Source organism: Ammodytes marinus (assembly GCF_949987685.1).
Source record: "Ammodytes marinus genome assembly, chromosome: 19".
Taxonomy (NCBI): Eukaryota; Metazoa; Chordata; class Actinopteri; order Uranoscopiformes; family Ammodytidae; genus Ammodytes; species Ammodytes marinus.
Window position 1 is genome coordinate 8,919,941 of NC_137223.1, and position 124,815 is coordinate 9,044,755.

The 124,815-nt window shown below is 41.1% G+C and overlaps 8 protein-coding genes across 12 annotated transcripts; 4 read left to right on the forward strand and 4 right to left on the reverse strand.

Annotated features, from left to right (window-relative positions):
- Nucleotides 1-25,710: 25,710 nt before the first annotated feature.
- kcns3b (potassium voltage-gated channel, delayed-rectifier, subfamily S, member 3b) lies at nucleotides 25,711-27,891 on the forward strand (the record flags this gene model as incomplete). Its single annotated transcript, XM_080047641.1, has 2 exons — nucleotides 25,711-25,816; nucleotides 26,388-27,891. Exon 2 carries the CDS (start codon nucleotides 26,392-26,394, stop codon nucleotides 27,889-27,891), a length of 1,500 nt encoding a protein of 499 aa, XP_079903767.1. The 5' UTR covers nucleotides 25,711-25,816; nucleotides 26,388-26,391.
- Nucleotides 27,892-47,300: 19,409 nt separating this feature from the next.
- On the reverse strand, nucleotides 47,301-59,395 carry mideasa (mitotic deacetylase associated SANT domain protein a). Its single transcript, XM_080047832.1, has 13 exons — nucleotides 58,760-59,395; nucleotides 56,509-58,278; nucleotides 54,590-54,814; nucleotides 52,420-52,762; nucleotides 52,251-52,317; nucleotides 52,002-52,144; nucleotides 51,771-51,874; nucleotides 51,419-51,494; nucleotides 51,229-51,317; nucleotides 50,425-50,568; nucleotides 50,106-50,234; nucleotides 49,289-49,458; nucleotides 47,301-48,312 (listed from the first exon to the last, which is right to left on the reverse strand). The coding sequence occupies exons 2-13, from the start codon at nucleotides 58,015-58,017 to the stop codon at nucleotides 48,051-48,053; spliced, it is 3,261 nt and encodes a 1,086-aa protein (XP_079903958.1). The 5' UTR covers nucleotides 58,018-58,278; nucleotides 58,760-59,395; the 3' UTR covers nucleotides 47,301-48,050.
- A 1,964-nt stretch (nucleotides 59,396-61,359) lies between these two features.
- On the forward strand, nucleotides 61,360-71,549 carry ttbk2b (tau tubulin kinase 2b). Of its 2 annotated transcripts, none has more exons than XM_080047807.1 (15): nucleotides 61,360-61,663; nucleotides 62,146-62,271; nucleotides 62,372-62,519; nucleotides 63,246-63,319; nucleotides 63,428-63,568; nucleotides 63,706-63,810; nucleotides 64,653-64,718; nucleotides 64,831-64,923; nucleotides 65,029-65,154; nucleotides 65,268-65,425; nucleotides 65,697-65,892; nucleotides 66,610-66,824; nucleotides 67,741-68,236; nucleotides 68,604-69,316; nucleotides 70,183-71,549. In XM_080047807.1, exons 2-15 carry the CDS (start codon nucleotides 62,203-62,205, stop codon nucleotides 70,544-70,546), a joined length of 2,964 nt encoding a protein of 987 aa, XP_079903933.1. In that variant the 5' UTR covers nucleotides 61,360-61,663; nucleotides 62,146-62,202; the 3' UTR covers nucleotides 70,547-71,549. The 2 variants fall into 2 exon arrangements, with proteins under 2 accessions (XP_079903933.1, XP_079903934.1); XM_080047808.1 differs by having other exon boundaries at nucleotides 67,741-68,200.
- Nucleotides 71,550-73,176: 1,627 nt separating this feature from the next.
- churc1 (churchill domain containing 1) lies at nucleotides 73,177-75,149 on the reverse strand (the record flags this gene model as incomplete). The annotated part of the gene is made up of 4 exons (XM_080048038.1): nucleotides 73,177-73,502; nucleotides 73,637-73,707; nucleotides 74,704-74,839; nucleotides 75,111-75,149. The coding sequence occupies 4 exons, from the start codon at nucleotides 75,147-75,149 to the stop codon at nucleotides 73,410-73,412; spliced, it is 339 nt and encodes a 112-aa protein (XP_079904164.1). The 3' UTR covers nucleotides 73,177-73,409.
- Nucleotides 75,150-75,436: 287 nt separating this feature from the next.
- znf106b (zinc finger protein 106b) lies at nucleotides 75,437-85,152 on the forward strand. Its single transcript, XM_080047831.1, has 20 exons — nucleotides 75,437-75,485; nucleotides 75,812-75,969; nucleotides 76,101-76,162; nucleotides 76,302-76,505; nucleotides 76,624-78,106; nucleotides 78,207-78,267; nucleotides 78,852-79,006; nucleotides 79,093-79,153; nucleotides 79,236-79,926; nucleotides 80,037-80,086; nucleotides 80,545-80,687; nucleotides 80,960-81,094; nucleotides 81,872-81,988; nucleotides 82,146-82,337; nucleotides 82,638-82,700; nucleotides 83,262-83,381; nucleotides 83,595-83,666; nucleotides 83,769-83,840; nucleotides 84,001-84,147; nucleotides 84,322-85,152. The coding sequence occupies exons 2-20, from the start codon at nucleotides 75,814-75,816 to the stop codon at nucleotides 84,376-84,378; spliced, it is 4,041 nt and encodes a 1,346-aa protein (XP_079903957.1). The 5' UTR covers nucleotides 75,437-75,485; nucleotides 75,812-75,813; the 3' UTR covers nucleotides 84,379-85,152.
- A 486-nt stretch (nucleotides 85,153-85,638) lies between these two features.
- capn3b (calpain 3b) lies at nucleotides 85,639-99,451 on the reverse strand (the record flags this gene model as incomplete). 2 transcript variants are annotated; one of them, XM_080047399.1, is made up of 23 exons in its annotated part: nucleotides 85,639-85,743; nucleotides 86,432-86,490; nucleotides 86,644-86,760; nucleotides 86,857-86,935; nucleotides 87,039-87,107; nucleotides 87,675-87,739; nucleotides 87,838-87,895; nucleotides 88,007-88,084; nucleotides 89,000-89,086; nucleotides 89,334-89,357; nucleotides 90,054-90,090; nucleotides 90,547-90,755; nucleotides 90,941-90,952; nucleotides 91,074-91,243; nucleotides 91,633-91,793; nucleotides 92,486-92,563; nucleotides 92,762-92,853; nucleotides 92,966-93,049; nucleotides 94,010-94,178; nucleotides 94,961-95,094; nucleotides 96,215-96,333; nucleotides 96,986-97,055; nucleotides 99,134-99,451. In XM_080047399.1, 23 exons carry the CDS (start codon nucleotides 99,449-99,451, stop codon nucleotides 85,717-85,719), a joined length of 2,316 nt encoding a protein of 771 aa, XP_079903525.1. In that variant the 3' UTR covers nucleotides 85,639-85,716. The 2 variants fall into 2 exon arrangements, with proteins under 2 accessions (XP_079903525.1, XP_079903524.1); XM_080047398.1 differs by lacking the exon at nucleotides 90,941-90,952.
- A 1,899-nt stretch (nucleotides 99,452-101,350) lies between these two features.
- Nucleotides 101,351-109,215, forward strand: nrbp1 (nuclear receptor binding protein 1). 3 transcript variants are annotated; one of them, XM_080047460.1, is made up of 18 exons: nucleotides 101,351-101,882; nucleotides 102,406-102,658; nucleotides 102,756-102,878; nucleotides 103,815-103,916; nucleotides 104,042-104,131; nucleotides 104,257-104,297; nucleotides 104,540-104,634; nucleotides 104,763-104,846; nucleotides 104,938-104,996; nucleotides 105,277-105,375; nucleotides 105,465-105,597; nucleotides 105,910-106,000; nucleotides 106,405-106,455; nucleotides 106,770-106,905; nucleotides 107,341-107,394; nucleotides 107,511-107,580; nucleotides 108,443-108,498; nucleotides 108,628-109,215. In XM_080047460.1, the coding sequence occupies exons 2-18, from the start codon at nucleotides 102,434-102,436 to the stop codon at nucleotides 108,721-108,723; spliced, it is 1,605 nt and encodes a 534-aa protein (XP_079903586.1). In that variant the 5' UTR covers nucleotides 101,351-101,882; nucleotides 102,406-102,433; the 3' UTR covers nucleotides 108,724-109,215. The 3 variants fall into 3 exon arrangements, with proteins under 3 accessions (XP_079903586.1, XP_079903588.1, XP_079903587.1); XM_080047462.1 differs by having other exon boundaries at nucleotides 107,511-107,574; XM_080047461.1 differs by having other exon boundaries at nucleotides 102,409-102,658.
- A 3,864-nt stretch (nucleotides 109,216-113,079) lies between these two features.
- Nucleotides 113,080-121,342, reverse strand: LOC307266394 (macoilin-1; the record flags this gene model as incomplete). The annotated part of the gene is made up of 11 exons (XM_080048408.1): nucleotides 121,251-121,342; nucleotides 119,592-119,733; nucleotides 119,361-119,487; nucleotides 119,132-119,255; nucleotides 118,701-118,882; nucleotides 117,474-117,942; nucleotides 116,976-117,134; nucleotides 115,633-115,803; nucleotides 114,784-114,910; nucleotides 113,918-114,092; nucleotides 113,080-113,270 (listed from the first exon to the last, which is right to left on the reverse strand). Exons 1-11 carry the CDS (start codon nucleotides 121,325-121,327, stop codon nucleotides 113,080-113,082), a joined length of 1,944 nt encoding a protein of 647 aa, XP_079904534.1. The 5' UTR covers nucleotides 121,328-121,342.
- Between the last annotated feature and the right edge of the window lie 3,473 nt (nucleotides 121,343-124,815).

Sequence of the window (124,815 nt, forward strand, 5' to 3'; positions counted from 1 at the left end):
AGAAGTTTTTCTCCAAGTGGACCCACATCGACACGCAAGACGTTGCCCAGGCATTTTGTACGGATATCTGGGATTAAACAATTCTATTAGTGGGCAGTCTGCAATTAAAATCACACTCATCAAGCTATACATATTAAGGGGGAAAATGACTTACTCCTAGTGAGATTGATTACATGAGCCTCTGTATTTAGAAGTGTAATCAGGAGAATAAACCTGAAAGAGATGGGGAGGGGGAATTGAAAATAGCACATACAATTTGAAGATTTGAAACTTTAAGAAGAAAGCAAAACTACAAACCCCAGTCCTACTAAGCAACTCATTACTGCACAAGAGGTGGGCCACTGGTAACCTCAGAGCCCTTGTTCTTGCGGTTTTAAAGGAGTTTGTGGTGGGAGTGAACTCTGTAGGCCTTCCCTTTGGGCTCAACAGAAACACGAACAAACAGGTGAATCCTATCACAGCCTGATGAGGCTAATTGTACAGCCCAGTGTCTTGTAATTTGGCCTCCACTGAGGCTCAACATGCACTGCTGAGAGGTTGATTGGATCATGCTAGTTGACTTAAATTTAAAGTTAAATTGCATTAAAATGCTGCATCATGATCTTCTACAGTTTCTTCTGTACACAGTTGAGCAAAGATATATCAGTATACCAATCTGCAAAATAGATCTTAAGGAAATGTTACATATATTTTTTTATAGATCACAAATGATGAAAATTAAATGAAGATTAAAATGTGTATAAATGTGTATCCTTGTCATATAAAAGACACATTCACCACTGAAGTGAAGAAATCTGTATCATGGCTGGATTCACCTTCAAAACATGCTGTTATTTATTTTACTATACACCAAATAAAGTAGGAAAGCAGCAAATAAAGACAATGTTTGGGGTTCCTTCTTGATAAAGAACCTAAATGAAAGAACTTTAAAGGTGATGTCAACGTTTCTGGAAAATGCTTGTTGTCAAAATCAATTTCTGTCAAAATCAGTAGGCCAAATATCTCGTTCCGATCCGCTACCTGTCCTCACTGTGTGTGCGCTGAATAAACAAATCCAGTAATAATACTTAGCCTAGGCTCTGGAAACTGGTATGTAAACAAATTTAGGGTAAACAAAGCCGTGAACACTGTATTTAGCTGCATGCCCTATAACCATAGATTTTTTTCCAGCTCACACACAGCACGGATAGTGGATCGTGAGGAGATATTCACTGATTTTGACAAAAAGTGATTTTGACAAGCATTCTCTGGAATTGCTGACTAATGGTACATTATAGCCTATGTTGATGTTAATTGATTAATATGTAGGGGAGAACGGAGTAATGTGAGACACTTTTTACATTTGCTTCCCTCTAACGGAGCTAAAATGATCAGTCAAATTGATTAATTTCCCATTATTTCAGGATGTTTCCTAGAAAAGGGCATTAGCAGAATGTAATCATGACAAAGGGCAGTGAAAATATGATTGATTTAAAAAAAAAATATACACATTAAAATGTCCTTTTTCAGCTCAACTTCTGAAATTCCTGGTATGTTTACAATGGAGTCAAATTGAAGGCTCAAGCTAAATATGTAAATGTTTGCTCCCAAAGTTACTTTGAAATAGCACACATTAAGTAAAGGAGGCTAGAAGAAAAAAAACACTTGTATAGCCATTTTACCCTGTCTGCTGCCCTGTGCACATCTTCATTCAATTGAGTTCAGAGTACTATAGGTCAAAATCCAGTTTGTTGCAAAGCCAGGGTGGAAGTCCAGACCCACTATCAGACGGACCTGTTCATTCGCTGTCCAAGAAAATGTCAAATAAAATTCAGACAATTAATTAATACTAAAGAATATACCATTACCATGCATTGCTTCTAATTGTATTATTGGGTGGGCAGGACAGCCTGCCTCCAAGTTACCCACCCACTTAAAGTGGTCACTGGTCAGCAGAGCCGGCCCGAGGCATAAGCGAAATGAGCGGTTGCTTAGGGTCCCGACTGCCAGGGGGGCCCCCCCAATTCATTTTTTTATTTCGTTGTTTTTTTAGTTTGTGTGTTTGATATCAACATCATATTATGTAAATGTGTAAATTATCATACAATAAAAGGAATACAATGTTTTGGTAGATAGTTAATAGCTTAATAATTGAATCAGTTCATCTGGGAGGTAATCCGAGGTTAACTGATCACGTCACGTTAAAGTCCATGGCATGCACAGTTAGTATTGAGTTTATTTAAAAATATTTGAAAATGGGGCTGCCCTCAGTTGCCCATGCACTGTGTATAGTCTATAGCCTATTTCAGCCTCGTCTGTGGAAAAAAAGATAACTGGACAACAGAGTTCTTCTGCTTCGTTCCTCTCACTGCATTTAAATTAATTCATTATATTACAGAAAAATATGTCCCGTAAAAGAAAAAGAGCACCAAGCCCATCCCAGTGGACCCTGCATAATATTTTTATATTATTTCAAATTTATATTTCTATGGAAAATCCATGTGTCTTTCTAATTCATCCGACCCAGTGTCTCCAAATTATTTGTTCACACAAAATTCCTCAGATTTAGCCTCTTAATTTTCCTCTCAAAGTGCACCAGATTCATGCATTTCACTTTAAAAAGGTAAAGAAAAATCTCCCGGGGGGGCATACCCCCGGACCTGTTAGAAATAAAAATATACGTGTTCTTAGCCTTATTTATGAAGGAATAAATAACCATGGAGAAAGGTGTAAAATTCGGGATCTCGGCCTCAGTATTTATTTAAGTAAATTGACAAGGCAGGTTGACAGGACAAAAAGCAAGAAGAAGTACAGAAAGTGAAGTAGTTGTAGTGAAGATCCTCTCCACAGCAAGATCTTATATATAAAATTTAACAAGGCTTATGATTGGCTAAATGTTGTCATGTGTTTCATTTGGCTCCTCTTCTGGCTGACGTCATCTTCTGCATTTCTGGGAAAGAAAAAAGCATGGCTATGTCTAGACTATTTCTATGTCCTCGAATGTAGCAAAATTACAAAAGGCTTTTGTTTAAAACGATCTCTCGCGTCTAGTTCTTATCGCTATCTTTATGGGAAAGTTATGAAGGGGCTTTTTATTGCAAAATCATCTCTGCCTCCCTTTCTTTCTCACGGGTCTGGAGTGAGAGAAACTAAGAGAGAAGTTTAAATCAAGAAACTGAGAGAGTTTAAATCAAGTTAAGAATATATCGATTGTTCTATTGATTATCTATGAAAAATGCAAATTAATGATGGGGGTTATAACATCATTTAATTAGACATAGGGGGGGCATAATATCAAACTATATTTCCTTACAGACCCCCCTAGTAGAGTTGTGACCTCGGCTGGCTACTATTTTCACCCAGCTGGACATTGGAGCCAATAGTGGAAATACTATATATCTATGTGTATAGTATATAGCTCTGGACTACCACCATCCAGGTTGCCCAGTCCCAAAGCTTTCTCTTCAATCAGCTCAGGCTGCCTACAGTTAATACTGCGATTAAAAAAAAAGATACATTATGTTGTATATAATACAGTATACAGGTGAAACTCGAAAAATTAGAATATCGTGCAAAAGTTCATTTATTTCAGTAATTCAACCTAAATGGTGAAACTAATATATTATATAGACTCATTACATTCAAAGTGAGATATTTCAAGCCTTTATTTGTTATAATTGTGATTATTATGGCTTACAGCTAATGAAAACCCCAAATTCAAAATCTCAGAAAATTAGAATATTACATAAAATCAATAAAAAAGGATTTTAAATACAGAAAGGTCAGCCCTCTAGAAAGTATAATCATGCATATGTACTAAGTACTTGGTTTGGGCCCCTTTTGCACAAATTATTGCCTAAATGCGGTGTGGCATGGATGCTATCAGTCTGTGGCACTGCTGAGGTGTTATGGAAGCCCAGGTTGCTTTGATAGTGGCCTTCAGCTCGTCTGTATTGTTGGGTCTGGTGTGTATCATCTTCCTCTTGACAATAGTCCATAGTTTCTCTATTGGGTTCAGGTCAGGAGAGTTGTCTGGCCAATCAACACAGTAATACCATGGTCAGTCAACCAGTTACTTGTGGTTTTGGCACTGTGGGCAGGTGTCAAGTCTTGCTGGAAAAAGTAATTCAGCATCTCAATAAAGCTTGTCAACAGACAGGAAATATGAAGTGCTCTAAAATATCCTGGTAGACAGCTGTGGTGACTTTGGACTTGATAACACAGTGGACCAACACCATCAGATGACATGGTGCCTCAAATCATCACTGACTGTTGAAACTTGACAGTGGTCTTCAAGCCCCTTGGATTTTGTGCCCCTCCACTCTTCCTCTAGACTGTTGAACCTTGATTTCCAAATGAAACGCAACATTTAATTTGGATCAGTGATGATTTGAGGTATCATGTCATCTGCTGCTGTTGGTCCACTGTGTTATCAAGTCCAAAGTCACCACAGCCATCTACCAGAAGATTTTAGAGCACTTCATGCTTCTGTCTGTTGACAAGCTTTATGGAGATGACAATTTCCATTTCCAGTTAGACTTGGCACCTGCCCACGGTACCATAAACCACTGGTAACTGGTTGACTGACCATGGTATTACTCTGCATGAATGGCCAGACAACTCTCCTGACCTGAACTCCATAGAGAAACTATGGACTATTGTCAAGAGGAAGATGATACACACCAGACCCAACAATACAGACGAGCTGAAGGCCACATCAAAGCAACCTGGGCTTCCATAACACCTCAGCAGTGCCACAGGCTGATAGCATCCATGCCACGCCGCATTTAAGCAATAATTCATGCAAAAGGGGCCCAAACCAAGTACTTAGTACATATGCATGATTATACTTTCTAGAGGGCCGACATTTCTGTATTTAAAATCCTTTTTTTATTGATTTTATGTAATATTCTAATTTTCTGAGATTTTGAATTTGGGGTTTTTATAAACTGTAAGCCATAATAATCACAATCATAAAAAATAAAGGCTTCACATATCTCACTTTGCATGTAATGAGTCTGTATAAGATATTATTTTCACCTATAAAGTTGAATTACTGAAATAAATGAAATTTTGCACAATATTCTAATTTTTCGAGTTTCACCTGCATTATATGTTATTCATAAACATTTTGGAGAAAAAAAACATGCAAGAATCAAATCTCCCAGACAGCAACACTCAAAGTTTATTTGCAAATTGTGTTCTACACAATTCACAGTAAATGTGCCAAAAATCAGACGCAGAAATATTACAAGGGCAAACAATTCAGTTGAAATTATCTCTCCATTAATATTACATTGTGGACAAGGACAGCACGGTATTTTCCGGAAGAAAAGAATAGAAACCGTAAAGCCCCTATCTCACTGGGCTGTGACTGTTTGCAGTTGGAGACTGCATTCGCAAACGAGTCTCTAAATTGTCTCCAAACATTCGCGGAGGTCTCGATTTCCTCGCATGAGTCGCAGAGCCGCGCAGTCTTGTCGCATGAATTTTGAACATGTTCAAAAAAAGTGCGACAAATCAGTCTCAAAATAGTCTCAGAGTCGTCGCAGGTGTGTCGCACGCGTAGCAAATCCTTCTCAATTCAGTCTCCGCGAGTCAGAAAGTGCGAGAAGTGTGAGACAACTTTGCGAGGGGTTGGCGAGTTTTTGGCGACATATGAAACTAAATTGCGACTGCTTTGAGACAAAAATTAGACTGACATTCCGTTCGTGCGACACTCGCCAGACATTCGTGAGACATAAATGCGACCTCCCGGCAAGGACATTCGCAAACGTGTCATAAGTAGCAACTCAGTGAGACTGCAAGTGAAAATTGTTGCAAATTGGCATATTTTGTCGCAATTTTGTGTCTCCAACTGGTCACAAAAAGTCGCAGCCCAGTGAGATAGGGGCTTAAGTTTTGCCTCGTTAATTAAGCTAGAGCATTCGGACAGCACGGGGGCTCCGCATGTGTGTGTGTGTGTGTGTACTCGTCTCAACGTCCATCTGGGGACGTCAGTCATCCGAATAAGGAAAGGAACGTCTTTTGATGTAAAGCATAGTCAGAAGTGTTTGGACATTATCAGCCTACTACTAAAGAGTAAAAATAAATAAATACACACTCTTACAATGGATGAGCAGGAACTTACAAAACGACCTGTAACCAAAATTCTTGCTTGAAATCACTCATGACTGAGGATGAGTTTCTGGATGATCAAAGGACTTGGTTTGATCCTAAAAATGAAGCCATTAACACTTTCTTCTGGAAAGGTGAGGAATGGATGAAGTATGTAATGAAATGCTCTGAGCAGGCTGAAGAGTGTGACCAGGAAGAGATGCATGCAGATAGTAGGTCTATATCATCGAAAACGTTCGACTACATCGACCACTGGACGCAAACAAAGTGTAGCTGGATCCCAATGTGGAAGCAGCGCCTCCTCATCTTCCACAATCAGGATAAAGGCAGATATGGAACGTGCATCATTGTTGGCAAAGGGAGCAGCTTTAAGAGAGAAGTTGGCCCTAGAAAAGGAAGAAGCTTTACTTCCTGATCTCACCATTTCAACATTCAAGGGCGACCCGCTTCAGTGTAACACCTTTATCAGATCTATTGAACATGGAATTGAAAGCCGCACTGATGACAACCGTGATCGGCTACAATTTTTGCTGCAGTACACAAGTGGACAACCACATGAGTTGGTTAAGAGCTGCATGCACATGGAACCTTCAGCAGGTTATGCTAGAGCCAAGAAAATGCTAAAAGAGTTTTTTGGTGACGACTACAAGATAGCCGAGGCCTACATAAAGCAGGCTTTGGATTGGCAGACGATCAAGCCAGAGGACGGCGATGCACTACAGTCATTCGCATTGTTCCTCACAGGCTGCTCCAACACAATGGCAGATATAAGCTACATGGAGGACTTGGACAACACAGCTAACATAAAAGCACTGGCCAACAAGCTTCCATACAGGCTCAAGGAAGCATGGAGAAAGTCCGCCTGTGACCTACAAGAAAAAACAAAGAAACGAGTCAAGTTTAAGGATTTTGTCGACTTTGTCAACAAGCAGGTTAAATATATATTACACCCGCTTTACGGAAACATTAAAGACCCCGCTGCAGTCACGAGAGACCCTGCGCGACAGAAACTGAACCCACAACATACAGAGACATTCAAACCAAGGAAGGTGTTTACAACAGCGGTTGTTTCCCCTGAAACCCAAATCAAGATGGAGAACGACAAACCAGCGACACCAAATGCACAAGCTGTCTCAGTGAACTCCTATGGTAAGCCTTGTCTTTATTGCTAAGAAGAGCATCACAGTCTCACAGTCTGCAAAAAAAGGGTGGGCCACACAAGGAAAATACTTTTTAAGAAGCAAAGGTTTGTGTTTTGCATGTTTGAAACACGGCCACATGAGCAACGGGTGCAAGGAGAAGGCACAATGCCGAGAATGCTCACGGCCGCATCCTACCCTGCTGCACATGAACACTAAAGCCTCCAGAGATGAAACAACAAAGGAAAGTTGCGATCAACAATCCATGTCAAGCGCCCTTGTACAGATGACAGAAACTTTTGGTGTCACAGGGGCCGGTAAGGAAGACTGCATTCTTTCAATCATTCCAGTCTGTGTCAAGGCACAAAAGGGAACCAAAGCAGTGGCAACCTACGCGTTTATGGATCCAGGTAGCTCAGCGACTTTCGCTACAGAGTCACTGATTAACCAACTGAACATGAGTGGACGTAATGCAAGCATCTCATTGAGAACAATGGGTAACGAATCTATCGTCAACACCCGCATTGTAACCGGACTGGACAAGCTAGAGGAGCTTTGGCAGCTGCAGTTCAAACAGGACTTTCCTGATGCAGGACAAGACGAAGACATCGAATTGTCTAAGGACGATCACCAGTTTATCAACATGGTGTCCGAATCTTCAAAACTCGTGGATGTCATTACAGCGTCTGTTTTCCAGTGAGGAGCAAGTCCCTGTGCATGAGCAACGTGCTTTGAACCTAAAGAAAAGATTCTCTCGAGATGTCAAGTTTTATAAGGAATATGTTGGATTCATGGATGACATTCTCAAGAAGGACTATGCGGTGAAACTCGACGGTGCTGAACGTAAGCCAACCGATGGAAGAACCTGGTATCTGCCTCATCATGGAGTCAGACATCCAGTCAAGCAAAAGCTACGCGTCGTCTTTGACTGCGGTGCAAGCTTTCAAGGAACATCGCTGAACCAGCAACTCCTGCAGGGACCGGACCTAACGAGCTCGCTAGTGGGGGTCCTCATGAGGTTCCGGCAAGAGAGTGTAGCGGTTATGGCTGACGTGGAGGCCATGTTCCACCAGATCAGAATCAGCAACAAGGACACGGATCTCTTCAGGTTTCTCTGGTGGCCCGATGGGAGCTATGAGCATGAGCTGGTTGAACACAAGATGTTGGTCCACATCTTCGGTGCCACATCGTCGCCAAGTGTTGCCAACTTCACACTGCAGAAATGTGCAACAGACTTTGAGGATGACTTTGGTCACGAAGCTGCCAAAACAGTCAGGAGGAATTTCTACGTGGACGACTGTCTTAAGTCAACTACTGATGAAGATACAGCTATCAAACTTTGTACTGAGCATGCTGGCGAGAGGTGGATTTCGACTGACGAAGTGGTCAAGCAACAGCCGTAAGTTTCTCAGTTCAATTCCAGAGGAGGAAAAGGCAAAGGGTTTTCAAGATCTGGACTTTGACGAAGATAACTTACCGTTGGAGAGAGCATTGGGAATCCAGTGGTGTGCCGAATCAGATCAGTTCAAGTTCAAGATAAATCTCAAAGATCGACCACACACTAGGAGAAGCCTGCTTTCCCTCGTCAGTTCCATCTTTGATCCGCTGGGCTTTGTCGCTCCAGTGGTACTGCCCGCCAAGAAGATCCTTCAAGATTTATGCAGGCAGAAGTATGGCTGGGATGAAGATCTTCCAGATGAAGTCATCAAGAGCTGTAAAAAGTGGATCTCAAGTTTGCAACAGCTCGACAATTTTGGAGTTGACAGATGCATTAAAACGAAGCAGTTTGGTCCACCAGTCTTTGCACAGCTGCATCACTTCACGGACGCGAGTGAAGATGCTTATGGAACAACAAGCTATCTGCTGCTGCGTAGCGCATCCGGAGAAGCTCAATCCACCCTGATGATGGCAAAGGCCAGGGTCGCACCTTTAAAGTCTCCGACCATACCAAGGATGGAGCTAACTGCAGCTACAGTGGCAGTCAAGATGGACAAGGTTCTGAAAAAAGAGCTTGAACTGGAACTTCATGAATCAATATTTTGGACGGATAGCACGGCTGTGCTAAAATATTTGAGCAGCGAGCGAACAAGATTCAAGACCTTTGTGGCTAATAGAATCTCAGCAATCCTGGAGCACTCTCAGACTTCACAGTGGAGATAGGTCAATACCACTCCGAATCCCGCTGACCATGTCTCAAGAGGACAGACCGTAGAAGCATTTTTAAAGTTGGGATGCTGGCTTTCAGGACCAGATATCTTGCTCCATACAGAAGATCAGTGGCCCAATAATCCAGATCCCGGAATGGCGGATATCGACGACTCAGATGTCAAAAGAGCAGCTCAAGCGCACGTCATTCAGGTGCAAGACCCAACAGATCCAGTGGACCAGTTGATGTGCCACTTCTCATCCTGGACAAAGCTCAAATGTGCTGTTGCCTGGCTTCTGAAGGTGAAAGTTTTGCTTAAAGAGCTGAAAGCAAAGAGAAAAGAACCTTAAACGTTAGGTGGAGAAAGCAGAGTGAATCAGTTTAAGAAGACTTTCAAAGGAACAAACCTTTCCTGTGATGATTTGACAGAAGCAGAAACAGAAATCGTTAAGTACTGTCAGAAACAAAGATTTGAAGACGACTTGACAATGCTTAATGAACATCAGAGAGTGAAGAAAAGTAGCTCACTGTACAAGTTGAATCCAGTTCTTCAAGAAGGAGTCATGAGGGTCGGAGGAAGGTTGAGCCGAGCGGCGATGCCAAATCATTCCAAGCAGCCAGCCATCCTGCCAAAGGATTCGTTCATCACAAGGCTGGTGTTGAGACACATTCATGACATTACAGCTCACTCCGGAAGGAACCACAAGTTGGCTCAACTGCGTCAGCGGTTCTGGATACCCGGAGCTAATGGAGCCATCAGAACTTTCCTGTCCAAGTGCGTCGTCTGTAAGAAGTTACATGGAACAGCTGGCAAGCAACTCATGGCAGATCTACCGACATGCAGAGTTCTGCCTGATGACCCTCCATTCATGCGAGTTGGCGTCGACTATCTTGGCCCATTCCTGGTGAAAAGAGGTAGGGTGCAAGTAAAGAGGTACGGTGTCATCTTTACCTGTCTCGCCATACGAGCTGTGCATCTTGAAGTTGCATCTTCTCTTGACACTGATGCATGCCTCAACGCAATAAGGAGGTTCCTTGCCAGAAGAGGACAAGTCAGAGAGATGTACTCAGATAACGGAACCAACTTTCGGTCGGCTGACAGTGAGTTGAAGAAATCCATCAAAGAATGGAATACCAGCAAGATCGCAAACGAAATGCAACACAAAGGTGTTCAGTGGCACTTCAATCCTCCAGCAGGTTCGCACCATGGAGGAAGCTGGGAGCGGTTGATCCGTTAAGTGAGAAAGATCCTGAACGTCACCGTGAAGGAACAACTTTTGGATGAAGAAGGCCTCCATACGTTGCTGTGTGAGGCTGAGGCTGTCATAAACAGCAGGCCCATCACAAAGCCATCTTCAGACCTCAACGATTTAGAGGCCTTAACACCCAATCACCTGTTGTTACTCAAGATCAAGCCCGAGTTACCTCCAGGAGTATTCAACAAGGACGATCAGTATGCTAACTGCAGATGGAGACAGGTCCAGTACCTCGCGGACGTTTTCTGGAAACGCTGGTGCAAGGAGTACCTGACACAGCTTCAAGAACGTCAACGATGGTCCACACCTGGAAGAAACTTCTGCGTCGGTGATGTGGTGCTGATTGTGGACGATACATCTCCCAGAAATTTGTGGCCTCTTGGGAGGATCCTGGAGACTTTTCCGGACAAGAAAGGCTTTGTTCCGTCAGGTGAAAGTCAAGACCAACGAACTTTGTCGCCCGATAACAAAGCTATGTCTGCTCCAAGAGTCAGATGACAATAATGGACTGTTCTAAAGACTGTTCCGAAGTCAAGTCCTCATGTGATGGGGTGAAGAACAAGAAGATTTCTTTTGATGTGTGTGTTTAACATAACGTGTATCTTACCATGTAGGCTCCTTTACTTTAAGTTGTGAGTAATTGTTTCAAAGAGATTGATAATTAGGGGCCGCTAATGTAGGAGCCTAAATGCCTGTTTTATCTAAGTTAATATTTAATGATAATGTTTGGATTTTTATAAGTGGATTTATATAATACATAATTGTGGTCATTTCAAATATATAGTATTTAATTTTGAAATTCATTTGCATTATTTTTGGTGTAACTGACATTTGATAACTTTATTTTGAAATATTAGAGGAAACTTTATTGTGTTAACTACTTGTAACAGACAGTCAGGATTACAAGCGTGGAGCCACACAGTTTGACCTCTCTCTCGCTTCTCTCTCTTATCCAGTGGTGTAGTCTACGTGATACGCAGGTATACGCAGTATACCCACTAAGAAAGCTCCAGCATTTCCGTATGCCCACTAAGAAATGTCAAATAATACGTAACAATTTCGATAGTGACAGAACTCAACTGTCATACTTTAATTCATAAATTCAACCTGTGCGCTGTGTGTCCCTGTGGAAGTCGCAAGGGACTTATAATAGATGCGGTACCCAGAGGTGGGTCGTAACGCGCTACATTTACTCCGTTACAAATACTTGAGTAACTTTTTGAATAAATTGTAATTTTAGGAGTAGTTTTATTGCAACATACATTTACTTTTACTTGAGTAAATATTTGAAGAAAGAACGGTACTTTTACGCCGTTCCATTTGGCTACGTGACGGTCGTTACCTTATTTTTTTATATATTTTATTTATTACATGCGAGAGCTATTTCTCTCATGATTTCTCTCCCCGGGGACGTCTTCAGCCAACATCTCTATCACGTGACTATTTCAACCAATAAAAACCACATTACAAAAGCTTGCCAATCAAATGCAGCCACTTCAGTCACATGACAAGTGTTGTCATGTTGTCATAGGGCTCAACAATGTCCGCGGACTTTTTTAAAGGCTGCGGTTCTGCACCGATGTTGTGTCCGTGGCCGTGCGATGTAGGTTAAACGCATATTTTACCGACTATCTGGGTGAGTCGAGAAAATGGAAGAAACCGCTGATCTCCCTGTAGCACTCACTTCGCATGCCCCAGTCTGGCTGTGTGAGAGTCTGTGAGTGGTCTCTTTGTTCAGCCACTCTGTAGTTTCATAGGCTACGTTAAGTGAGTGTGCCAGCAGGTTTTGATGTGTAACAAAGTTTAATTTTGTGTTTTATATTTTTGGGGCTAAACACAACCTAGATAATTTTCTCAGGGCCAGTGACATATTGTAGGAATTTGTTTTAAAATGTGTATGTGCAAAACAATTGCAACAGTGTTATAAGTGTATTGGTTTTAATTAATATAATTTTGGACAAGCCTAATTTATTATCATTTTATTTGAAGGGTGATGTATTTAATTTGGCAGATAATGAATGTATTATTGTTTGAGTTCAAGGGTTATTAATTTGATTTTTAAAAACCTTATTTATTGTTTTATTTAAAATTATGTTATTTAACATATCTTTATTTGAACATTGTTGTTTTATATTATGTTCGTGTCTAATCTGTACCGTTTGTGTTACTCTGTATATTTCAAAAATAAATCCGGAGTAATTCAGTAGGCCTACTTGTACTCTTGAGTACTTGAGTAGTCTTTTCACTGCATACTTTTTTACTCTTACTCGAGTAATAATTTTTATAAGTACTTTTACTTCTACTTGAGTAGTTATAATCTTAAAGTAACTTACTTTTACTTGAGTACATTTTTTGGCTACTCTGCCCACCTCTGGCGGTACCAGGCATTACCCACGGCTCTTTTCATTGCGGACTGTTGGGTAAAAGAAAGGGCGATGTCCAACCCGAAAATACTGGCAGCGCGACGCAACATTCAGCTCAGTAGTCCCCTCGGAAGACGCACACGGTGCTGTCGGAGCACACCAAAAGCGCGCAGGGACATATTTTCTCCCAATGCGGAAAAAGTAATATTATAAGTTTGCATAACCGGTCTGAAATTCATATTAATTTTTGCGAGCACTTCAATATCGGATCATCAGTGCAGTTTTCATTGGCTTAGGTGGCGATTGATTCACCCCGTCAACTCATGCACTGAACATGAAAGAAAACCAGAGCTGGCCCGAGGCATAAGCGAACCAAGTGGTTTCTTAGGGCCCCGACCGCCAGGCACCCCCCCCCCCCCAATTGAATACAATGTGTTGGTCTATAATTAATAGCCTAATAATTTAATCAGATCATCTGGGAGGTAATCCGAGGTTAATTGATCACGTCACATTCACGTCCAAGCACAGTGTGTATTGAGTTTATTTAAATGGAAATGGGGCTGACTTCAGTTGCCCATGCACTGTGTATAGTCTACACTACAGCCTATTTCAGCCTCGTCTGTGGAAAAAAAGATAGCTGGACAACAGAGTTCTATTACTTCGTTCCTCTCACTGCATTTAAATGCATTCATTATATTACAGAGAAATATTTCCATAAAAGAAAAGGAGCACCAAGCCCATCCCAGAGGACCCTGCATAATATTTTATTTTAAATTAATATTTTTATGGAAAATCCAAGTGTCTTTCTTCAATAGCTTCTAATTCACCCGACCCAGCGTCTCCAAGTTCTTTGTTCACACAATTCTTCAGATTAAGCCTCTTAGTTTTCTTCTCAAAGTGCACCAGATTCATGCATTTCACTTAAAAAAGGTTAAAAATAATCTCCCGGGGGGGCTAACCCCCGGACCCCCCTAGAAGGGCCGGGATCTAGAACAGACTTGTGTTTATCTATTGTAGAGTCACCAGAAGGTGGGAAACAATGTATTTTAATATAAAAAAAAATCTGGGGGAGACCAATTTCATTTGGGAATAGAAATCCTAAACTTTGTGTTTCTAAATAGGTAGGCTAAGATGTAAAATGTTTTTGCCTTTGCTGCACCTAATGCAGAAACAACAAAATTGTAAACTAACCACGGAGAAGCCATATGTTTAATGTACAAATGCTATGCTGCATATTCAAGAAGAGGCTAGGAGGGAATCATCACAGTATACCCACTGCAAAAAGCTAGACTACACCACTGCTTTTATCATATATAGGTCCTTCTCATATAATTAGCATATTGTTCAATATTTTCTGTAATGTACTGATAAACATTAGACTTTCATATATTTTAGATTCATTACACACAGCTGAAGTAGTTCAAGCCTTTTATTGTTTTAATATTGATGATTTTGGCAAAAAAGTAAAGAAAAACCAAAAATCCCTATCTCAAAAAATTAGCATATTTCATCTGACCAATAAAAGAAAAGTGTTTTTAATACAAAACAGTCAACCTTCAAATAATTATGTTCAGTTATGCACTCAATACTTGGTCGGGAATCCTTTCGCAGAAATGACTGCTTCAATGCGGCGTGGCATGGAGGCAATCAGCATGTGGCACTGCTGAGGTGTTAAGGAGGTCCAGGATGCTTCGATAGCGGCCTTAAGCTCATCCACAGTGTTGGGTCTGGTGTCTCTCAACTTCCTCTTCACAATATCCCACAGATTCTCTATGGGGTTCAGGTCAGGAGAGTTGGCAGGCCAATTGAGCACAGTAATACCATGGTCAGTAAACCATTTACCAGTGGTTTTGGCACTGTGAGCAGGTGCCAGGTCTTGTTGAAAAATGAAATCTTCATCTCCATAAAGCTTTTCAGCAGATGGAAGCATGAAGTGCTCCAAAATCTCCTGATAGCTAGCTGCATTGACCCTGCCTTTGATAAAACACAGTGGACCAACACCAGCAGCTGACATGGCACCCCAGACCATCACTGACTGTGGGTACTTGACACTGGACTTCAGGCATTTTGGCATTTCCTTCTCCCCAGTCTTCCTCCAGACTCTGGCACCTTGATTTCCGAATGCCATGCAAAATTTGCTTTCATCCGAAAAAAGTACTTTGGACCACTGAGCAACAGTCCAGTGCTGCTTCTCTGTAGCCCAGGTCAGGCGCTTCTGCCGCTGTTTCTGGTTCAAAAGTGGCTTGACCTGGGGAATGCGGCACCTGTAGCCCATTTCCTGCACACGCCTGTGCACGGTGGCTCTGGATGTTTCTACTCCAGACTCAGTCCACTGCTTCCGCAGGTCCCCCAAGGTCTGGAATCGGCCCTTCTCCACAATCCTCCTCAGGGTCCGGTCACCTCTTCTGGTTGTGCAGCGTTTTCTGCCACACTTTTTCCTTCCCACAGACTTCCCACTGAGGTGCCTTGATACAGCACTCTGGGAACAGCCTATTCGCTCAGAAATTTATTTCTGTGTCTTACCCTCTTGCTTGAGGGTGTCAATGATGGCCTTCTGGACAGCAGTCAGGTCGGCAGTCTTACCCATGATTGCGGTTTTGAGTAATGAACCAGGCTGGGAGTTTTTAAAAGCCTCAGGAATCTTTTGCAGGTGTTTAGAGTTAATTAGTTGATTCAGATGATTAGGTTAAGAGCTCGTTTAGAGTACCTATTCATGATATGCTAATTTTTGGAGATTTGAGGGTTTTCATGAGCTGTATGCCAAAATCATCAGTATTAAAACAACAAAAGACCTGAAATATTTCAGTTGGTGTGCAATGAATCTAAAATTTATGAAAGTTCAATTATTATCATTACATTATGGAAAATAATCAACTTTATCACAATATGCTAATTATATGAGAAGGACCTGTATATCTCTCCATTAATATTACATTGTGGAAAAGGATTTTTTGTTTGTATCTTTTGACAATTAAACCTTTAAACGTCACGTCGTGGTCCCGTGGATTTCTTTTGGATATTGGATGAGATATGTGTCGAGGGAAAAACGGAGCATCATGCTGGAGCTTCACTAATTTAGACCAATTGATCCATCATTTGACCTGAATCCAATAGTTTACTGGCTGCAAGTGTACACACGTAGTGAATTAAAGAATGGGCTGCAAGTAATTATTCAACTGGAGCCTGCCTCAGGGTAAAGATAAAAAAGGTCAGTCTTTTAAGAAACGTTTATTGAAAAGCGTTCCACCTACATTCTGGATGTAAGTTTCATGTGACCGTCTTGGACTTCTGAGTAGCAGCCTTGTAGAACTGTTTGCTATCCCATACCAGAAAGGCTTTGTTCCGTCAAGTGAAAGTCAAGACCAACGAACTTTGTCGCCCGATAACAAAGCTATGTCTGCTCCAAGAGTCAAATGACAATAATGGACTGTTCTAAAGACTGTTCCGAAGTCAAGTCCTCATGTGATGGGGTGAAGAACAAGAAGATTTCTTTTGATGTGTGTGCTTAACATAACATGTATCTTACCATGTAGGCTCCTTTAATTTAAGTTGTGAGCATCATGCTGGAGCTTCACTAATTTAGACCAATTGATCCTGGGGGAACAAATCACCTTTGAGAGAGTCAACAATGTCTACAAATAAAATATTTCCAAAAAATACAATACAAGGATGATCGTTTAAAACGTTTTTATTTAGAGCATGAATATTGTTCCAGATGAAACTGGTTTGAAACTGTAGATGTCTGAAACGGCACGTTTTTGACCTGTGGAAGGAAAATAAATCTTAGCTATACATTTCCCTATAGTCAGAAAACATATTCAATACTTGGATTAATCTCGCTAGAGTGCGTTAATGTACGAGATACCCTTTATGCCGTTTTCTTGGTTTGAACACTGGCCAAGACAGGCGCCACCGATTGGATTTCTGGCGTCGCAGATCACCACGTCACAGTGGACAGAGAGCTGCAGGATATGAACAGGGATGTATTATATTGATATGTACAGCTTCATGGAGGAAACACATTTAAGATCATATATAATCTTGCAGATTAAATGTACCTGGCGACTCAGGTTATCTTGGTCTTCGGCAAAAGCAAACATCTTGATCTCAAAGCGCTTCAAGTGGGAAGGATTCTGAACTCTGGCATCAGCCCAGACAGGATGGAGGAACAACTGGTAAGGGTCAGCTGGGTTCTCACAACTGAGGGGGGAGAAGATCCATTTTTTCAATCAAAACAACATCTCCACTCTACGATAAAAGACCTATTCCTTTTTTCCCCCAGTGCAAATTGGACCATTAAGTCTTAGAGATGAAGTTACCCATTAATGATGAGGTTCCAGCGTGGGCGGGACGTTCTGTCTTCGTCCAGTGTTGCCCAGCAGTTCTCCAGCTCCAGGGACACTTGGGGGTTTGTAGAGCTCATCAGCTCCACCTCAAAATACAGCGGCTGTTGTAGGTACTTTGCTACGGGGTAATCATCAGCTCGGTGAAACACACTGTACGAGTCGTCTGAAGTAAAGAGAGACAGTGCATGTTGACTTGTTTTAGCGATGATTCAGACGGAGGAGCATGAATGGTCTGTGTGTCTAGACGATATAAATAAGTGCTAGAATGTCATCTGAAAGTACATTGCCCTCGTCACCCCACTTGCCAACTTGGTCATTAAGATGATTGCGTTTAAAGACTCATCGATAAACGTAACGTCACAATTCCAATTACTTGACCAACACCATTAGTTTTAGATCAATTTATGAGATTGCCTCCTGGCAGCGTATTCATTTCAGACCATTGATGCTTTTTGAAGCTCATGCAAATCGCCAAGACAAGGAAGCCTCCATTATGCACACAGCTTTCCATTTTTCCCAGAGAAGCAATCCCATTTTTGGAAGACTATTGTGTACTTTATGGCTTCAATAAGCCATACGTTTACAGAGACAGAAATAAAAAATCCCAGCTTGAGAAACATCTGCACCACTATGACGCATGTAGAACCTCCCCTTACCCACAGCAAGTCTCATTTCAACTTGCATCTCGCCTCTTGCATTTTCAGCATATGGTTCACTCCTGCGAGATCTGGCGTGGAAGGCAACAGTGTGGGTTCTGTTGATGTCATAGTAACAAAAAACCTTCAACCTGGAGAAAAGGGGATAAGGACTTAAATTAGTGTGGTCAAAACACATAGGTCTGGCCGTAAAATAAGCCTTTTGAAAGTCACCACTTACATTTTACTGTCCTGTTTTTTTTAACACTTTAGTGCAATTAGCTTGAAATTGTGTGGTGGACTTGTTTGTTGGATCCCCATTAGTTGTCACCATTGTGACAACTATTCTTCCTGGGGTCCCTAAAAAGCAAAACAATTCCTATACAGTTTTCCCAAAATAGGAATCACATACACAAAAAAAAATCTGAAACAAGCAATTACATTTTTCTCATAAAAAAGAAGAAACTCAAATCATAGCCTACATCATACCGTGTGCATACACACACCCGCTTACCCACACTTGCTTTGAGTGCATCAAGTAATTATCTTTTACCTTTGGTTTAAAGTGTCAAATGGGGTAAAGTCAAATTCCAAATGTGACATTACATGTTTTTAGTCGACCAAAAAGTTTCCCTTTCAAAGAAATTTCGCAAACACCCACATGTTTGGGATGAGGAACTGGGCAATTTTGCTTGAAAAGATGATTAAGAGATAAAACGGTTACGGATTAATTTTCTGACGATTGTCTAATCGCCTTTGGGCATTTGAGACTCACTCATACTCCGGCTCGTCATTCTTCGATTCCCTTTTCATTTCAAGGTCATCTGGCAGAGAGATTTCATTCTCGTACATCATCATATTGTGAAGAAACTGGAGAACAAAAATAAATAAAAATACAATTATTGCCAGGTTAAGATCAGTGTTGACACTTGGCAACAGGAAAGTATTCAGACCTTTCTGGTTGTCCCACAGGTGTTCCCAGTGAATACAAAGTAGGCAAAGCGGTCGTCGCTGTGGTAGGGACCACATTTGGGGTCTCTGAGGGCCAGATGACCAGGGTTCAGACTGGGAACAGACTCCAGTTTCACAGCCAGAGCAGTCATGGTTCCATTTGGAAAACATTCTAGAAGAGGGGCAGAAAGGGTTGGCGTTTTGTCAAACCAAAACATTTTAAATACCATTACTTTTCAACAAACCGATTAGTGTAGAGCGGAAATCGCAGGCCAGTGTGAAGTCTTTGATTCTTCTATGAGTTTGCGGATTTATAAGAACCACGTCAAGTCTGCTCCTGATGGTTGACGCCTGAACAGCCTGAGAAGCAGAAGAACTACAAAGTTAAGACGCATGGAATCCTAGCACATTTCCCGCTATGTTTAAAAGAATAAGACCGATGTACCTCAAACGCAACATCAGTGGCTGAAAACGGCACCACAATACTGAAATGGGTTCCGTTCTCTACAAAGCCGTATTGCTGAGCCAGGGCCTGGGTCAATATCCTTTTCCCCACTATGGTTTGAAAGTGTAAGCCTTCGGTCCCGTACTTCACGAGGACAAGGAAGTTTTTATGATCACAGCCACCAGAGACGGAGGGAGGAACTGCAACGGTGAGGGACACATGTTGAGAAATTGTACAGAGATGTAGCTTAGCATCTTCACAGTCAATGTGACAATTAAGGCCACTTCAATTGTGGCCATTTGGGCGCCGATTACATTGGAAGCCCGAGTTGGATAGTTCTGCTTGTGCCCATTTTGTTACGAATCAATCCATCGTATTGCTAAGTACATACCTATGTGTTTAGAAACCTGGGGATACGCAGGGTGAGGAACTGGAGCATACTCTGCGTGATCCTCAGACAGTGTCATCTCTGGAAGTGTGTATGTGGGGCAAAATAAAGAGAAATTAAAGCAGCTGGAACCATATAATATATATATACACACACACATCTCAGAACCATGATAAAGACTCACTGTGCGGCGGTTGAGCGATTGGTGGTGTCGTGATGGAAAAGAGGACTTTGTATCGCGTGTCCTTGTGACCGTCTTCAGTCCAGAGCAACTCGAGCATCAGCTCAATAGAATAAGAAGTCAGGTAATGACCGTCCTGAACATGGCTCTGTAAAGTCAAATGTTCCATATTAAGTCTTGAAGGACATTAGCGGCTCAACTTTTGATCGGGGGCCAAAGAGAACACAGCACAGAACTTATTCCTCTTGATGTGAAAGTTAGATAAAAAACCTGTGCAATTTAGGGTAAAGTGTATCTTTTGTACATACAACTTACTGTCCATTCAATAGTTCAACAAAACTGTCTGGTCCATTTTTGGATACCTAATGCACAACAAGCTCAAGGAGGCTGGGAATTGTCGTTTGATGCATGTCAAAAACACAGAATTAATAAATTGTTCTAAAAAAGTCAACTCAACTGACCTCATAGTAGCCACCGTCAGCCCCAATAGGAATTACAATGACAATGTGCACGTCATTGACAGACAGGGAGTAACGTCTGGCAGCCATCTCAGCAGTGCTGACCTTCTGGCCATCGACACCCATGTGAACCTCCAGCAGTTGATACTGACTAGAGTCAATCAGAGGGTCAATGTGCTTCGGCAGGAACCAGGTGATGGTGTTTGGAGAGAAGGAGAGGGTACCTGTACAAAAATGGCAAACAGACACAGTACTTAGAAAGGGAGGGAGTAAGCAAAGATTTAAGATGTGCTGAACTCATGAGTCGACCTATGGAAACGCAAAGACTTTTGTGAAACTGAAAGTTTAACTAAAGTGGTTTTACAAGCTTTCCACTAGAGGCTAGCTACAGACACAAGTGGTATTCTCCCAGTCTAAATCAGCAAGAAATCAACAATATTTACAGAATGTCCGACTATCTTTTAATTGTGATAAAAATGGTTAAAACATAATAGATGTAGTACGTTTTAAAAAAGGGCAAGATACAAGAAATTGGCCTACAAGAATGTAAACTAATATGATAGCACCCAGGAGAGAGTTTATAAACCTAAGTTAAAAGGGTCCCCAAATTCCCAGAGACTATCCACTCAAGACTTTCTCATTGACCACTACAGCCCTGCCTACTGTTCTCAAAACATGCTCATTACCCTCCGGGCAAGCAGCTGTTGCATCGATTTGAGTCGCCTGCCGGTTATTTTCCAATATTAGCGAGGTTCTGAGCACCCTCATCGGCACAACCGGATCCTGTGCTACCTGTGGGATGAGATTACAAAACATTATGCAGACATGTTTGTGTAATCAGAATATCAATCAATACTGTTGGTACAGAAGATCCATTTCCAGGGACGTGATTAATGCAACATAATGGGAACGTAAATAACAAAAGATGCCTACCTATGCATTTAACTGCTGAAAAAATGATCAATTTTACAAAAAGGCTGTCCGATTGCATCATTTGACCTGAATCCAATAGTTTACTGGCTGCAAGTGTACGCATGTAGTGAATTAAAGAATGTGCTGCAAGTAATTATTCAACTGGAGCCTGCCTCAGGGTAAAGATAAAAAAGGTCAGTCTTTAAGAAATGTTTATTGAAAAGCAGTCCACTTACATTCTGGATGTAAGTTTCATGTGACCGTCTTGGACTTCTGAGTAGCAGCCTTGTAGGGCTGTTTGCTATCCCATACCCATTTCCACTGGCCTCAGCCACCGTCATGCTCCTCTTCTCAGAAGGAGTGTAGAACACGACGTTCGTGATACTGGATCCAGCATCAACTTCAGCTGGCCTTCTCACAGAAACCTAGAAATGAAGCCAACCCACATAAGTGCCAATCAATCCCTCACTCTGCAGTGACATCAAATGGAGCAGCCTTGACGCTCACAAGCCACTTATCATATAGACTGCCACATGACCCCTGCAGCATTCACTTGCCTCCATATAGTTGAGGGCACAGACAATGTCTCGGGAGGCCCAGGCAGCGTACCGGCAGGTTTCAGACACCTGGTACAGCTCTTCAACAATGTGGCTCCCATACAGACGAATATTCAATGTGGTAGTGAATGTCTGATCGTTCTACAAACAGAGATAAGACTGATAAAACAAAAAACATTTGATGCCCCTCTAATATAAAACATATATATATATATATATATATATATATCTGGACTTTACCACATTATTAGCAAAACAGTTTTGAATGGAGACATAGATCTTGACATTCCCCTCTTCTATCGTCACACTGAAGCCACACTGAGAAGCTAAAGCCGGTGTGAGAACTGTGGCAGAGTTATCTGGGGAGGACAAGAGGCTGGTTAGAAGAAGAAATTATGCAGTATAAGAAAGAGAAGACAAAATGTCAGCTTACCTTTGACACCAGCAACTTCAAGAAATTTTTCTCCAAGTGGACCCACATCGACACGCAAGACATTGCCCAGGCATTTTGTACGGATATCTGGGGTTAAACAATTCTATTAGTGGGCAGTCTGCAATTAAAATCACACTCATCAAGCTATACATATTAAGGGGGAAAACGACTTACTCCTAGAGGGATTGATTACATGAGCCTCTGTATTTAGAAGTGTAATCAGGAGAATAAACCTGAAAGAGATGGGGAGGGGGGATTGAAAATAGCACATACAATTTGAACATTTGAAACTTTAAGAAAAAAGCAAAACTACAAACCCCAGTCCTACTAAGCAACTCATTACTGCACAAGAGGTGGGCCACTGGTAACCTCAGAGCCCTTGTTCTTGCGGTTTTAAAAGGAGTTTGTGGTGGGAGTAAACTCTGTAGGCCTTCCCTTTGGGCTCAACAGAAACACGAACAAACAGGTGAATCCTATCACAGCCTGATGAGGCTAATTGTGCAGCCCAGTGTCTTGTAATTTGGCCTCCACTGAGGCTCAACATGCACTGCTGAGAGGTTGATTGGATCATGCTAGTTGACTTAAATTTAAAGTTAAATTGCATTAAAATGCTGCATCATGATCTTCTACAGTTTCTTCTGTACACAGTTGAGCAAAGATATATCAGTATACCAATCTGCAAAATAGATCTTAAGGAAATGTTACATATATTTTTTATAGATCACAAATGATGAAAATTAAATTAAGATTAAAATGTGTATAAATGTGTATCCTTATCATATAAAAGACACATTCACCACTGAAGTGAAGAAATCTGTATCATGGCTGGATTCACCTGCAAAACATGCTGTTATTTATTTTACTATACACCAAATAAAGTAGGAAAGCAGCAAATAAAGACAATGGTTGCGTTCCGAATCGCATACTTTCTACTATATAGTATGTAGAAAAAAGATTTAGGATGTCCCGATTCTTGTGGCCAGATTTAGGATGGTTAGAAGTACCCGGATGTCCTACTTCATGCGGCCAAGATTGTTAGTGTTGAAAAGTGCATCCTATTTGGCCGATTCTCTCCCACAATCCAGTGCGCACGTGAAGTGACGTAACATCGACGAAGCCTCCATAATTATGAAAACAAACAGGGATGCGACGGATATAAAAGCACGAGGCAAGATCAAGGCGCAATGTTATGATGAAATAAGAGAGAAAAGTATGTCCCAATAGTATGCCTACTGCATCCTAACTAGATTATTTTTATCGTCAGATGTAGTATGTAGAATAGAAAAAAGAAAGAGTATGCGATTCGGAACGCAACCAATGTGTGGGGTTCCTTCTTGATAAAGAACCTAAATGAAAGAACTGTAAAGGTGAAGTCAACGTTTCTGGAAAATGCTTGTTGTCAAAATCAATTTCTGTCGAAATCAGTAGGCAAGTATATCTTGTTCCGATCCGCTACCTGTCCTCACTGTGTGTGCGCTGAATAAACAAATCCAGTAATAATACTTGAAACTGGTATGTAAACAAATTTAGGGTAAACAAAGCCGTGAACACTGTATTTAGCTGCATGCCCTATAACCCTAGATTTTTTCCAGCTCACACACAGCACGGATAGTGGATCGTGAGGAGATATTCACTGATTTTGACAAAAAGCATTCTCTGGAGTTGCTGACTAATGGTACATTATAGCCTATGTTGATGTTAATTGATTAATATGTAGGGGAGAACGGGGTAATGTGAGACACTTTTTACATTTGCTTCCCTCTAACGGAGCTAAAATGATCAGTCAAATTTATTCATTTCCCATTATTTCAGGATGTTTCCTAGAAAAGGGCATTAGCAGAATTTAATCATGACAAAGGGCAGTGAAAATATGATTGTTTTAAAAAAAGTTGTCTTGTGTCTCAGTTTTCACCCCAGCTGTGGGGTAAACTGAGACATACCAGAGAAATCAAGGGGGTAAACTGATCCACTTTTCCACTCTGAAACTACCATAACAACAAATGTTGCAACAGTTACAATCCTGACAGCTAGCTTGAAAACCAAATATTCCAAAACTAATGTCTGACGAGTAACAGAATCATGGGGTTTGGTCAATTAAGAAAAACATTTTCTAAACACTTGAAAGTAACTCTGATTAAATACATCATAATTCATATTCAATAATTAACATTCAAATGACAGATAGAACCAGTTAGATTAAAACACAGGTTGCATTTCAAATCGCATACTTTCTAGCCTACTATATAGTATGTAGAAAAAAGATTTAGGATGTCCCGATTCTTGTGGCCAGATTTAAGACGGTTAGAATACCTAGATGTTCTACTTCATCTGGCCAAGATTGTTAGTGTTGAAAACTGCATCCTATTTGGGCGATTCTGACCCACAATCCAATGTGCACCCTTCCCCCGTTCCCCCCTATATAGTTTCTTTACAGGGTCACTCTAAAATTCTTCCCAAGAGCAGGACCTGCATCACACTGTGTACACTTGCATTTCAGTGGTGCAAAATTTTAAGTGTTTTCTTACAAATGTGAATGTCACCAAATTACCAGAAAATAAAGAAATTGACAAGCAGTGAAATGTAATTCTGGGTCATGGGCAATAAATTCAACACTGGCTGCAGAACAGAAGAGCATCACACAACATTGTATTAAAACAAATGCTGAAAGAGTGCACGTGTGCTGACCCTAATGAGAGGAATGTTAAAGGGCCACATTCATTTTAGGGGGCAGAACCAGAACGCAGTTTGCTCTGGTGCTTTTAGAAGATATAGTTGAATGCTGTTAACAGCACATGCACATCTGAGTTATTTATTTTATTAAGGTTATAATATAATGGATGGAAAAACGTCAGAACAAATAAAGTACAACAGCATTTATATCATTTTATTTTGTAAGTTTTTTTTACTGTGCTTCCTCTGTAAAGGTATGTTGTATTTCCCATTTGCTGCCAAACGCAATGTTACTGCCTGCCTTAGCAGTTAAACCTGCCAGCGGTGCTTTCTCGCTGAGGATTAAAATGTCTATGTGTGATTTCACTTACTTTACTCCCTCCAGCGTGCGTTCAAGCTATAAACTGTTACCTTTACTTGCAGTAGTTTAGTTTCACCTAAAACTATATATTTATTAAAACGTTAAATTAGTGCAGGTGCACTCCTTACAAAATGATTGAATATCACAAAAGAAATGCAGCTTCATTGAGGGACATTGCAGGCATATGATTGAGGATGTGCCATAATAAAAATCGACTATACAGTAATTTCTCGCAGGGTGTTCCTACATCTGTCCGCTCTCTCGCTCTCCTCTCGCTCTCCTCTCGCCCCTCCCTGCTCGCTGTACAAGGGAACAAACTGCCAGAGCGCCACTGTCCCGCCTCCAGCTGTTCTTGTCCCGCGAGTGAAGCAGCAGCACCGCTCTTCCTGCAGCCAGCGACCTGATGTGCGCCCCGTTGTGAAAACTAAAAACAGCTTGGATAAAAGTTATTTTAATGGAAAGAAAGGCTACAAGCACAGGTACGTGTCAAATTCAAATAAGAAGTAATTCGCAAGTGGTAAAATGTTGGTTGTAAAATATTGGATATTTTTTTCTTGCAAGAATCAGCAGAGTGTGTGAATGCATAGCAGCACTTTGCTCTTATTCCTAGATGATTAGACATTACAGGACAATCAAAAACCTACGCATGCTGGAAAACAGTCTTTAATAATTGCCTTAAAATTATGTGTGAGTTCAGTTTCTGTGTTAGGAAAAGGGCAGGGGTCTCCTCTGCTCTGTATTTTGTTTTCTTCTGTTGATAATCCTGCACTCAAAGCCCTCAAAGAAGTGACAGTGCCTTACGCCTCTTCGCTCACTCCAGCCCAAGCCATTTCCTGTGTGTGTGCTGTATTGATTTTGCCCTTCAGAGGACTAATGTGCTCTGCAAACAGTGCAGTCAAATATGTCTCGATCTCTCAACATAAATGTACCACTTATAAACCCAGACTGCGATGTTTGTGGGAGGGAGGGGCATTTTCTTGTCAAGAACAAAAAAAATCTATAAAACTGACAGAGCTCTTTTGTCGTAATATCTCTGTTTGTATCCCCCAGGACCATGGGGTACGGGCAAATCCTCCACCAGTGGGGGAATGAGGAGGACCGGGTCCACATCAACGTGGGAGGGTTACGGCACCAAGTGGACCGGGACACGCTGCTCCGCTTCCCTCACACGCGCCTGGCTCGTCTGCTGCGCTGCCAGAGTGAACAGGCCATCCTGGAGCTGTGTGACGACTATAGCCCCGCCGAGAAGGAGTTCTACTTCGACCGGAATCCGCGGGTTTTCATCTGCGTGCTCAACTTCTACCGCACCGGACGCATCCACATGATGGAGGAGCTGTGCGTCTTCTCCTTCAGCCAGGAGATCGAGTACTGGGGCATCCAGGAGCTCTACCTGAGCCCCTGCTGCAGCTACTGGTACCACGAGAGGAAGGAGTACATCGAGGACCGGGACTGGGACATCCAGAGCGACGACCAGCAGGAGCCCAGCTTCGACTCTTCCTTTGAGGAGCTCTCGGCTCTAGACAAAGACCTGGCCAAGTTCAAAGGGGCGTGGTGCGGGGAGCTGAGGAGATATGTGTGGCTCAGGCTGGAGGACCCGGGTCATTCCACCGCTTCCAAGGTCATCGCCGTCGCGTCCCTCAGCGTGGTGTTGACCTCCATCATCGCCATGTGCGTCCACAGCATGCCAGAGTTCCAGCAGGTGGACGACAACGAGAGGCCCATCGAGGACCCCGTGCTGGCCGTGCTGGAGGTGATCTGCATCGCCTGCTTCTCCACCGAATTCCTCCTCAGGCTGATCGTGGCGCCCTCCCGCCGGAAGTTTCTAGGGAACCCCTTGAACATCATCGACGTGGCGTCCATTTTGCCATTTTACGTCACGTTGGCTCTGGAAACGGCGGACGAGGAGGCCGCGGAGGAGAACGAGGACCTACAAAACGTGGGGAAGGTGGTGCAGGTTCTGCGCCTTATGAGGGTTCTCCGAATCCTCAAACTGGCCAGACACTCAATCGGGCTTCGAGCGCTGGGCGCCACCGTCCGCCACAGTTACCAGGAGGTGGGTCTGCTCCTCCTCTTCCTCTCCATGGGGGTCACCATCTTTTCCGCCCTCATCTACTTTGCAGAGAAGGAGGAGCCCGACACAGATCTGGCAACCATCCCTGCAGGCTGGTGGTGGGCGACGATCACCATGACCACAGTCGGTTACGGCGACACCTGTCCAGTGACGCTGGCAGGGAAGATAGTGGCCACCTTGTGTATTATCTGCGGCCTGTTAGTGGTGGCTCTGCCCATCACCATCATTTTCAATAAGTTTTCAAAGTACTATCAAAGAAACAAAGCCATGGAGGGTCAGGTTATTACTAAGCCTGAAAGACAAGACCCAGAACTCCCTTATTATAACATCAGAGACCTCTTTACGCAAAGTGTGTATCCCTTTATAGGGAGCATCACTTTCAGGAACAGTGTGAGCAGTGCAGGGGAAGATACAGATGCCTCCAGTCTCCAAGACATAGAGGTGTATGATAATGATACTTGTGAAAATGAGGAAGCAAAATGAGCTTCCTGCCATATGACTGGCTCTGGCTCCCTTTATGACTGCAAGTCACTCCGTGCCTCTCAGGGCAGAGCACTCCATCACTGATCCTGCCTCCCTGCACCGTCTTCCTCCTGCAATTTGACAGAGAAATATCGTGGCCATGAACATTTTTTGTCTTTCTTTCTACAACGGAACAGCTCGTGAAATACACGGTCTTGCTAAAACCAAGAAATCTGAAGGGATTTATCTGAACTTACAGAGAGGTTTGACAGCCCATTTTCTGCTCGAGAAAACTGCAATTATGCATGTTAGGAGCCCATAACGTTTCTTCTTTAGTAAGTAATGCCCTGTATTGATTTGTCTGCTTGTTCAAAGTTCAGACTGATTTGACGGATGCAAAAGTCTACAATGACAAAAACACTGTTTGATATTTAAAGAAGGTATTTCAGATATGTTGTTGATGTGGCTCAGTCTGCATGAACAAAAATGTATGCATTTTGAAGGGCAGTTATATTAATAGTCGTGTAGAATTATGCAATGTTATTGATTCTGGCGAGAAAAAAAACACCACAAATCTCTCTTTAGGAGCATTGTGGAAAGCAGTGATGTGCCAGGTTGTCACTACATTTTTCTTTTCGACCGTTGTTTTGGCATGCTGAGTGACTCCTGGGGGGTAACTCTTGTGGACATGAAATAAAACTCAGTGAATCAGAAGAATTACGCCTCTCATTTGTGACATGCCAAACTCACTCAAACTTCTACTCATTCAGATGGGGTTTTCATAGTGTAGTGAGAAAATGAGATCATAAGGCTGTAATAATCAAGCAAAGAGTATTTGATCAAACAACAGAGGCTTCATGTTCTTGGATCCTGTAAGAACATGGCGGTCCCGCGGTGGCTTTCTGAGAAGAATGGCCCAGATCAGCTAGCAAGTAGTCAGTTCAGCATCAACAAGAATGTTGTGTGTTTCAATTGGCAGGTGAGGGGGAGGGGGAGGGCTCAGCGACAGACTGTTTACTGCTGGAGGGGGGTGTATCGAAGGGAGGCGGGGGGGGGGGGGGGGGGGTAGCTGGGGAGGGACAGTCTGAGTGCTCTTCAATAAACATTTGAGGAATCTAATCTTAGACATACTTTCTTATTGCATTAATAAGCATTCTAACATTTGAGTCTGGAGATATATCATATGCAATATTTGCGAATACAATAGCATTCATTTCTCGCCATACGTCGAAAACACTGAAATGCAACAATTACTTGTTACAAGGACTCTAAAGTGTAGTCTTTTCTTTAGTGTTGAAATGTACTCAAACTCTACAGGAAACTTTTTTTTTTTTAAACCTCCTCACTCTTCTGTTTTCCTGAAAGTATTGATTTCATGTCCCCTGTTATAAGTTCCACTTGGATGAAATGCTGTCTCTCACCAGAGTGAGTGATGTAAGAGATCTGCTCTCTTCTCAAACGTTTTGGCCAGGTAGAGTTGACCAGAAGCATCCACTCTCAGAGCCAAACACACCAAAATGTTTCCTGACCCACTTATTTTAAGACTGGGCTTAAAGTTCAGATGTTTTGTTTTTTTACTGGTTGAATTTCATGGCAATTGAGAAAATGAAACCTGTTCAAATGATAGTTTACAAAGACTCACTGCAGCCAAACCACTGCAGCCAAACCATACATAAATAAGCCTGTTACTATATGTAAATAGAAGCAAATGAGTTTCGATTACTCCCCGTATCACATGTGCGTCAGAACGGATATTAGCATATTGCTTCATCTGCACTTATGGTTTGCTTTTGTCATCTGCCATTTATTGTAATTACAAACACAGAGTATATTGGTCCACTATACAGTACATGAACTTGGCTTTGCAGAGGATGCAGTGTGCATCTTTTCTGTCCCATGAAAAATTTGAGTGGTCAACATTTAACCTAATATTTTTCTTATGGTAAAAACACTGCTCATAATTGGCAGCAATTTCCTGTGATGAGGGGTCAAGAGTTAAGCTTTATTTTGAGCAATGACAAACACATTGAGGTTATTAAATGATACATGCAAAGCATTTCTGGATTTTTGTGTAAGACTGGGGTTTCTTTTCAGCACAAACACAGTACAGACAGGTCTCAGATGGTGAGGAGATATTCACTGATTTTGACAAAAAGGGATTTTGACAACAAACATAGAATCACTGATGCTAATAGCTCAAAAATGTGGATTTAGGGTTGAGTTACCCTTTAAGTCAACATTATATTGATATTCTGAATTATATGGTGGCCCTTCTAGAGGCCTTGAATGGCAGTGGTCGGCGTGTTGGTGTTCTTAATGTATAGAAACAAATTGCCAATTACCTGTAAAGGTCACAGTGAGTGTGTCCATACAAATGTCACCGTAACAGAGTGCTGTTTCAAACTCCCCCCTTAAGGCTTTTTTTCCCCCTTCTTCAACGAAACAACAGCTTTGGTTACGTTACGACTGAGGGGAAGAAGTTCCTAATACCATGATGCTTTGGCAGAGTGTGGAATAAAGTCTTAATCCAAGCCGATCGGATGCAGCGGAGCATCAAACCACTAGGATAAAAGGTGTCACTGAACAATTGAATTCCTGTCAGAAACACTGTGGTCAGTTTCATGAGAGGGAAGTAAAAACAAATCAATAAAGTGTATTCAAGCTGGGGGGCTTTTTCTTCTTCTCTCTCTTTGAGATTTATATTTTAAATTGCCGGCCAGCACTTTGATGTTGATTCAAAGTGAGTTGCTTGCAGGCAGAATAGAGACAGTGATGTTTCCTCAGCTTGCTGTGTTGTCAGGAGGGGATACTCCTGCAGAGTCTGGTGTTAAACGAAAGTCACTGCAGAGAATAGTGGAGAGAGCCAAGACACATTGAACACTCCCATCCAATGTGTGCACACTTGAAACCATAACTCAGTTTTTGGAAAATTCTGACATTTAGTTTTTTTCAGGCAAGAGTGCAAATTGATATATTACATAAAGCCACAGGGTGCACAGAGGCATTTGTCCCTCTACCTCACACAAAAGCAAAAGGTCACTGCAGAGATGAATGTGCAAAAGCCAAAGGGGAATGTTATGCTGTGTGCAGTTCTGCTGGAATCAGTTCCCCAGCTCTTAAATTAAAACTTAGTCAGGATTAAGTGTTAAATAATGGAGATTTGGTAAATGAAGGGTTAGATTGCACCACAGACGGGTTCTTACGTAGAGCAGGGTTCCAATTTGACCTCACAAAAGAGGTAAATACAACAGGTCAGCTGTGTTTTACCTGTAATATTAAATATTACAACATGGTAAACAACATGCCCTTATCATGAATGGAAGCATCCTCCAATAGGATTTCAGACACCCCTATACTGTGCAATCCCATTTCTTAACTTTGACACAATTGAAAGCTTTGTCTGTTGGTCTCACTCCCATCATTGCAGAGGTTTGCATCCACATTTAAGGATATGCTTGTGCAAGCTAATGGAGATGCTATGGGCTAATTTAAGTAACTAGCTACCTAGCTACTATAATACACTTTGTGGTTGACCCCTGGTTACAAAAGATGTTGTGTGGTGTTTGCCCAATGAGCCAGAGTAATGGATTTGATTTATGATTCCCTGCGGAGTGCAGACGTTTCTTTAAACAAGCAAGATACCAAGGAACTACGTGCCTGTTCTGCATGGTTCCCTTTCAATTCAATTCAATTTAATTCAATAAATGTTTATCGTCCCTGAAGGGCAATTCTGGCGAAGCATAAAAAAAACATAAAAGACATGCAAGAAATGTAATGTAGGGGCCTTACATACAACCACAACAAAAACTCTACTATGCCTACTGCTATTACCATAGGCTACATAATGGCAACTGCCATATTTCTGTAAGATACAAGTTTCCAAAGTGCAAAGGAGAAAAGATTGACCCTACCAAATGTTCACTGAATACTTGCACATTGACATAGACGTTAGCTGTCACTATGTAGTTGACAGAGCTAAAACTAATAGTAGCTGGCCAACATAGGAGTAAAAGAGCCTTGATATTAAATATGCTCAACAGATCTGACACTTGATCAAAATGGTATTAATTGATTTAAACTGGGAAGATCAGTAAGGCGATGACCAATTCTAAAAGTGTATTGTTATGAAAAAACTTCAAACTTAAATTGTGAAACTGGTAATGAGCTGGAAAATGAATTTTGGAAACAAGAGAAAGGACAAGAGGAGACTTGTGTTTTTGTTTTCCCTGAAGTGAATCAAAGAGTGTAGAGAGCCCCGAGGGAAAAACAGTGTTAATTTTTTCAACAAGCTTCTGTTTTAAAGCTCAATTGTAATGTTTCGATCACAGTCATGGTGCATGCTCACCACAGTGTAGGCCTAAAGCCAGAGCTCTTTCACTTAGCCGTTACCAGCAGCTGTGTGGTTTTAAGCTCAGGATCTGATATAACAAAGAAAGCACTTTGTTTATATTGGGATCCTGCTTTCTCCCCTCATGCAGGTTTATTGCAGCAGAGCTGGATGGACATTGTTATTGTCCATGTCCATAATCGTTCATTGCGCTGACAGAGGTTGGATTTTTGACTGGTCATCACATAAATCTACACTACACAGTCATTCAGTCAGGTATACAGTTTAAGCCTTTTTACACGACCGATTTATGTAGTGCACAAGGCAGGTATTACTGTAGCATTCCTTTAACCTTTCTACTCTTCATTTCAGATGGCCTACAGAGAATACTTTATTTTTCCATTCTAAATATAGATGTTAGCCATTGAAATTATGAAGTAATAGTTCAAAAGACATACAGTATCTATTTAATGTTTATTTTTATGGGGACAAGAACATGGACCAATGCCACATACCAAGGCATTTGTAGCTGATGCTTGTCTGCAGCAGCAGTCCCTAGATGGGGGTCAATACAAATATGGACCGCTAATAGATGGCATATACAATACAATACAATACATGACAAAAACATTGATAGAATAAATAATAATCCCAGATATGAACATAGTTGACTAGAAATGCCTCATATTGATCCCCTGAATGGTTGAAATAAAAAATAAAGATAAAGACAAAAACATATTTAGCGTGACAAAATCATGGAGATGACATGCAAATTCAGCAGTTGTTATAATCTCCTCCAAAGCACTTTTAGGGATTACATGTGTGTTGGTTCAAAAATTCAGAATAAAGGTTCATTCATGTCTTGGGAAAAGTAAAAGATCTGTCTACATGCAGAAACGACTTGCAGCAGAAATGTAACAGTGCTTGGTGAGTCCATGTACTGTATGTAAGATCGCTTTAGCAATGTTGTGTATACATTGTACTGTATTTCAAATGTAAAATGGAATATTAACATAGTATAGATTTGTGGGTTGTTTTGGGGTTATTGTCTTTATTGAACAGTTCATTTTGATGACAGATCCCCATCAACATTAGCCTGGCATTCCCAGACCTGCCACTAGGCGCTGGCAAATTAAATTTGCTGTGCCTGTTGGTCTGGCCACGCTCCGTTGAAGCTTTATCGAGAAGACCAGAAATCTGGGTCTCACGTTTCAATTGGTTCTATCTAATATGGGCGCGCCAGAGCCCTTTATATGATACTCTGGGGAGGACGTAACCGGATGACGACAGTGACGTGCATGCGACGTCGAAGCCGTGATAGTAAACATCAAAGATGGCTGCGGATAGGCTATGTTGTGTGAGTTTGAGACTGCTTTGGCCTCGACCCTTAACGATTTGGAAGACGGCACTCAAATCTTTCATTAGCAAGTAAGTGGAATGTTCCGTTTTGCCGACCGACAACGGCAAACGTTTAATTTAATAGTTTAACAGCTGTTCGCTAAACTACGTCACCTTGTGCATCGCTCTGATTGGTTGTAGTGCTATCCAACTGTGTGCAGTGGCATTTGAAATGCACGAGTAGGAGCCGCCCCTTGAGTTGGAAATTACTATTGATCGTGGCCAGACCCTCTATCGTTCAAGATATCAGGGTCTGGATTTCCAGGCTACATCAACATGGTATGCACCTTAACTAGTATACTGTCAAGAAACCCTGCGTGTGTGAAAGCCATATCGACCTGTTTATCGTACCGTAATTGTTAGGTGTCACACTTTGACAGGGATAAGGTAAAAGCATATTGGATTAAATATTTTCATGAATAATATTGATTAAATAATGAAAACAATCAGGATTACAACAGTCTGACAAAAAATAGAGAAAATCGTCTTGGGTGCAAATCACCCTCACCTCACCTTGCACACTGTAGTGTGACCGATCCCATTAAGAACGAGTGATGACTGAAGCATTTCAATTAACCTCCCGGGTCATACATATTGCCCACCATTGCAGTCGTTCTCAGGAAAAACCTTCAGCAATTATGAAAGCAGAAATAAGCAGATAATCTGCTGTCCCATGTGTAAGACTGGTATATGTCTCAAGGGGGGGAGGGGGGGGGGTCAGGCCTCTACATAGCCTGACCTCAGTCCTCTGCTCTCAACACTCCTCCAGTTCACCACTCACGGCAGCATCAGTTCCTCTGGGAATTCTGCTTTTGCAAATGGATTCAGTCGCTGTTCGTTTCGGACAGGTTACGTGAGGTTACAGCCTCAACACTGCAAGGTTGGTGCAGAGCTTAAGACATCCCAGTACACAAGCAGCAAAGAGACTCTGTGTGGCTTACATTTACAAAAGGACACTCAAATAATGGTTGGAGGTAATTACTGATTTTTGAAAAAAATCAACACTAGTTTCCCCCTTTTGTTAAGTAGTTTTAAGGTTGACAATATCATACATATACATTCTGTATTGGCTTTTCATTGAAGCTTTATTATGTTGACACTGAAATATTGAAGCCCAAGATGGATGCACCACCACATCAAGAGGAAATATTTTTGGTGGTTCTGTGCATTGTACACACATTTTCCACGAATGCAGTCTGGTGTGTTTTGGTACTATTGGACATTTTGGATCTTTGTGGCTAGAATTTTAAATACAAATTCAATGTGTTTCAACAATGTTTGGCAGTGCAGCATGAGTTTGTACCGAGTGAGTATTACAGCCAAATTATTTTGTATCAATGTTTTTTCTTGACATTTTGACTTTATGGAGAAAAATGAAAATGAACTCTGACATTTCAAAATTAAAGTTGAATTTGAGATTCAACCTACTAGCGCTGGTGAAATTGTACTTCAGAATAGGTTTTAGTTACAAGGAAACTGATGGACCTCAGGAATTTATTTAGTGTTTGTTCTAAAATTTGTGCTGTAGATAAATAGTCCTTGTATGATTTATTTATTTTTAAATCCCGGCATTAATATTTAAAGTTTGCATTAATTCTCCATATTTCTATTTTCATTAATATTATTTGTATTCTTGAAATGGATAAAAAACCTTCCTCACTTCATTTGTTTCCTTAATGTGACCCTAATATTCTGTGTTAAGTGTGTGATGATGACCCAGCTGCAAGATTGTCTGTCAAGCATTAACTCCTGCTCAATTGATATTAATAGGACATGTTATCAGCTGTAGCTCCACATTATTAATTACTGTGTGTAAGGTATAAATAAATTGATTTTGATTTTCTCTGCAGCAGGAATAAATACATTGTTTTAACAATTTGAAACATATTGCATCTCTCCTACTGTTTATTACAGGCTAGCAATAATTATATGAATGAAATTTAAATGTCCTTAATGTGTTTTTCGAGTGACAATGAGCTGAGCTGGGCCTATAAGGAAAGATCAAATGGATATAGCATGAAAAATGTTGAGTACATGGCGGTGGCTCTTAGCTCAGATGATGAACTGACGCTCTTGCCATCCATGCAGAGTTGCAATGGAGAGAGCGACGATTTAATGGAGGCAGTAAAATAGGGCAAGAGGGTTTCAAGTCCTGCTAATGAATCAGAAGATGGGAGGAGGAGTTGAGAGTGAGAGAGAGAGAGAGGGGGAAGCTGAACAGAGGAGGAATGGATACAAGACGATGAAAACATTAGGCTTACATGTTCTCCAAAGTACCACTCTGATGTCACATATGCATGTACTGCAAAAGCTGCCTGAACACACCTCTAATAAAGGTTAAGACAGAAGGTAGCCTCTTAAGCTTTTACAGAAAACAATTAGAAACTGTTTTGGATTTAATAAACAAGAGTCAAATAAATGTGTACTAATGCTGCAGTTAACAATATACTTTGATTATTATTCTATTGATAGAAGTTTGGTCTTTAAAAACAGTGAACAATGCCCATTTCAGTTTCCCAACCTGCAAGGCAACTCTACACACTGTATATCCTGTCTCGTCCAAACAACACTCACAAACCCAATAATATTGATTTCATTATAATGTTAGACCATGAAGCAGCAAATCCCCATGCGTGTATGTTAACTGTAACCAATACGTTTTGAGAGTGATTTTGGTAAAGACTTCACACATCAACTGCAATGATTTGCTCAAATGTCTTGTGTTTATAAAATCAATTTTCTTGTAAAAACAAAACTCTTAAAACTTAAACTGTAAAAAAGCTTCAGACATTTTTCATTCAATGAGTAAAAAACGCAGTGGAATCTCACATGCAGTATGTATGGATGTAGGATAATATTGTATTACTTTTAGCCTATAATGACAAAATGCATTCATGCATCCATAAACCACATCAGGGTCGAGCATGAAAGTCACTGCGACTTCCGCTGCAGATTTCACAGTCCTCTGATGCTAACTGTCTGTGCCAGGAGATTGTGCCCACACAGCCTTTCAGAGCATCAATACATGTCTGTAAATCAATGACAATCTGCAGCTTTTATTGGATTTTATGTTGGCTAAAGTTAAGTTAGTTTTGTGCAACATGCTCTAATCTCTCTCTATTTGGCCCTCTGGATTTATTGAGATCTTGAGCATTTGTCTTTACTGGAGTGTCTTGAACTACCGTTGAGAGGTTTTTTGGCAGTTTTAACAAGGGAGTGCATGTGATAAAACAGATGCATGACCTCCATCTCGTAAAGTTAATGATGAAGTGAATGATGTTCTTATATTACGACCACTGGCAGAATAGCTTTAAGGGGGGACCACCAGTTAATGGTATCCATCCATCCATCCATGTCTCTCTCTTTATCTATCTATCTATCTATCTATCTATCTATCTATCTATCTATCTATCTATCTATCTATCTATCTATCTATCTATCTATCTATCTATCTATCTATCTATCTATCTATCTATCTATCTATCTATCTATCTATCTATCTATCTATCTATCTATCTATCCATCCATCTATCTATCTATCTAGATCTATCTAGATAGATAGACAGATATACAGTATGTCATAAAACATTCTGGTTAGAAAGCCGGTGCTGAGCAATAAATGTGGTGCTTTTAAAGAGGATCTACAAATTACACAAACAACGTGTCACTGACATCTTTTATTGTGCGAAACTATCAGGTACATCTGTTGCATGCATCTCTCGACTAACCACAGTAATGATGGTGAATGGTGAAATGCTGTCTCGATTACATCCTTAAAGTATGAAAACAGGGTTGGCCTCTTCCTCAAGTGGTCATCTCACTCTTTCTCTCTTTCTCTGGCTATGTTGCTGTCTTCTTCTTCTTCTTTGCTGACTGTTATGGCACAGCAAACTCTCAAGGTCCCTTTGCCTGTATCAGGGTTCACTGATGTATGGGTATCAGTTATCAGCAGTGCTGGTTGTGCGTTAACGATTTAACATTAAAACGGAAATCGACTTTGCCGCGCTGTGAGATCAGAGGCACTTAACAAAGCTCTGAGGGCATAATTCACTGAGTAATTGGCCGCTGCATTGCAAAGTCTTATTGTGCCCCGGTGATTGCTTTGATTAGCCCGCGGTGACCTTGTAGTTGACTAGTCAGTGAATTTTTCCTCCCTTTCCTGTATGATTAATGCCACTACAAATCTTATTCGCAAAGGTGAAATTAAATCTAGCATCGGTGTGCAATGTGTTCTTCCGTAAAGTAGCTCTGCTCATGTTTGTGTATTTAAAAAAAAAAAAAAAAAAAAAAAAAAAAACGTATTTGTTCCTCTTCTGGTTTTATTCGATATTGTCTTTAAAAGTATGATAACGCGAAACAGTAGTGTCATCTAAAACAAAGCACCGCTACCCTGGGCTGCTGCTCAAGTGTAGTGATCCATAACATTCTTTTTTGAAGATCTTGCAAAGTCATTTATCAGTTCATTTGGGGGACATTGCATTCTCTTATATAGCCTGAATCAGAAAAAGCAACCTCTTCTTCACTGTTGACAGCAGACTATTGATTAAAATTGACTTGATTGATGTAAGATATTCTTTATGTAATTTTGGATCCGGACTTAATTAAGCAAAAGTCCATAAAATGCCAAAGCACAAGCAGAGATGTGCCGGTTTTCCCCAAAATATCATGACTATATAACATAATGTGACTCCAACATCCATACATCACTCCAAACGCAAAACCCTCCGGGGCCGCAAAGAGTGAGTGCGACTGTTTATCTTGGACACCGGCGTTATTGGACTTGTCAGCTCAATTTAAATAAGAGCTGAACAAGAGTCTCTCTGTGTAATGGACAGCGACAGTGTGTTTACTTGAATATGTAAACAGAAGAAAAGCACTCTCCGACAATGCAATCGCCTTATCCAATCACACGCGAGGAGCCAAAATGTAAGCATGGACCAGAAGCTTTCCGTGCGGTCATTAGGAGACAATGAGTCAGATTTAGGTTCTTCCCAGGCACCACAGCAAATGGTCCTATTGATCCAAAGTACGATAATGTGTAACTAAAACAGGATTTATGGGCTGTCTTGCTCATTTTTCTGCATACAAATGTGTCAAAACAAAGAAATGAACCCACGGCTGTGAGGAGTGTGTTGGTCCACCAGTGAATCACTGCTGTCACAATAATGTCTGCTATTAAAACTGCAATTTCTGTTTTTCTGCATTTTATCGATTTTCTTTTACAAGACAAACTGGAGTACCAAAAGACCCCAAAGTTGTGCTATAAAGTTGTTAACTGGATGAAGTTGAAGTAAGTTGGTGTTGTCCTTGATATATCAATGTTTTTTTCCCAAAGTAAGGTAAGAAAACTCCAATCTGCAGTTCCCGGCAAGAGTGTCGTGCTATATCGTGTGTGAAGAATGTGTATATCATGTTTTATGTGCTGCTGGTGCACCTCTGGTAACAGCAGAGATGGAGTCTCAAACATGAAACATTCAAGAGGGAAGTCTCACTGTGAGAAAATTAAAACGCTGTTGCCTGATTGAACAAGAGTTTCAATTGAACAGCAATCAGCCAGTTTGGGGGGAGGGGGGAAATCGACCCATTGGTTGATTTATAGGACTGGAATAATGGATGACTTCACTTTGCTCTTACTACGTGAAACACTTACCTTAAGCAGAGTATTTACTATTTCCTCTTGTGGGTTTTGTGGGCACAGTCCTACAGTTTTTGGATTAACTTTATCTTGCAATCGTGTTTGAGTTATGTCGGCTCCAACTGTGTAATTTGAATTTGTAAAAAATTCAATTCAACTGGTGAAAAGCTGCAGGGAGGTTATTTTCAAATAATGTACCATGCAGAGGACAAGTCAACTATAAAAGCATCCTTTGTAATTTGCCTGACATGGAGATCTACTGTGTAAGCAAATAAATCCCGACTTGAGACAGAAGATAAAAGGGTATTTAAAAAAGGGTCCCACATAGTGTATTAGAGGGTGCCATGCCACAAGTCCTACAGGTCAATAGTCCGATATACATATATTTCCCATTGGACTGAGAGGCATTGGTCCGTGGGCCCTTAACCCAAAAACAAAAGTTGGATTTGGATTTTCATGTTTAGAGAGAGATGTGGCTTTATTTTAATTTTGCCACACCTTGGCTTTTCCACGGAGTGTAAAGTGTAAAGACCTCTGGCCTTTATAGTAGGTCCAATGGGAAATATGTTGTATTTGAGCTGTCTGAATAATGGGCAATCGGAATTATGGGCAGTCCCCTATGAGAGAGATAAAACAAAGTACATTATCCTAGAGAAGTTATTTTCCTCTTAAAGCTATAGTGCGTACTGTTTTCATAGAAATCCCAAGAATCGCTTGAAGAAATATATCAGTTGTTGATTCAAATGCTAAGAAAAATACCTGGACATACAGCAAAAGGTATAAAAACCATGTGCGATCATCGAAGGTTTATTTTTAGATATGCTGGCGATGTTGTTGTATTTATTCAGAATTCCTCATGGGGGCAACATAAGTTACGCACTATAGCTTTACTAAAACAGGTTAAAAAAGGGTCATATAAGAATCACAATAATATATGATTTCATTAATGTATGACTAAAAGATAAGATTATGCTCAACTGGATAATGTTGAGGATGTAGACATTGGTGAAAGCCCCTCTGAGAAACAGCAATGGTCCCTCATCACGCGGCTCTCTGTACAGCTTGTTCCTTAATGGAGTTCTGGCTGCATGCCTGGATCGATCACAAGACCACAGCGCTGAAGAATTCCTCATTTCAACAAATTAGGACCCATCCTCCTTGTTATGCCACAGCTGACGTAGGCTGACACTACATCACACCAGGATGACGTGAAGGCTGCTTAAATCACGGTTTTGGTGGAAGGGTTTGGGGGGGGGGGGGGGGGGGTGCAGGTACAGGTAAAACCCACTGGGCAGGCAAACACGGGCCTGAATGGAGGAAACGGTGAATCACAGACATCATTCAGAGCCTCCGCGGCCGCTACATCACCTCTCCTCTGAGGGGAGAAGGCTGCATGTTCATGACTTTGTGATGGATGGCTGATTCCGGATCCATCAGAACTGGTGATGGAGCACAACAACAAGATGGAACAGGACATTGGCCACGATAAAAAAATAATGTTGTCTCAGGGCTTTGGGGGAAACACATCCTGATGAAGAGAGAAACATTATGTGCTTTTAGTCCATCAACCGTGAGTTCAGTGGAGCGTTTGATATGTTTTGGGTGATTGATCATACTTACACTCAACAACAAATACCTTGAAACTAGCTGAGATGGATGCACCTCTAAACACCATGAGAGTTGTTGAACTAACACATTTTTCACAAAACATTACAATCTGATTCATAAGTAGCTATGAGACGGAGATAGTTGAAGGTAAATCCAGCTAAAATCAGAGAAAAAAAAGTCTACAGTAATACTAGAAGCTCTGTCAGGATGTAATATGCTCCATTTTAACATGCTCATGAAAACAACGCTTACATTGGTACATGTTGGCAACTGAAAATTATAACATTTGTCAATGAGCACTAAAATCAAAGTGCAAGGTGAGGCTGGTGAGAAGGGCATTAGTGCTGCAGTTATCGCAAATAACAAAATATCTTACAGTGATCCCATAATTCTGAAAAATTATGTGATCACCAATGTTATTACAATTCATCCTGAGGGGAAGCTAACACAAATAATTACCTTCCTTTTTAACAACGTATCTGAAGGTCAATGCAAACGCTTTTTCTGGTGTTCTTTTTCCCATTTCAAGGGAAACGTGCCTGATTTATTGCAGCGTAAGCAATATAATGTCCTTGTATGTTAGACTTTGTTAAAGCAGTTACTCAGTGAGCAGTGAAGATGAGACAAAAGCTCTTGTTGTCTCGTGGGTAGATTGGCAGGAGTCAGGAAATGAGGACTGAATTGAGAGCACTTAGAGTGAGTGAGTGCATTTGGCAGGGCTGCAGCCACCATCGCTCTCACCCCTGGGGTTATTGCTGGGTGGCCTAAGCCGCGTATTTTGCAGAGTCATGACAAAGGACGCGTCTCATGTAATAAAGAAAAAGTGATTTTATTGGGGAGGATGACGGGCACAGCCTTCAGGATGTTGTCTTTAATTGAATCCTCCTGTTTCAATATATCTCACCTTTCAAACTATATTAAGTTGACATTCCCTTGTACTCCACACCTGGTGACTGCTCATATGATTTACAGTAACTGGGGGGAAAAACTAACTGTATTTACTCAAGTAATTGACTTAAGAGTGTTTCCATTTCCTGCTACTTTATGGCAAATATAGTTATTTTTGCTCAACTACATTTACAGTCTTTGATAACTTTACTTTGCAAATTTAGATTAATAGTAAAAAAATATAATCCATACAATTAATTATGAGGTGTTATCATTGCTTAAGATAAGACTTCACAAGCTGCCAATACAGTCATTAAAATAGACTTCAAATTTAACAGATGCAACATTAATGCGATGTAAACATTAAGGCTATGGTGCCTAACTTTTTAATTTAAATGAATGTTGGTTACATTCAAGCCATCTTCAATCGAGTTGAGATAAAGTTTATTAAGACTATCAGCTCCACAAAACTCTCTCTGTATTTCGCAGTATGGCAGCATTTTACAAACTGGTGTCGCCCCCGACACTCGTGCAGGAGTGCGCCCATGAAATTCGGTTGTAGATTCTGCTGCCAAGAAAACACTTGGATGTAAAGCACAAGGTATCAAATCCATGTGCGATCACCGAAGGATTACCTCATGTAGATGCACCAACAGTGTTGTTCTTATTACTCAGAATCCCTCATATGGGCGACAGAAGTTACGCACTATAGCTTTAATGTATCAATAGTCATAATTCAACACATTTAGCTTAAATGAACCATTCTTCATAATGAGTACTTCATTCTTGTACTTTTACCAAAGTAAACAAGCTGAGTTATTCCACCTGTCAGCAGATAATTAGCTTAGCTTAGCATAGACACTGAAAACACAGTGAACATCCAGGCTTGTTGGGCGGTAAGAAAAATCCCAATGCTAATTCAAACTAACTGGCTGCTTGTGTTACTTGCTATTTATTTATTTCAAGCGTGAGATTGGTATTGATCTTCTCTTCTAACACTCGGCAGGAAAAAGGAATTAGCATCATTCTTATCATCTCCCATCAATTTCTTTTAGCTGCTCAAACTCAATACCATCCCCCTCAGGGAGGACTTAAAAGACTACAAGGTAGGCTAATACTTATTAGTAATAACTGTGTGTTGGTGCAGCAGAGTAAAGCCTTTTGAAAACAAATCAAATGAAACCTTGCAAGGTGTAGATTTAGGCCACCAATCATTGATATCTCCAATGTTCCATTAAAATGAGTGGCGATGCAGATAGTCTCACAAACCATGCCACTGTCAGTTACCAGCGCCTCGTTTTTCTGAGGGTATCACAACCTGGCTGCACGGGAGATGAATAAATGGTGTGTAGTCGAGTGGCCATTTGCATAACCGTGAGAGACTAATGCTGCTGACTCCAGCTCAAACAGTGACAGATGGCGTTAATTTAATGTGAGCTATGTAAGGATGGAGTAGCCTGACTAGCTGACCCACCACAGCAGAGCATGGGGGGCTCTTTTCACGTTCACTGCACTGGCTGACTGGAGGAAAGCGTTTGGGGCTAAAGAAGACAGACACATAGCCAATCAAAGTGAGGGGTGTATCGGGGCCATGGGGTCACCGTGGCAGATTACATCCTTCAAGGCTAACCGCAAATTGAAATTGAGCTAAGTGGTTTCTCAGTTACATGGCCACAATCGTCATCACATGAAATGGTTTTTGGTTAGGTGTCAAGGACGGCTTGGTGTAGGCCTAAGCAACGCTGGAGAGATGATGTACTGTACATGTTGCATGCAGTAGAGGAAGCAGCTTCTCTGCTTTAATGTGATGGGCAAGCTGACCAAATGTCTTCTAGTGTTAATCAGAGGTGGGCAGAGTAGCCAAAAAATTTACTCAAGTAAAAGTAAGTTACTTTAAGATTATAATTACTCAAGTAGAAGTAAAAGTACTCGTAAAAATTATTACTCGAGTAAGAGTAAAAAAGTATGCAGTGAAAAGACTACTCAAGTACTCAAGAGTACAAGTAGGCCTACTGCATTACTCCGGATTTATTTTTGAAATATACAGAGCAACACAAACGGTACAGAATAGACACGAACATAATATAAAACAGCAATGTTCAAATAAAGATATGTTAAATAACATAATTTTAAATAAAACAATAAATAAGGTATTTAAAAATCAAATGAATAACCCTTGAACTCAAACAATAATAAATTAATTATCTGCCAAATTAAATAGGCCTACATCAGCCTTCAAATAAAATGATAATAAATTAGGCTTGTCCAAAATTATATTAATTAAAACCCTTATAACACTGATGCAATTGTTTTGCACATACACATTTTAAAACAAATTCCTACAATATGTCACTGGCCCTGAGAAAATTATCTAGGTTGTGTTTAGCCCCAAAAATATAAAACACAAAATTAAACTTCGTTACACATCAAAACCTGCTGGCACACTCACTTAACGTATGAAACTACAGAGTGGCTGAACAAAGAGACCACTCTCAGACTCTCACACAGCCAGACTGGGGCATGCAAAGTGAGTAGGCTACAGGGAGAACAGGACATGTGTCAAAGAAGAACAGTTTCTCTGTAATTGCGAGTGTGTGGGAGTCTGTGTCACTGTGATTGTGTGAGTGTGTATTTGAGGCCAGGGGTGTGGCTATTGCTCCTCGGAATCAGCGGTTTCTTCCATTTTCTCGACTCACCCAGATAGTCGGTAAAATATGCGTTTAACCTACATGGCACGGCCACAACATCGGTGCGGAACCGCAGCCTTTAAAAAAGTCCGCGGACATTGTTGAGCCCATGGTTGAGCCCTATGACAACATGACAACACTTGTCATGTGACTGAAGTGGCTGCATTTGATTGGCAAGCTTTTGTAATGTGGTTTTTATTGGTTGAAATAGTCACGTGATAGAGATGTTGGCTGAAGACGTCCCCGGGGAGAGAAATCATGAGAGAAATAGCTCTCGCATGTAATAAATAAAATATATAAAAAAATAAGGTAACGACCGTCACGTAGCCAAATGGAACGGCGTAAAAGTACCGTTCTTTCTTAAAATATTTACTCAAGTAAAAGTAAAAGTATGTTGCAATAAAACTACTCCTAAAATTACAATTTATTCAAAAAGTTACTCAAGTATTTGTAACGGAGTAAATGTAGCGCGTTACGACCCACCTCTGGTGTTAATGCAGTACATATGGCTGATTGATCCATACATCTAAAAGCAATAATTTTTCAATTATTCACCAGGATCACAGTATTTCCAATGTTTCCTGTGCATGTTGATTTTAAAACTGCAATCAAGGCTTTATCAGATTTATCTTGACACACATGCTGTTATATTTCAGTGGTTTATTAATTTAATTACTAGTTGTCATCTTTCCAACTACAGTTGGTTTACTGACTAACTTTTCATCAATTCTGACTTTTTCTGGTCCAAATCCAATAGACAATTAACATATTAAATATCTTTACCATATCTAAATAAAATAGAGGGGAGTGCCTGCATGATTGTGTGAGATGTACCACATCTACTGTAGGTACATTCACTTCATGAGCATGCCTGCACTGTGACCAATGTTATATTACCCCTGTACTCACTGCAAGATTGACATTGACCTGCAGCTTTACAGCGTCATGCCCAGAAAATGTTCACATTTTTTATAATCGAGTAGCCTAGCTAGCAGCACATAAATAATCTTGAAGTACATTTCAGCATTGCATCAGATGTAACCTCGGCCCTGCCAGAGAGGAACCATCGATCTCCTCATTCGTCTTCTAGACATTTAGTGACATTGATCCAGCGTTTCGCCCTTGTCTCCATGGCCACTCACAGCAGTCTGCCTCACGATGTCTTCATGGTCTTCTCTCTATCACTAACCTGGTTTACTACGTCCATGTCGCTGGGTTTCTAATGGGGCTCTATTAGCCAAACAGCTGCCCAGGGAAGATATTTGATCCTGGCTGTAAAAAAAACCTTCAAGGCTCCCGACCCATGAGGACATTGAACACACCACACAGTCAGTTACATTTCACTGCAGTCTGACGATCTGAAATGTGGACGACATGTCAAAAATTAGCAGCTTGCTTGCTGATTTACTACCAGATATTTATGAAAATGGACAGAAAAAGTAGAAAATACACACGCCTCATTATCCTTTTGCCAGTTCTCGTGAGGAAAAGACCACCATAGAAATTAAAACTATTGGTTACTCTTGAGGTTATTCTTTTTTTTAAACTGAAACTTAGTTTTAAAGGCAGTATAAGTTGGCCCTCTAACATTAATGTCAGCCTTCTATGTCCTTTGTCGATATCAATGATTAAACAGTTATTCTTACTCTAACTTAATTCCATCATAAATGAAATAAAACCTAAAGTAAACATTTAATATATTTTATGTTCATCCATGTTCATTTCTTGATGCATTGGTGTGTTTTTTTGTTCATGTGTTGCAGACCTTTTAAAGGCAAGGGTCTGAAGGAAATATTAATAATAGCCTACAGGGGGGACGACTTTAAAATAAAAAATAAATTAGAACGATATATAAGACATATCCCAGCTTCCCACATCAATAATTCTAGTTCAGGCCCTTAAAGTTTTCTGCCAGAGTAATATCAAGAGCACCAGCAGCAAGGGAACATGATACAGAGAGAAAATTGGATAATATTGAAAACTTGTAAATCTCTGCCTGTCCCTCCCAACACTTTGGTTCAGACAGAAACGCATAATCAACTGGATGTCTGCCATGACATTTTGTGCAGACACTCATGGTCCCCACAGGATGAATATGTATGTAAAGTCTCCAAAAGTGACCTAAGATAACGTGCATGTGTGTGTGTGTGTGTGTGTGTGAGACTTTATGTGTGAGACTGTTTGTGTGTGTGAGACTGTATGTGTGAAACTGTATGTGTGTGTGAGAATAAGTGAGTGAGTGAGTGACTGACAGACTAAGAAGGTAAATGTAAACTGTCGGGGTGCAGTTCGTCTGTGATGGGTGGGAGACAGTCAGGTCCTTTTCGCCCTCTGAGCAATATGCCTTGCATCTCATCTCCTGAGGCAGCGACAGGCTACATACACTTCCCTTTACCGGAGCACGCTCTTTGAACGGCTGAGTTGTCACCACCAATCAATGCCAGTTCTCACCACCCCCCACCCCCACTGACTCAAACCGAGTTGGCTCCCTAGCTGTTAATCTGAAAATGACAGCCCTGTGGAGCCTGTTAAGCATATTGAATCTATAAATACAAAATCTGGTGACATATTTTATTGTGGAAAATCTTTCTTGTTTAGATGATATATGATATAGATCTTGGTGTAAGGATTTCAATTTAAGAATAAGACTTAAGGCGATAAAGCTCGGAAAAATAACAAAATGGAACCACAAATAATTTTGGTTTTGTTTATCCTAATCCAAGATATCCAACAATATTATTCTATTTACCTACTACACTACTATAGTATGTGCGTGAGGGAAACATCCAGCAACATAATGAACCGCTGGCACCACCTGCTGGTTCAACAATGTCTTGCAAGGACACACTTTTTAAAAAAAAAGGAAAAAAAGACAGTCGGCAACAGTAGAGATTTTTAATAAACTTTTCAATTCACAAGTCATATTGCAACTGACATGATTAGATTTAATGTTACCAAAAATCATTGCGAAATGCAATATCATAAATATTTGGCAATCTTATATATACTTTTTTTGTACACAATAATTTCAAAAAGGTCCCTTAGTTGTAAAAAATAAGTGTATAACCAACCTACAAATCTGATAAATTCTTCAAAATTCGGCACAGTATTTTAAATACTCTTACTCTACGCTTATTTTTAAAAATAGGGCTGCTACCGTAAAGTGAAAGATTGCTTTGATCTTTGACATTTTCTTGGCATCCTGATTATCTTATGAAATCTCCCATAACCTTTAAGTTCACGCACTGAAAATGTATAATATTTTGACATATATTCAATTAAATAAAGGATATAAAAAGGCAACGTTGGCAAAAAAAAAAAAAAAAAAAAAAGTGGGAAGTGGGAAGTGTACGGTATAAGTGCATTTACAAAAAAATAAACTTGCTCTGAGTATTTAAAAGATACAAAAACAACGTGTGAGACTGGAGTGAGACCTCTCGTCCGACGGAGAACGGCTGAATTGAACCGGCCGTGGTCAGGAGTGTGAAGGTTGACAAGAATACTTTGAAAAGCATTTTTTTTCCCCACGTCTTTAACTGCTCTCAGTTCAGCAGTACATCTTTTTTTATTCGATCTCCGTCTTTAACCAGTAAATCCATCTTCTCACCGATTTCCTCTTCTGCTTTTTTTTTGTCTCTCAGTGCCAGTCTTCATCGTCGTCATCCTCTCCCTCTGTTGAGCTACTAGGCTCTGTCTGTTCCATCACTCCGTTTCCATTTCCCTCCTGACTGAACTCTGCTGCTGCTTCTGCTGCTGCTGCTAAAGCTGCTGCCCTCCTGGCTCGGGCTGCAGCGGCCGCCTGCTCCTCTTCCTCCCTCTGAAGCAGAGCAGCAGCCTTCTTCTCCTGCTCGGCGTGACTCTTCATGTGGGCACTTCGGCTTTTCACTTTATAGAAAACCCTGCGATACAGGAAGAAGGCAATAACCAGTGAGAAATAATGGGAAGTTGAAGAATAAGATTAAAAAAAGTACTTAACTCGACCCTGATATTTTTCCCCTTGTAAATAATGACTCCTTAGGACTATTTAGGGTCATGTGGGAATGGAACATGTCCACATATATCCCTGGATTGCACAAACGTATCAACCAAAGTCCACATGAACATGTTGTGACTAAACATATCGGTTGTGTGTGTGTGTGTGTGTGTGTGTGTGTGTGTGTGTGTGTGTGTGTGTGTGTGGTCATGGGTTTTCTTTTGTTGTTTGTTTTGCTGTTAAATGTTTACTTTTGCATGTCAAAAAGTATGTAGTTCTAAATATATTGTTAAGGAGCCCCTTAGGTTCTTCTTAATAAATAATTTGAAAGAAGTCTGACTTCCATAAAAAGTCATAATAAAAAATGTACTCCCTCTTTCTCCTCATCCCAGTTGCCATCAGTTGCAACACATTTGCTGACTTTCACTGCACATCAGCATATAAATGAAACTTTGAACGATGACTTCAGTGGCTTCGAAAATAATGGGAACACCAAACAAAAACAATCCGATCCGAGTTTTCATAGGATTCATAGCAGCCAGTGCACAATCATGTAAATAATGGGTCGATTGAATTTGATATGCAGCATAAACCAAACAAATATATTACGAATCACATTATTTCACAAATTTGGGGCCACATTTTATATTTCATCTGTATTTCTTCATGCGATTGTTCCTGTCATAATGTCCCATATTCTCTTTCTATAATTGAAAACTTTGCGTTTGCATATTTTTGCCTGATGTTAAAATAATTCTGTTGAAGTAAACCACATGAGCTGCTGTAAATGCAGCCGACAACCTGCAAGCCTGCCACACTGGGCTATAGTCTGTGCGAGAGGAACGTTTTAGTTAAAGTCGGAAATAAAGACAAAGTAAATCTTTTCCATGGTTTAGCCGTACCTGCCACATTTCTTGCAGGGAAATTCTGCGCCAGGGTCCGGTGGGGGCTTTACCGGCGGCGCTCTGCTCTTCTTTGCTGCAGGCTCTGGCCGAGGCCTGTGAGGGGACGGCCGGTGGTGGGCCTCTTTAGTCCCAGTGTCCGACTCTTTGATCATCACCATTGTCCCTGCCTGGAACAGTGACGTTTGTCTTTTTAATTCGAAAATCAGTGAAAGGATCGATCAAACTTCTATACACACCTACTACACTACAATTCTGAAGCAAATATATTGTCCTCATTTCTCCACTTCATTTTCTGATATTTTAGTTTCTGGGTACTTTCCAGATTCATTATACAAAACATATTCCACACGTACAGTAAATAATGTGATATTATGTCAATAAGACTTCCCAAGGTGAAAATTCACAAGCTACAGTATAACCGCAGTATAACATTTTTGAAAAAAAAAGCACTTTTAACAGCTGCAACTTTGAAATGAGTTTAGCATCAATAATTATAATCCAATAATACAATACACTAAATTAAATGGGCTTTCCTGCCAAGTAAGTGCTTTCACATTTGATACTCAAGTCCACTTTGATGCTTATTGTTTTGTACTTTTACTCCTACAGTGAATTTCAGCCATGTGGTACACTTCTTTTACATAATAGTGGAGCCTAGGGCCCTACGCTGTGTATTAACACCAGGTTTCTTTTTCACTGCGCACACAATACCGAAAGTTGTACGGATCATAAGGAGATATTCATCGATTTTGAAAAAAAGTAATTTTAACAAAAAGCGTTCTCAGAAGATCGCCCACGGCTGTGAAATACTTACATAGTCATGAGCCTGTAGTGACTGAGCGACCCTCGCCTGATGGCTGCTCTCCTGACTCTGGACGAAAGATACAACCTTCCTGGCGTCCCCATCCGCCTCTCCGTGAGTCAGTCTTGACTGCTGTGAACTCTGGGTAATGAATCACGCCAGACACAAATTTTAGAAAAAATTATATTTGTTGCCCGTTCTCTTGATGAGTGAAGAAAATTTGAAGAAAATAATTATAGCTTTCCCATAACCTGGCTCAGCCTATGAAAAGCACAGTTAATCACATACATTCCTTAACACATCAGTATGGTTTGAGCTATCTCCACCCTACCTTAATGTCCAGCACAGCTTCTGTGTGCTTCTCCCCTGGGGAGTCTGGAGGGCCAAAGGTTAAGAGCCCGTTGCGTCCAATCTTCACCTGTTTCTTGTACGTGTAGTAAAACTCCACACACTGAGCCACAGTCTTGGTCTGCACCTTTAAAAAGCCATGCAAAATAAACAGACACGGGCAGGGTTTTACTTTTATCAATGAACCTGTTCTGCTGTCTACGTGCTGTAGCATCCGGTCGTTTATGTAGACATTATAACACACAATGTAAAATAGAAACATGCTTTAAGAGGCCGGCGCTCTCCGTCTCATGCCTGTTATTGTCACTTTTACGGTTTCTAAAAAGTCGCAGCCTTGTCCTGTTTCCAAAGGTTGACCTTTTCTGTTATGTCTCAATCTGGCATTGTATTGTCAGACGCAGACACAGAGCAGAAATATTTGCTTGTTCAAAAGCAATTTAATTAATGCCTCGGGAATGACTATGTTAATGATCAAATCAAATCAAATCAGTTTTATTTGTATAGCCCAAAATCACAAATACATTTGTCTCAGTGGGCTTTACATTTCATACAATATGATATATGATACAATACGATACAATATGACACCCTGCCCTTACACCCTTAGCTCGGCTGAGAAAAAAACTCCCAGTAAAAACCCTTTACCGGGAATTAAAAAAAAATAATGATGCATTGTTGTTGAAATGCTACACAAGGGATATTACATTCAAATATATATTTTGCGTTGCTGATTTATCTACATAGTTGTATATTCATGCATGCGGCAGGGGAAAACAATAGCACATACCAATTTCTGCACCATAAAGAAGTCCTTCCTGTAGGCAGAGATCCCCTTATTGAAGTAGCACTTCTCCTCCGCAGTCCAGCACTCGGAGCCTGTGAGTAAATCAAGAAAGGAAGGGGTTTTAAAATCAGGTAGGGAATGAGAGGGCAAAAGGAGGAGGAACAAGACAGCCATTTATGATCGTGTCACTCGCCTGAGTAGTGATAACCTGCCAGGTGATGGCCTTTGGGGAAAATTGGGTCCTGAAGCATCAGACGTGCCAGCGTTTCCTTAAAATCAAACAAGGTTTATTGTAAAAGTCAGTTTCCTCATTTGAGTGCATCAACTGCACAGCACTATATACTTAAAAAAATAAGAAGTACAAAATAGCAGTGAAAAGGGAGTAATATTTGGACATTTTGTTAAAGACTGACGAATTCTGCTAATGTCACTTTTTTAGGAACTGGATTTTAATGGAAAGTTGCCCTGCTGAACAAGAAAAATCCCTGAAAGCTGAACTACTGAAGCAACTTTGGCGAGGGATGATGAGTCATCGTCGTACTCACAAGGAAATCACCTCCACATTCATGTAAACAGTGTAAAGCCAGCTCCTGGTTGGTTCCCCCGCCGCTGAGCACGCTGGAACAAGCCATGTTCATCAAGTCCTCCACTGAAGAAAAAAGAAAAAAAAAAGGAGAGAAAATAACGATGTGGAGAAGATGGTGTCAAAAAGCTCACACAAAAGAAAAGAAGAAAACTTGATCAGTGGGTGAAGACAAGTAACGTGAGATACTAACTCCTGTTTTGATCGCCTTGTTTGAGGCGGGAGTCGTCCACGGGAAGCCACACCAGGTCGGCCTTGTGCTGGTCAAACTGGGGCAAAGGTTTATCTTGCAACTCTGGAATTTCTGCCTGGTACCTCTGCCCGATGTTGATACGGCTAAAAACATTCAAAAAAAATAAAAGCATAGAGTTAAAAAAAAAGTTATGTTTAGGCAAGATATAGGAAACCGTGAAAAATGTGTTTAGGTGACTGCAGCACGTACGGTTCCAGGCACACTGGCGTGGCGTCTGTGATCAACGGCAATACAGGAGGTTCGATGTCTGAACTCACTGAAAATACACACAAATCACATCCCCCTTTTAAACAATGTCCCAGAGCAAGTCTTTGTTAGCAGAACGTACCCCCATAGAAAAGCCACTGCTGAGACTTACCCGAGCGCAACAGACTGCGCGAGGCGGACTTGGGCGTAGGGGGCGGAGGCGGCAGGCTCTGGTTGCTGGCGATGTTGGTGAGGAAGGTGGAGAAGTAGAGTCCAGTGCCCTCGCGTACGGGAGACAGGATGGGAGGAGGGGTGTAGGGGGGCATGGTGAGGGGGTTGTCGGGCATCCTGATGGGAGAGCGCAGGTTGCTCTGGTAGGAGGTGATGGCCGGGTAGAGGGATGGAGGGATGAAGGTGGAGGGTCTGTGTGGAGGGATTATAAGAGGCTCGGGACGAGGCCGCCGCTTAAATTTGGACCTCACGTCATCGTCTGGTCCAGGATCGCTCTCATCATCCTGGAGACAAGAAGGATAGATATATATATATATAAAAAGGAAGTACAAGAACTCTTTCATTCCCACAGCAATATTCACTTTAAACAAGGCCTAATAGAGAATACTATTTAATGAAGCTGTTTAATGAATGTTTTATAGAACTGTTTTGTGTGATTTTATGCAAGTCGTATGTTGCTCGAGGAACATACCAAAAAGGCCATTTTCTGTCACTATGTTATGGACAATAAAGTTTTTGAATTGAATCGAATAATCAATGGTTTGGATCGTATTTTACATTCTGTACATGATACACTTGTAGTTAATATACACTAATTGATTTCCACATTATCTATTTCATAGTAGCCACCTTTGTTAAACTGCTGTTGTTATCACCAGTAAACAGGCACTATGACTTGTTCTTATCTTGTTCCAAAAACACTGTCACGATTCCTCCATAATCACTTTCAGGCATAACATGTACTTGCTCACTCGCTGAATGGGTTTCCCCTGTGCAGCTACACACCCAGTTTTGAAGCAGCTCTTCGAGTAGTGCAGGATTCTGGAGAGTTAGTGAGTCACTTTATCATCTAAAACAATGCTGCAAATATTGGCCCAGTGTTCTGGTGGATGTTTTTTCCCCAGGCTATAACCTATGTGAACTCAAGAGATTGAATATGTGGGTTTCTCAATCCACAACAGACATGCATTTCAAGGATGGAGGGTGGGGGAGTCTTGATGTAGTAACATAATGTGGTCCAAATCTGATCAAACATATAGCACACATCATTGTGAAATGTGCAAACTCACAAATACAGGGCTTTAAAAAGGAGGCATTGAAATGTAAAAAAGTACAATTACTCAGGTGCTGTACTTAGGTGAAGTTTAGGGATATTTGTACTTTAGCTTAAGTGCTAAGCATACAATAAACACTGGAAACAGAGGGTCACAGCTAGCGTGGCTCCGTCTAGCTGGCAGGCCGTTTTCACAAACTGCTAGCTCTTCATGCTAAGGTAAGCTAACAGAGTGCCAACTGTAATTTCAAAACAAGCTATTAATCGGAGATGATAAGAACACAAATTACGATGTCCCACAAAACTATTAAAATTTGCTACATAAATAGTGTATTCACCATTTCCATGACTACAACGTTACAATTCTGCTCATATGTTATTGAATTAGTAATACCAATCCAATATTGTAATAATATGACTCGAGGGCCCATTCTGCTGTATAATACGTACTTTCAATGCTTTTTTTTAAGTCAACGTTTGAATGCAGGACTGCATGGGAGTAATTTAAACATGTTTTATTGCAACTTTGAGTTAAAAGTGCACTATGTAACTTTGGGTGTCAGAGAAGTGAATATTCTCTAAGGTACATTTCATAACTGAATAAACAAACTTTCCTCAGAAGACAATTTGATCCCTGGAACACAGTTTGAAGTTAGAAGGCTACCTTAAAAGTTACTGTTTCACTGTTGTTGTTGTTGTTGTTGTTGTTGTTGTTGTTGTACATACATATTCTAGTCTTATGTTTGGTTCCAGGTGCCTCAAAATAATTTTGTTTTGATTTATAAAGATACAATTATTAAACACAAAGAATTACATATAGTGAAAATATGTCTTGTAAACTAACTGCAGGCCCTGCAAACATAAACAAATCCACCTCCCCTGAAACTGCATAGTGCACCTTTAAGTAACAGAGTTAAATACATGTTCTACTATCCAAAAAGGCTGACGATTTGATCAAAAGGTCACCCTTAATCTACAGTTGCAACAATGAATGAGATGAGATAATCAATAATATACAAACAATCAAAGCAATGCAATTCTTCTTTACAACACTAACCTGGCCAAAGCTATCTGACATGGATTTTCTGAGCGATCGGCGACGAGACACGATGACAGATGGTTTGCGGTCGGATAGGGCCGCGTGCCGCTCACCCTGGCCGGGCCGACCGTGTCCCGAGCCCCCCTGGTGATCGGCTGGTCTCTTGTGCACCGGCACAGACACAGGGATGACCAGAGGCATCATGCTGGCTTGTCTGCCTGAAGAACCCTCTTCCTGTTGGGCCTGAAAGAAAGCGAAAGAGAGAGGGTGGAAAAGATGAGGGTGACAAGGGAAGGAGAGAGTAACAGGAGGAAAGGGGAAGTGGCAGGAGAAAGAAAAAAAGAGAAAAAAAAGGGATTGAGACATAAAAAAGAGGAAGATGACACGTATACTTAACACATCAAAAAAGGAAATTTCTTTTAAAAATCAGAGTCGTTTTGAAATAAACTACAACTTTAACCTATTTCCTTCCTGAATGAAATGACATATTTATAAATATATCTTATCTTATTATTCAATTATTTGTCAGAAATTAAAAAGTGAGTGAAAGTGTCTTCTTAGCCAGAAATGTTCAATTTACGATTATATAAAACTTTTTCTTTTTAAATCTGCAAATCTTAATAGTGCATTCACATGAACAAGTGAAAATATGGCATTTCTGTTGAATGAGAATTGTTGCTCAGTTCATTGATCATTGATTGCTCAGCAAATTAGATTATCTATTTTACTTTAAATGTTGCATTCACTGTGCAAAAATGTTTGCACCTACGGGTCAAAGCATCTGAAACTCTGCAGTCAAATGCAACGCGAGACTACACACAAAAAATAACAAATAACACAGTTGTCTTGTTAGTTACCACATTTTTCATTTGTTTTGAGAGGAGTGTACCCTCCCACCCCCCTCCCTGCAGGTATATCTGGTCAAGCTGATTAAATGTCCAGCAATTCTGCTGGTGCAAGTGGAACATATAAATCAATACTGTTGAGGTGAAAAGGTAAGCAGTGCCGCAACGACAATGGAATCTCATCTGCTGACCCAGAGAAGTGCTGCGAGTCAGTCAACCACAACACAACAGCTCTGGGTGGTGAATAGCCTTATGAAACCTGTTTGGTGTGTGTTGGGGAGATTGGGAGTGTATAGCTGTGCAGGTTGACAGCTCGGCCCCGCCCTGGCTCTGCTCAACGACTGGGAGAGAGTCTGAGGAATGTGGAGGTGTGCAGACATGCAGCCGTACTTGTATCATGCACACTTTGCACATACAAAAAAATTAAAAAATCTACAACAGGCCTCGTTACCCTTCTGAGGTTATTAGAGCGCTAAATGTCCCAGTGCCGAAAGACAAAAATTGACCATGTATTTAGCAAAGTGTCTGTTTACCAAAGCTGCTGAAGAGAAACTTAGAGAAAAGCCGGTTGCAGAGGGTGTGGCGCTTACAGTGTAAACACTATAAACTCTGAAAAACAAAGTTTACGATATTGCCTTTGTCGTACGGGAAAACGAGAAGAATATTTCAAATTTAAAAAAAGGGAAGAATCTTTGATAACCATAGCTGACTTTCAGGTTGTGCCAGTATGTGCAGTGTAGTGCAACAGCGGACACTTGTAAAAACAGCCTGCTGGAGGTGAGACTCAACAGCTGTAGGAATCAAGTGAACACAGACCTAAGAAAAAGAGTTTTGTAAAGCATAGGGAAGTGCGGCATAGAAACAAGGGATTCTTCCTCTTTGAACAGCTGCTTGCCAACTTTGCCAAACGAGAAAATGCATGCACTGCTCTTAAATGCACCGATTAGCTGCCTTTCGCCATTCACTGCTCAACTCAACTGGGCCTTTAGCATGTATTTAAATGGCTGCATGGCTGCAAAACTGCCAGAAATAAGTAGAAAAAGCAGCAGTGTAATGAGTGACTGAGATATTTTTGGATTTTTTTTTCTTTACTTTGCCCATTTTAGCAGGCTCCATTTCCGACGCCTTCTGGGCCAGTGTCTCCAAGTTGATCTCCTTGGAAGCCCTCCTTCTCCTGCTGGTGATCTGGATGACCCCTCCCGTCTTCGCTTGGCTCACCCCTCCTCTCGAGGCCTGTACGCCTGCCACTCCGTTCTCGGACGAAGGCGGAGGCTCTTTGGACGCTTGAGACCAAATGTTAGTGGACGGGGGACCCAGTGGGGACTGTCCTTCTCTGGAGAGGCGACGTGAGCGCCTGGGTGCAGCTGCCGGTGAATCTGAAGGCTCAGAGGGACTTGTGACCACCTTATCGGGAACGGGAGCCCATGGTTCCTCCACCGACTGCTGGACGCCTTCCTTTTTAGGAGCAGCGTCTGGCGGACAAGGCCCAGGAGGCTGATAAGTCACAAAGTTTTGATTTAATTGCCGCTTTTGTTGCAACTGTAGCTGTGCTGCTTCTTGCTGTGGCACGTTTTGTTGCTGCAATTGTTGCTGCTGCTGCATTTGCTGGATTTGTTGCTGTCGCCCCTGTAGCTGCTGCTGGTGATACTGTTGCTGCATTTGCTGCAGCTGCTGCTGCTGCTGCTGCTGCTGCAACTGATGCTGGTGGATTTGGTGTTGTTGTTGTTGTTGTTGCTGCACCACGTGTTGTTGCTGTTGCTTCAACTGAAGGTGATGTTGTTGATGCAACTGTTGTTGTTGTTGTTGTTGCTGCTGCTGCTGCTGCTGGTGATGTTGCTGCATTTGTTGCTGCTGTATCTGCTGCAGAAGGAGTTGTTGAGTTTTAGGCTGCTCGCCGCCGTACGCCAGGCCCGGGACCGCCTTGGTGCCCGGGAAAGCGGCGGGGTAATAACCGGATGAAAACTGTTGCTTGCTGGGCCTGAACGTGGCCTGGAAGGGCTGCAGCAAGGAGCTCTGCAGGGTGTGAGCGGCCGTGTGGGGCTGACCTTGGAGCTCCACGCCTTTGTGGGCATGCTGCTGCTGCTGATAGGCCTGCAGCTGAGCCTGGTGCATGGCAGCCGCGTGCTGCTCCCACTCCAGCCCCCGCCCCTGGGCCTGAGCCTGGGTGGCGTCCCTGTAAGCCTCCACGGGCCCCGCTGGCTGTTGGTTCTCTGCCGCCATGGGCAGAGAGACACCCTCGTGCACTCCTTTGTGGAATGCCATCTGACCCCTGATATTCACTCCGCTCATGTAGGGAGCAAAGTTCTGCCCCCAGGCCTGCACAGGGGGGCCTTCCTGAGACCAGCCAGGGGGCTGCTGCATAGTGTCCTGGTGCATCCACTTGACTGGAGCCGCCTGTTGATAGTGCGCTAGACTCTGGGGCCCTTTCTCCGGGTTGTAAACGCCACCCGAGCTGCTGACAGAGTCGCTGCGACTCGCTTCTACCGCCGGAGGTCCCATAGTACCATAATAAACCTCCCCTGAATGCTGCACAGGCTCTTTCATGGCTGCGGCATGAAGCTTGCTGCCCTTGTCAGCATTAACTTGAGGAGGAAGACTCATAGTAATGTGTTCTGAAAAGGCACGAAAATGTTGGAGTCAGAACTCTCAATCTTGATCTGTGAGCGTGCAAAGTGCTCTGGGTTGTAGTGTGTTTCTTCCACTGCCTGGCTTCTTTGTTTAATTGTGTATACAGGGGTATTTGGGAGGAAACATAAATCCCAAAGGAAAGTGCACAGGGTGGGGGAGCATGCAACCCTCCTTCCAAGTCAAATCTGAAGTCTGCTGCCCATTCTTCTCATCCTCCTCTTTATGCAGCCGGACCTTGTGAGAGAAAGGAGGGGTTAGACACTTTATTTTTCTCCCTCTTGAGAACAAGCAATACTAAAGTTTTGCACTCGTCTGCAGCAAAGAGGAAATTGAGGCCTAAACGCAAGCAAAGAGCCCAGTCAGTAGAGTGGAAAATCAGCCAGTGAGAGAGTATGTCCGCTGAGGTAAGCGCAAAGAAAAGAGCAAACACAAACCCTGTATTTCCATAATCACGTCCAGGTGCGTGCAGAGAGGACGTTATTGAGTTGAAGAAGTTGTGAAGCAGGCAGCGGCGGACAAGGAGGCGCTCACTTTGTAGCTGCCATTTGGCATAACAAGAAATACAGGAAACGGAGGGACTCGTGCACACACCCGAGCGATAGCCAGTGATGTTATGTTGAAAAAATGAGCAATAAGGAAGCGTCTGCAGAGCGGGGGACTGACTGCACGGCATATTTAGTGAGCGTTAGTTTAAAACCACAGTGTGTGTTTGTACCTGATCAATGGTGCACGGAGCTCTCCACGGCATGATCCATGGAGTCACTGTAGTGTCGATCAAAATCGCCTGCATGCAGCTCCATGGAAGGATCGTGCGCAGCAAATGTCATAACTCCTGGCAACTAGTTTCCCCCCCGTCCTGTACAATATGGCGCAGGGGTTGACTTTACGATCGCACCGAAACACAATCCAAAGTCCGGACCGGGCTGGGGAGAGGCTCATTAACACCGCAGTCGCAACGTTGCACACTCTATTCCGTAAAAAGCCCTCAGAAAAAACATGTCCACAACTTTCTCTCTAACCCCAATACACGCCACCGCGCATGTGTGACAACTGCGCGCTAGCTGCGGCCTGTTTCCGCTGATATCCAAGCCGTCACTGCAGAGACGCGCCGTGCGGGGTTCCGTGTTTCGGGTTTGACCGTTCGATCTAGACTCCGTGAAAAGCTGCGAGACCGAAACAAAACAGAAGAGTTGTGCACCCCAGAGCCGCATCGCCTCACCCCAAAACAGCTCAACTCACATCCTGTTATCCAATCCGATTGTCTGGCCACTCCCATCGCTGAATCCGTGTACGTTTGATTTGGTGTCGCGGCTGCCCCGGAGAGGAGGGAATGTCTCTGACAGCTGGTCACACGGAGACAGGAGAGTGAAGAGGATTTTATAAACACTGCGGTCGAGTCAAAGAACCCCCTCCATCTCAGGGTATTTACGAGAGACATTTAAATCCTAATACATGTTCTGTTTATTCATTGAGATATTTTGCCATTAGGCCTATAGGGTTTTTTTTTTCAAATAATATTTTAGTTAAACCTCCTACAAGGAACTTTAAAATCTTTATTATTTACAGTCAAAATTGTTAGACATAACCACATATAAATACATAACCTCATCAGGATGTATCCTGTGGTCTCTCTGCCTGCATGCGCTTGGGATATGGTGTAAAACCACGTTTGTCCAAAGGGGCCGCTAGAATCAAGAAAAACTAAATTCCTGGTAGTGTCTTTAATTAACTGAATTTTCCAAGAGTTTTTATATACTATCTATGGTTTTCCCCTTTATTATACTATCTATGGTTTTCCCACATTAAATGCCAAGAGTTTTTATTTTTAATTCTGTGAGGAAAAACTGTTTAATATTTTTTTAATTATAAATTTATATTTTGCTTGTGGGGAATTTGTCAAAATCAAGGACTCCGAACTTAAAAACAAACCACTATGTATTCCTTTTAAGAAATAACACTCCAAGTCGCCATATTCCTAGAAGAACAGCGCCCTATATAAGGATTATTCAAGCTAAAATGAATTATTATATTTCACATGTACATTATTCTATCTATTATGTTATGGACCTGTTCAAATGAACTCATAGAGGGAAATAAAAGATTTATAAACTCTGACTTTTTAACCATTCTTCTCTTCTAACTTCTTTTTTGTTTGTTTGTTTCACACACACTGAAGTTGTCTGTGAAAATGACATTAATAACAATTGTATGGAGGTGTTCTCAAGATCACAACTTCACTAGTTTCCATCTTGAATTAAGGTTATGTTTTGTCAAATTTTTATTCAAATGTCAAGAAGAAAAAAAGGAAAACCTATATCTATTTTTGCAGAAAGGGTAACCAAGGAGTATACTGTCATGTTGAGTGTACTACTTGAGTATTTCAATGTTCTGCTACTGTATACGTTTACTCTATAGTTTGTACTTTCTACTCAACTACTTTTATTTGATACAATCAGTAAGGCTACTTTGCAGATCCAAATGATTGTTAGGGGCACCAGAACACTTTGCTACAGCCCTGCTGCCCTGACAAAGATACTGTATAGTCATGATTATACTGGACTGATCAGTTCAATTTAGAAGGTATGGCCATCACTCTTGGCCATACGAGATCAAAACTTTCACTTGGGCCTATTTATTTATAAGGGATTGTTACAAAAACTGCCCCCCTCCCCCTCCTACCATAAGACACCATAATCAAAACACCCGTTCTCAGCATTGGCTCACACTCTTTGCCCCTTCACACTCTTTGTCCCTGCAGTTAAAATACATTGGAAAGACAGATATTTCACACCATTTACCTGTAATAATGTACAGAGAAATCTCAAACTGGATTACTGGATATACTGTACTTCAACTTGGTTTAAACAAATTGGTTAGATCTAATTTAATTAAATTTTTGACTTTTTTTCATAGCTGTATGTCTTTGTATAGGAATTCATTATATTTTTAGAATTAGATTTTTTTTGTACTTTTATAGACTACAAAAAAAGTTATAGTTTTTTTATAGGATATAGCTGTTATGTTGTCTCGACATTTAAATCTTTTCATTTGAATGTATTTGTGTTTGGTTTTCTTTTTGGTACTCAGGTCTCACTTGCAAATGAGATGTTGATCTCAATGTGATTTTCTTGATTAGATAAAGTATAGACTAATTGGTGACCCATCATCACTGCAGGAGGTGATGCAGTGCTCCATCCCTCCGCTACCCACATGTATGTTTATGCAGTGCCCTCCGTTTAAACCTGTTTGACGTGGTGTGGTCATGGACATATAAAGAAAGGTGTAGTCCTGTTCCTACACCGGTACCGGACCGGTCCGGGTCTCGAGGATGCGGAGTTTTGTGGATCAATCAGGAGAGACTAGGGCTGTGACGTCACCGCCACTGAGAGGCAGGGAGCGCGCGGGGGCATCATCATCATTCCTCCCCTCCCCATCACATTAGCACAGGCTGGATAGCTGGCTGGCTAACGTCAGCTATGGTCCACCACCACCACATTCATCTCTTTTCTGAAACAATAAAGCACTCATAGGAATGACCGGGCTGACTGAGAGCACGCTTGGAGCATGGGGACTGTACGGCTTTCTTTATACTTTGATCGCGATGGCGCAAAGCAGCGAGGTAAGAGGTCAGGGAGGTTTGCTTGCTACCTAACGGTTATCCTCGGTAAACATGCTAGTTAGTTAGCTTGAGTGTAGGACAACCGGAGACGCCGCAGAGCGAGATTAGCTTCTAACAGCTAATCCATTCCAAACGACCGGGTTTATGGCCACTGAATACTCTATGGCTAGTCATAGTTGTGTTCTGGCGCAGAGTCAAAACAAACCGGAAAATGCTAATAAGCCTGCTGCCTTCTCGTGACCATCCAGCCTTGGTTAGCATCTTTAAATGCATCTTGGAGACGTGAGGTGCAGCCTGCTGCTCTACCTTTAAATGGGCTTTCTCCACATGTGTGTTGTCAAGCATAAAAATAAGATGGAATCAAACGATGCCTCAATACTGGGTGTTTTAGCAAGTTCAGAATTAGCATGCAGTGTGCAGATTGTTTTTTTTTTGTCAAAGGGGAACTGATTTACAAAGAATCTGCTCCCATGTTCCCCCAGTGAGGGTGTTCCGTCACTGATGCCAGGTGCAGGCTTCAGCTGAGAGCACTCAGGAGGATGAGTGGGGCTGGAGAGCACACAGACATCCTGTCAGTGGCAGACGTGGTTAGAGACAGATGGAAAGTGGTAAGAGAAAAATCACGTTAGATGATAGGGTTTTTTTGTTTCGTCTTAACTACAAAAATCTCAAAATCACGAGCATCCTCTCTCCCCACTTTCTGTGTAGACCAGGAAGATAGGCGGAGGCGGCTTTGGGGAGATCTACGAGGTGTTGGATCAGTTGAGCCAGGCCACCGTGGCCTTAAAGGTGGAGTCTGCTCAGCAGCCCAAACAGGTGCTGAAGATGGAGGTGGCCGTGCTGAAGAAGCTCCAGGGTGAGTGATGCTAACCCTCCACCACCTTCTCAGTTACAGAGTAAAGGGACATGTTTATATTACACGGTTTACTCCAAGAATCCGCTTAGATCATCACGCATTGTTCAAAGTGGTTAGGAGATGGATGGCCAATCAATATTTTTCATGGGGGTTAATGTTTTACTTACTGAAAATGTCAAAATTCTTAATAGTTATGTAGTCGGACTGAGATTTGTTTATATTCCAGTTATGAAGGTCATAATAACCTGGTGCAGTTTGAGAAGCTATTTATTTAGTTATTGTTGAACATACAACGGATATTTGGATTTTCCATTAACGAACAACAGTTACAGAAATGTACGTCTTTACTGTCTATGGGAACTGGCCAAGAAAAATTGCAAACGGAGACCCCCTAAATTTTATGATATAAGCAGCGGTAGTGTTTGCTTGACCAATACCCTGTCATGTAATCCTAGTGTTTCAGAATCCAATTGTAGAGCTTGCTAAACCACTTAGCGAATTAGTGAGGTGTTTATACTATCTATAACTCAGCGTACTACTAACTAATGCTGAAATATCCCCACAAGGATTTGAATATATCACAGGATTTCAATGCAACATATGTATAGCTAATGTTTTTTTTTTATGGGGAAAACAGATTTAGCCTTATATGAACAGCATGTGAACACCAGTGCCTTATATACTTACTTAAATATATACTGCACGCATGTATATATTTTTTGAAAGGCAAGGACCACGTGTGCCGCTTCGTGGGCTGTGGCCGAAATGACCGTTTCAACTATGTGGTGATGGAACTCCAGGTAGGATTATTATTAATATATATTTTTAAATGTATTGCAGCCAACACTAAATCTCTCTGCATCTTTTAATGTGACGCTTACTCTACTGCGGATTTTGCTTTTCCGAAGGGGAGGAATCTGGCCGACCTGCGTAGAACCATGGCTCGCGGCACCTTCTCCGTCTCCACAACTCTGAGACTGGGCAAGCAGATCCTCGAGGCCATCGAAAGCATCCACTCTGTGGGCTTCCTGCACCGTGACATTAAACCCGTGGGTGGTGTTTTGAGAAATGTGTTGTCGCTGTATGAGTGCTAAAGTGACATTACTACAGCACAATGCACTTTGACAGTTAACCTCTTGCTTAACTTGAATTTCGTTGTGTTTGTCCCTGTTGTTGTAAACTGTAGTCTAACTTTGCGATGGGAAGACTGGCCAGCACCTGCAGATGCTGCTACATGCTTGATTTCGGACTCGCCCGTCAGTTCACCAACTCCAGCCAGGAAGTCCGCCCAGTAAGTGCTCTCTGTCAACTTCATCAAAGCATCAATTTCAACTTTTTAATTAAAAATCCTACAAGTAACTTGTAGGGGAATTTTGGCTCTTTAGTTGTAATATTATTGGTAAAGATGAATAGTTCATATATGCCTATCTTGTGTGTCTGTCTCTCAGACTCTAGGTCAACCTTGGAGCCTGTTAGGAGACACTTAGGTCAGTTGTATAGATAAAGTCTCATCTCCTTCTACTCCAGAATGTTATGGTTCACCGTGTTCAGCTCTGACCCAAAACATTGGTACGCTTGGTGCCCGAGCCGGGGAGGTGTTAGAGATTTGCGCAAGGTTAATACACAGCTCTAAGCATGAGTCTGGCAAAATTGAAGTGCAAGTCACAAGAGTTGCAGTCCGGTTCTCCTTGGCCAAGTCTGTAATAAATATTGCTTCATAATTCATCCAAGTCTCCTGAAGTATTCTTCCACCTGAGTAGACCTCCAACCTTAACAGAACTTCCTTCACATAACTCAGAAAAAGTTTTAAAATAAAGACTGTCAACTGTTAGTGGTTTGGTCCTGCACAATAACACAACTTAAGTTTATTTATGTTCAAACAAGATGTACACATTTTCACAGCTAATTAAAATTTCCATTAACGTACTGCAATGACTTTGACTCCACCACTGTGTGACCTTTTTGACCCTCGTGTGACATTAACATGTGACTGTCCCAAAGTGCATTTAATACTAAATACAGTTGTCTTTTTATAATAAAAAAAAACGTTCATAGAAATCTCGTAATGTTATTTAGAAGACTTGTTTCCCATTTTATTTGTCTTTCTTATATTATATCGTTCTTCTCTTTCAGCCTCGTCCTGTGGCGGGCTTCAGAGGAACTGTGCGATATGCTTCAATCAATGCTCACAAGAATAAAGTAAGCATGGGGCGCCAAAACGAATTGTTCTATTCAGTCTCATTGTTTTTTTCTCATATTTACATCACCCATGAAATCAATCACTCACACACTTGTACATCTTAATGTGTAGGAAATGGGCCGCCATGATGACCTGTGGTCCCTCTTCTACATGCTGGTTGAGTTCACGGTTGGTCAGCTTCCCTGGAGGAAAATTAAAGACAAAGTATGTTCCTCAGCGTATTAAGTCAGTATGGATTTGTTATTCACAGTGTATGTGTATCTCCATTCCAACTCTGTATTTTTTTTTCGTCCCATTCTCCTCCTACAGGAACAAGTAGGAAACCTAAAAGACACGTACGACCATCGACTCATGCTGAAGCACCTCCCCACAGAGTTTAGCACTTTCCTGGATCACATCTTGACGTTGGACTACTTCACTAAACCAGACTATGAGGTTGGCAATCTCTTTATTTGGCATATTTTGCCTGCACTGTTTTTTTTTTTTTTTTTTTTTTTTTATATCCTCTCAAACCATCAAATGTGATGACTGTGTTCTCTTCCTGACAGCTCCTGACCTCAGTGTTTGACATCGCCATGAAGAGCCACAGCGTGCTGGAGAACGACCCGTACGACTGGGAAAAATGCGACTCGGAAGATATGCTGACCATCACTGCCACGGCAACCACCGCTCAGCAGCTCACCCGCCTCACACCAGCGTACTTGGGGTATTTTATATTTATTTTTTTACGACTAAAGAAATCTCTATCGCACTGCTGCTGCTGACACACCGGCCGTTTGTTCTGCTAACTGCTGTCGGCTTATCGTCGCAGGTTTTTCCGCCGTTTGGAATATATAGCCGCAGCTTTTTTTAGACCTGGTATAGATGTGCAACGGTCAGAGATCCAAGAGAAATTGCCTGCTACTAAATTGTGCTGTGGTAAAACGAGCTGTGCGCTGACCTTGCCTTTCCCTCTCTCTCTCTCTCTCCTCCAATAGCATGGCAAACGCTTCGGTGTTGCCGGGCGAGCTGCAGCGGGAGAACACGGAGGATGTCCTGCAAGGGGAACGCCTCAGCGACGCCGATAACTGCCTGCCCATCCCCACGCCTACCACACCGGGCGCGGACGTATGGGAGGAGATGGACCGCAACCGCAACCAAAAACAGGCCCAGGCCCAGGCCACCATCAGAAAGGTCAGGGCAAATGTAATTTAGTATTACTGCTATATATATATATATTTAATGTTCTCATGTAGGTGCTTCTCTCTTCCAGTGCAGTGAGCTGTAGAGATTGGCTTCAGTGCAGTGATGCAGCAGATTTATGTGCACAAAATGTTCTCCAAACACTACATTTACTTTGCCCAGAGATACGGTAATGGATAGACCTAGTCAGACAGCCTCTATCAGCACATCTACACCTCCTGGGTTTGAATAGGAAATCTACTCCATACCTAAAGAGACTACGAGGAACTTGCAAATGTTCATGAAACAGTAACATTTTTTTTTTTGTATAATTCTTTTTATTTTGTTTTTTTTGTAACAATAATCAAACAAATAAACATTTTTATTTTAATACATAGTTATTTATGCTTTTGCTTGGGTCCGAATCCTCGCCAACTCAGATGAAACCATTCACGGTAGGCAGACCAGAAAAGGCCTGTGTTTCCCAAACTGTACTAAATCCAAGCTAAATTTGCTTCCCCATCGTCCTATTACCATTATTAATCTTACATATATCATCACGATGCATCTTGTGGTCACTCTCGCTCGCTTGCTAAACAACACGAAAAGCGCTAGCAAAGATCTTCTAGAACAGAACAAGAAAGTTCCTCATGTAGTCACATTAAGGAAAGAAAGTACTTGGGACTGCCTATGTGTTGCTACAGCCTTCCTGTCATTCTTTCTCCTCAGGTGGTGAGTGAGGACGAGCACAGTCAGAACCAGGGGAACCAGAGCCCCAACACCGGCTCGGTGCAGAGTTCTCCTAGACGGGTGAGATCAGAGACTATGTTCTTGGATCGCGCTGCGCCGCTGCTCCGGAGAATGAGACACAGCCAGAGCCTGGCGTTTGAAAAGAGGCTCGCCCCCGAACCCAAGCCCACCATCGAACGCTTCCTCGAGGCCTAGTGAGTACTCAAATCAGCACACCTAATATTTACACTTGTGACAGCTTTAAAAAAAAAAAAATCTTGGTAACACTTTACAATAAGGGTACATTAAATCACTGCTAGTAAATGCTTAATAAGCATTAACTAACAGTTTATAACTTCTTATTTTATGCTTAATAAACCTAGACTAATCATTAATTAAAGGTGAAGTAAGCGGTTTATTTATGTTAATATAAGTGTTAGATCGCTCTTTGTTCATACAGTGATCACTTACATAATGTGCGCGTTTCATAAAGCCGATCTCTCAGTCAGCTGCTCTGCATGTAATCGGCAAATAAACTTATTGGAGGATGCCGAAATCTATATCCAACCACAAGAGAGAACGCTACAAACCGACACCCGTCTCACTCATGGTCTCACTGCCGGTGCACGCCAGAGCGACAGATGGGTGAATGTTTATGCGCCTTCAATCGCGTAGCAGGTAAAAATCCTTCCCAATGTCTGTTTTGATGGTTTTTATCATGTTTTATCACACTTATGTATCTGAGATGATGCTAGATAACTCGCTGCTTGAAGACCGCAGTGCATTAATGTGGTGACGTAGGGACGAGCGAGGGGACTGCTAACTGCAGTCACTGGCGGGAAGTTAGCTAAAAGAACCATTCCGCTTACAGCACCTTTAACCGTTGATTGGTTAATGCTGAAATAAGCATTAGTTAGCTTTAAGCGTCTTTGAGTGACCTCCAAAAAAGCGCTATATAAATCTTATCAATTATTAGCATCGTTAATGCTTAATTAACAAGCATTAACAAGGCATTAGTTAATAGCATTAACTAAGTATTAACTAACAGTTAATAAAATGTTCCCTTATTGTAAAGTGTAACCAATTTATTTTGGGGAAACCTACCTTAACCCTTCAAACGTCTTGTTTCAGCTTGGGCAAACAGCGTCCCGTCCTGTCTGAAGTCGGGGAGAAATCCATTCCTGAGCGGAGGAACGGGCTGCAGTCGGCCGCCTGTAACGAGGAACACTCGGGCGAGGCCACCCCCGACCAGGAGGAGGGCGCGGCCAGCAGCGGCTTCGTGGCCGTCAACCTCAGCCCCGTGCCCCAGGAGGGAGACTCTCAGGAGTGGGTCATGCTGGAGCTGGAGCAAGGCAGCGGCTCCGGAGCCACCAGGCCTCCTCCGGCCGAGGACAAGACCGGGAGACAGAAGCCCTCGGAGGCCCAGAACCAGTCGAGTGAGACACCGGAGGGCCAGCACTCAGTGGTGCCCAGCAGTCCCGTCCTGTCGCAGATGGCCATGCCCTGCAACTGGCTGCTGGGCCACAGGAGGCTGCCGGGGATGCTGGGACAAATGCCCTCAATCATCACGGGAAGATCCCAGATGGACCAGGTGCGGGTGACGGAGTATTTCCTTCGTATCCCAACAGTAACTACAGGAATCTAAGCAACTCTCAATTGAAAAAGTCTAAACCTTTAATTGAAATAGACAATTCAGTGTATGATTGAGAAGATACTAGTATATAAAAGATGTCACTCACAAGTCCTATGGACCATAAATAAGGAATGTATGAGTCAAGTTATCTCTTGTTATTGTTAAGCAGCTTTTGAGAATAAATAAATGCGTGTGTGTGTGTAGTCGGAATAATGGATGTTTTACCTGCTCGGTTGCCCCGGAAATGTAGATGTTCAAACATTTTCCTGTTCAGAGCACAAAACGTAGACATACCCCTGTAAAGTGGTAACCTTTTGCTCAAAATATGATGTGATTGATCAAATGTTTGATCTCTTCTCAGTCCTCAAGCTGCGGGCTGCAGTCCCCTGTACAGGAGAGGAGTGAAGCAATACCACTAGAAGCACCATCCGATAAATCTGACAAACTCCCAGAGGAAATCATAAAGGATGGAGGAGGGAGGTTGGAGTTAGCTCCAGTGCCATGCCCCGCCAAAGGCCCCGCCTGTCATCTGACTAACGACAGAGACCCAGAGAGCGATTCAGGTCTCCCCGATCGCTCCTCTGAACCCCATCAGCCTCAGCCTCCTGCCGACACAGCAGGGGGCGCTGTGGAGAGCGCCACAGTCACCGTCTCCTCTTCTCCACCGCCGCCAGTTCTGCTCAGGCAAAGAGACTGTCCCTCGTCCCCCAGGCTGAGTAAAATCCCGGTGCGAGACCCCAGCGCCCCCCTGGACTCTCCCATGAGGGACTTCAACTTGGATAGGCGTCACCGCTGGAGCAGTCCGGTGCCAGGCTCCCCGACGCACTCTCCCTCCCCGTCTCTGTCCTGTGACAACCTGCCCTTCGCTCTGCTGAGAGACCGGCTCTACTCGGAGCGGGCCTCCAGGTCTGACTGCGGAGGAGAAGACCCTCTCTCTCTGTCCTCTTCGTCAGGTAGTAAGAGTAAGATCCCACGTCCACTCAGTGCCACCTTCATACCCGAGCAGCTCCAGAGCAGGTTTCTGCCTCGACCGCCTCCCGGGAAGCCGCCCATCCGCCCGTGTGCGGACAACAGGTATGTGTCAGTGTGAATAAAGTCATTTGTCCCTTTTTGTTAAGAGTTTTAAGAAAGTTTTTTTTATTGTCATGACAGTAAACATTCCGTTATAAATTTTAAAAGATGGAGGCAGCTATTGTAATCCAAAACACTTGTCAAAATCAGTGAGTATCGCCTGACAGCTACCTGTCCATACCACGTGTGCACTGAAAATAAGTCTTCAGTTTATACACAGTGCAGTTAAAGTAAACAAAGGGAGTCGAAGCGAGCGAGAGCTAGCCCGGCAATACTTCTCCAACCAATCAGCTAAAGGCAGCGTTTGTGCCCTAAGTAGAGTAACAACAATTCTATTGGACAGGTAGTTAGTGATGACTGCTGTTGCCAGGCAAGGTGCGTCTGGGGGCAGAGCCTCTGAAGGAGCAGGAAGTTAGGTGGGACTTGTATGATAACTCCACCCTTAAAACATGTTTGCTGTTACACAACAGAAAACAGGCAAACAGCTACTTTGTTAAAAGTATAACGAGAGAGTGGTGAGTTACCTCCCATTAGGACTAATAGATTAAGAAACTCCTTCCTCCCCACCGCCATCTCCTTATTAATGGGAGGCATCGGAGATGGCTGGGGGAAGGGAGACGGGAATTTTGCACACTGTTGTTATTCTTTATTTTATGTTCTTATACCACACAACATGGTGATGTTGCTATTATTATTTATTGATTGCCAGGATCACTGCAGTTAAGGGTGTTTTTCATGTATGTTTCTCGTGGGTTTTTTCTTGCTGCAAAACAAATTGCCCCTCGGGGATAAATAAAGTTGGATGACACAAAAGGCGTTGTAAGCATATCGTTGTTTTTCATTTTTTTTTTGCGTTCTTTTCTCTCCAGGCGCCGGCGGCTGAGAGTGCGCGCCAGCAGCACCAGCGACGCCGACTTCCTGGCCAGCCTGACCCAGCTGATGCAGGACCGCAGTGGGATGCTGTTCAGCCCTCCTCCCCGGCCTCGCAGCTCCTCCTCCCTGCAGCGCTCCCTCAGCTCCTCCCCGTCGCGCCAGGAGCTCCGCGAGGGCCAGGGGGCTCTGCAGCAGGGACGCAGCCGCTCGCCGTCCAGCTTCTCCGGCTCCCCTCCAGCCCGACACGCCCACTCACAACCGGACCGCTCCCCAGCCCAGGGTCTGCTGTGGGGCTCCAGGGGAAGAGGCCCCATCCACGACCTAAAAGCCTCCAGCAGCAAAGGCAAAGTGAACCGATGACTGTATTCAACATTTTGAAACACAAGTGACCCGGATTCGGACGGTGCAACTGTAGCGAGAGAGGGCTGCCTGTTCTGACACATCCAGTCCCTGAAAGCATGTGTAAATAATAATACGGTATTTACTCAAAGGGAATGTACTGTATGTAATGTAAAATGTATGATAAATTGTATTTATTTATTTATTCATTTGTTGGATGTGTCTCTTGAAAAATTACTTGACAAAGTGGCTTGATAACCTTGCAGATGAAACAAACAAAAAAAGGTTGAGAAAAAACCTTAAGATTGCCAATTCTTTACCTCTCATTTCACTCCTCTTAACACTCCATGTAGGCCTAATATGAGACCAAAAAGATAATGTTCAATACTTGAGGGATGTAAAAACGATGCTAATTGTAGATACGTACGTACCATTATGGAAAATGGTATACACCTATAGAAACCATGTACTCACATCAAGAACACTAATAGTAAAATAACACAAGCAGTATACAACATCAGCATTCATGTACAGAACCAGGGCATGCAGCCCCGTATTGGTCTCACTCCTGTAAAACAGCTAGATAACTTCCTGTATGTAACGATGAACTGCTATTTTTTTGGCATATCGCAGTGTAGTAGTGTGCTTTTACTTTGCTAGGAAAATAACTTATCACGCAACAAAAATGCATCAGCATATTAGAATGTACATGTAAAGTGCACTCATACTTCAGTATTGTAAAAGTGCATGAGTTTCATTGCAAACAATGTTTTTTTTTTTTTTTTTTATTTGTGGTTTTCACTAAGACATCTGTATTTTTATTGAAATGCTTCCGATCAAAATGAATCATAATGTAGACCAGCAGCGATGTGCATTTTATTGTTTTTCTTCCATCAAGTAGATGGTAAGAGAAGAAAAACTCATAAAAAAATGGAACGTTTTCATCATGTCTGATTTGTTGTTGCATTTTATTTTTTTATCACGATCCAAATATATATATTGAAATGAGTAAGTTCAATAAATGCCAGAGCTCTAACATATTTCTTCCTGGTAACTCATGCTGTAGTTTTCATTGTGATAAAAAAATAAATGGATACTTGAGGAATTCAGTATTCCACAGATGTTAGCTGTGAACTGATTTCATTATTTACTATCAGTTTCTGGGCAAAAGCTAAGCAGCACTTTCCGTGATCAGATAAATGGTTCAAAACATTCACAGAAGGGCAGTTATCAACACGCTCGAACTCAAGTCACGCCAACGCAGACTGGCATGCCCCCTGAAGAGTAAATGACTCATCAGATTCTATTGAAGCAGCATTCTGTGTCAGACACACGTCTCTGTAAGCACAAGGGACTGCTGACAAGCTGGTGACTGACTGACGGGAGAAATGAAATGAAGGCTCCTCCATCTGTGCAATAATAATATGCTGCCACCAGTTCAGCAGCAGTAAGTGACAGCATGTTGAAAAATATGTGGACAAAGAAGGATTGAATTCTCAACTGAGATTAACGCTAACATTCTCTTTCTAAAACAAACACTGCACAGGTTCATCATTGTTTATGTATGCGAGCAAGTGGATGTATTAGATGAGGAGTGCAATAGTCTAGGTACAGGTAGGTTATGAACCTTGACTGCTACACAAGAAACTAAAACTACAACAAATGGCCAGATGTTGACACTATAAAATACAAAATCACAGGTAAAATGTTCAGTATTTTTCCGAGCACTTAAAGCTATAGTGTGTAACTTATGTTGCCCCAATGAGGAATAACCACAACACTTGCAGCGCATCTACATGAGACTTCAGCATTCCCACATTGATTAGAAGAAGAATCAACAACTGAAACACTTGTTGGGCTTTTTCTTGAGCTCCAGCCATCTTCCCATCAGCCTTATAGTCACAACACAGTTTGGTGGCTATTAAAGGTGAAGTAAGCGGTTTATTTATGTTAATATAAGTGTTAAATCGCTCTTTATTCATACAGTGATCACTTACATAATGTGCGCGTTTCATAAAGCCGATCTCTCAGTCAGCTGCTTTGCATGTAATCGGCAAATAAACTTATTAGAGTATCCCAAAATTTGTATCAAATCAGAAGAGAGAACACCACAACCCATCTGAAGTCTCACTCATAAATACTACTGTACACTCCATGGTCTCACTGCCGGTGCACGCCAGAGCAACAGAAGGGTGAATGTGTATGCGCGGCGCCTACAATGGCGGAGCAGGTAAAAATCCTTCCCAATGTATGTTTTGATGGTTTTTAGCATGTTTAATCACACTTGTGGATCTGAGTTGATGCTAGATAACTCGCTGCTTGAAGACCGCAGTGCATTAATGTGGTGACGTAGGGACGAGCGAGGGGACTGCTAACTGCAGTAACTGACAGGAAGTTAGCTAAAAGAACCATTCCGCTTACTGAACCTTTAAATACAGCATTTTGGAGGGCAAGCTATCAGAAAATAAGTTTGTAAAAGATATAAATACATTTTATTTCAAAATCCCAGGAGTCATTTTAACAAATTATAGCTGTTATTGATTTTTAAAGTTATCTGTAATTTTGTCCCTTGTGCAACATTATTTTGCCATTCTTTAAGATGTTTTCGCTGAGCAGTAACATACAGAGGGTAATGCAATCTTTTAGTAAAAAATGTTTTATTTTAAAGTACATTGACATACATAATTTGTTTAGTCATGGAGGGTAATAAAAAGTAGGACGTTTACTCAACTAATATCAGCGTACAGTAGTTTATAAACATCCAAAAACACGAGACATGGTTAACTTATCTGACGTTACGCATTGGCATTTTAAATGAAAGACAAAAATGGTTGAACCCCTTCAGTCATGGTGTTGGACTAAAAGTGAATCAGGACCTGCCGGTCTAAAAGAGAGGTGCAGACTGTCTGGGGTCGTCTGGCAACACACTGATGGAGTCCTCCGCCTTTCCACACAGCATGCAGAGCATAGTGTACTCCTGCACAACACAAAACAGAACTCACATACCGGTAGCTACATACTAAGAGACATGACCCTCTCAAAAAGCTAATGTTTTCCTCACATTCAAATATTCCAAGCAATGGTCATTCAACCAGTGTTGAGAAACCTTACCTGATATTCATCAACGACCGAGAAAGTGTATTCATGCCTGGCCACGACATGGTCACAGTTTTTACAGACATCTGGAGGGACGAATTGGACAATAACGGAATTGTTTAGAAACATGAATGAGTGATTCTTTCATCTCCACAAACCCTTCTGGCAGGAAACAAAAAAGAACACTTGCCATGTGTTTATCGTCAGGAGTTTACATTATCAGAATGATCTTGAAACAGGATAATCGGGATTATCATCATAAGAGTGACTTGAAAAAGCTGTCTGGCTCGCTAACATACAATCCTATATTGATTTCCTTATTTATGGTGGCTCCACACAAACAAAAAAACACAAGTTCGTTATGATTATTTTTCAAACACACATAAAAACATGTAGCCTATCTGTGATACAATACAATTATCTGTACCTTAACAAAATGTTAGATAAAAAGATTCCGGTATGTTTTGGAGCCATTTTTAGAGTTTTAACAATATTCGCAGTTCTCACGATTGTCAGGATATTATCCCAAATAACAATGATTAAGGCCAGGATAACTGTGACTTGAATCTTTTTAATATCATCCCATGTCACAAACCTTACATGGGCATGTCATGCTGCTATAACAGCCTATAACCCCCTTCTTTAAAAGCCTTTCCACAAGATGATGGAACCTCTCTGCAGGTATTTGGTCTCTTTCAGCCATAAGAGCAAGTTAGGTTGGCCACTGATGCTATATCTGTTAGGCAATAAAGACCTGGGTCACAGCTGACATTCCAGTTTATCCTAAAACAAAAAAGGTGGGACGATGTTCAACAGACACAACTAGGAAGATTGTAACACCTTCGCCGTGACATTATTAATGTTGAAACAGGAACAGCATCTTACCCAAAATGTTGCCACAAAGAAGGATGCCGGCAATGGTTTATTGTTATAAGTTAACCAAAGGACTAAACACAGACCCAGACTACGTACATACACGGTCAGACCTTATATTTTCACTATTTCCTGTATTATCTGTAGGCTATTTTTCATCCACAGCCATGAAAACTGGTTGATAAAAAACAGGAAGAAGAGAGACTCACGGTCATATGTGACAATCTCCTCTCCGTCTTCCTCCTCAGTGGCTTTGTTGCTGATGAGCACAAAGTCCCTCTGGTGACAGTGTGCACAGGCCAGGTAGTTCATCAGGTAAGAGCCATTCTCCAGACAAGTGTTTCCCTAAAGGCAGGAAATACAATGTTTTATTAGCATCACATTCACCTCTGTTTGACTTCTCAACCCTAACCCATTATACTAGGCGTTATAGTGCAGCATAGTTTAAGGAGGGTTGGGTCACCTAATTCTAACTAGTATAGTATAATGTTACTCTCGTGGCTAGCTGTTAACTCTAATCTAATGTTATGAACTGGCTCTAAAATGAACTCGTATCAGTAACTAAGCGTATGTGCGTCAAAACAAAAAGCCTTATATTTCAGTGTGCTTCACTTACCCGGTCTGGATATTCTTTCTGCACACAGCCGTTACACATTTTCACTTAAAAGCCTTTATTATTAGTTTTTTCTGTAAAGTCAGTTGGCGATAAGACCACTAAACCGAAGTAACAAACAGCCGTATTGCTTTTCCGCACGGGGCGTTGGTTCCCGCAGGTTACCAGAGCTATACAATAATCTCATAAACAGACAGCGTCGTAAAATCAGCCAAAATCCCTCATCACAATGTTTTGTAGATCTGAGGAAACCGTCCGCCGCCGGACTTCCGGCGTCACCTTTAGCGAATCGACGTAGACGTAACGCGAGTGACGTCGTCTAAACATGGCGGTGGAACAGTAGTTTATTTAGCCTTGTTGCCATGTGAAATCTGTCCGGTAACTATTACATTTTTGCAATTTAAACCATAATATATAATATTTTAGTACAGTATGAGCCTTTGTAACTTACCGAAATGCCGCAAACTTTGTATCACTGTTATGTCAAGTCCGTCTCAAACGTGTTAACTCTTCAGTGAACGTTAGCCTGTTCTGCATCGACAACCACGTTGTGTTGCAGTTGTAAGTTAAGACTCCTTGGTCGCGGTGTTAGTGTGTCATATAACTTGTTAATAGCTTGCTTTATTTATTCTGTATTTCATGCTACAGAAAAATGTAGTTCATTATCTATGTGCTGTTAGAAGTTGTTGTTGTATCACCACCAGAAATGGCAAAGGTTCAAACCTCTCATAAGAGAAAGGCTGAGATGCCACACCAAAGTGTAACCCAAAAACATGTGAAAAAGGAAAACAATAATGCAGAGACTTTCCAAAAGCCCAAATGGATCTACTGTGATTTGTGTCGCAAGAAGTATGTAAAACATGTAAGTGGCTCTTACTTGACCAATACATTTAATGAGTAGCTTTGCTTGCTAAAAATTAGATTTGTTTTGGTTGTAACATGCAGTTGTTACAAATGATCTATACTCTCTGCAATTTTTCTCTTCACCTACAGTTATCTCAACACCATATGCATAGTTTGCCTCACCACAAAAAGCTGGATAAATTCCTGGGCAAGTGAGTAAATGTTGAATGTGTACCTTTTCTGTTTCACTCATTCATTAGCACAAGGGTTGCAAAATACAGGGAAGCAGCGAGATACTTATTTATGACAGAATTTTTGTTGTGTTTGTTGTTCTGTTTTTACCATTAATAGAGATTCATTTCACGAATGTCGTGCGTGTGGGGCATCCTCAATGGGTTTAAGTGAGTACACTGAGCACATCTCCACCCCTCTACACTGTGACAATTTGACGAAACTGAGGAACAAAAATTTGAAGACTGTTTCCCTCGCTAATACTCTGAGCCCAGAGATCATGAAGCGACTCACTGATCGAAACAAGGCACTGAAGCAAGAGGAGTAAGAATTTCACTTGTATATCTACTGAATTAGACAATCCAATATCCTGAATTTTATTCACTCCTTGATGTAATCTGTTGTTGGTTTGAAATAATGGCTGGTTCTATTTCCACCACAGGTCTAAAGCATTACATAAGAAGAAAAAGAAACAGAAGCAGGATGAGGCTGCTCAGAAGAAGAGTGACGCAATGTTACTGGCAGCCACGACAAACTCAGCGGTGAAGCTGGAAAAACCCAAAATAAGGATCATGAGCAACCAGCAAGTAAGCAATAATACTGTTATATATGTTAATAAAGTGTCCAGCCTGCAAAGACAACCTCAGCAAATAGTGTCAACTCTGCCGAATCAAAGCGGAAGGTTGGCTTGTTCGTCAGGGGGCTCTGCAGGTCCATCTTGGCAGCGGCCTCATGGTCTTGACCAGTCCACCATGAGGTTTGGTGGTAACAATCGGTGCAGCAAAGGAGCGACCACTAACATTCAGGAACAATTAACACAGCCTGCCGCCAGCCAGAATGGCTCTTACAACCAGGGGTACTATAGCGCATCAAGTGAAGACTTCACAAGCGATTGCCTTCCACAGAGCGGAGCCATCAAATTCGATCTAGGCCAGAGTGAGAGTACGGGACCTTCTCAACGAGGGCAAGAAGGTTCACGCGCTACAGCTCAACCTACTCAACCTACTCAACCTGCCCCGGCAAAGAGAGCTCCCATACGGGCCGTGGACGTCAATGCTATGCTACGGGAGATCAGACGAGCGCTGGGTGTGAGGGAGCCGTGCAGAGCGGATCGCGAAGCCCGGAAGCAGAACAGCGAGGCAGGTGTCCCGTCGGCACCTTCTGTCACCTCCACTACAGCTACATCAGTGCAATCCACAGCAGTCAACTCCCCTGCTGCTGCTAGTGCTTCTCCTTCCAGTATCTCTCCCGCTGAGCTGAAGCAGACGACAGTCAAGATGACACAAAGGACGTCTCATCACGAGAGCTCGACGCTTTCAAGTGGACCAGCAAACGGCCAGACTTCATCCAGCCAATGTTCAGGCAGCAGCACCTCCTCCGAGGCCAACCTTAACCAACCCCGCAGGGTGCGCATCGCCCATGAAGCTGCTGTAGTTCAGAAGGAGAAAGAGGTTGAACTTACACCATGCCAAGATAAATTGTTCAACTTGTCAGGAGCCAGGAATAACTTGAGTTTGAATGAGACGTATGTGAAAAGAAAGAGGCAGGATACAGTTTGTGGTCACAGGTTTGGAATTGAGTTGCTGAAACCTCCGTCTGACCGGGGCGGCTCCCGGCAAGCGAAGGACAAAGATTTGCCTCTGTCAGAAGGCTTCCACTGGGAGTCGGTCCCAGAGCTCCCAGCAGGTGAACAGCCCTGTGCTGAAACCCCTCCTCCAGCCCGGGACCCAACAGAGAATGACTCTGAAACGCAGTCACAATCTCCGGCACAGGCACCTTCAGAGCAGCCCTGCCAAGCACCGGAGGAGAGCAGCAGTCAAACGGTGGAAGCTGTGTCCGTGAAGGTGGAACCAAACTGGGGGGACCAGGATGGAGATTCGAGACGCAACAGTAGTGCCAATAAAAGGAAACACAGCAGTGTCACAGTGAGTAGTAGTACTACACAGTGTTTTTACGAAACGCTAAAACATCCAGCGTGTTGATACATTGTTATTGTTGGAATTTAATTTTCGTGTATTCTTACAGGGTGACGATGTTTCTGGTAAGCAGCCTGGTGGAAAAAAGAAGAAATCAAAGTTATACAAAGGTAAGTCTGATATTTTGTGTGCTGTGTTTTAATAAGATTATTTACACCATTACCAGTTCAATAATGTGTAATTAAAACATACATAGTATGTATTTGTTAATATAGCACAGGTGTAATTACACACATATCATATGCACGTAACAGGCCACAAGGGGGGAAAAAATATATTTTAGGTCAGTACATGATTGCAGCTGCTATTTTAAAGGGAACTCCATCGATTTTATACATCAATGTCTTGGGGAGCACTACTGTAGGTATTTTTATATACTGTAGTTAATGTTATATATATTGACTGATAACTTGTTCTAACTGATGTCACTCAAGTCAGTGTATGTTGGGGCTAAAGACTACTGTGTTGAATCCATTTTGATACTTTAGAAAAAGAAAAACTGTCTGTGCTGAGCCTGACATTGTTTTAGGAGTGCATTGATGCATTGTTGGAGTCCTCTTTTAAGGAATTGAATATGTATGTTGGCTAATCTTTTAATACTTTGTAAAAAGTGCATTTAGAATAGACCGTCTCCAACTCAACTTCTGAATTATGTTTGTATTATTTTTCCCTTGTTGTCCCTGTTGCGCTGTAGACCAGGACCAAATGGACCAGCTGTTGACAGTGTCTCTGAGGGAGGAGGAGCTGAGCCACTCAATACAGGATATGGACAAGTCCCTGATCCAGGCCCGCAATACCTTACAAGCTGCCTACACAGAAGTCCAAAGACTCCTACTACAGAGGCAACAGGTGCCACCATTCATACAATATCACAGCAATCTTTTCTTTCTTTTTTTTCCTGAGTTTACAACAAATTGCTCTTCCTGCTCTTTTAGTTCACCACTGAGGTCAACAGTCTGAGAGCCACGCGCATTGAGATCCTGCAGGGGATGCAAGGTACAGTAGATTCACCATGTGCATTACATGGCTTCACATGCAGACAAATCGTTTACCTTTTCCTTTCTGAATGTTTCTTCAGGAGGGTACTCTGGAGCTTCTAGTGCAGCAGAGAAAGCCACCAGCCCCTCGCCAGTTCAATCCAGACTCTCTCCTCTTCCTTCCACTAGTGCTTTCCCCACCTCCTCCACCCAGCAATCATCTCCCATAAACCCCACACCTTCCATCAGCCTACCTCATCCAATACACCTTGCCCTGCCAGCCGTGCAATTAAAGCAAGAAGTCTGCCAACCACCCACAGTCTCCTGTAACCCTGATAAACTTCAGGTCCATGTGAACCAGACTGTTCCTGTTTTTCCCAGTAGTTTGCTCCCTTCGCTGCTGCTTACGTCACCAAGCTTAGCTGCTCCTACGCATGCTGTTGCCTCTCCAACACGACTCAATGCCCGGGAAGGGTTGAAGGACTGTGCAAACACTGCAAGGTCGTCAAGAGAACCATTGCGGGCAACTGGCAGAAATTCTAAGGAACATTCAGGAGTGAATTTGAGTAGTGAGACAGCAGCAGAAGAGCCCTCGGTCCCCAAAACAGTTTCAAATGTGTCTGCTGCAGCAGGGTACGAGAGTGACGACTCTCTGGAAATATTGGAGCCCTCCGACCAGGTGTACATTGATATTGACGAATCGGACAGTGAGACCGACCACCAAGAGTCTCCGCAGAAGTCTGTCGGCATGGAGTTGAGCTCCTCAAGCACGCAGACGTTCAAATTTGAGAGGTGAGGTGTCACTTTGGGAGATTGTATGGTGTTGAATCCTGAATATTACCTTTTGAAGCGTTACTTTTAAACTTGAAAAGGTGACATACTTTTCTATCTCGACCATTTAGAAAAGTTGAGCCAAACCATGTGCCAGTGACGGATGCCATTGTTCGTCCAGGTCAGTATTGGGTCTACTTCTTGGGTTAAAGGTGGAGTCAGCGATTCTGGAGAACGCTTGCCAAAATCACTTTTTGTCAAAATCCGTGAATATTTCCTGAAGAAACGCTACCTGTCTATGATGTACATTTGCGGTGGGAAAAAAAATCTGCTATTATTAAACTACCTAGGGCTAGGCTCTGTAAACAAAGGGTTTGTAAACAAAGGAGGCCCACCATATAGATACATGTCCGTTTACAGAACCTAGGGTGTGTATTAAGACTGGATTTTGTTTTTCAGTGGACGCACAGTACAGACAGGTGCTCATTGAATTTGACATAAAGTGATTGTGTCAACAGGCATTCTCCAGAATTGCTGAATTCACCTTTACATGTAAATCTCCCAGAACATGTATCGATGGAAAGACAAGATACAAATGTTGTTCTCCTGTTAATGACAGTTTGTTTGTTTTTCTCCCAGACTCGACGGGGGCGGCTGATGATGAGGAGCTGTACTTGGGATCATTTGAGAATCACACAGGTTCTGTCCACGGCCTCCAGATTCACAACGGACATTTGTACACGTGTTCAGGGGACAACACAGCTCGGGCCTACAGTCTGCAGGTATGTTGATCCCATCTCAAAATGGTCACCCACTTTAGTTAAACGTTGTCCCTGCTAAAAATACAGTGATGACTTGCTGACTGTCTGAGGGATTCCATTTTTTTCATTTTGTTGACCTACAACCCAGTTAACCCTATGGATCAATTTTAATTCAAACTAAGTCATTCAGTCTCTCTCTCTCTCTCTCTCTCTCTCTCTCTCTCTCTCTCTCTCTCTCTCTCTCTCTCTCTCTCTCTCTCTCTCTCTCTCTCTCTCTCTCTCTCTGTTTCCAGAGCAGGGAGTGCCAGGCAGTGTTCGAGGGTCACACCCTCAAAATCAACTGTCTGCTGGTGTGGTCCTTCCCTAACATGACAGCACGCCTCTACACTGGATCCAGTGACCGGACCATCCGCTGTTACAGCATCAAGGTACGAAACGTCAAACATTTCTTCTTGTAAAAATGAAGTGATAATTCAACCTTTTATTAGACTAGAAATCATTGTGCACAGGGAATCATTTTAGTTTTCTGTCCAATAAACTAGCTTCATACCTGCTGCTCTCATCAATTTGTCCTATTGCCCACTGACCAGCTTTAAAGGTTCAGTAAGCGGAATGGTCAGTTTAGCTAACTTCCTGTCAGTGACTGCAGTTAGCAGTCCCCTCCCTCGTCACCACATTAATGCACTGCGGTCTTCAAGCAGCAAGTTATCTAGCATCATCTCAGATCCGTAAGTGTGATAAAACATGATAAAAACCATCAAAACAGACATTGGGAAGGATTTTTACCTGCTCCGCCATTGTAGGCGCACACACATTCACCCATCTGTCGCTCTGCACGTGCACCGTCAGTGAGACAGGTGCCGGTTTGTAGCGTTCTCTCTTCTTATTGGTTATCAGTAGTAGGATCCCCGAAAAGTTAATTTACCGATTACATGCAGAGCGGGTGACTGAGAGATCGGCTTTATGAAACGCACACACTATATAAGTGATCACTGTATGAATAAAGAGCGATTTAACATTTATATTAACATAAATAAATAGCTTACTTCACCTTTAAGTACCCAATAGTTGTAATTATTGAATGTGTTGTTAACCATCACTCTTTGAATTACACACTCACTACTGCTGGCTTTGCATAGCCTCATGTCTACTCTTTCAGCGAATCTAAACATTTACATTTTTAAATTTGGTGATTTCTCTTCCAGTCAAAGAAGTGTCTGGAGCAGGTCTCTGTGGCAGAAAGAGTGTTGTGTTTCCACATTGCCTGGAACACCCTGTTTGCGGGGCTCTCCGATGGAACAGTGGCCAGCCACGACGTAAAGGTGAGTGAAAGGATTTTGACGCAGGAGAAGTAACTAATAATTGGGACAATCACAACTGGGATATTTTACATAATTTTTTAGTGTGGTCAAGTTTACTGACCACCGCTTTAAAACTTCAGTACAATAATATGTTCTTTCTGATCTGTCCCCCTGCTAGACTCTGAAGGAGTTGGATGTGTTTGAGTGCCACGGGCCGCGAGGTGTGAGCTGCCTGGGTACGGCACAGGAGGGCGCCCGGCGCGTGCTGCTGGTCGGCTCCTACGACAGCACCATCAGCGTACGAGACGCCAAGAGCGGCCTGCTGCTGCGCTCGCTGGAGGGCCACACAAAAACTGTGCTCTGCATGAAGGTGAGGAGGTGTTTTTACGTGTTCGGAAATGAGAAAATTTGCATTTGAGCATTCATATAAGACGACTTTGTACAGCAAAACCATTTGATACAGGTTATTACTGGAAAGATTATTTACTGTATATTCTGTTAAAACATTCAGTAGTTTTACCTGCTGTAATAGATTGCTGTATTTTGACTGACAATAGGTTTAAAAAGGGCAATTTTTTCTATTTCTTGAAGAGATGAAATGTACGTCTTCACAGATATGATAACTTGTATAGCAGCTGTACTATATTGTACTTCCTGTTCATGTCTCCAGGTGGTGAATGATCTGGTCTTCAGTGGCTCTAGTGACACATCCATTCACGCCCACAATATCCACGTAAGTTTCAAAGATTTAAAGGAATACTTCACCCATACGGAACTGGCGTTCTATCATTATAAAATCGCTATTATAATATAATGAATGAGGTTTTTCTTCCATCAGTCTTCCCTTGGCCCAGCTGTCCTGATAATCCTAACCCTACATTTTGCCATATGTGATGTCACACATGGGAAAATGTAGGGTTGGACAGTGAGACCATAACACATTCTTTCTGCCTTTTCTCAGGCTGGGATGAACAGATTTCTAAAAAAATCACATTAAATGTGCACATTTATACTCCATAGGATCTCAGAGTTCAATACACCTTCATATTTCCACCGGTGAAGTACGTCTTTAAGTATTGATGGACAGGAGATCATTTGTTTTTTATTGCCTTTCTACATCACAAATCTATTAAATTAACTTGAACATTTCTTTTGACATGTCTTGATACCAAAGTGACCAAAAAGTTGAGATTATTTTGAATGGTAAATACATTTAAATGGTCTGTGTGGATTCATGTTCAACTTCACGCATTGACTGTCACCATTACTTATGTCCTTCTGTCTTTATCTGTAGACCGGCGAGTTGGTTCGGATCTATAAAGGCCACGGTCACGCCGTCACATCCTTGGTCATCTTGGGGAAAGTGATGGTGACGGCATGTCTGGATAAACTGGTCCGAGTTTATGAACTGCAGGTAAAAATGTTTACGACTCAACCTCCCGAAAGTGGACGCACATTTTTGAATGACTGTTTTGTGTATTTTAAAAAGCTTGATAAATGATGACTTTCAAGAAATAGTAAAAGTGGGTATATGTTCTGAAAGTAGTGCATTTTTTATTGCACCATCGATGGTGGAATAGAAGTTCATCCGGTTAATATTATTTATTTGAACTTTGCTTCTTTTTAGTCCCATGACCGCCTGCAGGTGTATGGGGGTCACAGTGACATGGTGATGTGCATGGCTGTACATAAGAGTGTGGTAAGTGGACTTTGACTGGCTCAGCCATGTGTTTTTTTTTTATCTAAATGTGCATGACAAATTTTTCCAAATGCTATATCTACCATCGTTTGTCCAACTCAGATCTACACAGGCTGCTATGACGGCAGCGTTCAAGCCGTGAAGCTCAACTTGCTGAAGAACTACCGCTGCTGGGTAAGAACTCAAGGAAAATGCAGATATTCAGTCTTAAATGATGAGATTTTTATATTGATTTCATCCATTTACTAACTAGACACATATCCAACTTCCTGATTATACATTCTTTTATATTGTCTGTCTTACCATGTCTTTGTGACCTTTGCCCTCTGTTCAGTGGCAGAATTGCTCTCTGATCTTCGGCATGACGGAGCATCTCACGCAGCACCTGGTCAGAGATCACAGTAACCCCGGTCTGAGCACAGTGAAGTGTCGCTGGAGAGGCTGCAATGCTTTCTTTGGCACACAGCAGTCGGTCAGGCAGGTAAATGAACTGAAGCCATCCTATTCTCAACAATATTAAAGCTACGTGTGTTCTTTAGTCAGCACTTGTCATATATTCTAATTAGTTAGCTTTCTTGAGTGCCTTCACACCAAACAGATGGGTACATTTTGGCAGGTTGAACAGACTTATTGAACAGAGTATTTTTTCTTGCAGGAGCTGCCTGAACACATGCAGAGTCACGTGGAGAACGACAGTAATGTGCAGCCTTGACAACAGCGGTGAAATGATTTCATCCCTTTATGAAACATCAGCAGGTTTTTTTTTTTCTTTTGTTTGTTTCAAAGTTATTTTCAGGATTATCAGTTCTATTTGATTACGTCGTCTTGGTCATTTTAAGAAGGGTCAGGATTAATCAGCAGGTCTCTGGATTTGCAGGAGGATTTTCAAATCCTTTTAAAAAGTTTTTCAAAATTTTAGTCGCAAGGTTTCTGTGTAAAGCGTATGTATGGATGACAGCTCAGTTATGGAAATAAACAGGATGAATATAAAGAATAACGTATTATTTTTCAAAGGAGGTGCAGTTATGGGAGGGAACTCTGGAGTTTAAAATCCATCGGCTAATATTTAGCAACCTTGTACTTACTGTATAAATGATAACATTTGTGCCTCTATCCGCCTGCTTCTTTTCTGATTTGGAATATATTCCAGATTGACTGTATGTCATCATTAGCTGTTATGGTTATTGGTTTGTTATTATTCCTTGTATCACAATGTAGAGATAACGTGTCCGTAATGACTCTTGATTGTCTTCTCCCGTTTCACATGAGAACATAGAAATGAGTTATCCGTGTGGTGACTGAGAGCTAGCTAAAAAATTAAATATGAAAACCTTCTATTAATTTCTTTAATTTTTTCATATTCACATTTCCCAATTAAGTATTTCAGGCAATGCTCTTGTCCCCTGTGTCACTTTGCAAAACACAGATTTGAAACGTTATCTCTGTTCAGAGAGAAACTTAAAGGAATGCTGCCTTGACTTTTGTATGTACAGTGTGTATTTGGCCTGTGTTTAATACCAACTGTATGTCTACAGGAATAAAAACACATATAATTCACAGTGTTCACCTTTACTTAATTTAAAAACAATATACAGTACATTAAGTATTTCTTTAAACACTTGTGGAAGTTTTTATCCACTTAAGTTCTTCTATTCAAATAAGATACAAAGCTTTGAACTACTAACCATGTATTGTTTGCAACATAAGATCTCCAGCAACAAAGGTCGACTCGAAAACATCGGTTCACATTATTACAGCCTCTCCTTGCTTCATGCCAAACACTGATGTAACATGAGTATCAGGCTTCATCTTCAGCACAGCAGAGTCTCGAAAAATGGCAACGTTTCAAGAATCGGATTCATTACTTTCTACTATCGTTAGTCCAAACCGTTCCAAACAGAAATCTAAATACCACCTAAACTGGTGAAATCGTCAAACCTCCGATTTTGACTTTTGAGATTGAGATTTTGTTGTAGTCACGAAAGAATGAAGAGGCCGTCCAGGAGCACAGACCGTCTGCAGCAACATCAGGAGGGGTCCAAAAGGCAACTCAAGAATACATGGTCAACTGAAGCCACTGGAGAGAGAGCGGAAGAAATAATAACATGCACAAAGGGATATTTTAATAGGATACTCACAAGACACTTTACATAGTTATGAAAGCAAATTAAACCGTTTCTGCCTCTGTGAAATGTGGTTTCTAACACACATTTTCATACAAATTAGTATGTCAGAAAGATTTAAGGATGTCCTATATCACAAAACATGGATGTCATATGCATATGGTCCCATTTTGCAGTATGTTAGCCGGCAGGCTTTTTTGGCTACTCTGACCCACAATCCTCTGCACACAACCAGCGCTTTGGACTGCGACTCATAAATTAACAAGATGGTCAAAGTTCACTGCGTTGTGTTATCATGAAATAGTGTGTCACAATTGTATGCATACTGCATGCATATACAGTATAAGGTCCGCTACAGTATATAGTATATTTAAATGAAAAGGTTACTTTTGTGTTTTGTTGAATTGGATAGAACCAAGCAGTGAGGTCTCTATGATAATTTTGGTCTTTTTAGGATTAATTAAATAAGGATTCATTTATAAAAATGTATAAGAACTTGAAGTATAATGTAATATAATTTTATCTAACATTGCAGGAACAAAAACTTGTTTTGTGTTTAGTTTCATCACAAAGACATTATACGTAATACTACGTGCAACATCATTTAGACATGGACAGAAACACGGCATAAGACAGACTCACCTCCAGGACATTGAGTTTGATTATTCCATCTCCGTCTTTGTCAAACGCATTGAAAGCTCCTGCAAGAGACACAACCTCCAGGTTAAATCCTGAGGTTTCTATGAAATATCAACTGTGCCATTTTCCGTTAGTATCCTGATACCACACAGTAATTGAATTCTCTCAACGATATTTTCTTATAATGCACACGCTCAGGTGTGGTATGTACTCACTGAACATGCCCTCTAGCCTCACGAGACAGCAGATGTAGCTGTCAAAGTCGATGTTGACGTGTTCGTCTGCGTATCGCATGGCTATGATGTCGTACAACTGGTTGTTGAGGTGAAACCCTTCGTGTAGAAATTTATGCTTTAATGAATGGTATGCATGGGAACACCCTCACAGTGCTTCATATTATTACAGGCACTGTCATTCGGGCTACTAACCTGCATCATTGACAGCGTTCCTCATCTCAAAGCTGCTGATGGAGGAGGATTTGTCTTGATCATAACGTTTGAAGATCAACTGCAAACACAGGAAGAGACAGACAGTCAGATGAAAATGTGTAATATTAAATCAAATATATATATAAGCAGAAGCCCGAGGCTGCATGGTTCACTGTCCCCACCTGCCAGGCTTTGATCTTCTTCCACAAGTGTTTGAACTCCTGCAGGTTCAGCTTTCCCGTCCCATCGGTCTGAGAGAGGGTCAGTTATTATGGAACTACCAACTCAAGCAGTGAAGCCAGCTTAAAAGGTGCTTTTAAATTGTTTTGTTTTTTTGCATTGCTTTTACTAGGGAATGTGGGAGATTTTGAATATCACCAATGTAACATACTACATTTACTCAATTACAAATTTCAAGTGCTTGTACAAACCAAAACAATTAATCGAACTAAATCCAAAGTATTTGTTGCAGTCCTATACAGAATAGATAAAAATGATCTCCACCAACTTAACCAGTAAAATCCTGTTTTCACATAATGCTTGAGTAAAAATGATCTAATGATATATATAATATATAGTATACCATTCACAGAGAACCTTTTACTGCATTGTGTTTTTTTTTTAAATTCTAACCATTTTCTTGGTGATGTTTTCCTATTTAAAGCAACATTCTATATAATTGCAGGATTAAGATCTGAATACTTCCTTACCTCCTGCATTGCCTTCAATAAATACATTTTAATCTGTACTATTCAGGTAAGCTTCGACATTTTCCGTGCCACTGTTGACACACTGGCTTTAACCAGCTGAAAGGATACATCCATCAGGGCGATCATACTCCGACATGTCTCAAGGCTGAACCCCTCTGTCTTTATTTCTTTATCTGTGGGAAAAGGGAAATGCTCTGTATGAATGATCTGAATATGTAACAGACTATAATAATAATAATAATAATGATCTTAATCCTTCCAGTGTGCTCACGTTTGGTGAACACATTCTTCATGACCATCTTGAGTTCGTTGGCACAGATCTGCATGTCCTGAAGGAGGAAGCGGGGACCATTTGTTTTGCATAATCAACTCAATGATTACACTCAGACAGATATTCACATTATGTCCTGTGTTGTTACTTATCATCTCTGTTCACTCACCTCACCAGCAATCTTTTGGTAAATGCCTCTGAACTGTTTCTCCTCTTCAGTCTCCTCCTCTGGTTCAAGTAGTTTTCGCTGAGGGACAGATAAGAAATAAGATTTTTTTTTTAAGAGAGCTATTGGTACAACCAATTAAAGGTAAGTTTCAGTTTTATTAGTTGTACATTTAATGCCTTTCAGTACGATTATACTATGTTTGGAAAAATGTAAAAGACACCTTACTTGCTAGTTAGCCTTTAGCACGCCTAACTTCTCAGTTATGTTTACATTTAGCTTCATATTTGTTTCATGTGATACAATACACTCTATTTCTAAGGAGTGTGTGCATTAACATAGAATTGTTTTAATAATTAATTAAATTAGCTGTAGCAAATGCCAGTGTGTCTGCTCTACAGAAGTTGGTTAACATTTCTTTAGATTCTACATGTTGATTGTTATTTTATTTTTTTTAATCATTCAGAAAACTTTAATGTCTGTCATTACAGAAAATACTCTCAGCATATGACATACAGAGCAAAAACTATGGCTATCCGCATACATGTATTTCTACAAACAGATTAATTTGGTGAAAAGAAATCCTATAAAATACTGCAACTATTTTTTTCCATTTCCTCAGCCTGTTCCTTGCTGCTCTATAAATAGCCCTATGGATGTGCTGATTGATAAGCTCTGGATGCATTTCCTTACAGTGCCAGAGGAGAGCCGCGCAATAGGGAGAGTTATAAACACGTAGGCGAGAGTGTACACTGAGGCCTTACAGGAAAACAGGTGCTGCAGAGCCACGGGAGATCGCTTGGCTCTGACCTCAATTGTTTTATTCCCAGGGATGTTATTTGACCCGGTGAAGATTGCATTTCAGAGTCGTCAGTCTCCAGAAGTTACGTCAGGGCAAAGGTCACTCTGAGCTATTCGCTGAATGTCTGTCGTGTCTGGTGGAGTTCAGGCTCAACAATAACAGTCGTATACAGTATATACATGAGGTGATTATACCTTTGGTTTCTTCTTCTTTTCCCCCAGAATGCCGTCATGCTCGATTTCTTTGTTGGCTCGTGCTCTGTCTGACACAAATACAATAGGCTGGGCATGTGGGTAATGGCAGTGGTTGGCAAGAGGAGAGAAGGGGTTAAAAAAGAGAAAGAGAACAGAAAAAAGAGAGTTAGTTTGACGTCATTCCAATGGTTATCAGTCTATCTACAGTATGTGATGGCATCATGGCACAAACTGTAACTAGCGACATTGCCAATAGCCGACATATGATGGAGAGAAGCAGAGTTTTAAAAGCAATCTACTAAAAATGTTATTGCCACATGCATACATGCGGTACCTTTGCTTTTTTTCTCTTGTCTTGCTGGAGGCCAATAAGACAAGGAAGAACAGAAGGATGAAATGAGATGGGAAAAGGAGGAAAACTCTTGCAAAGTCTGTTAGTCAGTATTGTGGTGAAAGAAACAATGAGAACAGAATGAATTGGGACAAGACAGACAAATGGAATATACAATATATCATATTCAAACTGATAGTGGGGTGTGAAACTGTGTCTCGTATTAAAGTAAGAAGGCATCTGCTCTGCATACACACCTGCTGTTATCTAAGATGAATGTAAGGGAGAACATCTATATGTCCCAATCTCTCTGTTCAATTTAGAAAGTTAAATAGCAAGACTTCAAGTCTGTTGCAACAGAAAAAAGTTGGTCCAGCGGGGATGCTCATGTGTATCATGGGTATCTATCAATCAAAGAGTATGGTCAAAACCTGCTCGATAGTAATAAATGTCCATGAGATCACTTCTGTTGTGATTTAGTGCTATATAAATACATACAACTGAAATTGAATTGAAACAATTGGAGTAATATGAGGACTGCAGAACAGTCATCAACTGGACACTGAAATTGTTTCGAGGCCATGTTAAAAAATTATTCTGCATTCTGTAGACATAAAAAGTGAGCCTGCTCCTCTGTTTTGTGTCGTTTCACCACCGCAATATCAGTCAGAATGAACATACAGTATATTTTGACCCCACTACTTCTCCTATCACATTGCAAACCTGAGTTTGGTCAGAGCCGATCGCGTCCTCCGCCTCTCTGTGAGGGAAAAAGAAGACACTTTAGGATTCTTGCTATTCCCATAACGCCCCTCATTTTTTTTTTTTTTTACTGTCACCAATCACCCCAAAAATAACATCTGCGGCACCACTTAAAAATACAGCCACCAGCAGGGACCATTACTCATATTATTTTATTTTTATTAATATTATTTTTTATTTACGTGATGCAATACAGGACAAGACAGGTGAAAGACATGACATTGGGTGGGGGAGATGACAATTGAAGTGTTCACATTTAAGACAGCACGGACGAGACAAAAACAAGCAGGAAGTAATTGCATATTTTAACAATGTCGTTGATTCTCTGTGTGTGTGTGTGTGTGTGTGTGTGTGTGTGTGTGTGTGTGCGCGCGCGCGCGCGTGCGTGCGTGCGTGCGTGCGTGTGTGTGTGGGTGGGTGTGGGTGGGTGTTTGTGTTTGTGTGTGACCCTCACTCTGAGGTGCTCTGCTTCTCGGAGAAGACCCTGAGAATGAACTCTCCCTCCTGATGGGATTGAAAGGTGGTGGGGATGATGACGTACTCTCCCGGAGGCAGTCGGATCCGCTCCGTCACCTCCCGCAGGTTAATGTAGCTCTTACATTTGGCTTTGGAGGCCGTGTACAGGAAGAAGTCCTTCTGCAGATGTTGATTCTGTCCAAGTGACTACGGACGGAAATAAACCACAATTTTCTGACATTTAAAATCAAATAAACCTAAATTGACAGACACATTATTCAATTATTATTCAATCGCACACACACACACACACACACACACACACACACTCAGGAGATACAGTTCAAGTGCTGACTTCATCAAAATAATATCCTTCTCCGAGATGGGCATACCTCCTTCGGCACCTGCGAAGACAAAGAGTAAAACAAGGAGTTAAGTGATGAGCATTATAGTTTATCCAATGTAAAGGTGGAAATCGGGGGAAATTGGTGCGAATCTGGGATTTAGGGGTCCCGTGATCAGCACCTCATAGATGGAAAATCCGATGGTGAGGAACTTGGCCCCCTGATGGCGCTGCATCCTCCGGCCTTTCTGCATCAGAGCCACCACCACAGTGCAGACCACCTGTCCTTCCTCTGGGTCGTCATCCTCCTCAAACAGCTGCAGCCGGTACTGAGGGTTGGTCCAGAACGTGTCTGTGGAACACAGAAAGTACATAGGCAACATGGGGCCACATGATTACATTCTGAGTCAAGGCACATGGGCCATGTGGGACGTAAAGACTTGGATCAATATTGGCTTTAAAGGTGGAGTCAGTGAGTTAAAACAGAGGCCCTGTAAATGGGCATGTTGCTGGCGAGTTACGGTGTGCCCCCTTTGTTTACATCCCCTTTGTTTACATACCCGTTTACAGAGCCAAGGCTGTGTATTGTAACACAATAGCGGCGCACACAGTACAGACAGGTAGCAGATCAGGAAATATTGACTGATTTTGACAAAAAGTGATGTTGTCAACAAGCGTTCTCCAGGATCGCTGACTCCACCTTTAAGAGGAAACGTTGATATTAAAAAGTTGAAGGTCTACCTGGGAAGTTCCTGCAGCCGCCTGCCGAGCTGCCTCTGACCCAGCGGCCCTCGTTGACCGACACCGTCCAGCTGTTTCTCTCATTACCCTGCAGTGTGTCAGGGGTCAGGTTACACATCTCCAGCTTTGTGAAGTTCCTCTTGAAGTCATCAAACGACATCCTGGAAGGGAACATGAAAGAGGAAGCTGCAGGAGAAATGAACAGATTGTGAAGCCACTTTGGGCACATTTCTGATTGGGCTAAATGAATAAAAATCACGCAAAAATGTGTAATGTGTAAAACACTTGGAACAAAACTTAAAAACTACTATAGTGTTTAAGTTTTATGTAATTTTCAGTAGTAGTTATGTAATATTCAGTAGTAGGGCAAAAAATGTAAAGTGGCTGAGAGTGAGTTGTTTTGTGTCTTCCTCAGGCATATTTAGGCTCAGCTTAGATTCAAATCAAAATGCTAACATGCTAATGATAAGTACAATTATTGTTATAAATATATATAGTAATATATCACCGGAAATATTTTCCATATTAATAGATCAGTTTTTTGCCAGTGAAACATCAATTCCACCATCAGAAGAGGCAATTCCTGAGAAACAATGTGTTACATCTTGTGCGATGCAAGTAGCCTACAGAAAAAATGTGATTTATATTTTATTAGGAACATTGAACATAAGGATTTGAGTATGCTAAGCTAATGTATTGCATGTTTGCATGCTATTGCAACATTAAGAGTACAACTGAGGTTGATACTCTTACAGGACAAATGAAATTATTACTTATTTGTGTGTGTATTTGTGCTTAAAATTTCCCTGTGGAATAAAGCGCTGAAGGATATTAAAGTAAAGGTTCTACTCACCAGAACTCACTCGTCTCCACAGTCTGTTTTTTCAGGTTTTCCCTGTCTGCGATGGAAAGGGTCTCCCATTCATCTGAACTATGGGAACACAGAATCATATTAATATACGTTCACCACAGCATTAAGAAAGAGAGGCTCATCCTGAGTTTACTAATATATGTCATCGCTTTCTATACAGATGCATGCTGTTGCACGTAAACATAATTATTTGCATATATATAGTATATATATATATATGTATGAAACATTTTTCACAGGTCTCAGATGAAATCTTACTTTGGAGCCCACGGCCCCTTAAACAGCACAAAGCCCCAGGGATTGCGCAAGCGAATCAGCTGAATTTTGGTGTTCTTGCCAACCTCGTCGCACTACAAAACAAAAAATCTCTCAAACAATATAAAATCTGATTTCAAACAATATAAAATATGATTTTAAACAATATAACATCATCTTTTACAGTAAGTGGAGATTTTACTGTACCTCAGCCAGGCCGATAATGGAATAAGCATGACCCCGGATCAGGCCCTGATCAGTCCGAGTCTCTAAGTCAGCGGCTGAAAAAATCTGACAGACACAGGTTCATGTCAGAACAAAACAGACTGGAATGTGAGGCAATATGTGTTGTTAAAATATTATTGTAATGCCTTCATTTGTTGTGGATTTAAAAGTTATATCTAGCTTTCCTTAAATAACGTTTTTAAAAAGATGTGTAAGCGGGATATTGACAGTGATGGAATGTAACTACAAACATTTAAACAAGTAAAATAACAAGTAAAGTATCTTTTCATACCAATTTGTACTAAGAAACATTAAATATTGGACTTTTAACTTTGCTACATTTATCTGGACAACTTATAGTAAGGTTACTTTGTAAATTAAGATTTGTGTACAGAAAACATTTGCTATTACAAGTTAACATTTTAAAATCTATTGTTATAAACTAAACTACCACACAGTTTATGTGTACCGCTGAAATGATCAATTGGTCGATTAATTTATTTTTCGATTGATAGAATATTAATTGGCTATTTTGATAATCGATTAAGTGATCTTTCATACAAAAACAAAAACTACTTTTACCCCTAACAAATCAAATAATTTCAATTCATTTTTTCATAATTTTGAGATTTTGACTGTTGGTTGGACAAAACAGGCATTGTGGAGGTGCCTCTGCGAATTGTGACGGCATCTCTCTCTATTTTCTGGATTTTAAGAAACTGGAGAAAATAATCAGCAGATCATACATCAGTAATAAAAATCTCTCGATGTACATTAATAGGCTATATCACAGTAAAAAAAAGTTAGTTTTCTGCATGGAGTTGTTTTACTTTCAATACTTTACACTTTATTTTGATTTATTTTTAGATACAATGTCCCTTATATCCTTTCCTATAGTTGGAGATGAATTTGAAAGCCGTTGTGTTGCTGCACGGTTCATCTTATGAACCATCTTTGTTTTCTTGCATTTGTGTTTGTTTACATCCCTGTGCACTTCATTTCATTGCTGTCATCATTACCACTCACATCTATGGAGCAGCCCATCAGCGAGCCTCTCTGCAGTGCCTTGCTCATGATGCCGTACATGTCTTTGGGCGCCTCTGCCAACTCAAAGAACTCTGTCACTCCTCCCGTGAAGTCCTCCATGGCTTCCAACGTGTTCCCCCCTTTGAGTGCTTCATAGGAGCCATGCAACCTGAGAGAGAGAGGTCACTCATTTATGGGCAATGTGCTGACATGTGTTCTCCATGGCTTGGATTTATTTGGAGTGTCTCCAGCAAATTGGGGAAACATGAGGAGGGAGGTGTGTGTGTGTGTGTGTGTGTGTGTGTGTGTGTGTGTGTGTGTGTGTGTGTGTGTGTGTGTGTGTGTGTGTGTGTGTGTGTGTGTGTGTGTGTGTGTGTGTGTGTGTGTGTGTGTGAGTGTGTGAGTGTGTGAGTGTGTGTGTGTGTGTGTGTGTGTGTGTGTGTGTGTGTGTGTGTGTGTGTGTGTGTGTGTGTGTGTGTGTGTGTGTGTGTGTGTGTGTGTGTGTGTGTGCCGTTATGTCTATTCCTATGCTGCAAAAACATACACCTTAATGAGACATTTAGCACAAAATTTGATTCGAAAACAAATTTTCACTTAAAATAAGCGCAAGAAATGCTGTGCCAGCGACTTGAGAAGTCAGTGGGTTCAGGTGTCAATCATCTGGTTTGACAGATTTTCTTTAATCAAGTGGCTTTACCTTGATTTTTACTTTTTCTCAATAGATACAGTTTAAGGTGAACTTGCATTTTACACATGAGATGATTTCAAGTCCACCATCTGTAACTTTAATTTGTATAGCAATACTGAGACCCAGGCTCAATGCCAAACTTGTTCCAGTGAATGATGTATACGAAACCTGAACCTGGCTGAATGATTTGACATCATGTGAAACGACGATGCAGAGAGCTGCACGACCCCACTTTGCCCTGGACATTAATAGACTTTGCTTACTTGGCATAGGCTTTTTCCAAAAGAGCACTCCAGTACTCGTTCTTCCGAAATGATTTGGTGAAAACCAGCTTGTTGTTGCAGGTGGGGATGCGGTCGTCCACAACCACATCGATCCATTCGCCATAACGCCAGAACTGACCATAAGAAAATACACAGAAAGTCAGTGAAGATTCTAGGGACAGATTATGGATTTTTTGGGGGCCGATGCCAATACCAATTATATGCAGAAAAAAATCTGATTAATCCGATTACCGATTAATCGGCCGATTGAATTTAAAAAATGTTCCCAAAAATATATAGGCTATATAAAAAATACTTTTTTAACCCTTAAATATAGATGTATAAATACTTTGTCAAAAATGTGTACATGAACTTTTTCTTTATTGTAATATAAACTGTCTAAAAAAACAAGTGTTACAATTATGTCTAAAGTGACATGGAGCATTTTTAAACTCAGACATTAAGTAGTTCATCTTACTGCAAGTCATTAACAGTGAAAATATAAGCAATGTCTCTGCTATTGGTTGAAGGGGGAACTGTCAATGAATCCAATGTATCACAACACACCTGCTGCTGCTGCTGCTGCTGTAAATAGGCTATAGCCTTAATGCTATTCATTTAGGCTACCTCCAGGGCAGCAACGCATTTCAGTAAACAGGATTGCTTGATAAAAAGAATTAAATAGAAAATCGTCCGATGTTGATAATTCTGAGATAGGCTATAATTGGCCTATTGAATCGGCCGGACGATAAATTGTTCTGACCCTTGAAGATTCAGAGGAGAAGCATTTATAACATAAGTTAATTCACATCTGTTAAGCAAGGTCTTGGTTAAACATTTTTTTTTTCAATATTGCTAGCAGTAACAACATAATAATATAAGGGCTGATATTAAAGGACTAGTTAAAATGTTAGTCGACATTCTGAGACAAACACAAATACGCTTACTTGTTTTTCTTCCTATCATGACTGTATGGTAAATATAAAGCTAAAACCATCAAGTTCCATGTGAGGAAGTCGGGATAGGGCATAGTGTATATGTTTAATGTAAAAGTTTACACATAAAAGATGAATTTGACATACTTAGTTTTACTTTTTATTTGAATCTATTCAAATCTTAAAGACAGAAGACTCTGATAGGCAGCTTTCTTTCTAAACTGCATTTTGTGATTATTAGTCAGTACAAGAAAACCCGTTTATTTATCCGAAAGTTCAGCTGTGTATTTCACAATTTGCAAAATGTCCACTTAGAAACCTGGAAATGGAAGATGCCGGCGTAGTTCTCGGTGAAGCTCTGGTCGGTAGGAATCACTCTGTAGAGCAGCTTCTCGTTGACTGTCAGACAGGCGATAGCAGCCAGCAGCCAGCAGTCACCTGTCAACGGCAGATTCATGAGCCATAAAACACACCTGATCCAAGCACGCTGTCATAAAGCCTGCACAGTTGTCACAGATTAAAGTCACATTAATGCAGGTGTCAGTTATCTCAGTATAATTTTCATTCGTCATTGCAGCTGTTAAGCGTATTCCCCGCTGTGATCATGGATACAGATATTTTGAGTGCAATCTAAGCTGTGAAAGATATTTTATTTATTTGCCATGTCCCCTAACAGGGCTGTTTCTGCTTGTACATAAGGTACAGAGAGCTGCCTATAGCTGAGACTCGTGTGACTTTCAACACTATTTAAAACTTCAACTGCAAAACTGTTTGTTGAAATCCATCAGGCACCTAAAGCAGGTGTATTTCTTCAGTTCTTTTCTTACATTTTTGATGGTCGGTACCCTACTTTACTATAATTTTCTTATTTTCTTTTTCAGTATTATGAACATGTAGGCTTTAGTTATTAGAAAAAAGGGTAATGTCTTGTTTGAGTATGCACAGAGGACGAGAGAATCAGGGAAAGTATGGACCAGATAAGTTTATGCATCAAAATACTGAATCAAAGCCCACATTCCCAGTCGGGATGGTGTACTTCATTTGAACTTTTGAACCACCGGTTTGAAAGCAGAAACGGTTGAAATGTTACCCAATTCTCCTTGACAGATGTCTGTCCTGTGGGCTCCATCTATGATGAAGTGTGGGTTTTCACCTATTTCCTGTTATGGGAAAAGAGAGAGAGAGAGAAAGTGTTTGAGGGGTTTTTGAGCATGTTAAGAAATCAGAGTCTCATTATAAAAAATCATATAAGTTGTATTACATTATTCAGACAAAATTCTCGCAAGGCTTTTTGTGTTTAAGAATCTTGGCTCCAATTTAAGAATATAATATCTTTGTATAAGGAACTTTTTCTTCTAGATTCTCTTCTACCTAGTATTTCTCATAGTACGGTTTCAACCCTTGAACTGTACAATGTAAATAAAAAAATCTGTATCTACAAATCTACTCTTGACATGGTTGACATTGCGAGGGCTTGAACCCTGAAACCGAAAGCGAGTTGGAAAGGGTTGGACCGGCTGGGACCATGAAATCCCCTCTGCATTGGCTGCATATTTATGAGGAGGCAGCTGTTGGAGGTCCCCTGGTCGTGACCCTATAGTCCCCTGAACAAGTGATAACCCCGTGCTGAATGCAGAGAAGCCCTCACCTCATAACTACGTATACCTCCATCGCAGCAGAGTGATTGACTGTTGTCTTAACTTAACCTCAATCAATGCTATGTATTCACACGTCTATTGAAACTGACTTTATGCTTTATGCCTCTCTTATTAATAGATATGTTTATGCTGATGTGGCCGAGCATTGTTTATCAATACATATTGCTTGTTGTTGTGAAAGAGAATGATTACATTGTGTTGTTTAAAAGTGGTTCCCAACTTGAGGATTAAGGTCCTCCAAAGGATCACAGGGTAATCTGAGGAGGTCAGAAGATGATTTTTTTCCCCAGGGAAATATTGGATACTTTCACCTCTTTAGACATCTACAGGTCATACAGGTCATTCAAAGGATAAAGTTAAACATGCACAATGACCAAGCAGGTTAAAAACTGTTTTCAGCGGTTATAGAGGATACAAATATCAGATATCAAGTTTAAAGTGTCCCACTCTGTTCCCCTTCATTACACAATTTACCGTAACACGTCTAAAAATGCAGCCTCCGTTCCGAAATTAGAGATAGCTCCGCTGCTGACCCCAGCACGGTATTCATGTATCACTCATCTCAGCTATTTATCATCAGCCTGTATGCATCAATCAGGCTTCAGGTTCATGTTGGGTTTGTTTACTACAGAGCAGATATTTGAAAATAAAATCACTTCTATGTTCAGTTTGTCATTCACCAGAAATAACTAAACATGTATCATTTAGACTTGATTTACACTAATGTGAGTGGAAAAAGGCCATTTTATAATTATTAATCTTGACACCAATCAAATACAACTGAAATTGATTAACTATTTTGTGTACACTGTTCATGTTAGTAAGGACAGAGTTTGAAAGTAACTTTACACATGTGTAGGTCTACTAGGCCATAGGCTGTAGGCTAAAATGTTGAGGTATTTTTTACTTTTCCTGAGTAGCCTATAAATGTTTTATATAATATATTATTATTATATATTATATCATTAAATAGTTCCACCTTGACTTAAACATTACCACAATGCTACTTACTGTAAGTATTAATAATTATTACAATCCACCAAAAGGCCTATAGGCCAAATATAACCTCTGAAAGGAGTCATTCTGCTTTAGGAGAACTTGTACCTATAGTGCATTTTACTTCCAAACTTCTTGGAAGATTTTGAAGGCAGGACTTATAATTACGTAAGTGTTGGGTAATTTGTGGTCTCTTGATTTCTGTGTATTAGTGTTGACGACTGTATCAGTGTGTTGCAGGTACTTTCAGTCAAGGACGTGAGTCTCTCTCCATGCCAAACTAAAGTAAATGTCTTTTGCCAAAGTCCTGCACTCAGAGGCTCCAACCCTGAGCATACCAATATGTTTTCCTCAGCACTGGCAGAGGGCTTCCTCCTGTGTGCGAGTCAGCTGTTTGTGATTGTAGAAGGCGATAACCCGGAGCTATGCATCCACAAACATGCAGCCATACCAACTTGACACACCACCACCCCATGCGTTGTGGAGGAAGTGATGAGATACACTGGGATTGTCGATAGGACATGTGTTTGTGTTAAGTGTAACTGAAGCTTGGAGGACATGATGACAAAAAGACTGGCACTCACCGAGGGCCGTTTCCACTCAAACTTCATGGGGGGCTTGTGGCTGTAGAAGAGTGAGGCGTCGTTGGCGGGGAACAGTGGGTCTTCAAACAGAACCTTCTTCTTCACATATTTGTCTCGCAGTTCCAAGAAAGTCTTGAGGCGCTTGGCATCCTTCACAGCCTCGTTCCTGCTCAGGATGGCCGAGTAGATGGAGTTAGAGCCGGCCAGAGGGTAATCTTCTTTGTCATCGTGCCCCACTGATGCTTCCATTTCATGAAGCACTCTCACCTCCGTCTCTTCAACAACAGGCACCATACCTTTGTGTTTCTCGTCCCCCATCGTATCAGTGAACGCCACACAGCCTTTGGGGTTCCTGTCTCAAAGTCAGTGTGAAGTGCAAAGAAAAAAAGCAAGAGTCCCTCCTTATTTGCAGAATCAAGAGAGTGGGATTGCAAAATAAACTTCCTGTATCCTCTCTGATTTTGATGAGAACTTTTCAGTTCCCTTTATTTGCTGGAAATGCTGTCACTAGCTTACTCATGTCCAGTCACCAACCAAACAGCTTCTCACACCAGCACGCCCACGGTCACTGGTGTGTGTCCCCTTGAGCTGGATGGACCTAAATATAGGCCTCTTAACAGGAGGGGAGGAGGCTTCTCAAAGATAGAGACCCCAACCCGCAACATAATGTTCAAAGGTCTGTCCAACGTCTGCACATCTAACTGGAAATACAGCAGATGATAAACTTAGGGAACGTTGTTGGAGCAATGTTATTGGAAAAAATTATATATAATATAAGTCAGTCAAATAATAATTTTTGTTTATGAATCAATACATCTAAAAATGACTGATAATTACTCATTATTCAAGCTTAATTTCATTATTTGAATGCATAAGACAAGTGAAATCCTTTGCAATCAAATCAAAACTGCTTTAAAATCTAAAATATCTCATTTAGATTGACACCTAGTGGCTAAGTAAAGACGTCTTGACATTTACCTCCTCATCCACGGTCTCTAGAGGCTGACTAAACAGACCATTAATCATACTGGTAATTCAGTGTTCAGTTGGTCTAGTTCTCTGTCAATCCGTGCTCATAACAAATAAGAATAGGGCGTGGGGGTTGCCAGGTTTGACGGGAAACCTACACTATGGTTTCAGTATCAACCAGGAAAAGTTGTGCAGTAAAACTGATAGTGTCACATGGTAAAGCTCACTCACATATTATGTTATAGATATTATTTTTTTATTGTGCATTCCCCATCAAATTAAGAATACTCTTGCTGGCAAAAAACAATGATGGTCGACTGCATTTAATCTTTCAATATTATTATTTCAGATGATATTTTAGATTATTTGCTGCAGAGAATTTTGGTTAGATCATGCAATCATGACTATATTAGCTGCATGGTCTGCTACTGATCACCAGACCCCACATGTACCCCATTTCCTATACTATTTGCCCCTTAAAATTAGCAAGCACTCCTATGCTGGAATGATACTGTGCACAATATAAACTACAATGATCAAGATGAGGCTGACAGGTCAACATTAGATATCAAGACCACTTTTGAGCCAATAATATGCACTAAAAGTCCATGTCGACTTCTACAATTCCATGGCGTTGTTTGAGAGCACCAGAATAGCTACTAAATTGACAATAAGGTGTGATAAGTGTGTGAACTGAAATAATAAATAGGCCAAAGCCACAAAGTTAGATGATACCTAAGTAACAGCTTATGTATAAACTGTGTTTATACATATAATTTTCACTTACTCTGCTTAATTGTACAGCTCTTCTTTTTAGATCATAGATTTAGTTTTATGTTGCATATTTGTATTTATATTATTGGACTTGCCCTGCTTTCTTTGTGTTTATGTGTATTGTATGTTTGTTTGTAAGCACCATCAGACCATGGCAAATTCCTTGTACCTGCTAATTGACACATAGGAACACAAAATAGAGTAAGCCATAGACTATATCATGTATAATTAATAACTTGCTGCTATGCTCATTTTAAACCACTGCAGTAGGGAATATCTTGATCAGAATACATAGATTATGCACATTTGATCTCCATATGAAGATAACCCAAATAATTATCGTTTTATCTGTAGGCTATTCTAGTTGTATTTGTATGCCGAAGAAGGGGGATAGGACAACATTATCTGGCAACCATACTCGGCTAGGACGTGACCGAGCTCGGCTCGCTCGTAGTGCAGTGTGAATGTGGAAGTTGTCGCCATCATATCAGGCTGAATTGTTTACCTAGCTATTTAGTCATTTAAGTCGTTGTGTGCTTGGATATAAAGTTTATGCCATCGTAGTTTATGCCATCGTTAACCTCTCTTTGCATCCTCTCGCGAGTTCATTTGTACTGTTGGGATGTTATTCATCAGTAAACACGTCTAGGACCGGGTGTTTTTTTACTCACATTAGCCAGTGGCTAATTTTGAGAGCACACATTAGCAGAGCTGGAGTCTTGAGGAACAGCAAGGTTGCGGATGGCTGTCGAGTAAAAACACCCGAGAGATACTAAACGAAAAAGCTGTGGACGTTGTCAAGTGCTCGCCGATAGTTTCAGCTGGTACGTGAAAACATACTGTTGCTAAGGAGCTAGCAGCATCACAAAGCTAGCATCGGCTCTGCTAAAGGAAACTGGGATTCCTAGCTAACAAAGCTAACACTGACAACACACTGGGATTGGTCTACGGCGCTGGGAATCTGTTAAACTGGAGCCGACATCGTCTCATCACCTGTCTCTAACACGTACGTCCATAGATATGCTGCTGCTCGTAATTAATATTAGTGTGTCACGGTTTGTTACACAGGCCATAAGACTGCTAAACCCATGACCTCAGTGCTAGTCCATTACGTATGCATCTGCTCATATGTATTTACAAATGCATCTGTATTTATGCCACCTGTTCTATTATATTTAAATCCGCCTATAGTTACATTTATTCAGATATTTACATGTCTGTAAACACCTCTATAAACTTCCCTACAGTACAGAGATGTAAGAATTCCATAGCCAACAACTGAATCATGATGTTGGCCATTCCTGTGGAGTGCTAACTTCATGTGCAAATTATTTAAGGTTATTCCTCTGCTGCATGTACAAAAAAAATGTTAAACTTACTGTTGTATATCAAGCTAGTTTTAAGATTACATTGAATTGCCTTGCGTGGTACTTTACCAGCCCAACAGATAAAAAGTCAGTGTTGTGGTGGACTCACTGTATTGCTGATATTAAGTTTTTTTTAGCATGTCTTCTCTGTGTGTCCCACAGCAGGCTGCCGGGCCTGACAACAAAGGAGATGTCTGAGGGAGATAACAAGCAGGCTTCTGACAACGGCATGGACATGAAACAGGATTCCTCCACGGCAGCTGCACCCACGGGTCAAACGGTGTCTCCCCCGGTGTCCATGGTGACCCAGCCTCCGGCCACCGCTGCCACAGAGGATGAGGAAGATGAGAGTGAGGATGAGTCTGAGATTTTGGAGGAGAGCCCGTGTGGACGCTGGCAGAAACGCCGAGAAGAGGTGAGGGATAACGTCTGGAGAGGAGCCAAGTTTACCTTTACTGTAAGCAGGTAAAGACCAGGGCCATGATGCATTGTTTTTGTTTTTCATTCCGAAGGTGAATCAGCGAAATGTCCCCGGGATCGATAATGCTTACTTGGCCATGGACACTGAGGAAGGAGTGGAGGTGGTGTGGAATGAGGTCATGTTCTCTGAAAGGAAGAATTTCAAACTACAGGAGGTGGGTGCAGCGTCAAGCCAACGCAGTTAGTCGGGTCTTAAGCAGTGATGTGCACAACAGTATGATATTACAATATAAATAATAATCATTATAATGATTGCGTTTGCCGAAGGACAGCTTTGTACCTGCAAGGAATAAAATGCATTGCTAAGGTTTTAAGGATTATGTTTTTTCCGTTGTTTTTCAATGATCACCTTAACAATGCTGAAGCCAATTGGTTTTTCATTTTCCCCCTTCTGCTTTAAGCTTCTTAGGCAAGTGGTTGGACTTGATGCTTCCAGCACAGTAGCCAAGAACACACTGTACCTAGGAAACATTTTTCAGACATTTGCAGAGTAGAGTAAGCAGAGCAGAATAAGTGGTATTAAAGGCTCTTGTTTGCTGGTTATGCCTTTAGGCATTTTGGCTGTCTAGCTTGGTGGTTCAGCATCATCAAGTGGTTTCTGTTTTCTCGCACTCGTCTTGGGTTGCACGAATGACATTCATTTAAATAAAAACATGAGAATGAATGAGGTTATAATACCGGGTCGGATAAATGCTGGGTGCCTTCGAGCAAGGCTTGTTACACACAGCTGCTGTAGTTTGAGCTGCTAAGGAACCAGCTAGTTCACCACTGTTTGCAACAGGCAGCTTCTCAGTTTTTATATGCCCATGACTGAAAGAAATGCAAGTGTTCTTGATTCAATGACTTTGCCCTTAAAGGACAGTCTCTTCATCCACTAGTCCAAACTGCTGTCTGAGAAAAGGCCAGGCTATTTAAATGTTGTTTAGACAAAATTAACTCATTAATGCTTTTTTTTGCATTCAAAACAGTATGTAAAACATGTAATATTCACGGCACACGCTCTATGATTTTTTTTTAATATGCTGCTTTAAAAGAAATGAGGCTAGATATCATGTGTTCCTTAATAATCGCTGCTTTCTTTTCTTCCACAGGAAAAAGTCAAAGCCGTTTTTGACAATTTGATCCAGCTGGAGCATCTGAACATTGTCAAGTTTCACAAGTACTGGGCGGATATCAAAGAGAACAGAGCCAGGGTATAAGACCATCTCAAGATTTTTATCTTTAATTTATTTTTTTTACAAATGCTATTAAAAATATAAGCCATAGTGTTATGGCTTGTGTGCTGATCTGTTTGCATTTCTGTTTTTCTTGTGTGCAGGTCATTTTCATCACTGAATACATGTCATCCGGAAGTCTCAAACAGTTCTTGAAAAAGACAAAGAAAAACCACAAGACCATGAACGAAAAGGTGTGAAACTGCTCCAACTCATTGAATGCATTGTGAAACTAGGGTTACTTGAAAATGACAACAACACATAAAAATGTATTTGACATGACCTATTGATTTTCGATAACTTGTTTCTTGTCCGACAGGCCTGGAAGCGCTGGTGCACACAAATACTGTCGGCTCTCAGGTACGTAAACAACAAGGTTCATTTCTGTAAATGTTGGAGGATAAATTATGGTATGGGGTCATTGAAATGAATCACCCTCCAAATACTATGATATGTTTACTACAGCTTTTGTTACAGTAGTATTCAATCATATTTATCTTGAATTTGATTTGTACATCTGAGAACTACATTTCAATATAATGTGTCTTCCCTGATGTGGTAGAATATTTTCTTATACTGACTTGTTGTTGCGTTGACTCCAGCTACCTGCACTCCTGTCAACCTCCCATCATCCATGGCAACCTGACCTGTGACACCATCTTCATCCAGCACAACGGCCTCATCAAAATCGGCTCAGGTAGCAAGAAGGATATTGATGAGAATGTTCTGTCCCCTGTTTGTTACTACAGATACCTTCCCCCATTAATATACTTGGTCTTGTATAAGTGTTGTTAGTATTAAAGTGTTTCCCTTCCACTATTTCAGTTGCTCCAGACACAATCAATAACCACGTGAAAACCTGCCGGGAAGAGCAGAAGAGCCTTCACTTCTTTGCTCCAGAATACGGGGGTAGGATCCTGACTTGTCCTATTTTGTGAGATACTGTCATGGTGAGCCGTAAGTGCTTCTCTGATATTGATCATCGTATTTCTACTTTCAGCTGTTGCCACTGTTACCACAGCCGTGGATATCTATTCCTTTGGAATGTGCGCCTTAGAGGTAAGAGGATGTCTCCTTCGGCTCTGCAATACAATAATAATAATACAATAATGTCACCCCATTATTTAGACATGTGAAGTGTTATTGTTGCTCTGAAAGTTAAAGTCAGTTTTAGCATAAAAAGGAGTCAATATGACAATAATCAGGTCGACAGTGATGATCAATTTATTCTTAATGCGTTATGTAACATGGAAGAGGCTGCTGTTGCCTTAAGATTTGTGTTTTGTTTTTACGAATCATTTTCCGATCAACACTCTTCTCTGTCCAATCACTCCCTCAGATGGCCGTGTTGGAAATCCAGAGTAATGGAGATTCGTCGTATGTGTCACAAGAAGCCATAAACAATGCCATTCAGTCCCTGGAGGACCCTCTGCAACGGGTGAGCGAGGGACAGGCGAGCATTCAAACGCCTTTTTATCAGAAGAAAATCCACAATATAACACTTTTGTTTTTGTTTTGCCCTTTCAGGAATTTATCCAAAAGTGTCTGGAGGTGGACCCCGATAAACGACCCACAGCGAAGGAGCTGCTGTTTCACCAAGCCTTGTTTGAGGTGCCATTACTGAAGCTGCTGGCTGCACACTGCATCGTCAGCCACCAGCGTGAGTAAACATGCACACGCACTAAAGATTTAGTAACTTCAGTTTAAAGATACTGTTAGTGGCTCACTCTTCCAAAGTTTCTCAATGTATCAACGTAGCAGCACCGACTTCAAGGTGGTCAAATATACAGACATGAGTTTACTACAACTTTATCAGTTAACATAATGTCTTTTCTTATATACTTTATGTCAAATCGGCAATCTTTCATATGCTGAACGGTGATGACTTTGATTTAAACCAATAAAAACCCACCATGCTCTGTCACAAAAATAAATATGTGCGTGTGAATTCCTATCCTATTTCCCTTTTTAGATATGATTCCAGAAAATGCTTTAGAAGAGATGACAAAGAACATGGACCCTAACTTGGTGATTGTTGAGGTCAAGGACGGAGTTCAGATGAAGTAAGTCTACTATAGTTTTTTCTTTTTTTGGGGGGGCATTTTTCATGCTTTATTGATAGTGTTAAGAGACAGAGGTGAAATGGGGCAGAGAGGGGAGTGACATGCGGACTACGACCGCAGGCGGGAATCGAACCCGGGTCTGCTGCTGGGCCCGGCCTGGGGGGGGACGCCCTACCAACTGAGCTAAGGGCGCCCCCAAGTCTACTATAGTCTTGACTAGATAGATGTAATCTAATTTTTATCTTTTCCTGCTCCTAGCGTTTGCATTACAGTTAAATTATACAATACCTGAACTGAGTGGAGTGAAACGAAAAGCTGTCCAGCTCTGCTTTTTATTGTGTTGTAGATTCAGTCACACTGTGATTATTCAGCTTAAGCAAAATTATTATTATTTTTTTCATCAGGCTCTCTCAGTTTCCTGCCCTCGAGCTGGACAAATTCCTGGAGGATGTCCGGTAAGAAAACAGTCACACAATAGAAACACATTTGCTGTTGATTTGCCTGTGATGCGATATCTGCCTATTCTGGCTTTGAATGCTTGGACCTGTTGGTGAAATCAAGCGGGGAAAGTAAAATGAGACTTTTCTTCGTCAGCTACTGAAACAACTGATTGAGTCCAAAAAATGGATAATAGTGAATTCATTGTAGTGGAATATGTGAAAAGTTGTTGTTCAAGGCACAACGACACAACATGGAGTCATTTTTCAGTCGTCCTGTTTTTCTGTCCAAAGCTGAAGTTGTGCTGCTTTTTTCCCCTCTCTTGTTCCAGGAATGGGATCTACCCTCTGACTGCGTTCGGGGTTCCTAGTCCACAACAGCCCCAGCAGGAGACAGTGAAGTCGCCCATAGTGCCCCCCTCTGTGAAAACCCCCACTCCTGAACCTGCAGAGCTCGAGACCAGGAAGGTATGAAATCAGATCTCTGTCAAATAACAAAAAAAAAAAAGAATGCTGATCATGCTTTGCTTTCACAAGTAATCTCAACTGTCAATAGTGAATCGTTTCTTAAAAAAGCTGTTGAATGAATGGTATTTACATTAATTGTCTAAGGCAGGGTAGAGAATAGTTGGAAAACTATACAAAGTACTTGAGGATATTTAAAATAAAGAGTTAAAGAAGTACATTTTTAGTGTAAGTCAATGGTGTGAGAAGCAAAATGCAACAAAAGATATGGAAAGAAAACAAGTCGCCATGTTATTGAATCAGATATTTGTACTTTAATCAGACTTGAAATGACTGTAATCATCAGTACTTGAGTTGCCTGTAGTAAATGCAATTAGTCTTTTTCAGCATGTCAATTTTTTGTATATAATACAATGTTTTCCTTGTGTTACTGCACAGGTCCTTCAGATGCAGTGCAATATTGAGCCTGTTGATGAGGGCACGAAGCATCATGTAAGTATCAACTCTGCCCATTTAACGAGCAATAGAGTGATGTCTCTGCTGCTTAGTATTAACATGTCATGCCTGAAAGTGTTATGCCAAAGTGTCTTATTTCATTCTGCTTTCAGCTGACTCTGCTGCTCAAACTTGAGGATAAATTGAACAGGCACTTGAGCTGTGATTTGTTACCAAGTGAGTGTGAGTTGTCATTTTTATATTCTTACTTTACTAAGATCCCTTAATGGCAGTGAATAGACATCACTGTGCAAACAATGTTAATGTTATTATTACCAATTACTGCTGTACTTAATTTTTGTAAAAATACTTTTCATACATTTAATTCATTATTTAAATTGAAGAGATGATGATTAAAAAAGAGTGGAAAACAGATTTGGAATAACGTGCAACAAAGCAAGCGAGACACAAACTTAGGACAGTGCGGTTCGTCACCCTTTCACCTACATACATCATCACTTTTACTTTTGAAAACCTAGCTGTAAAAACTGGTTGATAAGATAACAATTTGTCTGTTGGCATGAAAAAATTGTCTTGCATCACAAGCTCCAACAATTAAAAAGACAACACGACAACAACATAAAGAAACCAGGCATCATTAAAAACATAAATAGTAAATATGATGGGGGCCCAGACCATGTAGTTAAAGACAATGCATTTTAGATAAGCATTCTTTTAAGAGGTGTCATTGTCAACTGGTGTGTGTGTCCTTAAGGACTTACAACACAATGGATCCATAGTCTTGCTCATATAGCATTTGTAAAGTCATTTAAAATTGTTGTTAATTACCATCAGTTTGTACTCTTTCTCAGCATTATTTTTTTTTGGTGCATTGTTCCTTTGCTTTTTCCATGTCTATCACATCACCCTTTTGTGTTCATGGTTGTAGAACATGCAGTGCACACAATGTGGAAAGCTATTTACCACACCAATGTGCACCTTGAGTTACAAAGTCAACTACTTAAAAGGCATGTTATTTGTTAGTTGGTAATACTGGGACCCTGCTACCATGCCGGTGTTCTGACTGCCCTGTGTTTCTGTTCAGATGAGAACGTGCAGGAGCTTGCCGTGGAGCTTGTTCAGCTGGGATTCATCAGCGAGGTGAGTGGACTTCATCTTCATGACTCTGCCCATTCAAACACTCAGGCTATTAGCAGTTTGACCACAACAATCCTAGCTTGCGGGTAAAACTAATATTTATTTTTTAACCTTGCTGTCTCTCGTTTTCAGGGCGATCAGCCACGACTTGCATCCATCCTTGAAGAGGCCTTCTTAAAGTTCTACAGCCGGAACGGTTCTCTCAATCCGGTGACTGTTTCCACGTAGCGGAGGACTCGCTAGGCCTTCTGTCAGCCCTCCTCATCCTCCATCAAAGGACTGGCTTTGTGCTCCATCTCTGAGTTGCAGTTAAGCTTTGCGAGGATGGAGGAGGGAAGCCTTGGTCTGGTTGCAGATCCCCGCAGCGTGTCCTTTTATCTTCTGGTGGGAAAAGCTGCCACTGAGTGGTTGTTGCTTCCCTTTTTTTTTTTTTTTTTTTTATTTTTTTTTTTCTTTCTTCCCTCCCACCCAATAAAGCCATCTGCTCTTCTTTTGAAGAGGAAAATCCTAGTCGCAGCTTAAAAGGAAAATACAAACCTTTTCACTTTTTAGCTTATTTTCTCCCAGTTGGTAGAGGCAAGCCCAATCAAGCTGATTAACTGCAATAGTTTACTTAAGTCAGTATTAAAACTGTATTTTAACCTTTTTTTTTTACATAAAATTGTTAAATAGTCGTCTGTATGAAAAAAAAATAAAAATAAAAAAATCTTTGTTCCGGCATACTGAAGTGTATGTATTATGATGTTGTGAGGTTAAGTCTGGTCCTTTTTAAAATTAGTTTTGAGCAGCGAGCGAGTCGTCCACCTACCTTGTATCTGTTTAAAAGACTCTAAGGCTTCAAGCTCTAGTAATGCACCAGATGCAAATGTCACTTTCATTTCAAAATTCTGTAATATTGCTAACATAGTCATGAAAGCATGCAGCTGCAACACAATCTGAGGAGCTGCGGCTAAAAAAAAGTTGAATATCAAAACTATTTATTTGTGTGTCTTTTCTTGAGTGTGTACTGCACTTCCAGCACTAAGGCCGGTCGTTGTTTGAAGGTTTGCTTTCAGTTGCTCACTTTCTTTGAATCGAGCCATTATTTCCTATGAGAAAAAAGGAGGAAGGGTCGTCACTTGACTGTCATCCAACTACTGTCGTAGCTTCTGTTGTGCAAGTAGCCCATTTACTAATAAGATGCTATGTCAATGAAGGGTTCTCTTTTAGGAGGTATTTTATTAAGGAGAGGTTGGTAAGATCCATGTTGAAGATGCTTTTCTGTTAGCAGGTGATCTGACAGATGTTCGTTAGCGGGTTCAGTCGATGCATATTTGCTTTTCTATAAATGGAAACTGATGCATCTAGAAAGCTTGTGTCGAGTTCTCACATTTTAATGATGACATTGATGGATTCAAATGATGATGTTTTGTCGGCTTGGACCTCAACATATACATTTTGTGGCTCTGAATCATTAGTTTCCTTCACAGCTGAGGTATTCTGTGTGATGCCAGAGCTAAAATGTGTCCTCTCATATACTTGTCCAGATATTGGCTCAGACCACCCTACAATGTAAACTGTTGGGGGGGATCTCTGCTAAGTTTGCACTGCGGCACACTATTTGTATCCTTTTGGAAATGTTCTGTGGCTTCTGGCTACTTCATACTTAGAACATCATTACAATGAAATGTAATGTCTTGTCCCCTCTGTATGCTGTGACTACCGTAGTCTGACTGGGTGGGAATGCCTGGCATGCTGGTTAACCATCTTATACACTGTATGCTGGACACTGCTGTTTCTGCAATGCATTTATCCCTTTTTTTCACTTCCTCAAATAAAAAAATACACTATCAGCACTTCAGGTCCTTGTTTATCGCAAGTAGGACCGGAAATTTCACCTATACACAAAACCAACACATAAGCTTTATCATGAGTCAATAAGCAAAAGCAAAGAAAGACTGAAGCCTGAGCAGTATACGCTATCTGGTATGTACTTTTATACAGTGCTCTGGGGGCCGTGATCCTCTAAATGTCATATGGGCTGTGATATGAATCCATTATTTAAAGTTATAACTCTTTTAATGTGTATGCTGCTCAGAAAGAATTTATGTCAGTGTGATTATTTCTTAATGGTAAATAACCTGACAGCTCGGGTGCAAACAGGTTTGTGACAATGTAGGATTGAAGAAAACATCTTGAGTTTTACCTCTTTGGGACTGAAGGAAAACAGGTTTAAGTAACAGAAATATTCAGAGTTCCCAAAAAGTTTGAGATCCGCAGCAAATCCTAAACCACTAAACTGAAACGTTTTAGTTTCTCTTAAGGTTGAATGAAATTGTAGATTATGTTGTAAGTAAAATAATGTCCACACAAAGAAACACAAAAAAAGACTTCATTCAATTGTTTAAATTATTTATACAAAAGAAAAATCCGTCAGGAGTATAATCTCTGCCCTCAGAGCATCACCCATTGAATTAATAATTTGTTCCAAAATTTTAAGAAACTGTAGCCCTTGTACAAGTATATCCATGTACATACTTAAAGTCACAATGTGTGCTCAAATACCAGTTGAATAAAACACATTTCATGCGGAAAAACACATTGCCGTACAAAATTACAGCAGTATAATAAAATGACAGCAAGACTAAAAAATATTTTTTTATATAAAACACCCTAGAAACACGCTCTAAATAAATAGCTACCAAAATGGCGACATCCAGTTCATGAGTGTTTTTCAGCTGCGTGGGTCTTTTCAATTCTGTACACTGAAAACTACAAAACAGTACATAGCACTTCAATTCAAACACATTACTCTTTCACATAAAATTTCTGTTTTACTTCCCAGTTTGAAAGTAATGTATATAGGCACAGTAATTAAATTCATGAGCCATGTTTGGTAAACGTTATCCTTTTGTTATTCACAACTCTCGTGGCCAAAGTCTGATTACGGCCGACTAAACAAAGTGTTTCATCTCAGTTCAGCTTTTCGCACTTTGCTGTCGAGAAGCCGTCTTTGAGAAAAGATCAATGCTCCTTCTGCTGCAACTTTACCAGGTCACTCAGACAATTAAACACCACTGCAAATTGATCTTTAAAAAATCCAACTCCCCTCAATGCAGTACGTAAACTTCATCAAGAATCTCTAAAAAAAACACAAACATGTGTTTTAGATTTTAAAATGTGTTACTTTGATGAAACCCTGACTTGAATCTGAAACTCAACCCAATTCCAATAATCTGAATCCAATATTTACAGGCACAGACACTGTTTAACATGTTGATATTGTTAATAGTATTGTCAATATTTGTTTTTTGAGAGGACTGTCTATAGAATAATGTTTGAACCTTTGACATCAATTAAATAAAAGTTTATCAAAGAAAGCCCATAATCGCAATATACGAGAGCTTGAACGATTCATAACATCATTTTAATCTCTATATCAATTTTGATAACTAATGAAATCTTGCATCTTAAATAAATATCCAATGGTAATTTTTTCAATGCAGACTACAATTGATGGCTGTATTCCATTTAGCTGCGTCAGATTCAGGGTCCTGTTATTGTACAAAATATAACATTATAATTTGGTTCAAAGGGATAAACAAGAATATAAAGTTTCCCCGTTTTGGTTGAATGTTTTTAGTCTATATTGCTGCAGACCAAGATCATTCTGTAATATATTTTTTTTTAAAGATTATCATCTATAAAATCATTTAAGAATAATACTTTTGATAAAAACATTAATAATATTGAGAGAGTAGATTAACTTCCATGTCAGAAAATATGTAGTACAGTCATCAGGTGTTTAAAGTTTCAGTAGGTAACTTGACTTATAAATTAAATTAAATTAAAGGTGCTTCGAGGAACTTTCAGTTTGTGGTAATTCTTGAACCCCCTTTGGACAAAAGCGGTAGTGTTTTTACTACGCCAGCTGTAGTTCCTGGGTGAGCATACGCATGACAAAGGCATTAGGAAAAACTATATAAAAATAGCAATCTTTGCACTGATGGTCTCGTTTGCTGTTACATGTCATTATGATCATCAAAGGAAATTTCGATAGTTTCAGAAATATTTTAAAGTTCCTCGTAGCACCTTTAAATATACAGTGAATTTTTCAAATTCATGTTTACTGATCTGAGATAATATATGGTCCAGATTTCGTATAAACAAAAATGTAAACAGGAGTTGGTAAAACACTTAATTCAGTGTTTTAAGTAGCAGATTTTAGCAAAGACAAATCTACAGGGTCTGAATATGAAAATAAATTGTGCTTTTCTTTGTTGCATCCAAACTAAGTGGTTCAAATCAGCATACATAAGAAATGTGCCTACATCAGCGCCGCATGTCAGATTTCTTTTTTTGGAGTGAAACTCTTCAAACCTTGAAGTGGGAGGAATCAGAAAAGAATAGATGATAATGTAAAGTTAGCACCGTCAGTGCAGCAGAAGGCATTTTAATTGTTGAGGCTCATCCTGGTTCAACTCATGGCTGGAAGTTAAGATGACGTCATGGTGTCAATTAGCTCTGTAATAAAAAATCCTTCCCCACGTGTTTTCACCATCTTTCACAAGGTCTGAGGATCTGAAAAAAAGGCGAGGACATCCTTCATTTCTTCAGACACTGGTACATGAGTGCTCGTGGATTCAGCATGTAGCGCTCAGAGTTGAGTAGCTTGGTGAGATACTGCGGCACCTGAGGCCGAGGAGCCATGTAGGACAGACCGGGACTGACGGCCATCACCTCCGCTATCTTCTGCTTCATCTCCCGGATCTCGCGGTCCTGCCTCATCACTTTATCTGTCAGATGGACAAAGAGTCATATATGAAGAGATATTCCAGGAACTATAATGTGTGGAAGTTTTGCTCTACCTTCAAGTGACCTCAACTATGAAAACTATCCTAATGTAAAATTCCATGTGACAGTTTTCTCTGAGTCACCATTACAATGACAAAATGCAGTTCAATAGATTTTTTTGGAACTTGAAAGCACTCAGGGGGCCTATATCTTTACAAAGGCTTCACACGGTTCTCAATTTGATATGTATTACTCTTATTGTTTGAAAATGTTAACGTGCATCTGAAATGTAAATCTGCAACAGAGCGCACACACATTGTGCTGGCTGGCTATCAACAGGCAAGAGTCCTGCAGAGTATACAGTATAAATCCTGAGTTTAAATTGAGGATTATATTGTTGTAGAAATGGTCAAAAAACATTTGTTCCTTTAATCTAGGGGAAATAATGGTGCTGTATGGCCAAAGGGTGGAGCTATGTTTCTTGGTCTACTTTTCCACAGAATAACATTGTAATCTAATGCGTTCTTTTGAAAAATCACAAAATCTAACAGGGCTGAGAAGAGAACACACAGTACAGTCACACGAGAATATAACATGAAGTTGCACAGGGAGAGACAAAAACAGCTGCATAGAGACAGAGTGTGGGAACCTTGAGCGAGTTCCAGCTGTCTGCGGGCGTCTCCCAGAGCAGAGAACAGGTCCAGTTTGATGCGAGTCTCTGCGCTCAGGTTGTACTCCAGATGTTGAGCCTTCTCCTGCATGGCCGACAGAGTGGACAGCAGCATGTCCGTCTCTTTCTCCACACAGCGGTACTGTCCCAAAGCCTGAGTCCAACAAGCAAAGCAAACAGTGAGCAACCGTGTGCAAAAACATCACAACATCAGTGACCGCGTGAAGACGTCGGTGCTTTGGTTTCCTAAGTATTTGTATTTTCAAATGTCGCTGTCGCTTTGTGTTTTTGGTTGATTCACTTAGGGAACCAATGCACCGCAGAGAGAACAAAGTCCACACACTGATGATGAATTTTCCAGCCATTCAAAAAACATCAACGCTGCACGTTATAACAGGCAAACTGTTAACATTGACTTTTAAAAGCTTCCTACATTGTGAGGGAGGGGACCTCTCCTGTTTTGCTGCAGTGCAATGTTTTCATGAAGGGCCAGCATGCTTCATGGAGAATATGTCACCAAAATGAAATACCACACAGTGCAACAAATGTACACACCAGATATCAAAACCACAACAACAACCATACAATATCACTGCATACTCATATGATAAAGTGCAATATGTTGACTGCAGGCCGAAAAAAAAAATATGTTCAATAAATATTCATAATAATTCAATATCATACAATATTATTTTTTTTACAAACAAAGAATTAATGGACATAAAAATCAGAAACAGCAAAAAGACTACAAGACCAAACTAAGGATGACCAAATACTGGACCACTGGAGACTCACAGACACTTACAACTCACAAGTTCATTCCCAAATAGTCAAAAAAATAATACCTCAACATCACTCTCTAGATCTACCACACGACTCTCTTTCACTTGACACTCCAGCTGTAGTTGTTTGTATTCTGTCTCTAGATCTTTAACTCTTTTCCTTAACATTTGGGTTTCACAGTGTTCCTGCCTGGTGTAGGAGATGGAGAAAATAACAGTTTTCAGTAGTGAGAGAGAGGTTTCATTGGGAAAGAAAGACCACTTTCCACAAGAAAGAAACATTATAATTCATTTACAATTGTTCTTTTGAAATTCCACACGTGTAATGAAAGCATTTACATAATGCATGAAAAAATGTTAACGGTAAAATGTCATGTTTTGAAAAAAAAGTTTGTCATTTTTGTAAATACTTATGCTTATTCAATTTCTTCATGAGGAGATTGATTTCACTGTACTTCAATGTACTTATAATATAAGGCCACAGTTGCAGTTAGCTTAGCTTAGCATAAAGCCTGGAACCATAGGGAAGAATTAAAAGAAAAAAGGAAGCTCCAAACTATTTATTGGTGGTCAGGAATCCAAAAAATATCCCTGCACCCCAAATGGTCTTTCTTTACTCTTGGGTAAATGAGATGCTTTAATGTGTTTATTAGTGAGCTTGAGAGCTGATGGAATTGGAAGCCTCTGCTTTTCGGCAGAGACGTGCTAGCGGTTTCCAGCCTTTATGCTAAGCCAAGCTGACCATCTCCTCATCCGAGAAAGTGAATAACTGTAATTCAAACTATTTCTTCATATGTTTAGCCATACACTCATAACAGCATTCGCAGCAATTGTACTTGGGAGCAAACAAAATGCAGATCCAGCTTTACTTTCCCAGGCTCAAAGCCACTCTAGTAACAAAGTGTGATTTACCTGTTAGTAAGACTGCGTGCTGTGCTGGCTGCTTCCTCCAGTTTCTGTGCCTGAAGCTCGGCCAACTGTTTCTCCACAGAGAGTCTGGCCTCCGTCTCTGCTCTGGTCTTCTTCTCCAGCATGGCACTGCTCTGTTTGTCCCTCTGCTTGGTTTTAGTCAGACACAAGATCCTGAGGGAGGAGCATTCAAAATAAGACCGTAAATAAGTGGGTTACCTCTAGAGATTAAACACTGGAGCACGTCACGTTATCAAAACTCTTCAAAACACGTTGAACAAGATTTAAAGCCTCAGGTGGGTGGGTGTGAATCAAACACATGCTGAGTTCATCTGTTATATGGGCTACATAATGAATCTTGTTCAGTTTTCAGTGCGCTCAGAATGCTAATCTGCTATTCCAGATAGAGGGACATTTCTACAATTGTTTGAGCAGGAGAAACACAACACACACAACACAACATTGAACAATTACACAGGAATGTAAAATCTCACCTTAGACTTTGTAAAAATAAAAATAAATTTTTCACTTGTATGATGTTTTATTATGGATTTATTTTCCTGTCTTCATTCAAAAGCGTGGTCTTTTCGTTTGAGAGCATGGGTTATTAATTTCAAATTCAGATTTTGTCATTCTCTCCCTCAAACTCTGCCCTCGCACTCAATTAACACCTGCTCACATTCAGATGTACTCTGCTCCTGCTCAAACTGTATGCTAGTGTTTAAATATATTGTCGCTCGCACATATTTCATGGGTACAGCTTCAGCTCTTTTCCTCACAATGACATCACCTCACCTTCTTGACCTAACTGGGAGGCCATTAGTGACCGTTAAGAAAGGTTCATAAACCCTTTTTTCAGGATTAAAGGTGGAGTCAGCGATTCTGGAAAGCGCTTGTTGTAAAATAAATTTAGTCAAAATCAGTTAATAAGTCCTCACGATCCGCTACCTGTCCGCACTGTGTGTGTGCTGAAAAGGAATCTGGTCTTAACACACTGCCTAGGCTCTGTAAACTGGTATGTAAACAAAGGGTATGTAAACAAAAAAAAAACATCATAGCTAGTAACTTCTCCGTTTATGAAGCCTAGACTGTGAATTAACACTATTTCTTTTAGCACACACACAGTACGGACTTCACTGATCTTGACAAAAAGTGATTTTGACAACAAGCTTTTTCTACAGAATCGCTGAACTTTAAACCACCTGTCCAAAAACGTAGACAACCTTAGCTCTAGAAGGATTTACTGCCTAAGTTGCTTTTTATATACAAGATGATGTAATGTATAAAACAGCCCACAGAAGGAGCCAAAGGCAAGCTTTTAAGCAGTGGCTGTGGCGATGACTCACTTGCTCTGGAGCAGCATGTTGGACTGTCTGAGCAGGGAAACCTCTGGTCTCAGGCTCCTCTCGCTGTTGGTCAGGTTGCAGACGTGACTGCGCAGCTCCTGCTCGCTCTGCCTGCTCGACTGCAGCTCGCCCTTTAGCCTCCGCAGGTCCTGCTCCAGCCTGGGCGATAACATAGGCAAAGAAAGAAAGCTCTGATTTCACCATCATGTGTCAGATTTCAAACTGTTTAGTTTAGTTTTTATCTCACACAAAACAATATAAAAAAACATAGTGATAAAACACATAAGTACATGTGTGGGTGCAGCAATAACCTGTTCAGGCCCGCCAAAAAAAAACGTTTGAATAGTAGATTATTATAACACAATAAAAGAAAAGGAAAAAAAGAAAAACAATCAAAGAAATCAAAATGATAAAATCAAGGATATCAAAACAATACAAAACAAACTAAAAAACACAAAAGAAAATACAGTTGTTCAACTGAAGGTAACAGTGGTGTACTTGTTCATCTGTTCAGCGTGGTAGTTGTGAGCTGCTGTGGCGCTCTTGTCCGTCGCGTCCCGGTTGGGGCTGACTGTTTTGGAGCTGGTCCTCTGTTTCTTCTCAGTCCTCCCGGCGGGCGGTGAAGGAGTGGTTGTGTTGTGTCTGCGGGCTTTGGGCGAGGAGCTTTTAGCCGCCCGCGAGGCTTTGCTTCCCTGCTCATCTTGAGGTAGGTGATCCGGGGTGGTAGTAGTAGAGGGTTCTGGTGCTAGTGCCCCACACTGGAGCGGATCTCTGCCCTCACCAGGTTTGGATGGAGACGGCCGCCGGTTAGATTCTACCGACCTGGCCTCTTGTGTTCCCTTGTCTGTGGCTCTCTCCTCGCTGCGGATCTGGAGGCAGTCCACGGTGTGTCCTTCATCATGGACCACCACAGTGCCGTTCTGACACTGATACTGGGTCGCCTCGGGCTTTATCTTCCATTTTGAGCCTGCAAGTAAAGGCAGGAACAAAACAAAACACATTACTCTACTATGATCTTAATCCTGCAGCTGAGATATGAAAGGGGCAACGACATTTAAAGCATTTACTGGATATATTTAAACACATTTTTAACTAGCCCCTACTGTTATTCTATTACCCCTACACATAATAACATAACTTTACATTTCACTTTTTTTTTTTTTTTTTTGCTTCTGGTTGAAAGTGATTTAGGTATAATAAACACATTTGCTGCGGTCAACAGGATTAATTGATCTATACTCTAACTCTAACCTCTTACTATGAACTGACCTTTGTTATCCATATCAAAAATAATAGAAATTAGCAGATGTCCAATTATTGTTGTTTTTAACACTTTTATATTTTTGAAAATAAACTGAATATTCTGCTATCCTGTTACTATTTTTACTTGGATAAAGAAGACCAAAAGGGATGGCACTGTGTAAGAATTCCCCAATTTGTAGTAAAGGATAGCTTCCTCCTCAAATCTCTGCAAGGATCTACTCAGTTCTAGTCGCTTGAGGAGTTTTATTTTAAATGGTAATCATCATTTTAATTTTAATAAATTGACATGTGTTGTCATTCCCACTGTTCATTTGGAACAAACAGTACTGAACAGTTTCTTTGACTGCTGATCACACAAAAAAAAGAGTGCCAACTCAAAGTACTGGAGACAACACTTGAGTGATGAACAAGAGGAAAACAGAGCTAATAAGTGTGTATGAATGGATGGTGCATAAGACTCACTGTTGCTGCCATCTGTTGTGCCAGTCTTGGGGTAAACCTGCAGGCCCGGAGGGAGCGAGTGCTGCAAGAGGTGCATGTGGAAGTCGTTCTCACTCTGCACTGCTTTTTGTATGCGCAGCTTAAAGATGTTGGTGAAGTAGCAGGTGGCATAAAAGCCAAGATATACCACAGGATATCCAATACTGAAAGCGAAAACAAAGGCAAAGAGACACAGTTAGAATATGTTTGTGCCAACCGGTTTTTCTATTATTGCTCTTTTCATAGATCCATGCATATATTTTTTGGCACATAGGCTACAGTATATCATTTCATACTCGACTGGTTCTCAGCTAGTATCATCAAAGTAAATTTACTCCTGTCATTCCATGGCGAACTAACATCTAGGCCCATTCATGACAACACAGGGGGTGATTTGTATTAAGTCGACATACCAGTGTGCAGCGAAAAGATGAGACAGGTTTGCATGAGAGGTTTTAAGGTCTTTGAGTCGAAGTGAAGCCTCTGTGTACACCAGCAGAATCCACAGGGACACAGTCGATATACAGATGCCTTTCTCTGCAGGAGCATATGAAGTCAATCAGTAATGTTAAATATCAGAGGAGTAAGTGCAGCAAATCCAGTACAAATAAAACTAACTAAGACTTCCTTCCACATACTCACCTGTGTGCCATATGTAATTGAATAATACGTAGGTGCTCGCCACAAAGAACAGCCAGTGCAAAGGGACAAAAATTAAACAAAAGATGTCCAGGGTGAAGGCCGCGCTCACAAAAACAACACAAATAACCTGCAAAACAAAGAAAATGGTCGTTTCAGTATGGACTGGAGTGCACTTGAGTGGCTCTGTGAGATTATGGGAGTGTGCAATCACACAGCGGGGGGGCTTCTCACCAGCCCGTGGCAGTGGAAAGTGGTGTACACACTCCCGAGGAAGAGCCAGCACGGCCACAGGTACTCCAGTCTGAACTCAAGGATGAAATCCGCCAGCAGCACCAGCGTCCACATCATCATGAACTTTAGGATGGTGTACGCACTGAGGAAAAAAAGACAAAGGAGCAGTAAAAAGTCTGTCATTTATTATATAATTATTTATGATAATCAAACATAGGCAGGAGTGAGGGAATGGGGTGGGGGGGGGGGTAATGGATTATTTATTTTAGACAAATGTGAAGTATTTTTATTCTACCATCGTATTCTAGTAAATAAAGACACTTCATGATACAATGGAGCCTATTAAAGCTAAGGCTTTAAAATTACACACACACAAACATTGAAAATCTAACACACGTCGCCAAAAACCTATAATTGAGCAGCTGCATCCTAAAAATCCAGTCTGTCCTTTTTAAGCAGAGGAGCTGAGGAACAATCACTAGTAATTTTATGAGGCGGGCACGAGCCAAACACGGGCTGTGGTTTCCTCCTTTGTTCTGCCCGTCCATAGGCTACTAACACATCACCCCCTTCTTTGTTTGGTTACCATGGCGATATCTCATCTGGAGGAGAGAGAGAGAGAGAGAGAGAGAGAGAGAGAGAGAGAGAGAGAGAGAGAGAGGGCTCCACAGCATCCCACTGCACATGGTTCAAATCTTCCTTTTTTTCTTTACTTTACTAATAGTAAAAGTGTATTTGAATTTATATTACAAGTATTTCTATAGTTGATACTAAATATGCAAGTTTTTCCACAATAATTAAAAATATTATCGTTGGGACCATACAAAATATATGTGTTCTAAATGAGGAGCATTGGCAAGCTATAGGCCAATTTGTTCTTGGAGAGTAATGCCATGAAAATGACCTAGAAAGTGTATTTTAATTGATCTTATATGTAGTTTTTAGCCATAGCTGCAAAAATGCAGGTAATTACACAATGAAATCATCAAGTAGTGTCTAGAAAATTCATGAAAAAAGGAAAGAAGAAACGACAGTGTTTTTTTGTATCTCCAAATTACATATTATTTACATTGAAATAATAAAATCTCTTGCTATGCCCATGAAAACAATGCACAATTTAAAACAAGTGGTTTCGGTCTCCTTGAGGCAATCTTTTCTTCTCTGGACTGTCTAGACGCTTAAAAAATGATGCTCGTGTGAGCAAAATGAACCGTTTTTCTTCCGCCTAACAGAAGCATACAATTATTCAAAACATTAAGAAGAAAAAGCACAATGTGTACATTTTTCGGATCTTAAGCAGAGGATACAGGATAGGCTACGTGTAAAAAAAAACAGTCGAGGGAGAAGCAGGCCGACCATAACTTGGCTACACAGCTGCTAAATTTTATGTAATTCTGTAAACAATGTCGGCTGAAGTGAACTCGCGCAAGATACATTTCTTTTTTTTTACGCTTCTGTTCAGGCTCAATGACGAAGCCCACTTTAAAGCTTGATATGAAACACAGCGTCAATGGAGGGAAGTGATGGGGGTGTGAGGCAGACAGGTGACGACGGCTCAAATTCACACAAAGACGGACACCAACCACCAACCACCACAATAACAAAAGCAGCCAGCCTCCGCCGAGGCGACGCGGGCTAACGGCGGCGCTGCAGCTATACCTCTCACACAGCCTCTCCGTTATTTTGAGTTTCTTCATTTTCCTTAGCTTGTTCGCGTCCACATAGCGTTTCTTCATCTTATGGCTTCTGCTCCCTCCGAGCCGTTTGTTTTTCTCACCCGAAGACGAAGAAAAATAAAAAGGAGCAGAAATAAATGATAAAGGGTCCCTCCTTGTGGAAGAGGATGCTCGGTTCAACCTGTGCTGATGTCTGGGAACAGATACAGGCTCTGCGCATGCGCAGTGGATGTTGCACCTGCAAGTGTTCATCGCAGGAGGGAAGCAGATGAACACACTTTCCTAATGGATGTTGTATTGATTAATAGGATAATGTGTCAATCATAATAATATTGACATCAGATTTACAGAGAGGAGCTAGAAAAGATGTGAAAAGTGAAGGCTACAGTGGTTCCTGTGCTAATCGGAGAACTCGGGCCTGTCACCCAGTGGCTCCAGCAAATTCTAGGAACAACATCTGAGATCTCTGTCCAGAAGAGCACAGTCCTACAGTACTGTGCAGGACATTCAGGCTCCCAGGCCTCGAGGAATCAAGTTTGAAGGAAGAAAAAGACGTATATAAATATCTTATATTTATCATCTTATTGAATTGGGAAGCTAGAGGCAGACAAAGGTTGCCTTGGGTGCCAAGTGACTTCAATATACTAATATCACTCACTCATCTCATGCAACTTACTCAATATTATACATTATATTAATTGGATTATTATTACTCCACATCCATGTGTAAGCAGCATTTAACTGTTCCTAATATAGGATAATAACCTGTTTTATAGATAGAGGCCTGCAACAAAGTATTACATTTTACTGATTGAATATGAAAATGTCTCAAATACCTAGAGCCTATGTGTTCCACCAGCATTGCATGGCTTGTTCTGTCAAACCAATTTTTTTGTAAATAAAGTTGTTTCACGTTAAAGTAGCTCTAGTTGCATTTACTGATGGGTAGTTTAATCCTTAATACAGTTTAAAATTGTATAAACTCTTCATTCAGAAACCTGTTCCTTTGACAATCCTCATGAAATGTTGTTCATCAATCTATAGTAAACAGTATTTAGTTCTTTTTTCAGATACATCTAAATTATGTTTGTACGTTAATGCATATTTAATCCATTTAAGATTTAGTTAAATATTCAAATCTTTATTGAAATTTAAAATACAGAGCAAGTTGCACAATGTACGGTTAAGGCAAGGCAAGTTTATTTATATAGCACCACAATTCAAACACAAGGCCATTCAAAGTGCTTTACTGGGGCAAGATTAAAATACATACATTAGAAGACATTTAAAAGCGAATGAAAAAGTACAAGTTAAAATGGAAACAGAAAAGTCTTCAGACTCGATTTAAAAGAACTGAGGGTTGCAGCAGACCTCAAGTTTTCTGGGAGTTTGTTCCAGATATTTGGTGCATAAAAACTAAAAGCTGCTTCTCCTCGTTTAGTCCTAACTCTTGGGACTGTAAGTAAACCTGTCCCAGACGACCTAAGGGCTCTGGACGGTTCATAACGTATCAGCAGATCAGTAATGTATTTTGGCGCTAAATCATTTAGTGCTTTTTAAACCAACATCAGTATTTTGAAATCAATTATTTGAGTGACAGGAAGCCAGTGTAAAGACCTCAGAACTGGGGTAATGTGATCCACTTTTTTGGTCCTAGTGAGGACTCGAGCAGCAGCGTTCTGAATTAGCTGAAACTGTCTGATAGATTTTTTTGGAAGGCCTGCAAGGACACTGTTACAGTAGTCAAGTCTACTAAAGATAAATGCATGGACAAGTTTTTCTAAATCTTGCTGAGACATAAGTCCTTTAATTCTTGATATGTTTTTAAGGTGGTAGTATGCTGACTTATTAATTGATTTAATGTGTTTCTTGAAATTCAAGTCGGAGTCTATGACAACACCAAGATTTCTGGCTTGCTGTGTGGTTTCTAGCATAACAGATGTAAGCTGTGCGCTGACTTTTAATTGTTCATCTTTGGCACCAAAGACAATTACTTCAGTTTTGTCATTGTTTAATTGAAGGAAATTTTGGCACATCCAATCATTGATTTGTTCAATGCACTTACTCAGTGCTTGTATCGGACTGTAGTCTCCTGGTGATATGGTTATGTAAATTTGTGTGTCGTCTGCATAATTATGGTAGCATAATTTGTTGTTATTCATAATCTGAGCTAGTGGGAGCATGTAGATGTTAAACAGAAGAGGCCCAAGAATGGAACCTTGGGGGACCCCGCTCAGATGTGAAATTGCCTATTGACACATAGTAGTCTCTGTCCTTTAAGTAGGATTCAAACCAGTTTAGTACAGTTCCAGAAAGTCCAACCCAGTTTGCTAGTCGATCTAGTAATATGCTGTGGTCAACTGTGTCAAAAGCGGCACTGAGATCCAATAAAACTAATACAGATTAAGAGATAAGAGAGACTTTATTGTCATTTACCTGAATATCATGTGGGAAAGAATATAGACAAACAAAAAACTTCTCCCAACCTGTGTGAAGCATCATTTGGACTACACATATGGTGCAAGGGAAAAAAACAAGAAACGAAACAAGGTTTAACCCGTTAAGCGTATACGCGGGACAAACAATGCTAAGTATGAAGACAAATAGTTGTAGTTTGAGTAGTGGCTCAGGAATAGGGTGTTCCACCAACATTGGCTTGTTCTGTCAAAACCATTTTGTTTGTATTCAAAGTTGTTTCACGGTAGAGTAGAAAAAAATGTGTGAAGCATCATTCGGACTACACATATGGTGCAAGGGAAAAAAACTAAACAAGTTTAAGCGTGTTATACGCAGGAAAAACAATGCTTAGTATGAAGAAACATATTTGTAGTTTGAGTAGTGCTTTAGCAAGAGAGTATATTTGTGTACATTGCATGAAGTAAAATGCAGGTGGTCAGACCTGTTGTTATACATTGTACAGTGTTCTGTGGTTCCCATGGTTGCGAAATAAATGTACCCTGGAGAACAATAAAATTCGACTTGAAATATTGTTGTATTGAAATTGAATGGACTGGACGTCAAGATAATAATAGAAAAAAGCCCGATTGAGGCAGTGGAGACACGTGTGCCTTCTGGCTCAGGTAGTTGCAGTTGCGTGACCAGCTGAGATCTTCAGCAATGTGCATACCAAGAAACTTGATGCTCCTGACTTCATGCACACAGGAGTCATTGATGAGAAGAGGGTTGTGGGCAGCGTATGTGGGCCTCTCTGAAGAATCTATTTCATCTTATCAATGTTGAGAGAGAGGCTGCTCCACTTCGCCCCAGTACACTGTCTCGTTATAGTTACTGATGATGAGGCCCAAAAGTGTCATCCACTAACTTGATAATATGATTGGAGTCGTATTTTGCCAATTATTAGTGTGAACAGCAGTGGGCCGAGCACATATGCCTGGGGGACACCGGCTGCAGAGGAGATGTTCCCAGTGCGTACTGTCTGGGTTATCTCTGTGAGAAAGTCCAGGATCCAGTTGCTTCTAAGGAATAAAATCTTGTGTTGAATAACGAACTGAAATCAATAAATAGCATTCTCATGTTGGTGGTCTCGT

Bases quoted from the DNA above. Each gene is read 5' to 3' on its own strand.
- znf106b (XM_080047831.1), top strand. From the start codon at position 75,814: ATGGCAAAGGTTCAAACCTCTCATAAGAGAAAGGCTGAGATGCCACAC. The intron at 81,095-81,871 runs GTACGAAACGTC...TTTCTCTTCCAG, and splicing joins TCCGCTGTTACAGCATCAAG to TCAAAGAAGTGTCTGGAGCA. The intron at 84,148-84,321 runs GTAAATGAACTG...TTTTTCTTGCAG, and splicing joins CACAGCAGTCGGTCAGGCAG to GAGCTGCCTGAACACATGCA.
- ttbk2b (XM_080047807.1), top strand. From the start codon at position 62,203: ATGAGTGGGGCTGGAGAGCACACAGACATCCTGTCAGTGGCAGACGTG. The intron at 65,893-66,609 runs GTCAGGGCAAAT...CTTTCTCCTCAG, and splicing joins CCCAGGCCACCATCAGAAAG to GTGGTGAGTGAGGACGAGCA. The intron at 66,825-67,740 runs GTGAGTACTCAA...GTCTTGTTTCAG, and splicing joins GAACGCTTCCTCGAGGCCTA to CTTGGGCAAACAGCGTCCCG.
- nrbp1 (XM_080047460.1), top strand. From the start codon at position 102,434: ATGTCTGAGGGAGATAACAAGCAGGCTTCTGACAACGGCATGGACATG. The intron at 105,376-105,464 runs GTGAGCGAGGGA...TTGCCCTTTCAG, and splicing joins TGGAGGACCCTCTGCAACGG to GAATTTATCCAAAAGTGTCT. The intron at 105,598-105,909 runs GTGAGTAAACAT...TTCCCTTTTTAG, and splicing joins CTGCATCGTCAGCCACCAGC to ATATGATTCCAGAAAATGCT.
- mideasa (XM_080047832.1), bottom strand. From the start codon at position 58,017: ATGAGTCTTCCTCCTCAAGTTAATGCTGACAAGGGCAGCAAGCTTCAT. The intron at 51,495-51,770 runs GTGAGTACGACG...TTTGATTTTAAG, and splicing joins AATGTGGAGGTGATTTCCTT to GAAACGCTGGCACGTCTGAT. The intron at 48,313-49,288 runs GTACGGCTAAAC...CCTGTATCGCAG, and splicing joins CCCTGCAAGAAATGTGGCAG to GGTTTTCTATAAAGTGAAAA.